The 144,179-nt window shown below is 41.4% G+C and overlaps 2 protein-coding genes across 2 annotated transcripts; both read left to right on the top strand.

Annotated features, from left to right (window-relative positions):
- Positions 1 to 26,070: 26,070 nt before the first annotated feature.
- On the top strand, positions 26,071 to 26,978 carry LOC115270368 (adult-specific cuticular protein ACP-20-like). The gene is made up of 2 exons (XM_029879890.2): positions 26,071 to 26,179; positions 26,241 to 26,978. The coding sequence occupies exons 1-2, from the start codon at positions 26,165 to 26,167 to the stop codon at positions 26,799 to 26,801; spliced, it is 576 nt and encodes a 191-aa protein (XP_029735750.2). The 5' UTR covers positions 26,071 to 26,164; the 3' UTR covers positions 26,802 to 26,978.
- Positions 26,979 to 51,180: 24,202 nt separating this feature from the next.
- LOC109404371 (uncharacterized) lies at positions 51,181 to 129,449 on the top strand. Its single transcript, XM_029879898.2, has 4 exons — positions 51,181 to 51,404; positions 93,002 to 93,091; positions 128,073 to 128,249; positions 128,308 to 129,449. The coding sequence occupies exons 1-4, from the start codon at positions 51,393 to 51,395 to the stop codon at positions 129,112 to 129,114; spliced, it is 1,086 nt and encodes a 361-aa protein (XP_029735758.1). The 5' UTR covers positions 51,181 to 51,392; the 3' UTR covers positions 129,115 to 129,449.
- Positions 129,450 to 144,179: the final 14,730 nt, after the last annotated feature.

The raw sequence follows: 144,179 nt of genomic DNA, 5'->3' as shown, positions 1-144,179 counted from the left end.
GATTATTCACGAGCCGAAAAGTAACGCAACATACTCAGCTTCGTCGCACCTCCTTTTTTTGTTCTCCCTTTTTGGCACAGACCTACTGGTCCATATCGATCCGTGCCTTCTATGTTGCTTGTGTTGTGCCTCTCTTGTCTGACAATTCTTTTCACTGTTAACGGATGATCACAGGTTGTGGAACTAATGTACTCGCCTGGTTCTCACATTAAGCTGCGTGAAATTCCAATAGGCTTTCACTACACCCTTCTGCGATAGTGTAGGATTCCGATCACGCAAAAAGATTGAAATTTGGTTCGCTAATTACTGAGATATGGATGCGCAAAAAATATGTAGTTCCACTTTTTTTTTTGTCGGTGATACTAAGCGTGTTACTTGTGCATCACTAATTCTGTTCAATCGCGGAATAACAACCCTAGATATGTACACTTATTTTGAGCCAAAGCTAACTGGCAAAAGATTAGAGGAAATCTAATACAAAAGGATCTGGAACCGGCCGGGAACCAAGACCAGTCCACCTCAGCGCGGTCTTGCAGAACGTTTAACATTTAATTTTACTTTATAACGGTCCACCTACCCAGAAAAAAATAGTTACTTAATTACTTCATTGGCCTAAAGCTGATTAAAATGCGTTAATCCAGCGTGGTTACAACATTCCAACAAACAATAACAAAGCAGTTGAAGCTGCCTGCAGGGGGAGCGATCTTTTAATCCAATTATGATTTGTCTACCACTCGGTACCTATACTTACACGGTGCAACTAGCAGCAATGAAGAAATTCTCTGCTACTATTCAGACGGCATGCATTTCCCGAGCCTATGGTTAGCTGATCGGTCCAAGTACAATTCTACCGTGACCCCCTGGTGCTTGCAGCGGGGCCCATTCGTTAGAAGTCACCAAGCGGTGCGGTGGTGCACGCGCGCGTCAAACCCATTGAATAGGAAGTCTAGAGTGTGTCAAACGGCAAATAAAGTTTGCACATATTAAACATAGCTAAGCCAGTGGCGCGGCGTGCGTGCTTGAAGCGCTGCTGGATCATAAAATCTCACGTTCAAGCTGGCCTACGAGTCTATGCAGACAGGGGCTCGAAGAGACGAAATCTGGGCACGTACCTAGATGTTGGTCACCGGTGTTTTATGTTGCGCATGGTCGTGAATTCTCAGACATAATTACACACGCGCCCGTTCACCGGTTTGCGTGACGCCGAGCTTAGCGGAGTTGACAATGTGTGAATAAGTGATTTTGATGTCGAATTTCATTGGAGATGTGTGCCGTGTTGTTGGTATAGGACAAACGTAGTATTATGCGCTTTTTGTGCTTTGAAATAAAATATTAGTTCTATTAACCTGTACATATTACTGTGTTTTAATGGTATATACTAGATTACTCGAATCTAAAGTAGGTATTTAATCAAAATGTGATTTTTTAAAGATTAAACTGAGAGCAAACAGTAACACAATTCCATGTCAAATTCGCACGCTTTTCCGTGCCTCATCCATGAACATCCAAAGAAAAATTTTGCCATGCATCTGAGAAGGTCACAATTGCGAACAAATTCCGCAAACATTCAGCGCACTTTGTTGCTAATGCTATTATAATTCAATGGCAAACGGTGATGATAGCGATGACGACGGTGGTCATGATCTAATTATACCTACCGTCAAAGTACACTGGTACGCCACGATCGCAATGAATATAATGGATGGATTATGCAAAATTATGAAATCGAACTAGTTTTTTTTTTGGTTAGTTGAGCGATCTGTTAGTAAAGTGAAGGGTACGTCACAACTTACCATGTACTGTATGGTAATACTGGACAAATTTATTTCTCTTAGTACGCATGATACCTACCGTATGTATCCAGAGTCGATGTCAATGCCAATCCGTATTTGTAATTACATGTTTTGTTTTTGTCAAACTTCTAACCGCATTACATAATCATTTACACGATCGCACCTAGGCGTATTCCCAATTATTTATGTTATCTTTTTTCACTAACAGGTAAAGCTTAGGCACTGTCCATAAACTACGTTAACTCATTTTTGGCCATTTTCCAAACCCCCTCCAACCTCGTAAATTTTTGTCCATTCAAAATATTCGAAATTTTTTTGAAGTGTAGACTTTGAGTAGACCTGCGATTACGACACCGATTAAATCCGTTCTTTTTGTTATCACTTGTGCTCCCTTCTAACGAAAAAAATACATAATCAGAGTCGCATTCCTTTGCTTTCAGTAGGGTGATAATGGGAGCGCATAGACTGAGTAAGGGAACAGATACCCTCTACACCCAACCGGATATTTGAAATTTTGTTTTAGAATGGCTGGTGAGGCTTCACCTCATTGTGATCCTTAACATGTTATCCAGCAACTCTTATCCATACCTGCTCATGAAACCGGCTGAGGTACAAGCAACATTAGGTAGGAACCTGAAGCCAACCCAACATAGAAGAAAGTGTAGCTTCTCTTATTAGAAGTAAACCCAATCGAGCGTTTATTCACCAAAAATGATCGTGTCAAATTATATGGGGCTAAAAAACGTGATTTTTTGCGACAAAAAAATAAATAAACACTATTATATTGAAACCGTTAATTTTAGGACCCTGAAGGGCCAAAAATCATGCTCAGAATTGCGATATCTCCAACCGGTATTAAAAAAAGAAATTGTCAATTAATGCTGATTTTTCGAAATTTTTTTGTCAGTAACTCAAAACGAGTACAGATATCATCGGTTTTAATAGAACAGATTATTTTTTCGTCAAAAAAAATCTGTTTTTCTGCCCCATACAATATTTTAGAACGTTAGGTCTTTTGAGGGACCACATAGCCTTAAGATACGTACTTCAAATTTTGACACGATTATTTTTTAGCTAAAACAATCATTTTTCAGTTACGGACTTTCACCTTTTTCAATTTTTGCATAATTAGGGGACGGCCACATATTTGATATTTTATGTAAAATCTGACACAACTGGGATAGCTTTCAAAAATTCTTCGAGTGTATTCACACAATTGATTTACGTCAATATTTCTTCCATAGAAACAGAATTGTTCCTCAACAGTTGAAAGACGTAGATCCCATAGTGATCAACTTCATCCACTGATCCACTTCCCCCAGATTACGGTAGGTACCTAAGGTGGTAGCTCTTTCTCGGGGGATAGGGGTGGGGTTGTTACAATTCGGGTACTTCACCCTACAAGACGAGCCAAAGCCACACGAGAGTACTGCTATAAAAGTCAAGCTTGTAGTAGGGTACTCAGTTCTCAGCAGTAGTAGATGGCAATACGCACCACATTAGTTGTTGCTATTGAAATATCAAAACAAATTATAATCCTATTAGAATTAGTTAAAATGTACTACTAAATACTATGTTTTGTGAATGAGATCTATATTCATATTACCAGTCATCATTGTATCCCAATAAGAATAGTTTAATTGATTCAGACAACGGTCAAGTTGAATGAACATTTTGTATGATACTTTTATACACACCTACACGTTACTTTTTTTAAACACGCAAAGTCCGTGATCAGAAAAGGGAGAATGGAGGAAAATCATGAGGATCTTGGAGTTGCCAGAGAGGATAGAAAGGGAATTTTCTGGAATTAAAGGGGTCTAGGAGTTTGGCTGGCTGGTCCCAAGACTAGAATCAGTCTTTTCCACTTGAGCTGTTGAACCATTCGAACCTAAAGTTAAAAGTCAGTGAGCTGTAAATACAAAGTATTAGTATTATTTTACTAGTCATCCCAGAAGCGTTGACTAATCAGAAGAATCAGGTAATACACTTCGATTAACACAGCTTTGGCAGCCACCCTTATACACCGATTCCCTTACGACTATCTCAGGACCCCTTAGTGCTAGCCTACCAGCAAATATTAGGCCAGCGCTGGTATTAGGCCACGTGCGCTGGCCCATCCCCTAGTGAGGACCAGTGGATTGGCTATTTGCTGAAAGTAGTTTCGACCCGTGCTGGCTGTTCGGGCTCGTTGGAAGTTGACCAGCAATGTTAACTTCTTTTCCCGATCAGCCTAGATAGCTGTGTAGTATCAGTAGCGGTTGTCCCAATTGGGTAAGAATAACACTACGGACCTCCTGTTCCTGTGGTAGGAGTCCACTAAACAGGTGACCCCTAATTCATGGTGTAATGCGACTTCATGCTTTCCGTGTCAAGGAATGAATAATAAGAGGGAAGTGGTCTTATAAAAACCTAACCACAAATGGAGCCTGTGGAGTACTAGGGCACCCTCCACAGTATTCTGCCCTTATTGCGCTTACCGGAGCAAAGGTGCAGTTGACCTTGTGTTCCTCCGAGGGTAGGATTATTAGTATCTTGTTTATCAGCTTCAATTATCACCTTTATGGCTCTTCGTATTATGCATTTTACACAGTGTCCTCTGTGTATCTTCACCCCTGGTGTTCTTCAATCGGTACTGTTCAATCTTCAACATAAAAGAACAGCTTTAGTCCAAGAACCTTAGTTTTGTAGCGGGATTTCTTCGCTTTTATTAGCACCTATATGGTTTCACATTATGCGTTTTACCCGATGTTTGCTACTTTCAGTAAAAATGAAATGGCAATCTCGCGGATAATGCCTCGAGCGGCAATTAATTCGCCACGCCGTATGTCCGTATGTTAAAAAATCCCTTCAAAGAATCTTTCAGGAGATCTGATAGATCACTTCAGGATTTATTTCTTGACGTTTCTCCAGGAATATCATAAACAAACTCTTCTTGGAATTACTGTGTGCGCCGAAGCAGTTATCACCGGCGGCGGCGTGTGTAGCAATTTGAGGCAGCGGCGGCGGCGACGCCGGCGCCACGCCGTTTGCCCTTTTCGGCGGCGGCGGCGGCGGCGTAATCGGCGTGACCTTATTTTTTTGTGAAAAGCTAGAAAACTTTAATACAGAATAATTTGTTTCCTGTTCTTGAGTACAATTTTCATATATTTTGTGTGAAAGGTGTAAACGTATGTAAATCAGAGATTTCAATAGAAACTATCCTTGCAAGAACTATGCTTTAAACACAGAGAAACAGACGTCACACTCGCAATGCTTCCCATCGATCACCTTTTTAACGATTGCTTTAAATATTCAGTAGTTGGTCGATCCACCACTCGCGGTGCTGGTATGGTTTTTGCTCCTGTTTGACGTTTGCTCACTACCACCATCTAGTGGCGGCCCAGCCAAACAAAGTACGTTTAGCATTGGGCTGTTACGTTTTCGTGACGATGTTTTTAATGAAATTTATTCTAAGTGTTACGTCTGTTTCTCTGTACTATAAATTTAAGAGAGAATTCTTGAGAACGTTTACCAGGAAATTTATAAAGGATTCCTCTCGGGAGAAATTCACAACGTCGCACGTCTCATTTCAGGATATTTTTTTCTAAAACTCTATTTAGACCAGTGCTGTCATGGTAAAATCTGATTTTCTTTGGAGTTCTGTTAGGGTTCTTTTCAGGAACGCCTAGAAGTATTCTAAGAATTTTTTTATCTGTATTAACGAGATTCTTAGCCCTAGGCTAGTTCATCTCGGGACCCACGCTTTACTTCCCTTCCGAAGGAAGAACTCACATTTTGCGAGTTTGTCTGGGAGTTTCCCAGGTTATTTCTTTTTGCACGAATTCCTGATGAATTGTTTTCAAGGATTCCTTCAGAAACCAATCCATTTTTTTCCTTAAATTTTTCCAAAAATGTCTCATAATCTCAGGAGTTTTTTTACCCTGTTGGGGAAATTAAACCACTGCGTCCAATTAACTGAACTTTTGTGATGAATTTCAGGTTGCTTCCCCAAGGATTTTCCCAAGAGTTCCTCCAACGATTATTTCTGAAATTGTCTCAATGAAATTAAATCTTATCAGGAATTGTCTAAAGATATTCTCTCAGATAACCCTCCAAGAATAACTCCTACATGTTTTATTTAATTTCATAATATATTTCTTTAAATATCTGTGGAGTAATATCTCAAAAAATTCACGGAGGAATCTCCAGAGGAATCCCAGGAAATATGTCTGAAAGAACCGAAGGAAACATTCCAAAGACAAACCGTCTAGGCATTTCTTCGGTAAACCCTGACGATATTTTCCAAGGGATTCTTTGGAAAAAATCATGGAAAAATGATTGAGGTAATTTCTTACTGACATTCTTGAAAAATCCTTAAATTAGTGAAGGAGTCTTTAGTGATATTTCATATGGAATTCTTTAGTAGGCTTTAGATGGAATCCATGGAGGAATTTCTGAAAGAATCTTTGAAGGAATTTTTGAATAAATTGTTCATTTAATTCCTGAACATTATGTAAAAGAATCCCAAGGAATTTTCTGAAATAATTCTAGAAAGGGTTGCTAAAGAAATTTCTGGGAACTCTCTATCAGAAACCCTTGGTGGAATTCCCACAAGGATTTATTAATAAATATTTAGAAAAAAATCCAAGACAAATCATTCAACAAAAATCATGGTGGATGTTCGGAAAGAATAACCGAAGGAATTTATGAACATAGTTTTAAAAGAAACCTTGGAAGAATGTCTGGAGAAATACTCTTCTAAATTTCTTAAAGAATCCGAAGAAAAATTCCTAATGCTATCCTTAGAAGAATTCCAGGAGGAATTACTGGTGAAACACGCGAAGGAATTCATGAACTGTATGATTTTTTTAGAAATCACTGAAAGAATATCTACTGGAATAACAAAATAAAATCATGGAAGAATTTCTGTATAATGTCCTGGAGACACTTCTTGAAGAAATTTATAGAAGAAGCCCTAAAAGAATTTTCGGAGTATCCGATAGATGAATTCCTGATAGAACCCTGGGACAACTGTGTAGATATAACTCCTGGAGTTATTTCTGAAGGACGAACGTCCATAAGTTACGCCACGCTTTGAGGAGCGAGGGGTTTCGAAGAGTGTGATAATTTCAGAGGAGTCCTATACAAATAGTGTGCCATAGAAGGGACGGGGGTAGCGGGAGGAATTTGAAAATGGTCATTTTTGCCTGACCTTATTTATGGAATTTCTAATAAATCAATGGAGCCATTTCAGGAATTCCATAGAAATTCTTTGGAAAATTTATGGAGGAACTTAAAACACCTCTAAAAATATTTCTAAAGGAACATTCGATTTTTTTTAAGAATCCTTGGAGAAATTTCTGAAAGAACTCTGGACTTCTTATTTTTAACTCTTCAGCGCGCGCGCTGTTGTAAAAAGTACAACACTACAAAAAAAAAACGTCGCTTTTCGTATACAGCGCAAGCGCGGTGCAGTTTCGGTTGCTTGATGGCGCGCGTCTTGGAAGGTTAAGTAAATAAAACGCTGTTAGAATGTCAGGAATCCATGTATGATTTTCTTAGTTTTTTTGGTGAAATTTCTGGAGGGTCCTCTATAGGAATTTTTGAAGATTGCGTGGAATATATGCCTTCAAGGATGTCAATAAGATCATTGCCAAGAGTTTTGTTGATAATTCGTTATAACTTACAAGAGACTCGCTTAGTACTTGAAATAGAATAAGTGAGGATCTTCAAAGTGTAGCTGTAAGAAATCACTAAAGTAAATCACATAAACATGTTACAAAAATATACAAGAAGAACTTCAGAAAAATACACCTAATATGCAGAAGAAAAAACAATAGAAAATGTTTTAAGATTGCTATAAGGTTTAAATATGTGGTTCGTGAAGTGTTGGCGAGAAAAAAAAATCTTTGTCGCTTTCTCATCGGCGTGGGAAATTTTGTTCGGCGGCGTGGAAAAATATGAACAGCGGCGCGCCGGGTCAATTTAACTGGCGGCGGCGGCGTGAAAAAATCGTCGGCGACGGCGGCGCGGCGCGGCGGCGCACACGTCTATTACTGCACAGCATTCTCCAGTTGTTTGGAAATTGCTTTAGAGATTCCTCGGAAAAAAATTTCAAACATTTCTTCTGGCGATTCATTTAAGAACACTTCACAAGTTCCTCTTGGGAAATTGTATTAGAGAATTTCATCCACTAATACCATTCAAACATTGTGCAAGAATTTCATTAAAGAATCCAGAAGTATCTCCAAGACTTCTTCTAGGGTTTGTTCCAAATCATCCTTCAAAAATTCATTGGAGATTTATACAAGAATTCCTCTAATACCTTTGCCTGCAATTTTCTGCACGGATTCCCGGAGAATTCCTTTCAAAGATTCTTTCAGAAACTTCTTCTTCTTCTTGATTTAATCCAGAAATTCCTCAAGGATGTCCTTCAGAAATGCCATCAGGATTTTTTTCAGAAACTTCTCCAGGATTTTTCACCTAAAATTTTCCAAATTTTCTCATAAAATTCTTCTATAAAATCCTAAAGCCATCTCAGGAGTTTTTTTCCACTGTTATTGAAATTAAGATACTGTGCTCAATTGACTGAACTTTTGCGGCGAATCTCAGGCGTTCCTCCAGGTATTCCCCAGGAACTTCTGCAAGAGTTCCTCCAACGATGGTTTCTAAAATTGTTTCAATGAAATCAAATCTTAACCGGGAATTTTTAAACATTTCTATAGAAATTCCTTCAGGTAACCCTCGAAGAATAACTTCAACATGTTTCATGTAATTTCATAAAATGTTTCTGTAAATATCTGTGGATGAATATCTCGAAGAATTCCCGGAGAAATCTCAAGGTATTCCTGGAGGACCCTTGGAAGAACTTCCAAAGCAATCGCTGAAAATTCTCTGAAAATTCTGAAAATAAAAAAAAGTCAATGTAAAAATGTTTGAGGTAATCTCTTACTGACATTCATGAAAAATCCTTAAACTACTGAAGGAATCTTAAGTGATATTCCAGAAGGAATTCCTTAGTAAATTTAAGATGGAATCCATGGAGGAATTTCTGAAAGTTTACTCGGAGAAATTATTGAATAAATTGTCTATCAAATTCCTGAAGAAACCCCTGGAGATATTCTTGAATGCAGGATTATGTCAAAGAATCCAAAAGAATTTTCTGAAATAATTCTAGAAGGATTTATTGACACATACTTAGAAAAAATCCAAGAGAAATCTCTTATCAAAACTCGTTGAGGGTGTTCTGAAAGAATCTCCAGAGGAATTCATGAAGATATTTTTAAAGGAATCCCTCAAACAATGTCTGGAAAAATACTTTAACTTCTGGTAATTTCCAAAGAAATATATGTAAAACTTTTTAGGAATTGTTACTGAAGATATTTCTTAACTTTTTAATGAAACTGAGCAAAAATTCCTAATTGTATACTTGGAAGAGGAGTATCTGGTGAAATACATGGATGAATACTTGGAGACACTAATGAAGGAATCTCTATATGATTTTTTGCAGAAATCACTGAAAGAACACACCGCACAGTGGCTGATTTCGTCATTTTAGCGCGCTTAATTAATAACTTTTTTACTATGAAGTTTAGCGTCATGGTGTCTTCGAGAAAGTTTTTCACTATAATTAGGAGCTTCTTTTGAAATTCTGTGAAAAATGATCAATCCCCCCAAAAGTGAGAAAGAAAATTTATTTTTTGAATTTTTCAAGATACAAAGTTGGTGTCTTTACAAAAGTTGTAGAAAATGTTGTTTGGAGCTACTTTGCCGAAGACACCAAGTTTGTTACTCCGTTACTTTTCAAGAAACGTTACGTTCTCTATCAAAATGATTCTACAATTTTATCATGTTCTACAATGTTATAGATAATGGTGAAATACACAACTTTTCCGAATATGACATCCCGCTAATTTCAAAATTAAAATAGTTATGACGGATTTTATGTTTTTTTTTGGGTCATATTTCAAGCATATATAACTAAGCTATAGGCAATTATATGCAAATTTCCTTTTACGCATGTGAAAGTACAAGTAATTGTCTCTCTTGAAGTGCCAAAATCATCAAACTGTAAGAGACTGTAAGATGGTTTTTGTATAGAAACTTACATCCATTTATGTTACTCTTATATGAGATTTATTTATATTTTCAACATATTTATTTGACAGTTCATGTCAGCTTGCATTTTTATTGTTATTGTAAGTGTGTGTTAATATAAAGAAAGGTTTGTGGTGTATTCTGGCTCATTCATGAAGTACGTTACATAAAAACTCACCATCTACCTCTATTTTCTTACTAACTCACTATGCTCCACATAGTGCACGAAAAGAACGCATAAAGTGTTACTTATTCCGTCGGATCTCTATTTAACAGCAGCTTTATTTGGAGTGCAATAAGATTTAAAATTTACTATAACCAATGTAGACATGTGTAGATACAGGGGATGGCCAAAATGTTTGGGATAGGCAACTTTTTTTTCTCTCACAAAAAAGTTCAACATGCTATAACTTTTCATAGAGTGCATCAAAAAATCTCAAATTTTGACTGCTTGTCAACCTATTATATGTGCATCAGTGGTACAAGTTTGAGTTCGAATGGTTAATCTTTCGCGAAGTTATAACCGATCTAGTAAAATATTATTTTTAGGACTATCAATTATTGAGCTGTCATATCTCGGGGACCAGTGAACCGAATTGAATGAACTTTTGAGCGATTATCAACAATATAATAGTGCTTGAAAATTCATCAGAACATAGATACTTTTTAATCGTTGAAAAAAGTTATGATGGTTTGACGTTTTCACCCATTTAGAGGAAAATGGGTCAAATTTACTATACTGCACAAAAATTACTAAATGTGTTCTTCCTTTAATCCAAATAGGCTCTAATATATCTTTTTATAGATATCTTATGAACAGAAGTAGAAAATCTTAGTATATCAAAAATAAAATTCTATGACATTGATGTAAAAAAATGCATTTTTTCGAAAAAGATTCAAAAAGTGCCAATCCATCATAACGTTTTTCAACGTTTAAAAAGTACCCATGTTTTAAATGATTTTCAAGCATTAATATATTGTGGATAAAAGTCCAAAATTTTATTCAATTTGGTTCACTGATCTCCGAGATATGACAGCTCAAAAATTATTAGTCTAAAAAATAGTGTTTTACCAGAACGGTTATAGCTATGTCACGCGCATGTTTGAAATTTTATAAGAAATGGCGCTTCGTTCGCTCTTTTACCCCTATGCGGGAATCTTCTCGCCATTTTTAAGGAATCTCGTAGTAAAAACGCAATTGAGATAACTCGATGTGGTTTTCCTACTTATGATTTTGCCCACGACAAGCCTCAACAACTGCTTCACTTGAATGTCTTAGCTGTGAATCCGACTATGAAATTCCTCATCATTTGATATGTAATTATCCAGTTTCTACGCAACTGCGTTTCCGAGTACTCGGTAAACACTTAGGGGGGGTGGGGGTAAGACGGACCGGGTGGGTAAGACGGACCACTGGCTAGTTCTGTCACTTAAGAGCTGAAATTTTACTTTCTTTTACGATTAACTCTATCTTCTTATCAGTTGATGATTATTGAACCACTCCATGAGAGAATACATATGTCAAAAGTGCAAGAAATAATCAATCATTTACCAGGCTACACGCTTTTGTGCTGGGATCTAATTTTGAGGCGGCAATAAATAAGCTTTTTAACATTAAATTGTTAAGTTTTTGCATTTTATTTTGAGTTTCCCAGTAGTTTTAAACTGTTCCGTCCTATACACAACGAAATTCAGGTAAATTTCATGGATTATGAGTAACGGTGGTGGAATGAATATTTTGCGTTATGTGGGGGTAAGACGGTCCGCCTTGAGGGTGGGTAAGACGGACAGTGTTGGGGTTACTTTGATAGTGCCATGAGAAACACATTAAAACCCACACATTGTTCACAGATTTAAATCTATGGAGTGCAAAAATGATTGTGGAAGCCGTATAAAGCATTTTATATTGATTTTTTGTTGAAAAATTCATTATATTAGAATTTTTGTTGATGGAACAGTTTGAACTTTGTAAAATTACCAGAGCATTGCATACCGTTAGGCGTTTAACAGTCTATGGAGGTTTCCAATTTACAAAATAGATTGTAATTTGCAAAAAACACGTTTCGCTAAGAGATTTAAGGCCAAATTTAGATTCTACTATGATTGATCTACTGAATACAAACGGCCACAAACATCATTTAACACAATTAGAGGCGTATTAGCTAAATTCCGAAACCTGTCCATCTTACCCACCCTACCGGTCCGTCTTACCCACACTGTTGAAAAACATACATTTGGAGATCACTTTTTAATTATCTCAAAAGTCATGGAAAATCAAATTTTATTGCAAAATCGGCTTGCAGACTGTAAAGTACCTTAGTTGAAGTATATAGTATGGAGATAAAATTTTAATCATCGCATTGTTTACACTGTCAAAATAGAGTGTTTCCTAAACATGTCCGTCTTACCCCCACCCCCCCTAATTAAGTGAAACTGACCTAAGAAGCCTGAGTCTTCAGAATGTTCCATTGTTCTGAACCCGTTGTGGTAAGTAGCTATAGGCTTGCTTTACGCTTTATGCGTTTTCTACTGTGCCCTTTTCAGGGCGCCGTTTGAACCCGTTGTGGTACGCTTATGTCGATCCTATCCCCTTACCTTTCTTTTCCCTATCCCATCTAGACGTGTGCGTCGAACATTCGGCGTGGACTCGGCGTGCATCTGCTTGGGACTTCTTAAACAATTATCAACAAAGTTAACTATTTTCTAATGATTGGATTACAACAAGTGGACATCTAGTTATGTGCTGCTGCAGGAATTTTCTGATTTTGATGATGGTAGGCTTTCTGAGAAGGGATACGCCGATCGGCGTGCGGTTTTCACGCCGCCGCCGCCGATTGCGCCGCCGACACGCCGATGCTTCCTGGATCGGCTTCAAACAACATAATCATAAACTTTTTCCACCAGTGCATAGGTATACCAATCCCCGTTTAAAAAAAATATAGCATAGGGTATGTGTTCCATCATTAATCTCACGCTCCCATTTTCATCCTATTCGAAAACAAACGATTACGGCACCGATTGATTCCGTTCTTTTTGTTTTCATGGGTGCTCACTTCTAACAAAAAATACAAAAATAAGAAACAAAACAAACAGCGCTTCAATGCTTTGTTTTTCGTAGGATGAAAATGAGAGCCACATGCTTAAGAAGGGAATCAATACCCTATGTAATTGATTCTTGATGACTTGGGAAGCCGTACGCCGATTCACGCCGATTTCTCATCGGCGCAGCGCGGCGCGGCAGCGCACACGTCTAATCCCATCCCATATTCCTCCCTTCCAGGGCGCAAAATTTTCGAGCAGACGAGTTGAAGTTCACCGTGCGGCAATTTTCATTCACTTGCCTGCATATTCATTAGAGTGGGTCATCGTTTATATGGAAAAGTAAAAAAATCAATGGTATCCCATCAGATCATAGCTTTTTTGATCCCATTTCAGGACCCAAATAAGTGTGCAAAATTTGGGCACGATCGGTTCTGTCTACGTTTTGCGCATCGCGTTTGAAATTTGTATGGGGTTTTACATGGGAAAACACACTTTTTTTGCATTTTTCTCATAACAAGCTCGAATTTTTCTAAAAGCGTGTAACCGTTAGTGTAACCTGTGGTTACAATTTTGTGTACTTTTGTTGTGTGCATTTTACCCACCTACACCACTGTGTTTTGGTTGATTTTAATTTGTTTTATTTTATTTAGTTTTTTTTTGTATCAAATTAAATTAGGGAAATAAAATCGTATATATTGTATCGGTGAGGCATTTGACCCCCAAGCTCCCCCACCACATGGCACACATCGAGCAGCAACAAGCAGCAGAACAATCGTTTGCGGTGTGTGGCTGTTTTGTTTTTGATCAAATGGGAAGAGAGTTACGAACCGCGAAACGCGACGGACGCGAGTTTTTTAACCCCCGTTTAATTTGACCGGGAAAGTGCTATTTGGCCTCCGTGTCGTTTGTTCAAGCTGGATGGTAGTTCCCAGCAGTGTCCGTTAGTCATTTCCAAAGGGGAAAGTGCCGGCCCGCGGTTCGGGAACAGTGAAGTGCCAGTGAGTAGTGCTGTAGTGCTTCAGGGTAGTGGACCGCCGCCATCGCGGGAAGCTAAACGTAAAGGATACATTCGCTTCCCGGCGGTTTAGCCAAGTATCCCAAACCCACCGTTCTCGCTACACGGGCTCAGCCAGTAGAGCCAGTCTCGCCCGTGTAGCTAACCGACAAGGAGAACGAAGACAGGTAGGTGAAAAGGGGCTCACCACCTGTGGTAGTACTTTGCGGAGACTACCAGGGCTAGTCACGGCGAGTGACTTGCCCGGCGTATTATCGCCACCGTCGCTAGGGGGATCTGACAAAGGAGCCCGCTCTTCCCCCTAGCTAAACGCAAAGGACGACTGCTCTGCAGTCTGAAAGTGCCCAGTGAAGATTAAGAACGAGAAGAAGAAAGAAAAGGAAGAAGAAGGAAGCTCCGCATAGTCCGTGCGGGAGCGAACAGTGACCACCACCACCACTGCAGCAAGGGCCCCAACGAGTCGACCGAAGCCAAAGTGCCAAAGGGGAGAACGGGGCAAAACGCAGGTTTGAGTAGTTAATAGAGTTTTTATTGCAAAATTGATTTATTATTATTTTCAAATTAAATTCCATCCGAAATCCTTAATTTAGTGGAGGTACCCTGCTTTAGGCCGCCCTGCCGGGTAACAGCAGGTAAGGGCTGAAAGCCTCTGCTTACAATTGGCGCCCAACGTAAATTTTGCGGAAAAATCTGCGATTTTTCCCACTGAGCGAGGGGTACTTCCACCAAAATTTGGATTTTGGGTGGAATAAACACAGTGGTGGGGATATTTTTCACAGTCGCGTGGTCGTTTAATTTATTTTACATTGTTGTGTTTGTCCTAAATCGGTTATTCGTCTCGTCTGCAGAACGAATTGGTACATTTTGGGTCTCTTTGTTCTGAGGGCGGGATTTTTGATTCTTCTGGGTCGATTTGGGGTAGCATTTGACGCAACCTGGTGACCGAGAACCATTTTGGAACCGTCAGTTAGCCGAAAATTGGTTCCTCACCGTATTTATACTTACGAAACAGTTGGTAAGTTTTAATTTCGTCCACATTTTGAAAATTTGTGTTGCTCATTTATCAAAATGCCGATCGACATATTGACGTTGGGGGAGTTCAACGTCGCCTACTTCCATTTCCGTGCCGATCACTTAGAACCTCACGAAATTGACTTTGAATTGAACTCCCGCGGTGTTGTTATCCCTCCTGGATCGGGTCAATCCAGTTCCAAAAAGCGTCGTCAACTACGAGCGTTATTGGTCAGTGAGCAGAAATGCTCCGAGACCGCTGTCCGCTCCTTTAAAGGGGATATTGACGCGGAATTGGAACTTTGTCGTGGCAAATTTGAGTCCATGAAGGAGGATTTGGGGTACAGGTGTCCGAACAAGGAGGTTTACCGGAGCAGGTTGCTCCATCTGGGTGCTCGGCTCCAAATCGTCAAAAACTATGTCGTGGGGGAGGCCAATAAGACCTTTGCAGATTTGTTGGGCGATGTGGTAGCCCTCCATAACTACCACTTCGCGAATAGTTTGGTGCCTCCCCTCACGCCAACCGAGGAAGACAAAGAAGATGATGTGGAGGATTTGTTGACTCAAATTGCCGCGGGAAAGGATGTTTCACCGAAAGGAAACCAACTTCCGATCGTTGAAGCATCCTCCAATCAGGCGGTGGGCGAAGAAATTCGCGATGTCTTACTTGACATAAGGGCGGAGATCAAAAAAACGCAAGAGCAGATCAATCAAAGCGAAACTAGGACTGCATCTAGAGTTGATTCACTCGAAGATGTAGTCAGAAAACTAGGTAGCGGCCTTGCGTCTATTAGTACGATTGCATCCGGACTACAGAAAACTAACCGCGAAGTGCAAACACTTCGCGAGAAGATTTCTGAGTTACAGGACATCGTCAACAAAATCATTCCTAACGTAAACTCTCCGAGTTTGCCGGTAGATGCGCAAGATCTTCGATTGCAACAAAGTCCCGATCTACCGGATTTGCCTGATTTTAATCAGCAAGCGTTAGAAGGATTGGGTACTCCGGAGAACCTGCAGAAGCAAACTTCTAGTAAGAACTTTGGACTACCCAATCAACCATTTCATAGACGTTTTGACTCCCGTAATGCGGATAATTCTAAAAGTTTTGAGAATCTCGGACCTTCGCACAATTCCCAGCACTTTTATCAACAGCCTACTCTTCCGAATTTAACGCTTCCGCGTCAGCCGGAAAGAGCAACATCGGTGGAGATCACCGGTTACCAGCGTCGGCCCCAACGGGTGGCCGATTGGAAAATCAGGAAGTATGCTGGGAATGACGAAGGAATGGGACTCAACGAATTTTTGGAATGTGTCCATCATTACGCTGAGTCAGAACAAATGTCCGAGGCAGAACTGTTTAGCTCGGCAATGCATTTGTTCACCGGTAACGCGTTGGCTTGGTTTCAAGCGATGCGTTCCCAGAAGCGGTTCTACAACTGGAACCACCTGGTATGTGAGTTGAAGGCGAACTTCGTGCACCCGGAACTTGATGCTGCGCTGAGGATGAAAGCGTCTCAGCGGCGACAGCAGAGGAATGAATCCTTCCAAGATTTTTATCTTGAGATGAAGAAGATCTTCCGCGCTATGCCTGCGCCGCTAAGTTCTCACGAGAAGCTAGACATCCTCAAGCGAAACCTGAGGCCTGACTATAAACAGGTACTCGTCTTCAATCCGGTGAACACATTGTCCGAGTTGATGCTCATCGGAAAGACCATTGATGCTTCCAAAACCTCCATTTACCAGAAAGTATTTGGAGTTCCCAAGGAAGCATCTACAATTTCAAGCAAGCCTGCATATGATGGTTATAAACAAAGCCAGCAGCAACGACAATCTCGTGACAATGGAAATGGGTACAAACCAAGGGTATTCTACAACAAGAATAGCACTCCATCGTCACCAAAACGAAATAGACCTCCACCTCTTCGTTTCAAAGAAACGGGAGGTCGACCAGATAGAAATCTCCGAGAGAAGACTGGTACAATCCGTAAATCTCCACAGTCGCAACGAGAAGGCATAATATGTTTGAGCTCCCTGGTGGACAAACACCGTCCGCCACACTTGGGAGTGTGTTACAACTGTGGAATTCAGGGGCATGAACACGAAAAGTGTTCCAAGCCCAAGCGTGTTTTCTGCGTACTGTGTGGATTTAAGGGATTTGAAGCTTCTCGGTGCCCTTATTGTTTGCAAAATGGAATTAGATCCAACTAAACCGGTCGGAAATCTAATCTCTCTGTAATTCTTCAAAGGAAAATTCCCGTAGCTCCTATATGTACCAATTCTTTAAATACAGTTTTCCCAATCAAATTTTCATAGCAAACTTTCCCAACTTGATACAGTGAGAGTGAATAGAAAACTTTACTTCATATTTATAAACTTTCCCAGTATTTTGATTCAGGCATCCGTTGCTTGCATATTGCTCAACGATGACCTGCAGGTAAACATCAAATTCAGTGTGATATTGTGAGAGAAGTTAGTGGAACACCAGGTGAGTGTCAAAATTTTGAACCCTTGCGGCATCCCAGCATTGCCAAACCTAGGTTTGACAGCTAAGATATGTCACCAAACTAGGGACACAGTGGTTAGTACACTATCTTTAATCACAATACTCACCTGAAGAAGAATGGTGTCGCCCACAGCCTGATTGAGCCGTTGGAGGGAGACAGCAAATTTTCCCAAGCCAGCGTGAATATAAAACTTTCCAGGAGCTCCTCGGATCCACCATATCGACTTCACCAGGTTGCTCACTTGGGAGCTTCCGAAGATCGATGGATCCGGGAGCATCACGCATCACTTCGCGCTGGCAATCATCTTCTTTCCTCAGGAGTCGACACCTAAATCTCTCGGCACCTGACAACTCTTCGAGGTTGTGACCTCTAGGGGTCATTACCTCAATACAACACCAATACACCCCAATCAAATCATCCTTCCCTGACGAAAGGACTCAAACACGACCGCCGATCCATTCGGGAGGTCATCTATGTATGCGCACCTGTACACTGAAAGTTATCTTCATGTTAATTTCCCGCGCATAGATGACAACACCCTTTTAACTTTTTTTTAAATTTGTTTCTTCTTCGTTGTTTTTATCTGCCAGAATCAGGGATATTCGACTGATTCCAAACGGAATCAGTTCGTAATTGATCTGCATTCACGTTCGGTGTCTTGCTCAAGTATCCTTGGGAAAGGAATTACCTGTAGCGTAAAAGACAATACCTTGCGTTCATTGCCTGTTTGTTTTCGGTATTTTGTGTAATGTATGAGTGAGAAAATGTATAATGAGAGTAAATGAGAATGAGTGAAAGTGTGTGAATGGCGGGGTGTTCATTCAAATGTCATGTGTGATTGTGTGTACGCGTAGGCCAGTGATTGGGATGAATGAGTGATGCACTTTGGATGAATGTGAATTGAATTAGAACCCCATCTGTTGAGAAAGTATAAATACCGTCAGGACGGGAATAGTGGACGTCAAAAAAAAAAAATAACTTGGAAAAAACAAGACCACGACAACCGTTCCTCTGCTACGCTACTTCCAACCGGAGGCTAGCAGGGTTTTAGGAAGTCAGGTTGTTTTGAGTGTTATTCCGAATTGGTCTGGGGGAGTTGAAGATTCTTAGCTCTCCCATTGAGAACCGGATGTGTCCGAGGGTGGTCTGGTGCCGTTAATAGCGACGGGTCCCAGTCCTTGTCTGCAGAATAACCACGAGACGATGTACCGATTTAGCCTTTTGTTTTTGTTCGGTCGTTCCCTGATTGTTACATTTTAATCTGTGGAAAGTGTCTTTGTTTGGTTAGGTTAGGCAGATTTTTTATTTACCTTTTTTATTTATTTTCATGTTAATTTATTTCATTTTATTTCGTTATTTATTACCATTGTTATCGGTGTTAGGTGTTAGGGCTAGTAAAAAATTGCTCACATTTTTTTTCTCCTCGGTGTAGGCGAGATTGTAACCTGTGGTTACAATTTTGTGTACTTTTGTTGTGTGCATTTTACCCACCTACACCACTGTGTTTTGGTTGATTTTAATTTGTTTTATTTTATTTAGTTTTTTTTTGTATCAAATTAAATTAGGGAAATAAAATCGTATATATTGTATCGGTGAGGCATTTGACCCCCAAGCTCCCCCACCACATGGCACACATCGAGCAGCAACAAGCAGCAGAACAATCGTTTGCGGTGTGTGGCTGTTTTGTTTTTTATCAAATGGGAAGAGAGTTACGAACCGCGAAACGCGACGGACGCGAGTTTTTTAACCCCCGTTTAATTTGACCGGGAAAGTGCTATTTGGCCTCCGTGTCGTTTGTTCAAGCTGGATGGTTGTTCCCAGCAGTGTCCGTTAGTCATTTCCAAAGGGGAAAGTGCCGGCCCGCGGTTCGGGAACAGTGAAGTGCCAGTGAGTAGTGCTGTAGTGCTTCAGGGTAGTGGATCGCCGCCATCGCGGGAAGCTAAACGTAAAGGATACATTCGCTTCCCGGCGGTTTAGCCAAGTATCCCAAACCCACCGTTCTCGCTACACGGGCTCAGCCAGTAGAGCCAGTCTCGCCCGTGTAGCTAACCGACAAGGAGAACGAAGACAGGTAGGTGAAAAGGGGCTCACCACCTGTGGTAGTACTTTGCGGAGACTACCAGGGCTAGTCACGGCGAGTGACTTGCCCGGCGTATTATCGCCACCGTCGCTAGGGGGATCTGACAAAAGAGCCCGCTCTTCCCCCTAGCTAAACGCAAAGGACGACTGCTCTGCAGTCTGAAAGTGCCCAGTGAAGATTAAGAACGAGAAGAAGAAAGAAAAGGAAGAAGAAGGAAGCTCCGCATAGTCCGTGCGGGAGCGAACAGTGACCACCACCACCACTGCAGCAAGGGCCCCAACGAGTCGACCGAAGCCAAAGTGCCAAAGGGGAGAACGGGGCAAAACGCAGGTTTGAGTAGTTAATAGAGTTTTTATTGCAAAATTGATTTATTATTATTTTCAAATTAAATTCCATCCGAAATCCTTAATTTAGTGGAGGTACCCTGCTTTAGGCCGCCCTGCCGGGTAACAGCAGGTAAGGGATGAAAGCCTCTGCTTACATTAGAGTGAAAACATAGCATAGGGTGTCCTGAAAAACTTTGTCGAAGACCGCGAAGTGATCTGATGCTTATGAAAAAAGTTATAGCGTTGGCATTGCTTGGCGAAACAGCATGATTTTGTTGCTATTGTTTTTATTTTACATGTTAAAACATAAACACATGCATGCGGTTCGTTTGTTATAACTATTTTCACAAGCATCGGATCGCTTTGCGGTCTTCAACGAAGTTCTTCAGAACATCCTAGGCTATCATTTTACAGTATCGGTTAAAATGTTTCAGACAAACTTTTTCAACTTATGGCTAAAATGCAAAAAAGTATGTTTTCCCACACAAATTTCAATTGCAATGCGCAAAGTGTAGACGTAACCGATCGTGCTTAAATTTTGCACAGATACTCAGGACCCGAAACGGAACCAAAAAAGCTTTGATGTGAGAAAACGCTTCCGATGACCCACACTAATATTCATATTCAGCTGCTCGATACTCGTTTGTCAACTGAATGAAAGTCAATGAATAATAAAATATTAACGTTTCGATTACAATTAACGGTGCTTTACACAGAAATTTTCCCATTTGATTGTTTGTTTGTTTGTTTTGAATATTCAGCGCAGAATCATTTAAATTCGGGCTGTTTTCAGTCAATGACTATGAACATTTTGCACCCTGCTCCCTTCCCACTCCCTCAGACTATATCTCAGTACCCGTTAGTGCTAGCCTACCAGCATAAAGGGTATTAGTTACCTTATTATGCATGTGGCTCCCATTTTCATCCTACAAAAAACAAGTGATTGAAGCGCTTTTTGTTTTGATTCTTATTTTTGTATTATTTGTTAGAAGTGAGCTCCCATGAAAACAAAAAGAACGGAATCAATCGGTGCCGTAATCGATTGTTTTCGAATAAGATGAATATGGGAGCGTGAGATTACTGATGGCACACATACCCTATTAGGCAAGCGCTGGTATTAGGCCACGTGCGCCATCCTATCCCCTAGTGAGGACCAGTGGATTGGCTATTTACCGAAAGTAGCTTCGACCCGTGGATAGCCCGCAGGTCTCAGACCAACACTTCCGCACCCGAATCATCGGTGGTGGCCGGTCGGGTCGGGGACACCACTCCAAAAAACACGTGGAGCTCATCCGAGTCCAGCCCCAGTTCGGGATCTCAGCCCAAAGTAGGGGGATTAGGGGCATAATGGACACCCGGGGTGAAATAGACAACCCTGTTATTTCCGAAACTGTTGATTTTTATGTTAAACTTTCAATGCACTAGTGTAAATGATAGATATTATTAATGTTAATAATAGGGGGATTAGGGGCATAATGGACACCCGGGGCGAAATGGACACCCCTGTTTTTGCCGAAACCGTTTACTTTTATGTAAAACTTTTTATGCATAAGTGTAAAGGAACAAGTCATTGTTCTATTTTTCAAAAGTACCATTTATATTCCTTCAAAATAACCAAAATATCATCGATATTGAAGTATGTTTTTCATATGGTGGATTTCTTATAATTTCGAAGCAACAGCAAATAAGGTATTACGAGTGTTTGAGTGTGTCCACCATAAAAACAAGTGAATTGTTAGCTTGTCTACATATATACACAGATTTAGCAATGGATGAAGTATTATATTTTTGATCAGAACTTACCCAAAATAGCCATTTCAATGTTGTAGTCGATTCGGGGCGAAATGAACACTGGCAATAATGAATGGATGTACGCGAGTTGCAAACTGTTAGGCGTTTTAGAGAGTTTGGGAAAAATCAATCCGTTTATTTTAGCCTAAAATTTTTTTTAATTAACTTTGATGTTATGTGAACTCGTCTAAGATGGAGTATTATGTCTGTGGTATTGATCTCCGTAAGCAAATTACTTAACTGGTCGATATTATCAGAGATACAGTATAAAATATGCAGGGGTGTCCATTATGCCCCGATGGGTGTCCGTTTCGCCCCTTACCTTTCCTGCCAGGCCCAAAAAACACACGGTTTACAATTCATTATTTCTTCACAATAATGACATTCTACCTGCTGTAAATGATTGAAATACGTGGGAAACAAGTTAAAGTTTTAACCCAACTGATAATTTGTTAAGTTTTTGTCTGTTATACAGGCCTAACATACTCATTTGCTTAGGGTGTCCATTATGCCCCTAATCCCCCTATCTATGTTTAACCGAAATCCTTACGCTGTTGAAATCGGCTTGGTAGCATCCCACGAACTCATTTACTTTAGGTGAAAGACGACGGAAGATGATCTGGGATAGCACTTTATAGGCGGCATTGAAAATGGTGTTCGCTCGAAAGTTTCCACACATTAACTTGTCGCCTTTCTTGTGGATGGAACAGATTATCCCTTCCTTCCACTCCTCCGGTTGCCAGATCCTGACTACTAACCGATGCAGACAGGTGGCCAACTTTTTCGGGCCCATCTTGATCTATCTTGATGAGTTCTGCTGCGATGCCGTCCTTCCCAGAAGCTTTGTGGATGGCATCCTTTACTTCCCTCAGCGTGGGAGTTGGTTCGTTCCCGTCATCTGCTGCACCAACATAGTCATTCCGCTGCCTTGATCCCCCGTGCCTACATTCTCTTCGCCATTCAGGTGCTCGTTGAAGTGTTGCTTTCACCGTTAGATCACCTCACGTTTATCCGTCGGGAGGCTCCCGTCCTTATCCCTGCAGATTTTTTTTCTCGCGGCACGAAGCCTTTGCGGGCCCAGTCAACACACAATTGTAAATGCTGTTGAATAGGATGCTCAAGTGGAGGGGATACCCGAGCAGGGAATGAGAACAAACCTATAACAAATTGATAACTCATTTTGTTATTGATAACAAAATGAAATCAAAATAAGTTTTCTTTCCGAATTGTTTTTATATAATATCAAATTGAAATATCATTTTGTTATCATTTCAAAAACTCAATGATTTCAAAAATCCAAAAAAGGTTTAATATGCTTTATTAATATTAATTATATTCACAAAATATTTGTTAAATCTACCAGAGTATTTTACTTACATATTGACACAAAATTTATAATTTGCTGATTCTGAGTAATGGTCATGCTATTGATTTAAATTGGCATGAACTTTAGTAAGTCTTTTTAGGGTGACTGGATATTATCGACAGGTTTGTTCTCTTCGTTACGAGGGGATATTTATCGGCCAAGTTGCCTGAAACTTGGTTGTATAGCTTGGTTGGGAAAGATTTGAGGCCAACTTTGAATTCAACAGGTTTCAAAAAGCCTTCCATGACGAAGAGAACAAAACTACCCAGAATACAAAAGTTCCCAGATATCAGTTATTTCAATCTGAACATATTGCCAAATATTTTCAAATTTTTAAATTCTATATTAAAGACAAATGAAGTTAGATATGGCCAACCGAAGTAATTCACGATCATTCTACTGTTGAAGGTCACATATTTTACCTTTATAAAGAATTCTCGCGCGAAAAAGGATTCATTGTAGCTCCGTACCAAAATGATGAATCTCGTGATGTTTGAAGTTTTGAAAATAACACAGATATTTATCATACATGAAAATGATGAATGCCATTTCACTTATTGTTATGCCAAACGGCCACTTTACCAATCGACTATTATGCCGGATTATGCCATTTGGCCATTATGCCAAAAGACTATGCCAAACGACATTATGCAAAACCCGATAGAATTATTGTAGTAAAATATTTTTCCTATCGGATGCCTTATTTTTTCAATGTCATCATTTTGCCCGGGTAACGAGGGAAAAAGCTGAGAAGCCGAATGCGTCGCAATTCGTTGCTAGATGTCATTCAATTTAAGTTCCGATGCCTGTGGCTCTGGGATGTCGTGAACATCACCCACATTTGTTTTGCTGCATAGCATAGCATAGCATAGCATGAATACTTGCACAAATCTTGGATGGAGTTGCAAAGTTGAATATTTCCATTGACATTGCTGATGTCGCTACTATCTACAATGTCATAGATTCACTCAGCTCCACACACCTGGCCAAGTCCTTGCAAGCATTTATAAATCCCAAATCCCTTCATCAACTTAGAAAGAGCCCAGAACTGAAGCATCTTCCAATAGATGAAAAGATGTTGAAAATAGCGAATTTTCAAGATATATGCAGTTATAAAGTAAATATACTGAAATAGAATTATTTATAAATAAATAATATTGGAAAGATCTCACCAATTGTTGTGGGGTTTTTGTGGTTCAATGCCGATCATCTAATTGTCTTGAATAATGTTCTTCTCTGTAAAGAACAACACAATACTCAGCAAAGAACAACACAATACTGAACACTAAACACCCGCGCATCTATTGTTTTGATTTTCACTCGAGACAATAGCGAACGCGATCGATTATGCTGCCATACTCACCCCTACAGGAGTGATGCATGCACAGCCAAGAACAACACAATACTCCACCCACATTTGTTTTGCTGCAGTGCATATAATCAGAAGGAAAAGCTGAAATATAATTACCTACACAAAAATATTAAACGCAGTTGTCCTTTGACTCCAAATTTACTTTTCTTTGTCACTTCAATGTCTATCATTAATCTTTTAGTTGAATCATGGTATAGTTATGCTGCATATCTATGAGGATATCATATCCCATTTCCATACAATTTTTTTTCGTTTAGGTTCCAAGTTAGGAATGACTGTTGATGAAATGTTAATGTTACAATCGATAATACTACGGCATTAATAGGTGTCATATTCTGATGATATCGTATCAAACAAAACAAGTTTTCAATCACGAGATTCTTCTAAATTTAAAATAAAATCTAATTTAAATTTTTACTTATGTAAATTAATGCCTAATAAAATATCAAAATGAATACTAAATTTGTTATTAATTTTTAGTTATTACCCTTTAGATTTGATAACTCCCTGAGAACTGCGTATGATATCAAGTCGTAAAATGTGGATAACAAAATGAGATATCAATTTGTTATCAATGAGAACTCATTCTGATTTCAATTAGATATTTCAGTACATTATTTTGTTATCATTTTTGTTATGTTAACACTTAAGTCATACAAAATGAAAACTCACTTTGTTATCAAAATTCGTGATATCTAAATAACTCAATTTGTTTTCAATTAGTTCTCATTCCCTGCTCGGGTATGCGTACACTTTACACGCGATTAAATGGAAGCATTTAGAACCTGCCAGGACGGCTGTCATTGGGTCATTTTTTTTTTGTTTTTCGAGTGAGAGAAGCACAACTCATAAAAGGGGGTTCTCGAATTGTTTACAATTCGACATACCAATTGTCACAGAATTGTTTTACGATAGAATTGTTTTACGATAATGATGACAGAATGGTTTTACGATAGAATGTCGGATTAAAGCATGACGGCAGGGAGATAGATAGAAGCCGTTCTGGAAAGAATTACAAAAAGGTCCTATAAATATTTACTTTGAATCACAAGTTATGTATAAAAACGAACACTAAGCTGAATCACTAGTAGTTACTCACATTCAGGTTGAACGTCTATGGCCTTTACGTCATAAGTAAAAAAAAATAATCTAGAAGAATTTCCTCGGGCGAAGTCAGAAGGGAACTTAAACTAATCGTTATGGTTTTTCAATCGAGCAAATCTCTGCAATTACACAACTTGCAGTAAAACACATGTAAGTCTGTCCCGGCTTCTGCTCGCTAGGGTCATTTTGTTCACCCTGTAGAAGACAATACATTTTCCCCACGCTCAGATATGACTGTCGACAACAACGGTAAGAACGTGCGCCAATTTCCGCCATTATGTGCATGAACAATTAAGAGCAGCTTGTGCGGATTGATTTCGGAACTGCTCCGGTTGTTTGTTTTTCTTGCACGATATTGAACGAGATGCAGAACGTCAATATGCTTGGGACCCCCGCGCAGCTGATTACAGTTTTTCTCGCTAATACTTCATGGTGGCAGAGGTTAGTCGCCTTCATGCTCGGGTTTTTGGTTTGGTTTGTTTTAGCATTCAATTAAAATTACGGGTTCCCACAGAAGTCAAGCCTAGCTCTAGCTGCCACCCTTTGATGATTGGTCCCACGGCCAAAACAAAGAATACTATATAAACAAAGCTTGCCACCGAGAACGGTATCAGTACGATAGTGATCTTCCGTTGATAAAGTTTAGATTCGGTGGTTTATGTTTTAGTGACCAAATCTATGAAAATGATGAAGGTAAAAAGTGCAACGGAGTTTTCAAGGATTCAGTGATATAAAGCGTTTCTTTCAAAATCAGGTCTTCGCGTTCGTGGCTGCTCTGGCAACAAGTGCTACTGCATATGTCGTCGGTAATGGATACAACATTGTGACAAAACACGCTACGCAGTACTACGGAAACGGAGTGGGTTCTGGTGAAAATTACGGAAACTCAGGATACGGTGCAACTGGCTACGGAGGACAGGGAAATTTAGGCTACATAACTCCAGCAAACTTGGAATACATGAACAAAGGATCGAAGTATGACAACTACGACGATCAATACGATCACAAGGATTATTACGCCTACCCAAAGTACAAATTCAACTATGGTGTTCAGGACTCGCACACCGGTGACCACAAAAGCCAATGGGAAATCCGTGATGGGGATGTTGTGAAGGGTGGATACTCTTTCTACGAACCTGATGGCACCAAGCGAGTGGTGGAGTATACTTCCGACAAACATAGCGGATTCAATGCTGTCGTGAAAAAGATCGGCCATGCGCATCATCCGCAAGTTTATGGCACAGAAAATGGCATCTCTGGAAGTGGATACGATGGACACCATGACGACAGTTATAGCTATAATAATATTCACTGAAGCACAGTGAATGACGAACAAAGTGTAGAACAATTTTTATTTATTTACCTTGAATTTATCCTGAGATTATACCTATGAACACTCGTAGACTTGCGATTAAAGTTGAATGAAAGATTGTACAGTGTACAGAACGCCTGAATGTGGACACCGCTCGAAAAATAAACCTGCTTGAAAACTTAGCCAACCGCTCGAATTTTGAACTGCTGCTCAGCGGTGCTCTCCTGTGAGCGTTCTCCATGACTGTCCGAAACTCCGAGTATTGATCACCGAGTTCGTTTCAACGTTTCAACTAGCCAAGAAGTCGAAATCAAAACAAACGGCGCATAAATCTTCACAAGATCTCCACTTCCCCTTCTTTTAGCGCCAGTCAATCAACATTGTGTGGTTGGTTTCTTTTCGTTTCGGGTTTAGGTAGCTACCGTTTGCCTACCACGACGCGGCGCCCGACTCGTTGGGACATTGGACAGTGTCAAGGTAAGGCATAGCACCGTGTGGACGGAGTCAGTGTGAAGGTTATTAGCGGCGGTATTTGCATATTCTGTGGTCTCTTGATACCCGTACCAGATGCTGTAAGCGGAACAAGAGGGGCGGTCTGGCGTACAAAAAAAGTATGTTTTTCACTTGAAGTGGTTCTCTTCTTAAATAGATTGTGTTGTGTGTTAATTGTATTAAAATGGGGCAGATTGTGATGATCAAATGTATAAGTCTTGAATTTAAGGTGAAACGGGACGCCGTGTTATTTTTCCTATCTTGCCTCTCTTTCTAACAATTTGCCTCGCGATTTTGAAGATGGTAATCTCGAGACCTATCGCACTGAAGATGCTGAAAACCAATCAGCATATGCACTGCAAGTGAGCATACACAATGATAGGTTTTTGTTGCAAAATATGAAGTAGAATCTGAGATTACCATCTTAGTAGCAACAGAGCAATGGCGGATATTTTCTCGACCGTCCCGTCCGCCCTTAATGGTTGGTATTAGTCGGGATCCTCCTGGGGACTGTTATGGTCTTCTTGTTTTCTTACCCCGCATTAAAACGAGGCAGCTGTGTTGAAAGATAGGTTGTCAGTGAGCCCTATGCTTGAGCCACTCTTATGTTGGCTACGAAAACATTGAATTGCTGGGATAGGGATGCCATTTCCATGGGATCCTCCCACCGAGGATCGATGTCCTATTTCCTGGCCTTTTTTTACTACAAAAGAATCAACTGACATGCGCTATAGCCATACAGAAAATAGCGTTGAGCCAGCACCAGCATTCTTCTTTTCCATAGTTTTTGAATACAATTGTCCACGCAAATTATTATTATTATTAGGTCTCCAGTGAATTTAGCTCACCCTGCTACAACAAACCATCAGTTAGATCATTCCGTTCCGGTTTGACTCTGCAGCCATAGGTAATCCTTGCGCTGATGGTGGATAAACAATCATCATCATCACAATTGTCCTCGCAAATTAAAAATGAGGCTGTACAGACTGACCAATTGACCAATTAGGCAGATCGACACCTCAAGCATATACATATCTCTATTATGCTATGTTCACACTGCGCTCTACATCAAATAATATCGAGCGGTTCTTGTTTTAGAGGCGATATCATGTTCTATATTACTTCCGCTCATGGCGGGATTAAGGATTGTGGGGGCCCGTACCAATGCGATGATCAAAAAGTTTTTCTTTGCGGCACGCTATTGTTGAAAACAAAAAGTGAGATTTTTTTCAACGTGTTATACAAAAAAAAAACAGCGCGAACACTCGACTAGAGGGTTATTAACGCGACGTGATGTTGTCATGTTCGATTTACGATATTATCGGAAAAAGTAATGGTTGGCAACCCGTATTACAAAAAGTTGCTATATCCCGCTTTTACCGGTTTGTTAAAAAAATGTGTAAGAGTAAGATGCGGCAGTTTTGAACAAAGTCAACCTACGTCGTTGAACAGGACTAATAATGTGTTTCAAAACGCCAAACCCGACGCAACCAAAACAAAATGTGTAAAAAAAAAAACAATAGTCCATAGTGAATTTCGACAGGAGGTAGTGTCCAGTAACCCGTGAAAATCGATATCATCATCAACAGTGTTGTCACTTCGTAAAATGGCTCATAAGGTAATTCTGGAGCAACATTTGAAAAGGGCATACAAGCATTGGTAAACAATGACTTCACACGTCGCTCCTGAGCCCCCCCTCAGCTTATTCACAAAAACTAAGACCGTTATCAGATAGAGAAAACATCGATCTCTCGGATAACGGTGTTCATTTGCGTGGGCGGGCTGCTGTTATGCCCTACGGAGCGTTTTAGAAAAAAGACACAAGACCTCTTGGGCCCTTTTCAAATGTTGCTCCAGAATTGTTCCCTCCGTTGTGGTAGTACCTAATGTTGCGGTAATGGCAATTGAGCACTTTTTCAACTGAAATGTTACCAAAAGGCATTTTTAATAGATCTATCTACATCTATGTATTATGCTTAAATTATGAAATTGCACTTTTTGTGTGCTTAAGATTTGGCCAAAAACCTATTTTAAAAAAATTCCTTAATATTTCTGCTGCTGTGTTCCTTTTGTTGCGGTAGTGTTCCTAATGTTGTGGTATCCCATATGATTTTAATGGGATACCCATACCACAACAATAGGAACCGAAAATAAATTTTACCCTTATAATAGGAACAGTGTGCCTATTGTTGGGGCAAGCAATTATTGTAAGAAAACAGAGAGAAACGATAGTTTTCATATTTTCCCATCAAGTTTGGATAGAAAACTACCGATTAACGTTTTGAAAAGATTATGTATGTACGATCATTTTTTTTATGAATTTGGATTTAAATGGATTTTCTATCACCGAGTGACCAACTTTTGCAGCCATTCCAGAGTGGCAACGTCGTTAGCATTTCGTGATACCAGGGACAACACAGCAAACAAATCTATTTCTAACATCACCTCAGCTACACATCAATATGGTGAGTTAACAACCCGGAGCGGCCAACACAGCTCTGGCCCTCAAAAGTTCCTATCTCATGCTTCCACGGGTCATTCAATGACAAAGATCGCCAGCTAAGAGTTGCGTGCTTAGCTGGTAGTACAGCCTGGGCACTGTTGTCCTACAGTTAGATTGAGGAGGTACGTCGCGAGCGTCTGCTCACAAAGGAGGTGCGGTTCAAACAGCGTCTGTTCTGGCATCCAGCGGCTAATTATGAAATGAAATGATATTTAACCTATAGTTTCCCTTCTGAATTGAAAACCCATCCAATTTTTGGGTTTGAACCGTTAAGCCGTGCTCCAATATTTTTCAAAATTGCCGTCCATATGGCTCTTCTGGAGATCTAAACCTCGAGGAGTTTCGGATTTCATGCTATAGCGCGAAACAATGTCGAGCAGTGTTGAAGCATAATTTAAGCAGATACTGCGGTGTCAGCTGTGAACATCTTTGATATTGGATCTTATTTTGCCGTTTAGGCTTTTCAGATTATTCCAGTGCTATAGGCAGATGCCTTGCTACAATAGATAGTAGAACAAAATCATTATCATCATCAGATGAACGCAGCGCGGAAGGTAATGCTGCAGCAAGGGACCCGACAGAACGTGGAACGTTACAAACAGAAGCGGAAACAGCAGACCCACCTCTTTCGGGAGAAAAAGCGCAGCCTGGAAAAAGCAGAGAGCGAAGAAATGGAACTGCTGTGCCGTTCCCAAGAAACACGGAAGTTCTACCAGAAGCTCAATGAATCCCGCAACGGCTCGCGGAAATGTATAGGGATAATGTTAGAGGCCTCTTTGCGGACGGACGTGAGGTGATCGAAAGGTGGAAGCAGCACTTCGATCAGCACCTGAATGGCGTGGAGAACGTAGGCACGGTAGACCACGGCAATCCAGTAAACGAGAACACTAGTGCAGCGGAGGACGGAAATAAACCAACTCCCACGCTGAGGGAAGTTAAGGATGCCATTCATCAGCACAAAACCAACAAAGCAGCTGATAAGGATGGTAAAGCAGTTGAACTCATCAAGATGGGCCCAGAAAAGTTGGCCACCTGTCTGCACCGGCTGATAGTCAGGACCTGGGAAACCGAACAGCTACCGGAGGAGTGAAAGGAAGGGATAATCTGACCCATTCACAAGAAAGGCGACCATTTGGAAAGTGAGAACTTTTGGGCGATCACTATGTTGAATGCTGCCTACAAAGTGCTATCCCAGATCATCTTCTGTCGTCTGTCACCAAAAACGAATGAGTTCGAGGGAAGTTATCAAGCTTCATCGATGGCCGGTCGACAACGGACCAGATCTTCACCGTCCGGCAAATCCTTCAGAAATGCCATGAATACCAGGTCTCAACGCATCACCTGTTCATCAACTTCTAAACGGCCTACGACAGTATCGACCGCGCAGAGCTCTGAAAAATCATGGACGAAAACGACTTTCCTGGGAAGCTGACTAGACCGATTAAAGCATCGATGGACGGTGTGCAAAACTGCGTAAGGGTTTCGTGTGAACTATCCAGTTCATTCGAACCTCGCCGGGGACTGCGATAAGGTGATGGACTCTCATGCCTACTCTTCAACATCGCTCTGGAGTCTTTTTTTTTCCTTCTAAACCACAGGGGGATAATCTGCTCAACAGACACCCTAACAGAAGGTTAGGGTAGTGTAGGTCTGACAGGCCGTCTTCTACAACAAAAGTAAAATCCAGGACTACTCTCTCCTCGTACCCATTAAACCATTCCTATGGTCGCCAAACCCTACGTCTCTCCGGAACCACCAAGAAGGTATTGCTTCAGAGAGGGGCTAGTGCACATCGCACCCACAAGGTTAGCTGCGTAGCCTGCAGCAACGAACATCGATGACTCGCTTTGGAGAGTCCATCACGGTAGCATGCTGGCGCTTAGCCAGTTTCCCGAGTGGTCCTCGCCACTCCCTTTGTCCTCGGAAGGCGGGCAGGGTCAACCCCGCCCGCGCCCTACTGCTGAGCGGACATCAAGAACTGATGCCCACATGCAACCCGATCTGACCTGCCCGCAAAGGAAGGGTATCACTACCCTTCAGGCCCTATCAGATGCATCCGTAGTTTGCAGACAGCAGGATCTCACCTACCCCGACCCTTGCCGGGGACCCCTTTCCAACCGCGGGCTCGGATCCAACCCAGTAGACCGACGCCACGACAGCACCGCTACCGGGACTTCCTCTCCGCGGCCACTTAATCGTTGTAAGGGTCGATCTCGACCGCAGGGCACCGGTATGACCTACGAAGCCGACTCCGAACCCCTGGACCACCTCTTGTACTGCATCTGGACTAGCCATTCACCGAGTCCACGCGCCACCTCCTCTGTAGCTCCCAGACGATGTGGGTAATAGCCGTTGAAACGGCGTTCCAGCCAAACTCATCCCTACACATCTTCTGGACCAAGTTGTCCGGAGTTGTGTCCTCCCCGCATGTGGCAAGCATGCGGTCACGCATTGTGCGAAAACGCGGGCACACGAACAAAACGTGTTCCGCCGTTTCCTCTAAACCATTGCACACTGGGCATTCGGGAGAATCCGCATGCCCGAAACGGTGTAGATACTGTCGGAAGCAACCATGACCTGTAAGAACCTGTGTCAGGTGGAATGTGACTTCCCCATGGCGCCTATTAATCCAACTATCTACCCTCGGTATCAACCTATAGGTCCACCTTCCTTTGGTGGAACTGTCCCACGCGCGCTGCCATTTGACCATAGAGGCCATCCTGACAGTCCTGCGTATGCCTCTTGTGCCGCGCATTTCGAAGCACTCCATGTCCTCACTGATAAGAATGCTGATAGGCACCATACCAGTAATGACGCAGAGAGCGTCGTGTGACACGGTACGGTACGCGATCGCAACCCTCAGGCACATAAGCCTGTAAGTACTTTCCAGCTTCCGTCGGTAGCATTTAGTTCTTAGCGCGGTGCCCCACCCCGGGCCGCCATACCTAAGTATGGATGTAGCAACACTAGCCAGAAGCTTGCGCTTACTGGCGTACACCGCAGAGCTATTGGACATCATCCGGGACAGTGCCGCAATAGCTGTGGAGGCTCTTTTACAGGCATAATCGACGTGGCTACCGAAGGTAAGCTTATCGTCGATCATCACGCCCAAGTGTTTGACGGAGCGCTTTGACAGGATAGTACAGTCTCCTACACTGATCTCCGTCTGCTGCTCCGACTTCAGGTTGTTAACAACCGTCACCTCTGTCTTGTGGTGAGCCAGCTCCAGTTTCCTGGACCGCATCCACGCCTCCACAACCTTGATCGAGTGGTTGGTAGTCAACTTTACCTCCTCGATCGTTTCACCGTAGACTTCGAGCGTAATGTCGTCGGCAAATCCGACAATCTCCACTCCCACTGGATACTCTAACCTCAACACCTCGTCGTACATGACATTCCATAACACCGGACCCAGGATGGAACCTTGCGGGACTCCTGAGGTTATGTGAAAGCACTTCCGACCCACCTCCGTGTCGTAGACTAGTACACGATTCTGAAAGTAACTTCCGAGAATCTTGTACAGGTACTCCGGTATCCCCAGACGCAAGAGCGCATCGGCAATAGCAGACCAGCTGGCGCTATTAAACGCATTCCTTACATCCAGAGTCACTACCGCGCAAAAACGAATTCCCCTCTTCTTAGGCTCGAGTGCTTTCTCGGCGGTTTTTGTAACCGACAAGATAGCGTCTACGGTGGACCTCCCCTTCCGGAAGCCGTACTGGTTACTCGAAAGACCATTTTCGCCCTCGGTGAACCGCAACATTCTATTGAGGATGATCTTTTCGAGCACCTTCCCCGCCGTGTCAATCAAGCATATTGGTCTATATGCCGACGGGTCTCCGGGTGGTTTCCCCGCCTTTGGCAATAGTACCAGGCTCTGCCTCTTCCAAGCTTCTGGGAAAACTCCCTCGTCCAGGCATTTCTGCATAGCAGACCTGAACATCTCGGGAGCCTCTGCAATAGCTACTTTTAAGGCCAGGTTCGGAACTCCGTCCGGACCTGGGGCCTTACCTACGCTAAGGGACTTAGCTATCCCCGCAAGTTCCACATCGGTGACCCTCTCCTCATCGCCAGCCCCAGTCCCCGGCTGTCCTACGAAAGGAGGCCAAGGACTAGGATCATGACGCGGAAAAAGTCCTCCAATGATCCCCTCCAACATCTCTGGAGATTGCTCTGTAGGAGCCATCACACCTCTCGTCTTGGCCATAACGATCCTGTAGGCGTCACCCCACGGGTTCGTATTGGCACTCTGACAGAGACCCTCAAAGCAGGCCTTTTTGCTTGCTCTTATCTCGGTCTTAAGCGCGGCTTTTGCAGCGGCGAACACCACCCGCCGTTCGTTTCGCTCTTCCTCTGATCGTGCTCGCTGCATCCGCCGCCTAGCCCGTAGGCAGGCGCGGCGCAGGTCCGCAATCGCGTCGGTCCACCAGTAAGCCGGTGGCCTCCCATTTCTAGGGTGGACTCGCCTAGGCATGGTCGCATCACACGCACGTGAGAGCACCGCTACCAGCTCGTCGCCGTATAAACCGATTAAGTTTCGCTTACGGCGGAGCGCCTCCATAAATACCCCTTCGTCGAAGTATGATGTCTTCCACCTGCGAGGGCTTGGCCTTGGCCTAGCCGCCTCTTCTTCTACCCGCTGTCTGCTGTTATTGTAGTCGATACTGTAGCGAACCGCCAGGTGGTCGCTGTGAGTGTAGCCATCATCTACTCTCCAGTTCGAACTACTTGTTAGGCCAGGACTACAAAAGGTCACGTCAATAATTGACTCCGCTCCGTTTCGACTAAAGGTACTCTTGGTACCGACATTAGCCAAGTCGACATCTAAGATGGCCAGTGTTTCTAGCAGGATCTGACCCCGCTGGTTCGTGCAACGGCTTCCCCATTCCACGGCCCAGGCATTAAAGTCGCCCGCTATTACCACCGGCCTTCGCCCTGTTAGCACGGTCGTTAAGCGGTCCAGCATTTGCGTGAACTGCTCGATCGGCCACCGCGGAGGCGCATAACAGCTACAGAAGAAGACCCCGTTTACTTTGGCGACCACGAAGCCCTCATAGGTAGTAGACACCAACTCCTGAACGGGGTATTTACCCGTCGTCCATATCGCCGCCATTTTTCTGGTCCCATCCGCGACCCAGTTGCCGTTGCCGGCGGGTACTCGGTATGGGTCCGATATGATGGCGATATCCGTCTCCCACTCAGAAACTGCCTGACAAAGCAATTGCTGAGCCGCATCACAGTGGTTCAGGTTCAGCTGCGTTACCTGCACTGTGATTTGTTGTTCACTGCGGCTTTCTTGAAGGCCGGGCACCTTGGACCACCCATCGGATGTCTGTTGTTCGAGGATTTCCCGGTACAGATCATGCAGATGGGCAGACTCGTGCAGCTTTGGGCCTTATGACCTTCAGCGCCGCATCGCCTGCACAGTTTGCGCCTGTCGGGGCCTTTGCAGTCCCACGACTTGTGTCCTGGTTCCAGACACCTGAAGCAAACCTCTGGTGGCTCGTGGAATGACAGGTGACATACACACCAACCCACCTTTATGCTCCCTACTTTAACGGACTTTTTGACGTCCGCCACAGGTAGCTGAACCAAAGCTATCTGTGTCCCTGCTGGCCCTTTCCGTAGCTTAACGGCTGCGGCGGCCACCTGCACATCGCACTGTTGCCGCAGTGCCGTGACGAGCTCTTCCACTTCGGTGATCTCATCGATGTCCTTGACCTTCAGAATCGCCTCATGTGTCAGAGCCCTCACCTGCACACCCTCACCAAGGACCTCTCTGCCAGCCTCTTATAGGCGGCGCCCTTGTGCTCCTTCTGGCGCTTCAGCTCCAGGATCATCTCGCCCGTACGAGTACGTCTAATACTGCGTATGTCGGCTCCAAGACCCTCAAGCTTGGCGTCGCTTCGCATCATCTTCAAGACGTCCGAGTACTTGGACTGTTCCGTCTTGATGACGATAGCGTCGCCTTTCTCGCGCTTGGCACCTGCCCTCCTACGCCTTGGCTTGGCGTCCTGCGCTACTACCTGCGGATTCGCCTTCTTCTTCCTCTTCCGCTCTACCTTCGTCCAAGGGGGGTCCTCCCCTTGGATCGCCCTACTCTGTGGCTGTTGAGGGCCGACTAGCGGTCGCAACCCCTTGTTCCCATCGTTCCGGGACGGGCCAGCCTTTTCAGGCCCACCCTTCCCAGCTTTCCGGGAACCCTGGCTGGGGTCCGACCTTCCGGCATTATTACCGACTTTCGGGGTAATGATTCGCCTGGCCTTGCAGGCACCGCCAGACAGCTCCTCGCCTGATGGTTGCCTCGCCCGCTTCTACGATTGCTTGCCCCGTTTGTCGCGAGCAGTCGCTTCCGCCTTATTCGGACTTCCTGCAAAGGAGAAGGCCTCCGTTTGGGTAAACTTCGGCACTTTCTCATTTGCAGGCTCCGCTGCTGCAGCAGTCAGCAACGCGAGTGCCGCGTGCTCCTGCTTGGCATCGTCGATCGACGCCCTAAGTCGAAGCAAGGCCGTTTTCAGGTCCTTGCTTATGTTCGACTTAGTGGACGCAAAGTCGATGATTTTGCCAAGCTACCGTCCTTTGGATCCTCGGTTGACGGCCCTCAACAACCACGCTCCGTCCATAACCTCCACCGGCTGGCTTGCAGGGAAGTGGACTGGAGCACCCACGCTTGAGCTGCGTACGCAACTCCCAGCGCCTATCTCCTCACTTCTCCTTGTCGGAGATCTCATCAACCCGCTTCTTGCGACGGGGTTGATCCCACCACTATTTCCACCTAGATTCTGATTTTTATTTGACTTCATGATTAAATCCCACGAGTAGCACGGGAAAGAATGTCCACCACGCCAGAGCCCTGCATTAACGCGGTAAGGGACAGCTTACTGTGGGGGGTGCCCAGGTACCCCTCATTCCTCAGCACGGGTCGCTTGACACCTTGAATTGGGGTTAGTAGTCCTATTCTTAGCCGGCGACTACGCGGCTGACTCGCAAGCAGGGGGGTGCGTCAGGCCCCAGGACTTTCGTCCCTGCTGCCCCTTTCGTCCCTGCTCGCTCTGGAGTCTGGAAGGTGTGATGCGACGAGCCGGGCTCAACAGCCGGGGAACGATTTTCACTAAATCCGGTCAATTTGTCTGCTTTGCGCGGACGACATGGACATTATCGCCAGAACATTTGGAACGATGGCAGAGCTGTGCACCCGCCTGAAACGCGAAGCAGCAAAGTTCGGACTGGTGGTGAATGCCTCAAAAACAAAGTACATGCTGGTAGGCGGAACCGAAAACGACCGGATTCTTCTGGGTAGTAATGTTACGATAGACGGGGATACTTTCGAGGTGGTGGAGGAATTCGTCTACCCCGGATCCTTACTGACGGCTGACAACAATGTGAGTCATGAAAGTCGAAGGCACATCATCAGCAGAAGTCGGGCCTACTACGGGCTCCAGAAGCAGCAGCGGTCTAAAAAGATACCCACGCACCAAATGAACAATGTACAAAACGCTAATAAGACCGGTGGTTCTACGGATACGAGACATGGACCATGCTCGAGGAGGATCTTCAAGCACTCGAAGCTTTCGAGCGACGCATGCTCAGGACAATCTTCGCAATGTGCAGGAGCACGGTGTGTGGCGCAGCAGGATGAAGCAAGAGCTCGCTGCACTTTACGACGAACCCAGCATCAGAAGGTGGCCAAAGCCGGAAGGATACGATGGGCAGGGCATGTTGCAAGAATGCTGAACAACAAACCTGCAAAGTTGGTGTTCGCGACAAGTCCGGTTGGCACAAAAAGGCGTGGACCGCAGAGAGCACGATTGGCGGAACAGGTGGAGCGTGACTTGGCGAGCATCGGGCGTGATCGAGGATGGAGAACGGCAGCCACGAACCGTGTATTATGGAGAACTAACTTATCTTGGATTTGATGTAATACTAAATAAATAAATGAAATGAAGCTCATAAGAAATAAAAGGATAAATATAGTAAATTTAAGCTCAATAATTTCAATATTATTTCACTAACAGATTACACGTTTAACAAGTCACTCTCCTGTAGTCAAAAATGACAATGAGCCTACCTGTGACATTTCAGTCCACTTACGTTCAGCTGCGACGACACCATGGGCAGGGCTGGCAGCAACAAGCCTGTTGAACACCAAGAATCGGATACGGATGCCCTCTGCACCAGAGCAACATTGGTTCACAATTCATAATATTAAGCTCTTACGATGACATTGGTAATAAAAAGTTAGCTTGCTGGTACGCAGTTTGCCTCCAAAGTGCAATTTTTTTATCTCGCTGATCAATATGTTCCGGATTAAGATAGCCAGCTTTGAAGCCGGAAAAAATAAACGAATCTTTAATCTAATACAGGTAAGAGGGGATGATATTTCGTCTAACATTAGAAAACGGATATACCAGCTGGAGGCCAGTGTATTAATTCAAATTACATTTAGATGATCGATGAGGTCCAAACCAGCATGAAAGTGAAACGTAATCGAACCGATTTGTTTCCTCCAGCATAAATATGAATATTTTCATCGCGTGAGCTGGAGAGCGGCAAAACAAGCATCTTATGTAACAGAATGCAACTCCTTGGTAATCGCGTGATTTGCAATGCAATGTCGCATAGATTAGCATAAGACTTGTACAATCCGCTTGCATTTCAATACTCAAGCTGCCCGCTATGTTAGTCTCTAATTGACACATTGACGCATGACTTCCAATACGTTATCTTTCTACCAATCCACCCTGCACTGGTGAGTCATTTAAAGTGAATGGCATCTGAGAAGCATAAAAATAGAAACTCCGCTTGCTGCAGTAACTTCTTATCTAATTGCGTGAATTATTTCACATCACTGCCCTTAAATCAATGAACCCGGTTTTATGGCGTACAGCTGCTGCAAACAAGCGGAAAACCAGTTCCCGAGTGATAAGTGATCAGGCAGCACATACAGGGAGGTATCTGTCGCAACAAACAAGATTAATCCATTTGGCCATTTCTCTTGCATCTTACTTTCATTCACCGATTGCACTACTGTGGTCAAGGGCAGTGGCCGACAAAATATATGTACAATTTATTGCGATTTTTTTTTCGACTTAGACTTTGATGCGATAAATTTCGTCGTACTCATATTTCGCTTTCGATTTCGCTGTCAATCTCAGTCGCAGGGTTTTTGCAACTCGCCCGATAATGTGACAGTTTTCGCCGGCCGTCTCAATGTTTACAATTAAGGTCTTTTGTTCTCGGTCTACCAGCTGGTCATGTTTACACAACAAAACCAGCTGGTTCACCGATGTTTACGTTCATCCTTATTGTTCTCGGCTACCAGCTGTTTATATTTTCATAACAAAATCAGCTGGTTTCGCCTGAATCGGGGAAAGAAGGCGAAAATGTGTCATAAATGTTAGGTTAGTACCATATTAGGGCGAGTTCAATTTCGTCGCCAAAGTCTGATTATTCGTAAAAAAATACAATATGGCAGTAAAAGAATATTAAATTTCTAAATATTGATGCGTGCGAAAAAAAAAATGGGAAAAGTGTCCGAAAATGCACAGAAAACGGGAAATTCTGGAGTTAGATACGGTAAGCTGCAGTGCGCGGGCGATAGAGAAGCTTAGCTTCTATCCACAGCGTAGGTGCGGGCAAAAGCAACAAGTGCAATGCTTCACGGAGACAAATTTCGTTCGTTTGAAACAAACATATTCATGTTTATTCGGTAAACTGTTAAAATATTTAAAACTAAAATATTAATTACATATTGATTTCTACAACACCCATTGAAGAGCCCCCCGTTCCGCCGTCGAGAACATAAACAAAACTCTCAAGTTCCAGCTGCAGCACCAAACAAGATTTCCTGCTGCAAAAAAGTCAAGTTTCACCAAAAGTTTCCACGAAATCCCATTGATTTCGGAAGCGTATGTTATATACATGATGTTGGCATTGAAAGTGCCACGCGGGTAGTGGGTTTTCCTAGAGAAGGAAATGACTTTGTAAATTTAATTGGGAAACAAATATATCCGTAGAGCCGACCTGCCACAAAAAAAAAACCAAAAATTTTACATTTGTTTCTAACATAACCTGTCAGAAGATGCATGTTTGTTTGATGCAATGTATTGAGTTTGCTTCAAATGTGACGTTCGATTTGCTCCAAACAGCTTTATTTTTGTTGCCATAACAAGTGGACAATTTTTTTGAGTTTACTTGAAATATTTTTGATATTACTCTGAGGCAAAAACACTTAGGATTTTCATAAGTTGGAATTTATGAATGGGCGATTTTTCTGTTTCATTACTCGTTTATTTATTTTAAAGCTGTTCTGCTTGCGTTTCATACCTACAACTTATGATTGCCATAAACGGCATTGTTGTGAAAAAATCATATTTGGAAACTATGAAAATCGTTACAGTAAGGGTATGGATTCCAATTTGCTGCTGCTTGGACAAACACCCATTACTCAAAGATCTCTTTTCGGAAATGAAGAACATAAAAAGTGAAATTGCCTTTTTTTTCTAACTTCAAGAATTCTCCGCCCAAATCAACAATAAATCTGGGATTACGTAAGTATCACGATCGGTCGTTCTTAATCGATATCAACGTTTGAATAAAGTGACAAGAAACAAATTAGACGGTCATTATTTGCCACAGAATGTTAGCCCAAGTGTTAGCCACTTATGCAAACTTAAATAAAAGAACAGTCTAACGCGTTCCTTGTCCTTTTATTTTAAATTATCGATCAAGAAAAACCGATCATTTTACTTACTCGGTAATTCCAAGATGCAATGTCATGCCATGATTTAGAATATAATTAATTCATCCCTAATCAATAAAATTGGAGTAGGAATATTATATTACTTGCACCATGAAATTCATAATGAACAATATCGATTTCTATAAGCATTAGTAGTTGAATTCAATAAGAGAAAACAAACGATAATCATAGTTTTTATCCGATGATATTCATAAGCGAAAACTTATGATTTCGTTAAGGGACTGGATATTGAATTTTTCCCTCTTAATCATAAGTGAAATTTATGGCTTTCAACAATAATCGTAATGTCGCCAAATCATAAGGGGTTCTTACGTTCTTCCTAAGCTTTTTTTGCCACAGTGTACCATGCTTTTTTTCTGCGTGTTTTATAGCAAAAATAATCGATACAGTGAACGCAAAAGGTATTCGAACACATGCACCGTAGAGGGACGCCATCAACAAAAATCATAGACAACAATATGTCGGACAAGACTCGTACACACACAACAACAAAACGCAGCCTCTAATTCCTAGAAGAAGGTGAAATACACACCGATGCGAAAGGCGTTTTAGCCGTTTTAATAGACTGAAAGAGCCGCAAAACAAGCGAAATACTCGTCAATACAGTCGTTAGCAGTCAGTAAAATCCGTGATGTTTTAGATTGAATAAACACGAGTTCCGAAAAAAGTTGTGAGGATGAGACAGACGAGCTTTCCGACGATCAAACAACATCCGACATTTTGTCAGAAGACGACAGCCTTGTGGATATCGAAGCTTTGGTTCCTCGTCGGGATAGCGAAAAAGCGATTTTTTGTAATGGGAAGAATGGGATCAGGTGGAGTAAAAAGAGTTCTCATAGCACGCCTGGAGAATTCGACCATTCCAGGCATTGCTTGAATGATAGCGCAACTAAAATTCAGTCGCTAAGGATGCTTTTCAGTACCGTAATCCGGGGTAACATTGATCAGAATATTCGATCTTTCTTGAGTAATTCTCTTGGTAAAGCAAATGTTACATGTTTTATATTTTTAAAACAAGTACTGACCTTCTGATCATGTGAAAAGCTACTCGAAAAAGTATTGTAAAACTTTTAAACATGTTTAAATAGGCTTTTTAATCTAATTTTTGATTTTGTTGATTTGGGGTAACATTGATCATGTCAATGATCAATGTTCGTTTGTGTTGAAAATACTCTTACTTACTAAATTTGGGGTCGCTGATTTCGAATATGTTGTCCAAATTCTTACAAGTTATGTACTTTTTGAGTTATTTTAAGATTAAAATCCTCCAAACCGCGTATAACGCCTAAAGGTAGGCAATGGCTTAAGGAATTGCAAGCCTACTTTTAATAAATCCTATGTTTTATTGCAAAAGAGCATTTTCATAAAAGTTTCGTTGATTAAATTCAACTCTAGGATATCAAATTGAAGTAATACAGTGATTTCTATCCTCATATTGTATCCAGTATTCATGCCAAGCATGAATGTTTGACAATGTATCTCATTGCGTTACGAAACACAATTATGGAAAAATCGATTTATTTCAATGTTAATAAAAATCAATTTTAAAGAATTACATGTCATTTAATAGCTAAATAACAGCAGATTACGATATACCATTCGAAAGCAGAAACTGATTCAATGATAAATGCTTGTTCGAACATTTCATGAGGTCTGTCAAGCCGATCAATGTTACCCCGCTGATCAATGATACCCCGTTTTACGGTACTTCTTTCCCGACAACTTGATCAGCTTGATGGTGAAATATACCAACATATATGCTCGTCGTAGACATACACCGTGGTCGTTCAAAATGGAAAGATGTTCTCGTTCCCGAGATGAAGGCGTTTATTGGCGTGCTGATTGTGGCAGGTAGGATGCGCCAAAATAATTTGAATAGTAAACTCCTAGGGGCGGACGACAATGTTTGGGCACCTCAGTTTTACAAGCTGGCTATGCCTTGAAACAGATTTAGTGAAATATTAATAAATTGGCGATTTGACGATCGAAGTATCCGGTCACGTCGATTTAACTCAGGATAAATTGGAACCTGTGAAGATATTCTATGAAACAGTTGTTGATCGGTGCATCAAAGTTTACAATCCTAGAATGAATTTGACTGTCGATGAGCGGTTGTGCACATACCGCGGTAAGTTTTTAAACTTCTTGGCAAAGTATGAAACGATGTATTATAAAATAACATTTGTGCATCATTTTGCTTTAAATTTTCACAGAAGTTTTATGTAAGGCTCGAGTGCCCTTAGTAATCTAACACTGCACATTTTCATGTGAGTTTAGCAAAACTGTTGAAATTTTGCAAGAAAATGTCTGTGCTTATTATAACTGCTTACACAATTTCTTAAAAAAGCTTCTTAAAAGACCTTCATTATGCAGTGTTGGCGCTTACCAGAACTTTCCTACGTTGTGGTTGTTTTTTCTGATACGACTGGATGTAGCAGCAGCGGTGTTAGCAACAGCAGCGGGCAGCAGGAGTGGGCTGGGATCTTTTCGTTTTAAGCAGCGATGACGACGATCCAGGGCGGCAGCGGACGACGGCAACTCGATGGACGGAGCTTGTGTCGTACGAGAGATTTCAGTGGCACAGGATGGTTGAGAAACACTGGCACATAATTTTCATGCAATGCACTTTATTCTCTAACTCCACATTTACAACACTCGAACTTGACATGCACTTTTCTCTTTATTTGATGCTCCTTACTACTGCGCTACCAAGAATGAACTGAACCCTGCGAACGAAACATGGAAACTTCAAACCTATCCATTCTTTCTTTTCGGACCTATTCGCGTCGTAGTTGCCAGTTTAAACGGGCGAAAATCTTATGCGACCTCATAACTGTTATAATATATGGAACTAATAGCGAACAACCTTAAGCTTGCGTGCAAGCTATCCTCAAACTGGTACAACTTGATTAATGTTTCAACATGCAGATAAAATTTGTATGGTACAAATGCGTCTTTGAGCAAACTCACGTTTTCAAGAGCACAAATCTAAAAAAATCGTAAACAAATGCGGTCGATTTGGAAAAGCTGCCTCTTTTTTCAAGTGAGCAAAGCCAGGATAATCAAGTGCGGCTTTATTCGACGCTTCGTTCGTCAGATTTGTGCCACTAAAGTTTGTATGAAAAACTGCATATGGGATTTCTTGATGTTTCACCTTAATCCTGATCAATATAATATTATTTTCTGGAACAAATCCTTGTTTTCCGCGTTCAAATAACTCCCTTAGAGATGAATGACGCAAGTATCGAAAAAAAAACAAAACAATAACTCCCATTGATGTCCAATGTCCATCAAAGTCAAGGCATGACTTCGCTTAAGTCATCAAATTTCCATAGAAATAGTTTTGAGAGACCTTTTTATCGACACATGATCGAACATGAGTATATGTAGTGCACAGAGGTTCCACATAGGTAAAACATGTGATAACAGTTTACCTACAGCTAAATGAAGTAAAGAGCTGACTTCAGCCAGGCCATCCCTCGTACTCAGGAATTTGGTCGAGGCTTTTACTTACTCCTGTTCGATGTAATATTGGTTTCTGGAGCTAATCGTTGTTTTCCGCATGCAAATAGGTCCAATTGTAGTCTATCTACGGTTCTCTCTAGTCAGGGCGTGACTTCAATCAGATCGTCCAAAATTTCTACAGTGCTTTGATATCAGAAACATTATACAGATGTTTAAGTGTTGGTGCAAATAAGAGCGATAAAAATTACTGAAAATAATCTTTGGTGATTATTTCGAGTGTAAGGACGGATTCAGATAATCCATCGAGATGTTAAGGAAATGTTAACAGTACTACAAGGACAACACATGTTCTACAGATGTCTACGATTACATATGCACGGAAAAAATCCATTCCCCTCATTATGAATAAAAAAAATCATGTTCTTATGATGTCTGCCAAGTCATTATACCATAATTAAGATTCATAATATCATGAATGAGTTGACCGGAATTATGAATGGAAAACATGCATTTTCATAAATTATATTCATGGTCACTTCCTAGCGTTACACTTGTCTGCCATATGCAATTATGTAAATCGCGCGGTCGTCCCGCACAGACATGTGGAAAAAGTTGAACCTGCTATTTTTGCAAAGTTTTTATTTGGTTAGAGTAATAAATGTGCATATATCAGGAAATGGAACATCAGAACAGTGTGCCCGTAAGATTTGGCAGTTTATTGGGAGATGATTGGCTAAAAAGTAAATGCGCAAAAAGTAAACAGTGCCCAGTTCGCGTTTTCGTTGTGCCATCCGTCGAAGTTCCGAGTATATGTACGGAGAATGAAGCAAAGTGGGAATCGCGCGCTCTAATTTTCGATAATTCTAGCTATTTTTCCGGTTTATCCTTCGTTCGACGACTTCGGAGACTCAGCAAGTGGTGTGACCCAAGTAACACACTTGTCACCGAAGAGTCACGACGGCGCAGGTTTTTGTTGCGCAGAAGTTACTGTGACTTACTTCTAACAAATAAACACTTACTTGCTAGAAGTAAGTTACAGTGACTTCTGCGCAACAAAAACCTGCGCCGCCGTGACTCTTCGGTGACAAGTGTGTTACTTGGGGAACTAGAGAGCAATCGATATGGTTTGGAGGGCATCCTTAGCCTGTTGGATGTAGCAGCCAAAGACAAAAATAGTAAACCAGCTAAATATGATTATCCGGTGAGTTCGATCATTGTTGTTCTCTTTTATATTTGAACATGACATATCTTCACTAACAAGAGGCCAACTAAAAAGTGCTGCTTGCTCATAGAAAAAAGGATGATGGATAGGTCCCAAAATCATAGAAATGGGCTCTGATATCACGTATTTTATTTTCCTATAATTTTAGCTTGTAACGTTGCATTAAACTAATTAAAAGCATTTGGGACCGACGACGACGGAATCATAAAAGTAATTGTTAATTCCATGAATTCTATGCATGGTTTCATCTCCCTCAACCATGATTTTATGAATTTGACTTAGAAACATGTAGGTCCGATGACGACGAAATCATAAAAGTATTTTTTGATTCCATGAATTCTATGCATGATTCTACCTCACCAAACCATAATTTTATGAATCTGGTGGCAAAGCATCAGGATCTGCATCCAGGTTTATGAAAATTATCCTGGCTTCATGAATGCTTCTCATGATCTCAGCTTATTTTATCATAGCTTCATGATTATATTTTCCATTTTTGGTCATCGAAAGCCAAAACAATAACGGGTTCCTAGCGTTATTGTGAAATCAATCATAAAATCATAAAATTTAATCATGGTGTATATTTATAACATAAAATCATAAAAATATCGGGAAACCATGAGTCATATTCATGGTCTTGGGAATGGATTTTTTTTTTCGTGTGGGGTCAATAAGGGGATAATATCTGGTGTTTGATTTCATTTGAAAACAATAAAATATAGACTTGGGTGATTCAGAAATGTTGAATATCTCAAGAACTCAAAAGAAACCTATCGGAAAATCTCAAATACGAACCTGTAGCAACATAAACTATATGATAGCTATCATTATGCAACGGAATGTGCAAACACTTATTGAAATACTTCGTTAAGAAGAAAGTTATGGGAGTGCAAATCGTCCTTGGCTTTTTTTTGCCCGATTTAACCCAGTGACCCACCGGCCTCACTCCGTCCAGAAGTCCAAGAAAATGTTGATCCCGTATATTTCCAAAAATATTGTGCGAGTTTGTGTTCAAAATTTGGTTAGGGAATCGCGCCACTTGGGCGGTGGCTTCTATTTTCGTCTGTTTTCCGCTATAACTCACTCAAATTTGAACCAATTGACACAATTTTTGGAATGCTGTGAGATAGGTTCAGTATCTACCCATGTACAACATTTCAAGTCAATTGGTTCTTGATTGACTGAGTTATAGTGGATAACAGACGAATATAGAACCCACCGCCCAAGTGGCGCGATACCCTACATTCTGTTGAGTAATGGGCTGTTGGCGATTTTTTGAACTTTTATTTTTTACCTGAGATCAAACGGGTTAACATTGGCTCTAACCATAATGGCTGTCCGTAATAAACAATATATGGTACCTGTCTGTCAAAGAATAACCATAATAGTGTAGAACCCGTAGCTTCCGGGAAGGTAAGCCCAGCTCCCTGGGTTAGTGGGTTGGTGTCAGGCCCTGCGAGCCAGCCGTAAAAAAGTCTAGCACCGGAAAATCAACAAGAGAAGAATGCGAACCGATACCAATGGCGACGACCACAGCGACGAAAAGGGACTTGCGATTGGAAGCTCGGTACGTGGAACTGCAGATCTCTCAACTTCATCGGGAGCACCCGCATACTCGCCGATATACTGAAGGACCGCGGGTTCGGAATTGTAGCGCTGCAGGAGGTGTGTTGGACAGGATCTATGGTGCGAACGTTTAGAGGTAATTATACCATCTACCAGAGTTGCGGCAACACACGTGAGCTGAGAACAGCTTTTATAGTGATGGGCGACATGCAGAGGCGCGTGATCGGTTGGTGGCCGATCGACGAAAGAATGTGCAGGTTGAGGATCAAGGGCCGATTCTTCAACATAAGCATAATAAACGTGCACAGCCCACACTCCGGAAGCACTGATGATGACAAAGACGCATTTTACGCGCAGCTCGAACGCGAGTACGACCGCTGCCCAAACCACGACGTCAAGATCATCATAGGGGATCTAAACGCTCAGGTAGGCCAGGAGGAGGAATTCAGACCGACAATTGGAAAGTTCAGCGCCCACCAGCTGACGAACGAAAATGGCCTACGCCTCATTGATTTCACCGCCTCCAAGAACATGGCCATTCGTAGCACCTTTTTCCAGCACAGCCTCCCGTATCGTTACACCTGGAGATCACCACAACAAACGGAATCGCAAATCGACCACGTTCTGATTGATGGACGGCACTTCTCCGACATTCTCGACGTCAGGACTTATCGTGGCGCTAATATCGACTCTGATCACTACCTGGTGATGGTTAAACTGCGCCCAAAACTCTCCGTTATTAACAACGTACATTACCGGCGGCGTTTGCCCCGGTACGATCTAGAGCGACTGAAGCAACCGAATGTCGCCACCGCATACGCACAGAATCTCGAGGCAGCGTTGCCGGACGAGGGTGTGCTCGATGTGGCCCCTCTAGAGGACTGCTGGAGTACAGTCAAAGCAGCCATCAACAACGCAGCCGAGAGCACTATCGTGTACGTAGAACGGAGTCGACGAAACGATTGGTTCGACGAGGAGTGCAGAGCGGTTTTGGAGGAGAAGGATGCAGCGCGGGCGGTAATGCTGCAGCATGGAACCCGACAGACTGTGGAGCGATACAGACAGAAGCGGAAGCAGCAGACCCGTCTCTTCCGGGAGAAAAAGCGCCGCCTGGAAGAAGCGGAGTGCGAGGAAATGGAACTGCTGTGCCGTTCACAGGAAACACGCAAGTTCTATCAGAAGCTCAACGCATCCCGCAAAGGTTACGTGCCGCAAGCCGCAATCTGCATGGATAAGGACGGGAGCCTCCTGACGGACAAACGTGAGGTGATTGAAAGGTGGAAGCAGCACTTCGACGAGCACCTGAATGGCGAAGAGAATGTAGGCACGGAGGACCAAGGCAGCGGAGGAAATGACTATGTTGGAGCAGCAGAGGACGGGAACGAACCAACTCCCACGTTGAGAGAAGTTAAGGATGCCATCCACCAGCTCAAAAACAACAAAGCGGCTGGTAAGGACGGTATCGCAGCAGAACTCATCAAGATGGGCCCGGAAAAGTTGGCCACCTGTCTGCACCAGTTAGTAGTCAAGATCTGGGAAACCGAACAGCTACCGGAGGAGTGGAAGGAAGGGATAATCTGTCCCATCCACAAGAAAGGCGACAAGTTAATGTGTGAGAACTTTCGAGCGATCACCATTTTGAATGCCGCCTACAAAGTGCTATCCCAGATCATCTTCCGTCGTCTTTCACCCAAAGTAAATGAGTTCGTGGGAAGTTACCAAGCCGGTTTCATCGACGGCCGGTCGACAACGGACCAGATCTTCACCGTACGGCAAATCCTCCAGAAATGCCGTGAATACCAGGTCCCAACGCATCACCTGTTCATCGATTTCAAAGCGGCATACGACAGTATCGACCGCACAGAGCTATGGAAAATCATGGACGAGAACAGCTTTCCCGGGAAGCTGACTAGACTGATAAGAGCAACGATGGACGGTGTGCAGAACAGCGTAAGGATTTCGGGTGAACTATCCAGTTCATTTGAATCTCGACGAGGACTACGACAAGGTGATGGACTTTCCTGCCTACTATTCAACATCGCCCTGGAAGGTGTTATGCGACGAGCCGGGCTCAACAGCCGGGGTACGATCTTCACGAAATCCAGCCAATTTGTCTGTTTTGCGGATGACATGGATATTATTGCTAGAACATTTGGAACGGTGGCAGAACAGTACACCCGCCTGAAACGCGAAGCAGCAAAAGTCGGACTGGTGGTGAATGCGGCTAAGACAAAGTACATGCTGGTAGGTGGGACTGAGCGAGACAGGACAAGCCTTGGCAGCAATGTTACGATAGATGGGGATACTTTCGAGGTGGTAGAAGAATTCGTCTGCCTCGGTTCCTTGCTAACGGCTGACAATAACGTGAGCCGTGAAATACGAAGGCGCATCATCAGTGGAAGTCGTGCCTACTATGGGCTCCAGAAGAAACAGCGGTCAAAAAAGATTCACCCCCGCACCAAATGTACCATGTACAAGACGTTAATAAGACCGGTGGTTCTCTACGGACACGAGACATGGACGATGCTCGATGAGGACCTGCAACCCTACTAACAAAAGTAGCTGCATAAAAGCTTATAAAGCAAACGCTCTTGGAAGGAAGCTCTTATAAACTCTTATACAGCAAAAATGTTAGTTGGGAAGCACTCGGAGTTTTCGAGCGACGCGTGCTAAGGACGATCTTCGGCGGCGTGCAGGAGAACGGTGTGTGGCGAAGAAGGATGAACCACGAGCTCGCTGCACTTTACGGCGAACCCAGCATCCAGAAAGTGGCCAAAGCCGGAAGGATACGATGGGCAGGGCATGTTGCAATAATGTCGGACAACAACCCTGCAAAGTTGGTGTTTGCTAACACCAGTTGGTACAAGAAGGCGTGGAGCGAAGAGAGCACGATGGGCGGACCAGGTGGAGCGTGATCGGGCGAGTGTTGGGCGTGACCGACGTTGGAGAGCTGCAGCTGGAAATCGAGTATTATGGCGGCAAATTGTTGATTTAGTATTATCATGAATTTGATGTTAACTAAATAAATGAATGAGTGTAGAATTATAAGGTACAAAATCTGATTAAACTAGATCAAAGAGAGTATTCTACCTACATGTTTTCAATTTCTATTCAACTTCGCTGAGAGAACTACTCAGCTTTTATGTATTCTATTTCTATAAGCATTTTCTTAAATGTAAACTGAGAGATTTCTTTGCCAGTTAGCTATTTTGCATTTCTATTTCATGCAGCAGGCATAAAGATAAGAGATGTTCAAGAAGTCAAGGCAAGGAACTATTTTTAACGAAAACATCCTGGACCGACCAGAAAATAAACCAATCACTCTCAATATGGTCTTATTGAATACCCGCGTGTTTATCGCTTCGGCTATATGACGCCAACTGTAAAAACCGTATCTACAAAAATGACTTTGTCAACTGCACCAATGTAACACTCAAACAAAAAAAATCCTTGTCCAGGTGTTTTATAACACAGAATCCAATGGAATACCTTATCACTGACCACAGTCGCTTACGCCACAAAATTGAAGGTTCAGTAAATAAAATTTTCAACCAGCTTATTATTCCACTTGATTGATCATTAAATCCTGGGCAAAAAGAGCCATTGTAGAAAGTAAGGCGATAACTTTACTACTCGTAGCAATACCCAGCTCCTGCGCAATGAAAGTATTACCGGCGTCAACCAGCAGTTGCCTCACTGGTGTAACGTCTTACAAAATCGCTCCAAACGAAAGGGAAATCCATCCCGCTGATCGACATACCGCTTTTCTTTGACTTGATCGGGACAGCTTGCGCTGTAATTTGGGACCGGTTTTTCACTTTCCTTTTCCATAACACCCAACCGAAGTAGAAGATCCGCCAGGGTGTCTAACTCTTCTCCCGACTCACTGGTAGAGAAGAAAAGCTGGTTTTCTTGGTGTGGCGACCACGCATTACTCTTTCACTCTCACTCTCTGTGTTTTGCTCGCCGGTAACTCTGGAGTCAGAAGACCAAAAGAGTGTTCAAACGGCGGCTTCATAATAGCCGTTGATTGCTCTGAAGTGCACGGCAAGGCTGCGATAATCGTGCGTGAAGATCAAGGTGAATTCTTTGAGTTCCATCACTGCAACGTGCTGCATGATATGACCAAGTTGTCGTCGAGCTGTGGTGCACCACGTGAAGCTATCGTTGACTCGTGGTGTGGAACAATATCGGAGAAAGAGAGTGTGAAAGACACTCATTTTGGACCTCAGTCCGACCCATGCCGGCGCGGCGCTTTTCAAGTGAAGCTCGGTGGAAATTGCAATCTTGATCTTGGCGCGCTTTTTTCGCATGCTTGGGCGTTAGGCGCGGGCGCTCTTCGGTGGGTTTGCTATATAAGCGTGAAATGAAGATGAACGCCGCTTGAATAGTGCGGAGACCTTCGGATCGCGTGGAAGTTAAACCTTTCGGTGGAAAAGTGTCGCGGGCTTTCTTTTTTCTGATAAGGATAAAAAAAAGTGACATTGGGCTGTGACCACAATCAGTTTGAAGGACTTTGTAGTGAAAGTGAAAACAGCTGGATATCTAGTTACGCAATTTTAGTTAGCGACAAAGTGTGAGAAAATGTTGCTCAAGGTGAGTCCAATTAACCGGAATCAAAGGAATCAACGAACCCGTTAGCAGGTCGACACGGGTTTCACCTTCCAAGTGAAAATGTGCGATTAAGCCACCATTTTTATGACAACCGATGAAGAAACTTGCTCGACGATGTGTACCTACTGCAGTTATGGTGATAATTTTGCCACTTGGTTGACTACCTTTAAATGCGACTGTATGATTCAATTTGATATGTCCTCGTGCTAGCTGAGCAATGGTGGAAACTTGCTACGCATCAGAAACCGCTGCTGCGTATGAACTATGTGAGCTAAGTGCTTGTTCTAAACTCGTTAGTGTCTTTCGCCTGCTGTGCAGTTCGAAGAGGAAAAGGCAAACGCCTCTAAGCCGATTAAAATAACATGGTCAGATCAAATGACTTAATGGTGGCAAGAATCAACGCGAATCTAGTTGAGCTTGGGAGATCAACATTGTCGTGGTTTTGATACTATGTTGCATTCGGCAATGAAAAGTGTATCAAATACGTTTAGCTGAACATCTAGTGGCAGTAATATTCAAAGTGGACCAATTAAGCTGCAGAGATGAAAATTACATTAACAAAGTGATTTCAAACTGTTTTTAGATTTCTACGATTGATACGAATGATAACAACCTCCAAGAAAAGTAACAATTGATTTTCCTATGGGGGTGAGACAGACCGGTGACTAGTTCTGCACTTAATCGCTCAAATTTGGCTTTCTTTTACGATCAACACTGTTTTCTTGTCAGTTGATGGATATGGTACCACCCTATAAGAAAATAGGTACAGTAGACGTTCGATAACTGCAACATGTTCAAGTTTCACTTAGCGAACGAAATTCGGTAACTGCAACGACTGACAGATGTCAACAAGTTGTCAAACGACAATAAAGAACCGTGAACGTGATCCAACTGTTCATTTGAAATTACCGGACCTGCAGTTAAAAAGCATTGCAGTTAAACCGTTTGCACCGAACGAACGTCTACTGTACTCTGAAATAAATTTTGTTGTAGTTTCTACCGAATCCATGGTAAAATTAAGAATTGCATCAACAATTTTCAACAGAATGCAAAATTCTGTTAATTGTGTTGATGCATCGTCAGACAAACAGACATAACACCTTGAACGATTTTCATGGAAATCCATCGCCCAGTTCACACTACCATTACCTGGTGGGAAAGTTGTACGAATCACTGTGTTGTGCAATATCGTCAACAGAAGGCGCTAGTGTGAAACGTCAAACGCATAGAAAAACGATGCGCGCGCCTCTGGTTGTGAAGGCCACAACTATGAAAATTTAAAATGATCGTTAAAAGTGTGGTCGATGGAAATTTCGCAAGTGTTACGTCTGTTTGTCTGTGATATTACCATGCGTGTTGACTGATACTATTCTTGATGCTTCTATGTTGGCATTGTAATTTTGATCATGTCAAATTGAATGTTGCACGTCTTGGATGGTCAAAAACGCAATGTCAAAATAGTAGCATCAAGAATATTTTCAGTTAACGGTACTACACGCATGGTAATATTGACAATGTTTCAGTACAATTAACAGAATTTGGTATTCGGTTGAGAATTGTTAGTGCAATTTTTAATTCTACCATGGGTTCGGTAGAAACTACAACAAAATTTGTTTCAATGTATGTCAAAAGTGTAAAAATTAACAATCATTTACCTGACTTCACACATTTGTTATGGGATCTAATTCAAAGGAGGCACTAAATAAGCTCTTTTAGCATTAAACTGCTATGTTTTTGGATTATATTTTGTGTTTTCATTTGTTTTAAGCTGTCCCAGCTCATACACAGCAAAATACATGTATATTATTACGGATTATGATGAACATTTAGCATTGTGCTGGGGTAAAATGGACCGTCTTCAAAGTAGATAAGACGGACAGTGTTGAGGTTAAGCCTGAAACACATAGCGTCCGTTCCGTCGAGGTTTGCGTTTTTCTAACAGTTTTCCCATGGAAAATGTGTCAAATTACTGTCACGCACACGCAAACGTATGCGTTGTGTGGGGCACTTTACTTTGATGTCCTGACAAACACAATTAAACTGGCACATAGTCCATTGCACGAATTTATGTTGGCCTGCTTACTACCACTGAGAATTTGACGTTTGAGAGGTGCTGGTACCGCTCAAACGTCAAATTTTCGGTGAGAGTAAGCAGGTCAGCATAATTCATAGATTGAAACCTATGAAATTCAAAAATGATTGCAGAAGCCGTGTGAAGCAAATCATATTGATTTATTATCATTAGATTCATTATTCACAAAATTCTAGCATCAGTTTGAACTACAGAGAATTACAAGCGAATTGCACACTTCTGGGCGATTATCAGTGTGGAAGCTTCTGTTCCAATTTATAAAGTTCATTCGAATTTGTCAAAACACGTTTCGCCAAGAGATTTATAGCCAAATTAAGTTTATACTATGATTGATCTACCGAAAATAAGCGGCAAAAAATTGAAAAAAGTGCAGATTGTTTCAAAGCTGCAGATTGTTTCAAAGCGTGGACAAGCGACTAAAATTTCAACAATATTTCTTGCCTAAAAGCAGAGAAGAAAAGGGCATCTCAGAACCAACCGACATCACGAAAAGTGATAAACTTTAGGCGTGAAAAATCGAATCGATTTATTTTGTTTCTACCCATTTCATTTCCATCGTTTATAAACGTCAAAACAACTGCATGACTCAAAGTGTATTGATTACTTTCAGGTATAATCAAAATTATTGAATAGATGACGTCATATCGATGATTAATTTCGTTTCATTGAGAGCATATCAACTGTGTTGTTTCGACCACTATTGCAATAATATGGTAGACGTACCAAACATGTTTTTTGCAATTGCAGGATAGTTTAAAGCATAACAATGATGTTTTAACAATTTTTATTATTTATCATAATGATAGGGTAAGGGAGGTATTTTGGACCCCTTTAGGAAGTGGATGAACAATTCAGCGAAAAAAGAAAGTTTCCCCTTCAAAATATGGATAATTTCAGTAGGCATTACGTAGAGCAACATGTTTTCTGTCGAAAAAGGCCAAACAGAACTTAAAATTGTTGTATTAAATACAATAAATATCAAAACTCCTGAAGGATCTCGGGCTTGTATTTTGGACCACCTGATTTTATTTTGGACCATCAAGTGCACATATTTTGGCCCACCAAATAAAACTTCAATTGATTGATGAAATGAAAGCCACCTCAGCAAAAATTTAAACATAGTTAAAACTACGTGAAGTTTACATCTTTTCTATTCATTTTTTAGGCAGGGAACGTTTAAAAATTACGTAACGGTAAAAAAAGATGAAATGTTGTTGCAATTGCCAGTTTTTACGCATTGTAGTATGATGTTTCATTAAAAAAATGTTACGCAAAACGTGTATTTATTAACTATTGCATGACGTCAGTCACCATGCATAAATTACGTAACGCTTTCTAGAAGTGTGAAAGTTTAGTGATGTTGCTTAATATAAAGGCGTTCCACACATATTGTAATGAGTGGAAAGGCCATCAAAAATAAAGTAATTTGAATGAAATGTGAATTGTCAAACATACATTAGATAACACATTGTCTCAGTCATCAACTGATTGCCGAGAAGGACTTAACTAGGTGACTGAACGCCTGAAAACTTCAACTTGTTGAAAAGTTGTTTAAACACAAATCAAATCAAAATTTTTAACTTGGCGAAAAGTTGTTAGAACAAATCGAACCCACAACAATCTCATTGTAAAATAAACGTATAATAACCCAGATCACGGGAGGTCCCAACTTATTCTATTTATCTGTTTTTAGAGTACATTAAATACATTGGCATGAATATTTTCTCCCTTAAGAAGGAACTGGAGAGATGGATCTGACAGGTGGTCCAAAATATGTTCACATCTGATTATGTTGAACATATTTTGGCCATAGCTCAAACCTTCATTTTAGTAAATATTATCGCTCCACCGAGGTTAAGAACAGTTTATTTTGAGTTCTTACAATGCCCTAACTACATTCACATGAAATAAATATTTATTTGTTAAATTTAATACCTCTTCGAAGCCGACTACAAATTTGTCACCTTCTTTGTTTTTGGTGCTTTTCCGTGCGTTTCATTGGAAGTGAAAACATTTTCTCTATTTTTGATACTGAACAGCATATTTAACTGACATCCAAAATAAAGGCCATCACGTAATTGAATACTTTTCGTGTTCCAATTAAAAATTACCAAGATTTAGTAGAGATTATGTGATAAATATCATAAAACTCCCTAGGTGGGCCAAAATACCTGCCCGGTCCAAAATACCTCCACTACCCTATGACCTTCTCTTCTCTGATAAAAGTTACATAACAATTTGATTTTAATGAAAATACCTGTCATATGTGCAGTAGCCTGGGATACAATTATATGAGAAAAATGAAAAAAAAAACTAGTTCCTGTATACTTTTGGAGCTCCCCTTTGGTCCCATATCAACTGTGCAAAATTTCAGCTCGATCGGAGAACCTATATTTAAGCGCCCGCTATTCTAAATTTTTCATACCATTTATTAAGGAAAAAACATTGTTTTAAAGAAAAATCGTCAGGGGTCACCCCTTGATCCCTAAAGATAAGTCGATGAATGACTTTTGTAGACCTTCGAAAACAGCAAAAGGATGCGATATTCCTGAAAAAAGTTATTCAGCCAAACCCGATCGATAAAGTTGCGAGATATTATTTTTTATTGCTATTCCTTACGTGTTAAAAAGCATTGCCTTGCTAATCGGTTGTCAGTCAACAACTATTTTCACATACGTCAGATCGCTTTGGGGCCGTACACAAATTACGTCACGCTTTTAGGGGGAGGGGGGTTTTGCAGAGCGTGACACTTTTTGTATCACCATTTTTTGTATGGGTCAAAAAATGGTGAAGTACCATACAAAAAGTGTGACATAGGAGGGAGGGGGGGAGGTGGGGTAGAAAAAGGTCGATTTTTACGTGGCATAATGGAATTTATAGATTTTAACGTGGGAAAATGGGAAGTTCACTCACATCTTCATCGATGATATTTCATTGTAGCAGCTAATATACACCTAAATATTTGAATGTTTTTAAAAGCTTAGACTTTCAGCTTCCTAATGATAAGTTCAGATTTCAAATCGGTGTTTGCGAACACAGCGAAAACTGCGATTAAAATATAAAATTTAAAATGGTGGCCAAATCCAAGATGGCTGCCAAAACATTGTCAACTTCAAATGAAAGACGTATACTAGCGTGATTTCAAAAATCGTTTTTGCTCCACACCGCTTATTCGATTCGTTAACCAGATTCTATGCCTTCTCCCGAAATTTGAGCTCATGTGGTTGAATATTGAGACTGCACAAGCCCTTCATATTTTGTATGGGAATACTATGGGAAAACGATGCTTTTCATTCAATTGACCGTAGCATTTAACCAAGTGCCCTAGAGGGTAAGTTGACCCTTGGTACTCCTAGGCTACTCTATTAGCTACAACTGCCGAAGACCAGATTTAAATCGGACGCCTTATTAATTACACTAGTTTACAAAATAAAACGAAAGTCGTGAACTTCCGTCGACGACCAAAATTTTTGTAGCATAATTTAGCGCTAATTTCGAAACCGTCGTGCTTCAAAAAAAATTAAAGTACATAGAACAGTTTTTGAGTTTTAGCTCAACATCGAGTTTCACAACTTTTTAAAATACGGAATTTAATTAAATTCAAATATCTTGCGTTTTGTTCAACAAATTTCAAATCTTTTTCCATAAATTAAAAGCTGAATATAATACCATTCGATCATCTGAATGCAGGTTTTGCGTCTGTTTGATGAAAATCAAGATATTGGCGAGTTTTGGGGACGATCTCCTTAAATTTTAGCAAATTTTCCAAAAATATATGAAGAAATGAATTTCTTTCAATAAGAAAAAAAAAATAACCTCAAAATTCTTTCTTAACGTTTATTTGACATATCATATGTAGGCGAGTTACAGTAAAAAAATCAGCTCAATCGGAGCATTGATTACGGAGAATGAGATGTGTGAAGTTAGCGACTTTGCTTGGAAATAGAACAAAAATCGATTTCAAATCCTCAACCTTGTATGGAAAGTCGAAAAAAATTGCTCTCTACTGTATTTTTTTCCTTCGTGTTTTCGAACTCAGGGCATGATTCTACACCAAAAACGATCATAAGCTTACCAAGTTCAAAAATGCTGTAAACTAGTGTTATTAGTCTCAATTTTCAACCAAATGATCTCACATTTTGGGAGATGGCATAGAATCTGGTTACAAATCGAATAAGCGCTGTGGAGCAAAAACGATTTTTCGAACTACGCTAATGTATACTTTCTCTTCAAAAAAATGTGAAGTTTTGAACATGTTACAACATGAATTTTCGAGATATGACAAAATGCATTAGGTGCAATTTGATGAAAATTCATTATTTTTGTCACCTTCTCAGCCCTTTGGTAAGCAAGGGGTCCATCAATTTAACCCAACCAAAGTGGTTTTCATCCTTTTTTATCATTTTCTAGCGAATAAGCAAGAAAAAATTAAAGTCCCAGGCTTCATGTAAATGGCGGCCTGGTTTCAGCGAGAATTATCCACTTAGGAAGTCTTGAAAGCGATCAGGAGCTACACTAAGCTCGTGGATCTGGGAGTCGACGCAAGTATTAGACGCACTTGTTCAGGTGAAATTACCTTCGAGCTCAGGCGCGACATGGAGCGCTACGACACCGCCTACAAAAGTCTGGCGAAGAAGTCCTTGGGCTGGTGGTCATGCTACGGATAATGTCGTTTTCCTACACTTGTGATGCGTAATTGATCGGACAAACGCCGATTTTCATACAAAATGGCCAAGTCGGTACCAAGAGTACCTATAGTCGAAACGGAGCGGAGTCAATTGGCTTCTTTAGCGGTGTTGGGATAATTCCATATTCTGAATCTGCATGCCAAATTGAGCCGAAATCCAAATTTTCATCAATTTTGATGCCCGGGAACCTATTTAAATATCAATTTGAAGTTTGTATGGGAGCGCTTTGTCGAATCACCCCTGGTTGCATTTTGTACTGGGCGGAGTTGTCAAACAGTTGCCTAGCTGTCAAAAGGTGATTTCGAAAAATCTCTTTGAAATTGATTTTAGGCATCAAAATAAAGTTCTAAAATTCTGAAAAAAAAATCATAGTGGCTCAGAAAAAGGTGCTCTTTCGTATAAAATCAAAAAATGAATACTTTTTTCAAAATTTAAAATCCCAATTATTGACGTGACCTTTTGTAGTCCTGGCTTAACAAGTAGTTCGAACTGGAGAGTAGATGATAGCTACACTCACAGCGATCACCTGGCGGTTCGCTACTCTCTAAAATAAAAACTCTCATTTTTGAGTAACACCCATGCTGGAGCTAAGCCAGCTTCCCGACTCCGTGTAGCTCTTACCACTTGCTTTGCCCTCGGAAGGCTGGTAGGGTTATTCACCACGCCAGCAACTGTTCTGCTGAAAACAAGAACTGATACTGCAACGCGATTTAACCTGCTGAAGGCTCAGGCTCTATTTCATTTTTCATTTCATTTATTTTCTACATAAACTTGAGACAATTGCAGCTGAACCGTAGTTCAGTAGTAAGAAGTGACACGTTAAAATACTTGTGGAAATTGTTTTGCCTGAATACGTAAACGCACAACGCACGATGAAACCGAGCATAACAAACATATTCAAGGCCAGCGAGATTGTGGCGAAATTATCCGGCTCCAAAGGATTAAACCAGTACAAACTGGACATTCGGAAGAATCCGAATGACCTAAATGGTATCGACAGTATCTACTGTCGGAAGTGTCCGGAATGTCCCGAATGAACCTGAGTCAGGTGAAATGATAAATACTTCCTTATGGCGCCTGTTAACCCAACTATCTGCTATCAGCATTCCATGTGGAAACAATTACTTTTAGTCGAACTGTCCCACGCGTGTTACCATTTGACCATGGAGGCCAATTTGGTAGTCCTGCGTATGCCTCTTGTGCCGCGCATTTCGAAACATCATATGTCTTCCTGTCTTCCCTGATAAGGATACCGATAGGTACCATACCAGTAATGACGCAGAGAGCGTCGTGTGACACGCTATGGTACGCGCTCGCAACTTTCAGGCACATCAGCCTGTAAGTACTTTCTAGCTTACCACGGTAGCGGGCCGCCATACCTAAGTATGGACGTGGCAACACCAGTGTTGCGAAACTCATGCTCACGAGTAAAAAATACTCACTCACCTTACTCATTTGCGAGTAATGCTCACGCTGTGAGTTACTCGCGTATGAGTATACTCACGCGTGAGTAATGACGTCATACTCTCGCGTGAGTATTACTCACTTGTGAGTAATACTCACGCGAGAGTATGACGTCATTACTCACGCGTGAGTTACTCATTTTACTCATGGTGAGTTTAGTGAGTAAGTTATTTTTGTTGTTTTGAAATGATGTTTTCGTTTGTTCTGTACTGCAATGGTGATTATTTATATACAAAACGCAGTTTTCGAGGAAAGGTGGATCTGCTCGAGAGCTTTGGCACCATAGGCTAAAAACTCTTATTGTTTACCTACGCATGCAAAGTAATATCATCAATTAGGAAATCTCTATATTTCACCCTCGATTTCACCACACTTTGTCAATGGTATAACTTTTTTCGCATACGTCGGGTCACCTTACGGTATTCAATAAAGATGTTTGGCATATATTTACCTACCTCCAAATTAAAAATGGTAGGGTCAATTACAGCATCTCCTAGGTCCAAACATTTAAAACTTTTCTTTTCTGCATACATTTGATCGTTTTTTCCCATATGGCTAGTTTCTATTACTGTGCAAAAAGATAGGGCATATAATGGACAAATAGTGGTTTCGCTTCAAAATTACTTGAGTAGGCAAGTAAGGAAAAAAAGTTTTACACTGGTAACGCCTCCCTTGTAAATTTAAAAGAGCTGTAGTTTTTTTCTGCGCGGAAAAATAGTCCGTTCTATTATTCCGTAAGGAAAAGTAACGTTTTTCCTCATACTAAACACTTGATCAGTTTACAATTTAAAATTTACAAAAAAATAGTAAATTTACTTGAGTACTCAACTTTCGAACATGAAACTTACACACTAAACGCATCCAGCAAAGCAAAAACCAGTAAAACGAATAGTTGATTTTTAAGCAATTTTTTGCTAGAATCCAACTTTGTACCCTATCAGCACAAATTGCTGGATGTTTCATAAAAAAGTATTTAGACTTGATAGAATTGAAACAAAACTTTATTGTAACTTATGGGTGACAAAAGGAACAAATTGCCAGGGCCCGTAGCGTAGTGGCTACACGTTCACTTCATAAGTGGATGGTCATGGGTTCGATCCCAGCCCGGCACTTGCAATTTTTCGTCAGTTGCTCTTCCCCCCGAGAGCAGCTGGCACCTGACCCTCTTCAGAGCATATGCTCCAACGGATCCTGAAACATGGATATCGGGTAACGGCAACTCATAATGGACCCCGAATCGGACTGGAAAATGAACAAGAGCCACACATCAACCTCGTGCTCATCATTCTACCATGATAGTGTAGAAAGTGAAAGCAGCGCAACGGAATCCAGTTCGATCTAGTAGAATTATAATATAATACATTTAGGAGCTGTACAAAGTGTAAGTACAGCTTCCAATTGGAATCGCTCACGCAGTGCCCTGGTGGACAAAAGAGCTGTAAATTAGGTAAAGTGATTGAAGAATAAAAAAAAAAAGGGAACTCTTTATTAAATTTACAAGACGCACAAGCATCCAAATACATTTCGTCCATTTAAAACAACGCTGAACTCAGTTATATGTGAATGTCACGCCTGCACTAACAGAAAAAAATCACTGTTTTCAGCTTAATGCAACCGCCCATTCAAATCAGCACCACGTCCTGCTCCAAATTTTTGGATTCACGCCAGTTATATGTGGATGACAGCCATTTCAGGGGATTGATCTCTGTCTACAAGAGGTTTGAGTTCAAACAAAAGCCCTCACGCTGAGCTGTTGGGCTCAAAGGGGACCTCTTCAGGACCGCCCTTAACGGAGCGCTTAGAACTACCAGTAAGATACAATTCACTAGAATAAAAAAAAACAATAGAACTATTGACAAGCAACCTTGTCTACTGATTCAATACATTCGCCCCAATAAAACATACCATTTTAATGTTTGAAGGATTCCAAGCCTTTAGATAAATTTTAGATTACCGTATGAATATGAGTAAAGCATACTCGTGAGTGAGTATCTGCACGTCAATACTCACGAGTGAGTGTGAGTTGTACAGCGCTTACTCAATGTGAGTAATACTCACGGTGAGTTTAAGGTGTACTGCTCATACTCACTCGTGAGTTTGACTAGTTGTGTGAGTACTCGCTCATTTCGCAACACTGGGCAACACTAGCCAGAAGCTTGAACTTACTGGCGTACACCGCAGAGCTATTGGACATCATCCGGGATAGTGCCGCAATAGCTGTGGAGGCGCTTTAATAGGCATATTCGACGTGACTACCGAAGGTAAGCTTATCGTCGATCATCACGCCCAAGTGTTTGACGGAGCGCTTGGACAGGATGGTGCACTCACCTAGACTGATCTCCGCCTGCTGCTTCGACTTCCGGTTGTTAACAACCGTCACCACAGTCTTGTGGTGAGCCAGCTCCAGTTTCCTGGGCCGCATCCACGCCTCCACAACCTTGATCGAGTGATCGGTAGTCAACTTCACTTCCTCGATCGTTTCACCGTAGACTTCGAGCGTCATGTCGTCGGCAAATCCGACAATCTCCACTCCCGCTGGGTACTCTAACCTCAACACCTCGTCGTACATGACATTCCATAACACCGGACCTAGGATGGAACCTTGCGGGACTCCTGAGTTTATGTGAAAGCACTTCCGACCCACCTCCGTGTCGTGAAGTAGTACTCGATTCTGAAAGTAACTTTCGAGAATCTTGTACAGGTACCCCGGTATCCCACACGTGAGCGGATCGGCAATAGCAGACCAGCTGGCGCATTCCTTACATCCAGAAACGAATTCCCCTCCTCTTAGGCTCGAGTGCTTTCTCGGCGGTTCTTGTAACCGACAAGATAGCGTCTACGGTGGAACTCCTCTTCCGGAAGCCGTACTTATTACTCGAAAGCCCATTTTCGCCCTCGGTGAACCTCAACATTCTATTGAGGATGACCTTTTCGAGCACATTTCCCGACGTGCCTATCAAGCATATTGATCTATATGCCGACGGGTCTCCGGGTGGTTTCCCCGCCAATAGTACCTGGCTCTGCCTCTTCCAAGCTTCTGGGAAAACTCCCTCGTCCAGGCATTTCTGCATAGCAGACCTGAACATCTTGGGAGCCTCTGCAATAGCTACTTTTAAGGCCAGGTTCGGAACTCCGTCCGGACCTGGGGCCTTACCTACGCTAAGGGACTTTACTATCCCTGCAAGTTCCACATCGGTGACCCGCTCCTCATCGCCAGCCCCAGTCCCCGGCTGTTCTACGAAAGGAGGCCAAGGACTAGGATCATGACGCGGAAAAAGCCCCTCGATGATCCCCTCCAACATCTCTGGAGATTTCTCTGTAGGAGCCATTACACCTCTCGTCTTGGCCATAACGATCCTGTAGGCGCCATTCGTTTCGCTCTTCCTCTGATCGTGCTCGCTTCATCTGCCGCCTAGCTCGTAGGCAGGCGCGGCGCAGGTCAACAATCGCGTCGGTTCACCAGTAAGCCGGTGGCCTCCCAGTTCTAGTGTGGTCGCATCACACGCACGTGAGAGCACCGCTGTCAGCTGGTCGCCGTCTAAACCAAGTAAGTTTCGCTCACAGCGGAGTGCTTTGGCCTTGGCCTAGCCGCCTCTTCTTCTATCCGCTGCCTGCTGTTGTTGTAGTCGATACTGTACACGCAAAAACGGCTACGCTCAAAAATGTGTACGGCCTGCACATTTTTAGTAAACATCCATGCCGCACAGGGACTGTGTTGTAAACACACATTTTTTTAAATTGCTCGTACGCTCGGCAAAAAACGCTCGTACGCTCGTACGCTCGGTAAAACGGCAAAACTATAATTATGATATTTTAAAATATATATAGAATCGATGTGAGAGCATCGATTCAAAGCATTCGATTAAATCGGTGAAGCGATTCTACTGATTGTGTTTTTTTTACGCTATACCAAGAAGTAGACAAAGGGTTCAATAAATTGGCTGTTCGAAATTGAAGCGTTGAATCTATCGGCATGAATTTAAATGATTCAAAACAAAAAGAAGCGCGAATTCCTTAATCATCACCAGAGCTAAACCATCCATCGCTCGTCTCGGAGGAACAAATGATAAATCATTTTTGTACAGAAATTCAAACCATTACGTGAATAACCTGGGTATCTACATCATCAAAAGTGAGCGAAATTGACAAACATTGCACATGGTTATTCCATTCGCGCCTTCACTGGCAATGGCGTAGCGGTAGGTCAGTCCTGACAAAACTGACTGTAGGTTTTTAAATGTCTCTGTAATTGACACATGATTGTCAAACGGCATTGAATCAAAAAATGGATTTCGCCTCGCATCGTCATTTGGCAATGGTAAGGGAGATTCCGAATGTCCGTCCTGCCACAACTCGAAACCATTTGATGGAACAATGAACCCGTGAATGAGATACTTTTTCATGTTTGTTGAACTGAATTATGTGCAAATACTGCCGAACTTCGAATATCACGATCAACACTATCGTAAGTGACCAATATCAATAATAAGCTAAAATTGTCTATTTAACCTCATATCTGTGATACTTCATCTGTTCACCGACGTGTTTTTTTTTTTCAACAAAGTCTCGAAGTAATCTCTCGACCTTACAACTTTCATAATTTTATCTAGTTACCTTCTTGACCATTGCACATGATGGAGAATGGCGTTGTATTTCCACGCATGCCATTGAAAGTATCGCAAATATTCCGCATATTATTGTGGTCCATACTGTTTTCTCAGTAATGACATTTTTCTTATAAACCTGTTGTCGGCTTTTCTGTCCATCCTGTCATACAATAAATTGATTAAATTGAAGACACGCTAAAAAATAATAATAGCAGATGTGATTGAAAAACTGAAGCCAATTGCCAAGATCATTACTCGAATCTACTTTTTGGATGGTTGCAACGCTTAACTGACTAATTGTTAATTGGTATGAGAGTTTCACACGCAAAATAAAACGAAGTGATTAATTTAAAGTGGCCTTGGTCAACCGAATACATTACTGCTTGAGTTATTTAAGGTGAACGCTTTTATTTTTTTCCATACTAATCACGACTGAGAACAAGCCGCACCGCGATTGTCTTCCATAATTTTGATCTCACACATCACCAGAAGATCACTTGCCAATTTAATGAGTTCAAATTGATAATTGGTGGTATGACGAGTGCGATTGGATTTACCTCTTCAAGGCTTTCCACACGCAAGGAATGCGAAAGAACCAAAGCGCGTGGAGTCAGCAATGATTCGCGATTCACAATAGCAGTTAAAGTGTTCAAAACGAATGGCATATGACAGTCTGACGTAGAAGAAGTCTATTCTCACTGGGTGCAGTTTGGATGAAATCCTCACATGACTTCATGACTCATTTATGAGCCCATTGATTGATGGCAGAAAACTGCATTCAAGCTACATACTGCCATGGCAGAGGCTTGTGCGACTTGCATAAGTATTCAGTACGTGCGAGATAGTGGAGTCGAGGTTGTTAATCAGCCCAACCGAAGGAAACGAGGAAAAACAGTTAAAAAGATATTAGATAATCGATTGCATTTGCATGAAATTATAGGTTTTCATTTGCATGATGGTGAGCTACCAATCGATGCATGTAGAATGTTATTTCTTCTGTTTGTCGTTTCTGGGATTTTTTTTTTAGTAAGTGAGCGCCAAAGTATGGTTCTCTCTTGTAATCAAAGTCGACTTCAATCGTTGTGAAAAACGCACTGATAACTAAACGCTGATAATTACTATGATTGAACGTGTTGGACTTGCTCGATGGATAAGTGAATAATTTTTACGACTTATTGAGATGGTGGTGATCGGCGTTGAAACATCAATCGGTCACGCAAAATCGAAATAAAGGATACCTTGAAGGCAAGTACCACTCAAAGAGTAATTAACATTCTTTAATGGTAAGTTATGTAACCAAACCTTAATCCAGGAGCGGTCACGTCGTGTACTGAGTCCACTCATTTTATGCACGCTGGTAGTACAAAGCGTGAGCGTGTTCTCGTTGAAGGTGGTTGAAGACGCGACTCCTCGAGGTTTAAATACAGGGGATAGACAAAATGATCGGGACAGGCAAAATTTTCACTTTCCAGAAAATGTTCAACTAGCTGTAACTTTTCGAAAAGTGCATCAAATATTCTCAAATTTTTACTGTAAGTTCTTCTACTAGTTGTATATCAGTGGACAAAATTTGGAAAAGATCGGACAATTTTTCACGAAGTTATAAAGATTTTTGAAAAAGATAAAATTATCCGATAGCCAACTTTGAGCTGTTATATCTCCGGATTCAATGAACCGATTGCAATGAAATTTTGACCATTCATGACTTATATAATGAACTCTAGAAAACATTTAACTTAACTTGAAATTTTTAACAAGCGAAAAAGTTATAGCGATTTTATTTTTTTCACGATTTTTTAATAAATTGGTCTATTTTTAATATGCATCCCATTACTTTTTCAATTTATTGACGGCTATGTTGTTACTTTCCTTCAAAACACATTTATATATAAGTCATTTGGAGGGAATTTAAATGAACTATAATTTGCATCTTGAATTTTGAAACGATGTTGAAATTTTGGATAATTTTGTGTTTTATAAGGAAAATAATCTAACCGTTGTAATTTTCTTTCGTGTTAAGTATTTTAAGTTGAGTCGAACGTTTTTTAAAGCTTATTATGTAAGTCATAATTGGTCAAAATTTCATTTCATTCGGTTCATTGAATCCGGAGATATAACAGCTCAAAGTTGGCTATCGGATAAATGTACCCTTTTCTTAGAATCTTTATAACTTCGTGGAGAATTGTCCGATCTTTTTCCAAATTTTGTCCACTGATACACAACTAGTTGAGGAACTTACAGTAAAAATTTGAAAATATTTGATGCACTTTTCGAAAAGTTACAGCTAATTGAACATTTTTTTAAAAGTGAAAATTTTGCCTGTCCCGATCATTTTGTCTATCCCCTGTAGATTATAGAAACACTTGATTTGTATCGGATTTGAATTGGAACAACTAAAGCATATTCACTTTAGATTCTCCACGTTAACACTCACTTCGGGAGAGATGCTCAACAGATTGGTTTACTTAAAACTTCACTTAGATTTGGTAAGAAACTAATCCTACGTACAACTGTTTTTAACATAACCGTCAAAAATGGCATATGAACAAGCTCGATTCCTCGTTATTAATTCACAGCTAAACAATAGACCCAACTTATCGCGACACACATTTCCTTATGTAACACAAAAAAGCACCCAGTTCCGCATCATCAATGGTCAACGTTCCTTCCATTGATAACTTTGTTACATAAGAAGCCAACACATCTACCGTCCGGTCAATGAAGAGATCAGCACCGACAAATTACTTCATCGTTCGACAAGAAAGATACGTCTGCCACCCGGCTCAACCTGCATTCTATGATGGCACGATCGTTCATTGAGCAAATGCAGCGCAGAGATCATCGGCTCGTACTATCCCGTACGACAAGCAGTTAACAACTGGTTGTAATACATTGTATAACAGCCCGAGAGGAACAGGTTAGGAAACGGACACGGGACTTTTATTGGCTAGGGGCCACTCATCAGTAGTGTCGGAACCAAGAGCGGCGAATGATGCCAATTTGTGCGATTAACATTTCAATAACGGCACCAGTTTGCATCGCCACAAAGCGAGAACCGGTTGCCAATATGGGAAGTTGTACGATGATTGTGCGTTTCATTTTATAATGCAACTCCTGGATGCAGCTAAGCACTAATGGTACATGATGATGGTGCGGTATTATTGATGGTGTCGAACTGCATCCATGAGAATAAGCGTGCGGCTTTCACTTTCGTGTGGTGCTGTTGATGATGATGCAATAATGAGTAGTAGATAATTGGACTCCTCATACATGAGGTGACGTTTGCGGCTACTGGAGGTTCTGGTCACCAACACTCCTCCTCGATGTTTCTGCCCTAACAGACTCTGATGTTTCCTCTTTTGAACGTGGTATCCAAACATACCAAAATTCGAACGCACCGGATTTATAGCTGCTTCAATTTTCCGATCGAATGTAATTCGTTCTGCTTCGTCAGTAAACGCCTATCAATCAGCAAACCATTCAGCAGCTTCTCCTGAAGGCTTATCCAGTTCAAACGAGTGCGCCCATTCACACTTCCGGAAATCAGTTTGCGCATGCAACGCTAGCTAGAAATCTTGCTGAATTCATAATTCCTTTGTCGCTTACACCATTTCTTCCGTTTTCAACTCATACAGGTTATCATTAACTTCGCCAACTGCCATTACATTTCTCTATGGATCGATAATGTCACTCTTTGCAGCTTCAAATTGTTCTCTGAATTCTTTCAGAGTTATTCTTCGAACGGAGACCATTATACAGTTCAGGCACATTCGACAAACAACACTTTCTTGATCGTAATAACCCTTGACTTCCAACCATAAAAAATCGGATTGTCCACTTCCGTAGCCTACTTGGTTCACCTCCTTGAACAGCCGGAAACTCTTTCTACATATACTGAGCCGGATTTCTGCTGTAGTTATCAGACCTTCTCTTCCTGTCGCTTAGTGTACAGCTTCCTTCCACTTTTTCTGATTCACCGTGGTTTCACGTTCTGCACGTCGTTGCCACAAACTTTTGCTTCGTCAACTCGATGCTCATTCCTTCGTCCTTCCAGTTTTCTTCACCAAGCCGGCACAAGAATCAGCAACACTCTTCAGAATCATCACGATCTTCAGTGACGTTTCTATTGGCTGACTAGCACACTGTAATCGGTCATAAAGCTCTTCTAACTCGAACAGATGTTATCCTTCGCTCATGATGCCTTATCCTTCGATCATGTTCAAGTTGCAAATTCGTTCAAGGTTGTACACCCGTTATGTCATGGTGGCCGACTCGTTTCACCCATGCCTCCTTAGTCGTCGTAACATCCTTCACAAGGTGCATCGCTGGTTATCCGACAAAAACAGCACAATTGTTGTCAGTGCCTTCTGGTTTCCTCGTTTCCAACTATTGGGGATTGGATCCAGTTGTTGCTCATCAATTACACACCAGTAATCATCGCGTATCAGTAACATCTGCTTTCTCACCTTCCAGGTCGAATTATTACTGTTGTTCAGCAGAGAAATCGTGATTTTCTCAGCTATTATCACTTTTCAGTTCTTCTTTTCGACACTTCTGTACCGATTATTTCGAGACGAGTTTTTCAATCCCTCTCACAACTGGCCTGCGCACTAGCTCTATTCTTCGAACCGAAAGTGAGGAATCAATAACAAAAACCTTCTCACTTAGCTCGGGATACACAAAAGGACTTGCACTCACACAGAAACACGGATACGGATATGCGCACAGTCAACTTCTGTTCATATTTTTAGCTTCTAGCCACCCAACTCTTCCGTTCATTTTCCGGGTGCGGGAACAATCAAACGAAAAGCTGAACAAATTTTACACAGCCTAATGCTCCAGCTTTTCAGTAAGCCAACTCTTCTGATCTCACACCAAATTGTCCATAGGGCACTGCATGAAATTCTCTCCTTCTCTTTTACTCTTACAGAAATTTTGAAAACAACGGGGCCATGAAAGTACACAAAAAAGAATAACGATACGCTATGTCTCTCTCATGGTTGTGAGATTAGCACCATTGATATCTACAGTGGCGGCCGATAGAAACATCGCCCCCACATACATAATCCAGGGCTCGTTGCGTAAATGCAGGGTAGTGGACATTTTTCCCGTATTGGTATTCCCAATTTCCAATAATCGAATACAATTCGCTCACTGGCGCCCGAAGAGTACGCCAGGCGCGATCGCTTACGGAAAGCAATCGCAGAAGCGTGCAAGGAGATGAGCTATCAGGCGGCGCTCGCAAGGCCAGGAGGTTGTTTACCCCGAAATAAGCGAAGGAAGTACATAATGCAATTAAGTCGGAACCCGGGTAGGCGTCCCGAGAGGGTCGGCTCTAGAGGCACGTTCTCCTCCATTCGGGAAATGTGTGCCATTAGTCCCGAGAGGGTTGTGTAGGTTTTCGGCCACCGCAGGTTTGAGCGTTTCACAAGGTGGACGTTTCATAGAGCAGAAGAAGAAAGAGGTACAAAAGCTAAGGATCGTTAAGCAAAGGAATGGAAAATGGTGAAGATTGCTGCTGAGCAGACACCAACGTAAAATCTACCTACTCGTGAACGACAGGATATTCCCACTTCTTTGCTCGCGAGTAAGCGAAGCTGATACGCACTCACCTGTGATTCGCGAAGCAACTCTGAGCTCATTGGCGGAGCTACCGTAAACCGGGGTCAAATTGATCAGCGGGGTGAAATTGATCATTCGGGTACTACACTGCAATTCTATATTAGGAACACTTAAGCGTCGTAATGATCTTAAATTTTTTACGCCATCTGGTTCGTAGATGTCTAGAGATGACCGTGAACTTTGACCCTTACGCAGTTTTGCACACCGTCCATCGTTGCTTTTATCAGTCTAGTCAGTTTCCCAGGAAAGCCATTTTTGTCCATGATTCTCCATAGTTCTGCGCACTCGATACTGTCATATGCCGCTTTGAAGTCGATAAACATTTGATGCGTTGGGACCTGGTATTCACGGCATTTCTGGAGGAATTGCCGGACGGTACAGATCTGGTCCGTTGTCCACCGGCCGTCGATGAAGCCGGCTTGATAACTTCCCACGAACTCGTTCGTTTTAAGTGACAGATGACGGAAGATGATCTGGGATAGCACTTTGTAGGCAGCATTCAAAATAGTGATCGCCCTGAAGTTCTCACATTCCAAATGGTCGCCTTTTTTGTGAATGTGGCAGATTACCCCTTCCTTCCACTCCGCCGATTGCTGTTCGGTTTCCCAGATCCTGACTATCAGCCGATGCAGACAGGTGGCCAACTTTTCTGGGCCCATCTTGATGAGTTCAGCTGCGATACCATCCTTACCAGCTGCTTTGTTGGTTTTGAGCTGGTGAATGGCATCCTTAACTTCCCTCAGCGTGGGAATTGGTTCATTTCCGTCCTTCGCTGCACTGGCGTCGTCGTTTCCTCCGTTGGAGTGGACTCCCGTGCCTACGTTCTCCATGCCATTCAGGTGCTGAACGAAGTGCTGCTTCCACCTTTTGATCACCTCACGTCTGTCCGTCAAGAGGCCTCCGTCTTTATCCCGTGGCGTTCACGGCACGAAGCCGTTGCGGTATGCGTTGAGCTTCTGATAGAACTTCCGTGTTTCTTGGGAACAGCACAGCAGTTCCATTTCTTCGCACTCCGCTTTTTCCAGGCGGCGCTTTTTCTCCCGAAAGAGGCCGGTCTGCTGTTTCCGCTTCTGTTTGTAACGTTCCACGTTCTGTCGAGTCCCTTGCTGCAGCATTACCGCGTTATTCTCCTTCAAAACCATTCTTCACTCTTCGTCGAACCATTCGTTCCGTCGATTCCGTTCCACGTACCCGATGGTGCTCTCGGCTGCGTCGTTGATGGCTGCTTTTACTGTACTCCAGCAGTCCTCTAGAGGGGCCTCATCGAGCTCGCCCTCGTCTAGCAACGCAGCCTCGAGATTCTGCGCGTATGCTGAGGCGACTTCCGATTGCTTCAGTCGCTCTAGGTTGTACCGTGCCGTTCGCCGGTATCGTACATTGTTGATGACGGAGAGTTTTGGGCGCAGTTTGACCATCACCAGATAGTGGTTGGACTCGATGTTGGCGCCACGATAGGTCCTGACGTCGATAATGTCGGAGAAGTGCCGTCCGTCAATCAGAACGTGGTCGATTTGAGATTCCGTCTGCTGTGGTGATCTCCAGGTGTAACGATAAGGGAGGCTGTGTTGGCAAAAGGGGCTACGTATGGCCATATTTTTGGAGGCGACGAAATCAATGAGTCGTAGGCCGTTTTCGTTCGTCTGCTGGTGGGCGGTGAACTTACCAATTGTCGATCTGAATTCCTCTTCCTGGCCTACCTGAGCGTTCAAATCTCCTATGATGATCTTGACGTCGTGGCTTGTGCAGCGATCGTACTCGCGTTCGAACTACGCGTAATGTGCGTCCATGTCATCATCAGCACTTCCGGAGTGTGGGCTGTGCACGTTTATTAAGCTGAAGTTAATGAATCGATCCTTGATCTTTAACCTGCACATTCTTTCGTCGATCGGCCACCAACCGATCACGCGCCTCTGCATATCACCCATCACGATGAAAGCTGTTCCCAGCTCGCGTGTGTTGCCGCAGCTCTGGTAGATGGTATGATTACCTCTAGTAGAGGGTCTTGCCCGGGATTTCCCGGGACAAAAATCCCGGGAAATCCCGGGAACTAGACAATCCCGAATCCCGGGATATTTTCCCGAAATTCCCGGGATTTCTCGAAAATGGCAATTGTGTATTATACTAGAACATACTTTACTAAACAAACTCCAAAACATACAACAATTTAATTAATAAACTGAAAGACGAGCAACAGCGAACCGAACGACGACACAGAGAAGTAGGCTAATTAATTAGAATGAAAAGTACCGCCTTGGGAAACGGACGGGCGGCGGATTTGTAAGTGTTGTGTTTTTGTCAATTTTATGAATTGTGAAATGTTTGTAATTTGTGAATGTTTTTTTTTTTTGTTCTTTTCTATTGTATTTATATGACAGTTTCTGAAGATGACCGAAAAAATAAAAAAAAGTAGGTTGAAACGTAAAAACGACGTTTAATTGCAGTTCAGTATCACCGAGAAAAACCAATCAAAACCAACAAATAAAGCAAACGATTATCAAAACCATATAATATAACTTTACTAGGGTAATTGTTCCCTTCGTTGTGGTAGTACCTAATGTTGCGGTAGTGGCAATTGAGCACTTTTCGACTGAAATGTTACCAAAAGGCATTTTCAATAGATGTATTATGCTTAAATTATGAGATTGCACCATTTGTGTGCTTAAGATTTGCCCAAAAACCTATTTTAAAAAAATATTTTCCTTAAATTTTTTGCTGCTGTGTTCCTATTGTTGCGGTAGTGTTCCTAATGTTGCGGTATCCCATATGATTTCAATGGGATACCGCAACAATAGGAACCAAAATTAAATTTTACCTCCATAGTAGGAACAGTGTGCCTAATGTTGTGGTAAGCGATTTATGATCGAAAACAGAAAGAAACGATAGTTTTCATATTTTTCCAAGCAAATTTGGATAGAAAACTTCCAACTAACGTTTTGCAACCCTTCATTAGATGGTACGATCATTGTTTTTAAAATGAATTTACCTTAATACCACAACGATGGGCACACTTACCCTATGTATTCAATTTTAATATTTTTGCATTCGATTGCACACTAAGGTCCGGTGGCCTTTTTTATGCTTATCAAATTTTTGATGAAAATCTCTGCAAACTGCCTGTGCATTTCGATAATTTATTCAGGTTGTTCTTCTTGTTATCCTGGAATGTTATGAGCATATTTCTTGAGAGAAAAAATGGCAGCAGAATTTTCTGAGAATTTGTTGTAGAAACATGTAAAATATTTTCAAGTGGAACTTCTACAGAATTTTCTGGGAATACCTGGAATCCCTGTAGCCTTTTCTGACAGACTTCTTTAGAAAATCTATTAATAATGGAAGCCAGATCCTGAAATATTCTTTTCATATGTTTCTAAAGAAATACCTTAAGAATAATGTTGGTTTGATATTTTCATGATCACAGCATTTGCTTGACGCATTTCCAGCAGAACTATGGCGAAAATTCACACACCTAAATCGTGGTGTAATCATTCACAGGATTTGTAGAGGCATATAATAAAAAAAAATGTGAATTGTTCCTTATGGAAATTATGCAGGATCTCTGGATTTTTTTTGACGATGTCGTGAAGCTATTTTATTTTAAAAGCCGAGGTGAAATAGGGGATGTGTGCCATCAGTAATCTTACGCTCCCATATTCATCCTATTCGAAAACAAGCGATTACAGCACCGATTGATTTCGCTCTTTCTGTTTTCATGATTGCTCACTTCTAACAAAAAATACAAAAATAAGAAACAAAACAAACAGCGCCAGCGCTTCAATCCTTTGTTTTTCGTAGGATGAAAATGGGAGCCATATGCTTAATAAGGGAACCAATACCCTATTTTGCGGAACTCATGGAAATAGTTTGGGCAAGGATCATCAAATAATATTAAAGTGGAATTTTCAAGAAATTTTTTGATTTTTTTCCCAGCAGAATAGGGTTTTCTGCAGAAACAGAGGTAAAAGCAAAGTCCAGTCACCGTGCACTTCTCTCTCGGTATTAACACTGCTTATACCAACAGGGTTTTTGTAACGTAAAGTACCGACAGGCAAAAAAACGTGGAACTAATTTTTTTGCACATCCATATCTCAGCAGTTAGTGAACCAAATTTCAATCTTTTTGCGTTAACGGAATCCTACACTATCCTAGAGAGGTGTAGTGAAAGCCGATTGGAATTTCATGCAGCTTCCGGTAAGAACCAGGCGAAAACATTAGTTCCACATTTTTAACTTTTTCCGGTTCCGTTTTGTTTCCAGATTGGCTGTGAGTACCATGTCTTTGTAGCGAGTTCTTTCGGAACCTCGACCAGATAGCAACATTCTGTCTTCGGCAAAATTGTTCAGAACAACAACCACTTCCTGGTGATGGATTTCATAGTTCCGAATTTCACATCCACGTGGCGCTAGTGTACATTGTGACTTCCGGTACGACTTTGGTGGGATATAGCACGAGATAGAAGTCAGATAGGAAGATGCGATCTTCGGCAAAGTTGTTCAGGACTACGAGTACTTCCAGGTTATGAAGAGCATAGTTCCGAATTTCACCACCACGTGGCGCTAGTGTACATAGCTACTTCCGGTATGACTTTGGAGGGATATAGCACGAGATTGAAGCCAGATAGGAAGATGCGATCTTCGACAAAGTTGTCCAGGACTACGAGTACTTCCAGATCATGAAGTGCATAGTTCCGAATTTCACCACCATGTGGCGCTAGTGTACATTGTGACTTCCGGTACGACTTTGGCGGGATATAGCATAAGATTGAAGCCAGATAGGAAGATGCGATCTTTGGCAAAGTTGTTCAGGACTACGAGTACTTCTAGTTCATAAAAAACATAGTTCGGGATTTTACCACCACGTGGCGCTAGTGTACGTAGCTGTTTCCGCTATGACTTTGGAGGGATATAGCACGAGATTGAAGCCAGATAGAGAGATGCGTTCTTCGGCAAAGTTGTTCAAGACTACGAGTACTTCCAGGTCATGAAGTGCATAGTTCGGAATTTCACCACCACGTGGCGCTAGTGTATATAGCAACTTCCAGTATGACTTTGGAGTCATATCGCACGAGATTGAAGCCAGATAGGAAGATGCGATCTTCGGCAAAGTTGTTCAGGACTACGAGTACTTCCAGGTCATGAAGAGCATAGTTCAAAATTTCACCACCACGTGGCGCTAGTGTACAAAGCCACTTCCGGTATGACTTTGGAGGGATATAGCACGAGATTGAAGCCAGATAGGAAGATGCGATCTTCGGCAAAGTTGTTCAGTACTACGAGTACTTCCAGTTCATGAAGTGCATAGTTCGGGATTTTACCACCACGTGGCGCTAGTGTACGTAGTTACTTCCGCTATGACTTTGGAGGGATATAGCACGTGATTGAAGCCAGATAGAGGGATGCGTTCTTCGGCAAAGTTGTTCAGGACTACGAGTACTTCCAGGTCATGAAGTGCATAGTTCGGAATTTCACCACCACGTGGCGCTAGTGCACATAGTTACTTGCGGTATAACTTTGGAGGGATATAGCACGAGATTGAAGCCAGATAGGAAGATGCAATCTTTGGCAAAGTTGTTCAGGACTACGAGTACTTCTAGTCATGAAGCGCATAGTTCAAAATTTCACCACCACGTGGCGCTTGTGTACATAGCTACTTCCGGTATGAATTTGGAGGGATATAGCACGAGATTGAAGCCAGATAGGAAGATGCGATCTTCGACAAAGTTGTTCAGTACTAAGAATACTTCCAGGTGATGAAGAGCATTGTTCCGAATTTCACCACCACGTGCGCTAGTGTACATAGTGACTTCCGGTACGACTTTGGTGGGATATAGCACGAGATTGAAGCCAGATAGAAAGATCCGATCTTCGGCAAAGTTGTTCAGGACTACGATTACTTCTAGGTCATGAAGAGAATAGTTCGGAATTTCACCACTATGTGGCGCTTGTGTACATAGCTACTTCCGGTATGACTTTGGAAGGATATAGCACGTGATTGAAGCCAGATAGGAAGATGCGATCTTCGACAAAGTTGTTCAGGACAACAACCACTTCCTGGTGATGGATTTCATAGTTCCGAATTTCCCAACCACGTGGCGCTAGTGTACATTGTGACTTACGGTATAACTTTGGTGGGATATAGCACGAGATTGAAGCCAGATAGGAAGATGCGATCTTCGGCAAAGTTGTTCAGAACTGTGAATACTTCTAGGTCATCAAGAGCATAGTTCCAACTATCACCACCACGTGGTGTTATATCATTAGAATGAAGCCAGTGTGATCTACGGAAATGTTGTTCATGACTACGAGTTCTTCCAGGTCATGAAGAACATAGTTTCGAATTCCACCACCACGTGATGCTAGTGTACATAGTGACTTCCGATACGTCCTTAGTTAGATGTATCACAAGATTGATGCCAGATAGAAAGGTACGAGTCTTGCTCCCACGTTCAAGGATCAGGGATCAAGGATCAAGAATGATTTCAGGACCACTTGGAGAGTATTCCCTTTAGAATATCTACAGAAATACTTTCCGCGAAATGCGAGTAGAATTAAGGTTTTAGTATGATTATTGCAAAAGCTTTGATCTCATGGCAAATTTTTGTTTTCGTGAAAAATGTAAACTTCAGAAAGATATTCTCATAATGATGATTCATACAAGTTTTAGCAAAGATATTCAAATAAATTTCTGGCTCCAACTTTATATTTATTATCCACAATAATATATCAAACCCATGACAATCCGCAAATAAAGGGGGACATGCGATCAACTGCGCCACGGACTCGGGCACCCTGCAGAGGAATTTCCGAAAAAAATAACTGCATTAATTTCTGAAGGAATCTTTCGAGGACTTCGCGAACGAACTCTAGGAAAAAATACGTGCAAAACATATTCCGAAAGCATCACAAAAAAAACTTTCCTAAATTCGGGAGTATCATAATGAATCTCTGAAAGAGTCACTAAAATTTATCGTAAATAAATCGCAGAAAGAAGCTCCGGAGTAATTTGAAATAAAATTGCTGAAGTTTTCAAGCTCCGGAGGAATTTCTGAAGAAATCCTTGGGGAAAGAAAGCGTTAGAAGATGGGTTCATGATAGAAAATACAAACAAGCATCTAGAGGAACTCCAGAATCCCTGTTAAAAATTCCCTGTAGAAAATATAAAGGTATGCTTGGGTGAATTTTTGAAGATATCACTGGAAAATCTCCTGAATCCCTGGAAAGATTTGCAAAACAATTCTCAAGGATCCTAAATGGAATCACCCAGATGATTTCCCGAAAAAAAATCTTGGAAATAATCCAGGAAAGTACCGCTAAAGAAATTTCCAAAAAATCACTAGAGGAATCCCGATAGAGTCCCTGGAAGAATTTGGCAAAGAAATCGCAGGAGAATGGATATTCAAAGGAATCTTGGAGGCATTTCCGGAGCAATCTCTAAAAAATGCCAAAGAATTCTTGGTGAAATTTTTCAAATAGCTGGAAAAATGTTTTTATGAATTGTTTAACTATTTCTTGAGGAATTCCTGGAAGGATATTTTAAAAAATTCCAGAAGCAATTCCTTTACTGGAAGAAAGTCAGCTGGAATCTCTGGAGGGATGCCTGTAGGTTGTCCGTGAGGAATTTTAGTAATAAGGAGTTCATAAACCACGTAGACCAAAATTTGGCAATCTCAGACCCCCTCCACCCTCGTAGACTTTTGTCCATACAAAAATTTGAAAATTTGTATGGAGCATTGACTTTGGCCAGAACACCTCCCCCCCAACCCCCCAAAAAGTCTACGTGGTTTATGAACGGCCCCTAATGACTGCATAAATTCCTTTGGGAATTCTACGAATGAATATTCACATGAATCCTTGGAGCAGGAATTTCTTGAACAGTATTTTGAGGAATTCCTAGAGGAATGCTTTGAAAAATATCCGGAGGAATTCCTGGAGACATAATGAATAGGTGAGTTTAATCCAGAAGAATCACTGAAGAAATGCTTGAATAAAATTCAAAATAAATTCCAGTAGGAATAATAAAATTCTCGAACACATCATTGAAAAAAAAAATCCCAGAACCAATTCTGAGGAATTTCCTTGTCAGAATTTCCTGGAGGAATTCCCATACAAATAGCTAGATAAATTGTCAGAAAAATCCTTCGCGTGGGTCAGAGAAGTCCCAATCTGGACTAAATTTCTCTTGCATAGCTCTTAAAAATCTTTTTGTTTTTGTATACTATTAAAACGTGGTGGTGAAATTCCAAACCCAGGAGTGCTCGTAGTCCTGAAGAATTTTGCCTTCCTATCAGACTTGAAGATCGTGCAATACCTCATCAAATTCATACCGGAGATTAGTATGTACACTAGCGCCACGTGCCCAAGTAACCACGGTGCTGAAGCCTTATTGCATGCAGATATACGGTAGTGCAATCATTACTTTACATGCAAACTTAAGGTTAATTTAAAGTGGAAGTGGGCAATTATACAATCAAATTAAGATTATATTGCTAATTTGGAGAAAATTTTCCACTTTACGGAAGATTGAAAAGCGACCGCAGCTGCCAGACTGATGATTTTCACCAATGCATCATCAATCAGTCCAAGGATACCTTGGATCGAGCCTTGGATACGACGCCGATGATCATTGTTTGTTGTTGCTTTTCAGAACATTTCACTATGCAAGCATGCTTTGATTTGACCAAACTTTTCAATGATACGATCATTTTCATTTCTGCGGTAGGACTTTAACAGCTGCGGTAGAACTCGGCGGCTACCGCAGAGTGGAAATTTTTCTAAAAATCCGCAATAATGGTATAATCTTGAAGCAGTCGTATAATTGCCCATTTCCACTTTAAATCAACTTTAAGTTTGCATGTAAAATAATGATTGCTCTAAGTACACCGTATATCTGCATGCAATAAGGCTTCAGCATCGTGGTTACTTGGGTGGTGGTGACGTTCCGAACTGGAAGTACTTGTAGTCCAGAACAACTTTGCCGAAGATCGTACTTTCCTGTCGGGCTATATCCCACCAAAGTCTTACCGGAAATCACTATGTACACTAGCGCCACGTGGTAGTGAAATTTTGAACTATGCTCTTCATGACCTAGAAGTACTCGTAGTCCTGGACAACTTTGCCGAAGATCCCAACTTTCTATTTGGCTTCAATCTCGTGCTATATCCCACCAAAGTCGTACCGGAAGTCACAATGTACACTAGCGCCACGTGGTGGTGAAATTCGGAAGTATGCACTTCGTGAACTGGAAGTACTCGTAGTACTGAACAACTTTGCCGAAGATCGCATCTTCCTATCTGGCTTCAATCTCGTGCTATATCCCTCCAAAGTCATACCGGAAGTCACAATGTACACTAGCGCCACGTGGTGGTGAAATTCGGAACTATGTTCTTCATAACCAGGAAGCACTCGTAGTCCTGAACAACTTTGACGAAGATCGCATCTTCCTATCTGGCTTCAATCTCGTGCTATACCCCACCAAAGTCGTACCGGAAGTCAATATGTACACTGACGCCACGTGGTGGTGAAATTTTGAACTATGCTCTTCATGAACTAGAAGTACGCAAAGTCTTGAACAACTTTGCCGAAGATCGCATCTTCCTATCTGGCTTCAATCTTATGCTATATCCCACCAAAGTCGTACCGGAAGTCACAATGTACACTAGCGCCACGGGGTGGTGAAATTCGGAACTATGCACTTCATGAACTGGAAGTACTCGTAGTACTGAACAACTTTGCCGAAGATCGCATCTTCCTATCTGGCTTCAATCTCGTGCTATATCCCTCCAAAGTCATACCGGAAGTAGCTATGTACACTAGCGCCACGTGGTGGTGAAATTCGGAACTATGTTCTTCATAACCTGGAAGTACTCGTAGTCCTGAACAACTTTGCCGAAGATCGCATCTTCCTATCTGGCTTCAATCTCGTGCTATATCCCTCCAAAGTCATACCGGAAGTCACAATGTACACTAGCGCCACGTGGTGGTGGATTTCCGAACTTTGCACTTCATGAACTGGAAGTACTCGTAGTCCTGGACAACTTTGCCGAAGATCGCATATTTCTATATGGCTTCAATCTCGTGCTATATCCCACCAAAGTCGTACCGGAAGTCACTATGTACACTAGCGCCACGTGGTGGTGAAATTCGGAACTATGAAAACCATCACCAGGAAGTGGTTGTTGTTCTGAACAACTTTGCCGAAGACAGAATGTTGCTATCTTGTCGTTGTTCCGAAAGAACTCGCTACAAAGACATGGTACTCATAGCCAATCTGGAAACAAAACGGAACCGGAAGAAGTTAAAAATGTGGAACTAATGTTTTCGCCTGGTTCTCACCGGAAGCTGCATGAAATTCCAATCGGCTTTCACTACACCTCTCTAGGATAGTGTAGGATTCCGTTAACGCAAAAAGATTGAAATTTGGTTCACTAACTGCTGAGATATGGATGTGCAAAAAAACAGTTCCACGTTTTTTTGCCTGTCGGTACTTAGCGTGTTAATGTAATACTACGAAATAAAAATCTAAACATAAGAAATTCAAGCAAAAAAATGAAAGCATTTGAAGGTGATTGCTGAAGGATGTAATTTTACCATATATGTGAAAAAAGTGAAATTTCGAGTTGAGTTTCTCGACATTGCCTTTAGCAAGATGAAACTATGAAAGTATTAAAAGAATATCTTATGGATTTCATGAAAAAAATCTACAGAGCTTCTGTAAGATTATTTGAACTATTTTTTAAAGATGTTCTAAGCAATTTCAAAGGACTCACCTTAAATGACCCCTAGAATAATCCTGAATTTTCCTGTCATATGCCTTGTATGTAGATTCCTTAATGTGTCTCTAATCTAATCTTATCTAATCTAGATTTCAGTAATTTTATATAATTTGATTTTTTTCGATAATTATCTTTAAAAGCCAAAATACTGATTGTTCTTTTCTTTATGAATTTCTTTACGTAATAATAAAACCAACTTTTGTCAAATTTGTTTTACACTGGTGCTATTTTATGTTGTTTCGTAACATCAGTATAGGTGAATTGAACATTTCTATTAGTTGTTCAAATTTAATTAAGCATGTTTTGGAATTTGTTCCATTCATTTTCTAACAGTTTTGGGGAAATTTGATTTTTCCCGGAATCCTGGGAAATCCCGGGATCCCGGGAAATCCAGGGATTTGAAAAATAAAAATCCCGAATCCCAGGATTTTTTTCGGTCCGGGAAACAAGACCCTCTACCTCTAAGTGTTCGCACCATGGATCCTGTCCAACACACCTCCTGCAGCGCTACGATGCCGAACCCATGGTCCTTCAGTAGATCGGCGAGTATGCGGGTGCTCCCAATGAAGTTGAGAGATCGGCAGTAACACGTACCGAGTTCCCAATCGCAAGTCCTTTTTGTTCGCTGGGGTCGTTGCCGTTGGTCTCGGTTCGTATTATTGTGTTGCTGATTTTCCGTTACAATGGTTTTTTACGGCTGGCTCGTAGGGCCTGACACCAACCCCCTACTTTCCGGAGGACCATAGTGCACAGTTGAGCTTAGAGCCCTTCCCTGGCACTCGGACGTAGATCAGCCGCCCCTAACATGGGATCAGACGCTGTTGTGAGCCGCTCCTTCTGGAGAACAGACGCTCAGGTTTGCCGAAGCAATCCCCCCCTTCCCTGTCAGCCTACGACCAAAATTCCCACCGGGGTTGGTTACCCGACCTTCCCTAAGGTTGCTCATAGTTTCCGGCCGGTACCACGAGGAGGTATGGTTAGGAGTTGCTGGGCAGATGCTAGTGGATTGCAATGGGATCTGGATTGCGCAGCATACTCAGCCTTTACCATGCCATGGATGCCATAACATACCTTATGAAAATTGATCATGCTTGATATGACAAATTTCATAAGATATGCTTATGAAAAAATATCTTAAAATGATTCAGACTGGACTTGATCCATGGACGTCGAGATCATTGATCTCGTGTTTTATCCACACGGCTACCGACGCTTGAAAATACCATGTTACAAAACTAACATGAAAGTCATGCTGTGAGACGATTTTAAATCATAAGAAACGACCTCTGAAATTCATTCGAATAATTGGGTTCTTTAGGGGTATCCGGGTTATTTCATAATCGGATTCTCCGCCCAACAATTAGTCAAAATCCAAAATTTCCAAATTTTCGGAGTCCGGGAACTATTTTTAAAATGCATTTGAAGTTTGTATGGGGATTTTTTTTTTGTTCGGGTCGAACTGTCACTTTATCGATAGAACTGTCATTCTATCCACAAAAATGAAAACTGTTTTGTTAATTTACCCATCAAAACAAAGTTATCGGAATCCAATAAAATCACGTCATACTCAGAAAAATGAGCTCTTTCGATTAGACTATACAAAATAGCAATATTTTATTCACTAAAGAACCCAATTATGAATTGTTTAAAGGCCGTTTCATAAGTTGGGCCTTATGGAAATCTTAAGTTTATTTGGCTGAGTGTTGTGGAAAGTCGGTTTCATAGCTCTGTCACGACTTTGGTATGCGTGTGCAACCCCATTCTCCATTCAGCAAACTTTTGGACAAAACCACAAGGCAAAAGTCCGCCATACACTGTTTTTGGTAGCTTGCTTCTGAGCTGAGAAAATAGCAAGTGAGTGTTCCCATCCCTGGTGGCGTTGAGCCGTCAGTGAAACTTACATACTCGGTTTACATAAGCGGTGACTAGTTGGTGGTGGTGATCTCGTGTGCATACGATGCCACCATACCTAGGCAATAGACCACCGGTCTACTGGTCATGATTATGCTCTACACCGCTCATTCTCCAGAGATGTTGAAGAGGATCGTTGAGAGGATCTTCTCGCGTCGTGTATCAAATCCTTGTTCTTCCTTCGTAGAACCGCTGGGGACTGATGATGACAATGAAGGGAGGGTCACCGATGACGCACTTGTGGGGATTGCAAAATCACTTAACCCTCTAATACCCAATATCGCCTTTAGACGGGGTATAGTTTGATCATTTTTTGTAATTTTTGTTTCGAGGAAAATCAAAATTTTTATATTTTTGGCTGATATTTAGAACTGTTTTGTATATCCCAAAATAGGTTTTGGTATATTATAGAGCGTATTTACATTTTTTGAAAATCATTAAAAAATTGATGTTTTAGTAACCTTTTAGAAGTCATTGTTTATTTTGTATTGAATCGCTACAATTAACATACAGGGGATGGCCAAAATGTTTGGGATAGGCAACTTTTTTTCTCCCACAAAAAAATTCAACATGCTGTAACTTTTAATAGAGTGCATCAAAAAATCTGAAATTTTGACTGCTTGTCAACGTATTATATGTGCATCATTGGTACAAATTTGGGCTCGATTGATTAATGTTTCGCAAAGTTAGATCCGTTCGGGTAAAACACTATTTTTTAGACAACTCATTTTTGAGCTGTCATATCTCGGATACCAGTGAACCGAATTGAATGAATTTTTTAACGTTTATCAACAATATATTGATACTTAATACGACGTTATAAAATATAATATTTTCTCACGGCGAATTAAGTTATACCGGGATGGAATTTTTACCCATATAGAAGAAAATAGGTCAAATTTACAATACCACACAAAAATTACGAAATGTGTTCTTCCTTCAATCTAAATAGGCACCAATATATCTGATTAGAGATAGCTTGAGAACAGAAGTGGAAAATCTTTGGATATCAACACTAAAATTTAATGAAATTGATGTAAAAAAAATCATTATTTCGAGAAAAATCAAAAAATTGTCAATCCATGATAACTTTTTTCAACGTTTAAAAAGTACCTATGTTTAAATAGTTTGTGAAGCATTTGCATATTGTTAGTGTACGTTCAAAATTTAATTCAATTCGGTTCACTGGTTTCCGAGATATGACAGCTCAAAAATGAGTTGTCTAAAAAATAGTGTTTTACCCGAACGGTTCTAACTTTGCGAAACATTAATCAATCGAGCCTAAATTTGTACCAATGATGCACATATAATAGGTTGACAAGCAGTCAAAATTTGAAATTTTTAGTTGCACTCTATGAAAAGTTATAGCATGTTGAAATTATTTGCGAGAGAAAAAAAAGTGGCCTATCCCAAACATTTTGGCCATCCCCTGTATTTAAAATTTTTCCCAAATCAATCTATCCTTGTTTAATAGTTTAAGGGAATCGTATACACTCTAAAATTATTTTCCTTAAAATTACACGGAAAATAAAATTTTCTGTGAAAAAAATTTCAAATAATAATATTTCAACAATAATCATAAAATCTCAAAATGTTTTCATCTCAAGAAATCCGTTCCCCAAATTGACTTCCAGGAAAAATATAAAAGTGGGATGTTCAAAAATAAAAATTAGAAAAATCAAAAACTGAAATTCACGAAATCGAGAATTAAAAAGAATCATCTTCCAAAACATGTTTAAATCGATTTTAGATGACGAAAAATGATATTTAGATCAAAATAAAAAATTTGGGTATTAGAGGGTTAACGTAAGTAAGGGCCCAGATCCGGACGGAATTCCGAACCTCATGGGATGTTCAGATCTGCTTTGCACGAATGTCTGGACGAGGGAGTCTGCTCAGAAGTTTGAAAGCAATAGAACCCGGTTTGTTGCAAAAAGCGGGAAACCATCCGGAGACCTGTCGAAATATTGACCAATTTGCTTGATCGGCACGGCGAGCGTGTAGATGGTCTCTCGAGTAACCAATTCGGCTGCCAGAAGGGGAGGTCGACCATAGACGCTATTTTGTCGATTACAAAGTGCAGTAGCGACCCTGGATATAAAGATCCAGTTGCCAGTTGAGCAGCTATTGTCAATGCGCGCCTGCGTCTTGAAATACCCGATAACTTGTACAAGATTCTCGGAAGCTACTTTCAGAATCGAGTACTAGAGTACTAGTATACGATACAAAGGTGGGTCAAAAGTGCTTTTACATAACACCGCAAGGTTCCATCCTGTGTCTAGTGTTATGGAATATCATGTGCGACGAGGTGTTGAGGTTAAAGCTTCCGATGGGCGTTGCTATCGTCGGCTACACAGGCGCTGGAGGTCTACGGTGAATCGATTGAAGAAGCGGAACTGATCACTTAATTGCAGTTTTGGTGGAGTGCTTGAGCTCCAGGATACTGGAATTAACTCACAACAACAACTCTCGGGTGATGTTCAATTGATCTGCAATGCGCACTTGTAAGCTTAAGCTTCTGCCTAGTGTCACCTTGTCCATACTTACAGGGAATGGCCAAAATGTTTGAGATAGGTAACTTTTTTTCTCTCACGAAACAAGTTCAACAAGCTGTAACTTTTCATAGAATGTATCAAAAGATATCAAATTTTGATTGTTTGTCAACCTATTATATGTGCATCATTGGTACAAATTTGAGCTCGATTGGTTAATCTTTCGCGAAGCTAGAACCATTCTGGTAAAACACTATTTTTAACCCTCCAACGCCCAAAAAGGAACCAATGGAGAAACCAGATTTTTTTGAGTGGGAGGTGAATCATACAATAAAAATGTTCATTTCACCGAACCGGTTCATTTTACCGGTTCACTTTTGAACCGGTAAAAAATATTTTATTGTCCCGATTGGGAATCGTTCAGTTTTTATAATTTATTCTCATGGGAGATTGAACACTTGTATAAAATATGTGTTTGTGTGAACCGGTTTTCTCAACCGGTTCACTTTTGAACCGGTAAATCAATAATTTTGTGTAACTGGTATTATGCTGATGTTCTACATATTATGATGATAAAAGAGTTGAGAATACATTATTTGTTGAACCGGTTCGTTTAACTGATTCGTTTCTGAAGCGGTTAAAATATATAAATTATCTCGCTTAACGATAGTTGAAGTTTTATCACTTTTCATGGCAGACCTTCCAGAAAAATAATAAAATAAGTTATTTCAAAAACCGGTTCGCTAAAACGGTTCATTTTTTAACCGGTAAAATCAAGAATTTTATCTCACTAGTATTATGGTGATATTTTACGTATTACGATAATAAATGGATGCCCATTCGACAAGAAAACATGATTTTGGGAACCGGTTCATCAAAATAATAAATAATGAACGGGTAAAATAATTTTGTTGTACCGCTTGATAACCGTTGGAGATTCATAATTTATTTTAATGATCGATTAAACATAGGACCAAAAAAGTGATAAGGAAAACCGGTTCGCTAATCCGATTGAACTTTTGAAAAGAAAAAAGTGTTCCACTTATGCTATGTAAATTTAAAAAAATATATTTTTGGAGAATGATAGATCAACGAGACTAAAAGATTTTGCAAACTGGCAGGTAATACCAATCTAGTTATGAACCGGTTAAAATATACTATTGTCTAGTATGAGAAACGTTGAGGTTCTCTAATGTATTTTTTTGCAACTGTTCATACGACAAAAAGAACCGGTTCGTTTGACCGATACACTTTTGAACCGACTTAAGTTATTTTATTTATTTATTTATTTTATCAAACATAACGTAGAATACATTTTCACTTATAAGGCCGTTACAAAACCCTTTATTTCACTTTTTGTCCCACCACCCTTTGGCTGGTCGAGGGGGGGGATAAAAATAATAAGGCGTTTAATCTGAAAAATATTAAAAACTCATCGGATTTGTTAAAGAATTTTTAGAAAAACCAGAAATTTTGATAAATATTTTTTTTCTGCCCCCTCAAAATGCAAATTCCAGTCAAAATTTTTTGAAGGCGGGGGGGGGGGATACAAACAGTGAAAATTAAATTTGTATACGCCTAAGTACAGTTCGAACATTAGAAATGCCTAAAAGCCGTTTTCCCTTACAAACTATGTAGTCAACTTCAGATTCCCATATCTCAGATATTTCTCCACATTTTAATCTTCAACAACTATTGAAAAATTTCGATGATATTGATACAAAAATCACAGATAGGTTGAATTTCGACGATGCATCAATACAAAAAAAAACTAAAGCAAAAAATTGTTACTTATTATCATTATGGTGTTCTCAGCAAATTTGTTCCTTGTGTGATGACGAATAAATTTTATAAAAAAAAATAAAAGGTAAAAAAATACCATGAATAAGAAATTATGCTTATGCGGTTCGTTATAAAGGATACAACAGTCATTGCAAAATTATGAGTCACTCTGTAACAATTATTAGTTAGTCAGTTCGCCATGCTATTCAAATGGAACCGACCCGACCCATAATTGTGCTATGACTGTATTTTAATTATGCTATGACTGTATTTTAAATTTTAATTGCTCAAATTTTTAGACTTCAGGTAGTTAAATTTTTATCCGGTTAGTTACATCGTCATAACAGTAACGTACTTAAAAAAAAATACGAACACGTTTAATGCTTCCAGTGAGTTATTCATTCTTTGCACGAAACACGATACTAGACAACCGAACTAACTTGCAATGCCCAGTGGCACAGCCGAAATCTTTTCCTACGGTGACACTAGCCGCACAACCACGAGGCCCCGAACTTAGTTTCGAGTTGGTGGGAGATTGACGTTGAAATATATTAAACATGATGATGAAAACTGTCAAATCAAAGGTCACGTGAAAGATGTTCCTTTTTTATTGAATGTACAAAAAGTAACCGATAATGCCCCGATGGTTTGCCAGTAATTCAACTATACGACTATCTGATCAATTATGTACTCGTCATAGTGTGAATTGTTGGAACAAATCAATTTGAAAAGAATCAGGACATAGTTATTTATTATTGAATTACCCATGTTTACGGATATTCCGAATTCTCTGAGGACCAAACAAGTACAGTGGTCACAGGTTTATGAGTCGAAACACCCACCAAGTACGAATTCAAATGTGTTTTTGATCGTTTTTTAAATGTTTATGAATGTTCTACCTACTGATATATAAGCCACAGGGGTCACTAATAAATCAGACGGAACATTGCTTCCTTCCTTAGATTACTAAAACAAATGAGTTTGGAAATCATCGTGGCGCTCTAGCTCAATTTTCAAAAATGGACTATTTTTACGGATGTTCCGGACAACTCGAAGGTCCATCCAGCGGCCACTCCGTATTTTGAATCAGTCATAAAATAGTTTTAACTTTTGGTTTCTAAAACAAACAAGCTTGGAAAAAACTGCGACACTGTAGCACAATTTTAATGGTTTGGCCATTTTTACGGATGTTCCGGGTATCCCGAAGGCCAATTCAGTGGCCACACAAACCAGTCGCAAACATGATTTCATCCTTAGGTTATTGAAACAAATCAGTTTAAAAAAATCGCGACGCTCTAGTACATTTTTTATGAATTGATCACTTTTACGGATGTTCCGGATCTTCCGGCGGGTATCATATTGGCCATGTTGCTGGCCATGCTGGTCCATGGTATATTCTTGCACTGTGCTAGCTAATTAGCAACGAAATAAAATTGTTTTGGCTTTTTTGCACTTAACAATTGAGTATAATCACTGCTGTTTGACCAAAAACACGTTAGGTACTATTTGGGGGTTCCTTGAATCGGTTCCAGGTACCAGAACCACTGCGGCAGTGGCCATTTATGATTTTTCTATGCATCCCACATTCAATATGCATCGCTTCCTGCAGTTAATATTTTGAACCAGTTAAAATATTTTGCTCAGTCAATTTAACTAACGAAAATTTTCCAAAACTGGTAAAATCGGATTATTGAGAACATACTGTTAAAAACTTTCAGCTACACCAGATAAAATTGAAGCACATCTGAAGCCAATATAAATTACGTTTAGTTTGAATCATAATGTTATTTCGTCTTTGTGTTATGACAGGTTATAGAAAATTGCCTTATTCTGCTTGTAGTCGATTCCCGGTGGTCACTCCAGATTGACCTGGACCACTTCCGCCAAAAATCTAAATAGACTAATATAGCCTTCATTTAAAACCAGTTGCAAAAGATTTGATCAAGGATTCGATTTTTAACAATCAAAACAAAACAGGTGTCACCTAGAGGTGACACTGGGCGTTGGAGAGTTAAAAGCATCACTGATAAACTAACAAACAAACAAAACTATTATTAAAACTACTAGTTTTCGAATTGTCATATCTCGGAAACCAGTGAACCGATTTGAATGAAATTTTTTAACGTTTACCAACAATGTATTGGTACTCGATACGACGTTACCAAATGTTTTATTTTCTTATGACGAAAAAAGATATACCGGTTTGACATTTTCTCCCATATGGAAAAAAATATGTCAAATTTTCAATACCACACAAAAATTACAAAATGTGTTCTTCCTTCAATCCAAATAGGCTGGAATATATCTTATAAGAGATATCATGAAAACAGAAGCAAAAAAATCTTTGTATATCAAAACTAAAATTTATTGACATAATGTAAAAAAAAAAACATTTTTTTCGAGAAAGGCCCAAAAAGTGTCAGTGCATTAACTTTTTTCAACGCTCAAAAAGTACCTATGTTTTAATAACTTGTATAACTTAAGCATAGTAATTCCATCCCGGCCAGCACGAACAGAAGTGTTCCCAAAGTGCCAAGTGTTGTGACTCGAACTGTGTACCCACCCACCATTTCAATCGAGGTGCTAGGGTCCAATGAAACAAGTGCGGTGCAGAGAAGAAAACGACATTCCACCGTGTGATCAACACGAATCGAAAACAAGTTGATTCACATCGAGCCCTGATGAAGATCCCAACCACAGGATCGAAACGTTTGCAATGATCTAAAATAATCAACGCTTTTCTGTGACTGAAAGCCGAAAAATACCATGTTTTAAGCATCAATACATTGTTGATAAACTTTCGAAATTTCATTCAATTCAGTTCATTGGTTTCGGAGATATGACAGTTCAAAAATTAGTTGTTTAAAAATAGTGTTTTATGAGCTGCACGAAAGTTTATTCAATCGAGCTCAAATTTGTACCAATACATTGCAATGCACATACATATAATAGGATGACAAACAGTCAAAATTTGAGAATCTTTGGTGCACTCTATGAAAAGCTACAGCTTGTTGAACTTTTTTGAGAGAAAAAAAAAGTAGCCTATCCCAAATATTTTGGCCACCCCTGTATGTATGACCCGGCTTGGAGAACGACGCGTTGCCTACAGACAGCTACCGCTATAAACAAGAAAGTACGTATAGGGCACTGCATTGTTTTGATTTTGTATGGGATTTTGACGTTTCTTGGCCTTGTTGTTTACAAAATTTCTGTAAGAGTGAAAGAGAAGGAGAGAATTTCATGCAGAGCCCTATAGGTCAATGTTCCTAATAATGGTGCGTACTTTACGGTGTCACACTAGGGTGGGGCTAATTTCAAAAAATCTCTCCGATATATGATTTCCCAAGTGGAAAGTGATCTACTAGTTGAGATAAGTGAGCTGTACAAAAATTAGCGATTTCGGTTGATATTTAGGGGTGGCGTAAAGGGTTCAAATGAAATTTTTGCTAGAACAAACTTTCAAAAACATTTCAAATTTAATTTTCAAACTTAATATTCCTAGGCTAAAATTGCGATATCTCTACTGGTTTCTGAGACATTTGAAAAAAATGTAGTTTTTTAGTATTTTTTGGGTTGGATACAAAAATATGGCATTTTTGTTAATATCTCGGAAACCAGTGGAGATATCGCAATTTTGAGCACAAATTTGGCCCAATTGGGTTCTAGATATAATCTAGAAAAAATAAGTTTGAAAATTATATTTGAAATGTTTTTTGAAAGTTTGTTCTAGCAAAAATATTACTTGAACCCTTTGCGCCACCCCTAAATATCAACCGAAATCGCTCATTTTTGTACAGCTCACTTATTTCGACTAGTAGATCATTTTCTACTTGGGAAATCATATATAGGATAGATTTTTTTTTTGGAATTTAGCCCCACCCTAGTGTCACACGAAGCACTCTGTGTTTTCAAATTTATTGACGAAGGGCCAGAATCATCAACCCAACATTCGATTCAACATGGCGTCCAATGTTTTTGTTTTGATTGCTTAATTCATGGAATAAATGTGCTGGAAACTTCGACACTGCTTCGCTGCTACACATAATATCGTGCAAAGTGATAAAGAAAGAGAAACAATCATCAAAAACAACGATTTAGTTTGAAATGTGTAATTTCCGAAATAAGCACTAGCAACACACGAGCCACACACCCGAAAATCAGGAGCAAGTGAGGGTAAAGCGACCTGAAAGTGGGTACCAAAACGCGCCGTACCAAAAACGATGATGGGTAGAGCGGCGATGTACCGAGTTTGACAGCTGTGTCACCCCACTGCTTGTACTTTAACTTTCCAACTAACTCAGCAATGGCGGCATCATTTATAACCACCATAAATGTAAATTATTATTCGTTTTGCATCCGGAATGCATACGCAGCGCACCTCACCACAGTGGACTACTTCACTTCTCCAAGTCAACTGTATTGCGTTGCGTTGGTCACGTTTGCGTATGGCCTCCAGGCATGAGTACCGATTCAAGATTATTAGTCTAAAAATCCTTATCGGTTCCTTACTTGTCCTATAAGTGGCACAGCTGGTGCCCCCCGTTCAACGTCTTGCGATTCATGTTGAGTGCCAACTCGATTCATGGTCTGGCGAACGTTCCCGCACCTCAGATGGACAACCTTTTTTGGATTGGATCCAAGCGTTGCTCCCTGGTTATAACCCAACGCAACGCAACGCACCACGCAGTTGCACTTTTATTGCGTTTATCAAACTGTCAATGGATTTTGATTGCCCCCTAGTTGCATGCGTGATGACCGCAAATGTGCATTCTACAGCGCACACTCCCCACACAATGGGGCCCTCACTGCAAGGGGCTTTGACTTCGACTGTCGATTAGAAGAAAAAGTACCAAGCGTGGCATTTTTAGAAGTAAATTAATAAATTTATGAACATGGTAGTTCACACGGAGTTCGCGCTGACATCAGAGCGGTATGCGTGTGCCGCTAAGTTTGTGCATTTTAATTGGATCATGGCGTCTCGAGTGCCAATAAATCATCAATAACATTCCTGCAGGGCTAATTTTGAAACATGAGGTTTAGGGTGACCCAATCTTACTCGAAAAAGACAATAAACGCCAACATAAATTTCCAAGTAATCTATTGGAGACAACATAAAAGTTCTTGTGGATTTTAGTTAAGAAGTTCAATATGTTTGGTCAATTAAATCAATAAAAATAAAAAAATAATCTAAATAAAAGACACGTATGTCATCTCCAGTGAGCGGCTGAATAGACTAAATGGAACTCGACAACGGACAAGCATGCACCAGAGAGAGCATCATTTCTCAAAAAGAGTTATCGTCCGTAGCGGGACTTAAACCTTACCCTCATGTTTGATGTTCCTAACCACACGTTCACGAGGCTCCACGAATGCTTCAAAGATGAATTATGTCAATCCGTTGATCTGTTTTCCAGCCAAATCGTGACATTCAAACACCATTCCGTACTTGATTCCATTTTTGTTCGTATAGGTATTTTCATGGGGTAGATATTCATATCCAGATTCTTCATGCAAGAATGGATCGCCCCTTGGATCGCCCTAATGTTGTCCACTCCCCAGCGCTGAGGCCACACGAGCTCACGCAGTTTGGCATTCCCTGCCATTCATGGTCGGTTCTCACGGACATGTCCACATAAATCACAACGCACCCTTCGGTGCAGTCCCGGGGCAGTTTAACTTAATTAGAGTCCAATCTAATCGAAATGCCTTCTTTGACCCTTCGAAATCTGTACCTATCTGTGAACCGTTGACGAGACATCTCTTACGCTTCGATGCTGCTGTTTGGGCGGTCGAGTACAAAGCAAATCCTGGTGACCTAATCACTTTGAAATAATTATACCGCGCTTGCTCTGCCACTCGCCAAACATGCCAATTGCGACAGTTCTAATGGCATAATCAGAGATCGAATCGGTTATTAGCAAGTCGTTATGAGAAATCACATTCATTACCAACGGTCTGCAGGCTAATTACACATTTTCATTAGGAAAATTGCGACTGATTGTCACCTTTGTGGCGGGGCGCAAACGCAGAAACACTTCGATTCGCGGGCGATAAGTGCGCATCCGGCTCGTGATTGTACACATTTTTAGACGCATTTGGATTGTACGGGACTAATCAGCGACTTGTTTTCATTTTTTTTTTCATTGCTTTCAGGCACTATTTCTCGCATATCTATCGATACTGGGTCCGCCGCCAGTGGTGAAAGCCGTCAAGGATGCACTGTATGCATATGCACCGGAATACGTAAGTAGGGCCACCACACATTACGCAACTCCACTAGATAGGGCTATTTTTCCATATCAGCACTCGTCGATCAGCTGCCACTCGAGTTCACATAACTGTTATGGTAACTGCTAAACAGCGGAATGCAGGATAGTTGATAATGAGTCACGACCGAAGATCAATCGTAACGTAGGGGGGGGTGGGGGTAAGACGGACATGTTTAGGAAACACTCTATTTTGACAGTGTAAACAATACGATAAGTAAAATTTTATCTCCATACTATTTACTTCAACTAAGGTACTTTTCAGTCTGCAAGCCGACTTAGCAATAAAATTAGATTTTCCATGACTTTTGTGATAATTAAAAAGTGTACTCCAAATGTATGTTTTTCAACAGTGTGGGTAAGACGGACCGGTAGGGTGGGTAAGATGGACAGGTTTGGAAAATTAGCTAATACGCCATTAATTGTGTTGCATGATGATTATGGCCGTTTATAATCGGTAGACCAATCATAGTAGAATCTAAATTTGGCTTTGAATCCCTTAGCGAAACGTGTTGTTGCAAATTAAAAACTATTTTGTAAATTGGAAACCTCCATACACTGATAAACGCCTAAAAGTATGCAATGCTCTGGTAATTTTACGAAGTTCAAAATGATCTAACAATAAAAACTCTATTATATTGAATTTTTTAACAAAAAATCAATATGAAATGCTTTACACGGCATCCACAATCATTTTTGTACTCCTGTGTGAACAATGTGTGGGTTTTAATGCGTTTCTCATGGCACTATCAGAGTAACCCTAACACTGTCCGTCTTACCCACCCTCAAGGCGGGCCGTCTTACCCCCACACAACGCAAAATATTAATTCCACCACCGTTATTCATAATCCATGAAATTAACCTGAATCTCGTTGTGTATAGGACGGAACAGTTTAAAACAACTGGAAAACTCAAAATAAAATGCCAAAGCTTAGCAAATTAATGTTGAAAAAGCTTATTTATTGACGCCCCAAAGTTAGATCCCATCACAAAAGCGTGAAGCTAGGTAAATAATGGTTTATTTTTTACACTTTTGACATATTTATTCTTTCATGGAGTGGTTCAATAATCATTAACTGATAAGAAGATACAGTTAATCTAGAAAGAATGTCAAATTTCAGCTCTTGAGTGACAGAACTAGTCAGTGGTCCGTCTTACCCACCCGGTCCGTCTTACCCCCACCCCCCCTACCTACCTAAGTGCAAAGCCGTAATATGCGTTGCAAGGTATACGAAAGCGTCGCTGTTTTGACAATTTAGCGTACTAAGAAGACCGGAAAGCTAGCCGAATGAAAAAAATGTTGCCTGTTATGCCATCAACTTTTCTCAATTCATTAATTAATTTGTTTGTCTTTACATAGATTTTTTTTTAAATTTGGTTTTATTCTGTTTTATTCATTGTCTATTCAGCGTGTTTTACAAATGGTATTTTCAATTTAATAATTATTCGTCTATATCTGTTCATGCTCGCCAAAGCAGGCCTCAGCAGATGTTCAATAGTCGCAGTCCTACATATCCGGCGGACTCTGCTACAGTTCCAAAGGCCCATGTCATCCACACAGATACTGGACGGAGCGTGGTTATTGTGGAGTTTAGAATTTCTCTGGGAAGGAATCACCCCTCACGTGCAGCACACACAACTTACCCAGGCTGACGTTAGTTCGCAAGTGGCAAGAGTGAACGCGGTTGGGTGACGCCTGGAGTTGTTGCTACGCAAGCAGGGATGCTAACATTGTCTGCTTGACAGTTCGCTTCACATTCAAATGCGCTATATCGCCTGCTGTGATCATTCTCTTTATCACAGCTTTATTCAGTACATCTTATATCTCACATCCTTCTTCTACTCTAAAGAAGTTTTACACATTTTTAACATAAAATTGAATTTCCGTATCTCAATTTGGAGTATTTACTTACAACCATTCAACATAATTAACTGTTATATTACATCGTCACATACGTTGCAGCTGCTGCCATGGCTGCCGAATACAGTTTTCATTGTGAGGTACCATTCTGACTATGCTGCTGCTACTTTGTTTTCCAAAAAGATCGAACATTTTAGTACTTAAGGCTCCCCCAAACCAAGGCGACTTTTCCGGCGACACGATTTTTTATCGCCGCGATTTTTCTCAACGACTACAGCGATAAATGCATCGCATCAACCATCTACACCAACGCGAAAACTAGTCACAAACAAAACTTAGTCGCCCCGCGACAGCGACGAAAACTGTGCATGCAGCGACCAGCGCCGCGACACACCGGCGACAAGTACAAAAATCGCTGCACTGTCGCTTGTCGCCTGCGACGACGTCGTTGCAGTGTGGAATCAGTGCGCAGCAATTTCGCGACAAAAACATAGCGACAAAAAGTCGTGTCGCTGGAAAAGAGTCGCGTCGATTTGGGGGAGCCTTTAATTGTAGGAATGATGTTTTCCGACGAGCAATGGTAGCTTGCACAGTGACGTAATCATTATCTCTCTCTCTCTCTCTCTTTTCCTCTCGTTCGGGGTCGCTCGATACAGCCGTCCTTGCTCTCAAAATAGTTTCGAGGGCAATGCTTAAAAATCATATGTGATTTTGTTGATGTTTTGTTTGTAATGCAAGGCTCTATACTTGTAATATTTAAGAAAATTATCGCTTTGGTACTGGGTGGTTCTGAAAAAAAAATCTTGCTCTTTGAGTCTTTATTCAATCTTATACCCGAATTAATCCCATTGCTCCGTTGTTTAAATTCGAGATATCTGATAAAATACATTATATATAATCTATAGATCTATCTATGGATAAAGAGAATAAAGCATTGTCATTCATTGAAACACTAGCCACAGAAAACAAACTGCAACAACCTTGGCAACAACATAATCCTTCTTTTGGCTAGCCGACATTGACGACACCTTTGATAAACGATATATTGTAACCATTCGATCCCACATTGGCACGAACCAAAATTACGGGATTTTTCAAATATTTTTTTTTTTTTGCGTACGACAAACGACAAACAACACGATGTAAGCTTCAGATCCGACATTTGCACGAAAGAAAACAACGCGATCTTGCTAACCAAGCTTTTCGTCAGCGGACATTGCCGGGACTGTCCCTCTACGGCAAACAACATGCTGTAAGCTTCCGATCCGACATTTGCACGATGCAAAACAGCAGGATCTTTCTAACCTAGCTTTTCGTCAGCGGACATTGTCGGGATTCTCCCTCCACGGCAAACAACATGCTGTAAGCTTCCAATCCGACATTTGCACGATGCAAAACAACAGGATCTTTCTAAGCTTGCTTTTCGGCAGCGGATATTGCCGGAGGTTTTCCCCCACGGCAAACAACACGCTGTAAGCATTCGATCCGACATTTGCACGATGCAAAACAACAGGATCTTTCTAACCTTGCTTTTCGGCAGCGGACATTGCCGGAGGTTTCCCCACACGGCAAACAACACGCTGTAAGCACAAAATAACAGAATCACTATAGCTTTTCCTTACCAGTTTCTGCTGCTGGTTTATTTTTCTCGTGTTTTATTTCTTCCTCGATAATTGTCCAAGCATAAAAAATCATCCGGAAGCATGCACCATCCGGAGCCCACGATGAATATCACACCACATTTTTCACTTTTTTTGTGTTGTCGTAATTTTCTCACTTTCGCATGCAAGTTAAAGAGTGATTCCTCCCAGCAAAATAATAAATTGGTTCGATTTTTTTCGCAATTGAACGAAAAAGTTGGAGGGGTTGTATACTAGACACGACCGCAAGTCTGACGTTGAATAACGTCCGTTTATAAATTAGTTTCGATTATTGAATGCTGTAATTAACATTGATAAAGACTGTGATGCGAAATTTTGATTTGGTTTAGTTTTATTGTAGACGGCGATTGATAGTGGAGTATGTTATATGGGTTCATTCATATATTACGTAATGCAAAATTTGGCAGTTTTCGACCCCCTCCCTCCCGCACGTAACAACTTCTATATGGGATATTTTGAAATTTTGTATGAAGCGTAACACAGCTCGAGACCTCCCTCCCCCTCAGTGTTGCGTAATATTTGAACGGACCCTATGAATTCGATAGTTAATCCTTGAGCGGAATTTTCGGTGGCCCTGAAAAGAACTGTTGGTTTGATTGGAGATGGTGATAGGTCAATCTTGTTGTTAATGAAGATTGATTTGTCGCCATGTCATGCATCTTGATGCCGATGAAGGTTTGTGGAACAAGCTCAGAAGATTGGTTGGAATCGGTTGGTGTTACTGTTTTGAAAAATATGCAATTATTGAATAAAAAGACAATAGGGTTAAGTACTGTTCCTTTTAATTCCACTAAGAATTTGCATACTTTGACAGATACGTATTTCAACCTCAACTGTAAGTTCATCTTCAGTGTCTTGTACTTGACTCGACTTCACCATCATGCAATAATTCTTAGTAGATAATCAAAGTTTATCCGACAAACTACATGGTTAACTCATAAATACTGTCAGCATCGGTCGATGGTGGAGGAAGCACCGCATAGCATCTCTAGGTTTCATACCTCACATTTCGAGGAAATGTCAAATCCTCGAATAATCATCTTTGAGTTGTTGCTGGAGCCGTGTTTGACGCCAGATTGATGCAGATTTCAGATCCTATCGCACAATATCTCTGCTTTTGCAGGTTTTTGAAATTTTGAATAAACGCTACAAGACTTGACCGGCGTAGTAGTTGGTTTTAACATATTTTCATAAACGAATTTGTCAAAACTATTTAATAATCTTTACCTATAACAGGATTGTCTTGGTAACCGTTCATTTTATAAGAATTAAAACCTATGCAATCCAACAGATCATTCAAAAATGCAAATCATCAAGCTTTTGCTGATGGTGAACTAAATTTACCAATACTTAATCAAATAACTAATAATTTTTAGATATCGTTCAGTTTTCTTCTAGATTGTGTGGCAAAAATGGGCATAGAAGTGTTCAATTTTTGCATGAGATGGAAATCAGTAGCCATCCAAATCCAAAACGGCATCGGTGGCGTTGACTCCGATGGGGTTTTGCGATGGAGATGCTGCGCAAACTCGGGACAAAAGAAAGCCTTCGTTGTGGCCGCGCACCAGTTTGATCTGGCTGATTGCTCCACTGGCGCCGCGTACAACGATGCGAAGGAGAGCGTAACAGCCGGCAACCACCGCGCTCGGCTTGCCAAAGCATACTGATGGAAAACGCAAACGGAGAAACTGGCTAGCTCTCCTTCGATGCGATCCCCTCGAGGGGTCAAGAAAGAATGATGGAAGATGAGAAGAAGCAGTTTGCTTTTATACGGCACAATCGCCTGGCTTCCCCTCTCGAACATGATTGGTTAAATGTGAGGAGAGTAAAATTCAACGATGCCATACAAATTTATCTGCAATTATTTATTATAGCGGAGTATTAAAATATACTAAAATGATTATTACTAGCCATTTCCAAATCAGTATGTAGGCTTAGGATTAACCAATATTATAATGTTTAGTAAGGAATGACAATTTCTAAAGATTACAGATATTTGAAATTCTAAAATTCTTATTGAAATTTGGCAACGCTGGTTAACAGTTTTCATTTTCCAGCAAACCTGCCATTTTTCAAAGTTGTAGAAATTTCAAGCAGATTTATGATGCGCGCATAAGTTTAGGCTTTTGTTACCGTATCTTGAATTTAGAATATATTCTACATCAAGCAGGTAAAATATCCCCAGTTGTTGCCATGCCCATCCGCTACCGCACTGGGAAAATGCGAATGAGCCACGGCTGCTTCTAGGTTGCTGGCGGTGCTCTCGAAGTAGGTTTCAAAATGTTTGCAGGAATTCGAATCAACTCTTACGTGGAATTTAGAATTGTAGCCCTAATCAGGGCTGTTTAATTTTGATTTCACAAAACCAAACCGCGTTGCTGCCATGTCGTCGGCGCCCATCCGCTTCCGAACTGGGGAAATGATAAATTATTCCACTACCGCCGCTGCTGCTCGGTTGTCGTCGGTGCGTCCGTCCGTCTAGCGCGGTCGACAACGTGAGAATGTGCTGTGAGAAGAGAATGCTGAGCGAAAATGTTAACCGAGCTGTGCTCCTCCGTCTCTGATCTGGTAAACGAACTGCCGCACGCGAAGAGGCACCGACCATCGCGCTCGGCATGCCAAAGAACACTAAAGGAAAACGCAAACGGAGCAAACTGCACAGCTCTCTGCCGATGCGTTCCCCTCGAGGTGTTGATGAAGAATGAAGGAAGAGGGGAAGAAGAAATAGCTTTTATACTGCCAGGCGCTCGACGGAAAAGTCCAAAACTGCGCTCGATCGTAATTGGCTGGATAAAACATGGGTTCACTTTTCTCAAATTTTCAATAGTTTGTTGTTGAAAATCAATAGTAACCTTAGATACGTTCGATGCGTAGATAAATTTGTGATCAATTCATGCAAAAATTTTGAAAATCCATCAATAAATGGCAAAGTTATTAGCGGTCAAAATCTAACCACTTTTCGTTACATGCTCAAATTTTCGGTTTTCTGAAGTTACACCCCTATATGTTGCCGAAGGACGTTATTCAACGTCAAAAACTGGCAGGAATTCGCCAATGTGGAGTTTAGGATTTCTCTGGGAAGGAATCACCCCTCACGTACAGCACACACAACTTACCCAGGCTGACGTTGGTTCGCAAGTGGCAAGAGTGAACGCGGTTGGGTGACGCCTGGAGTTGTTGCTACGCAAGCAGGGATGCTAACATTGTCTGCTTGACAGTTCGCTTCACATTCAAATGCGCTATATCGCCTGCTGTGATCATTCTCTTTATCACAGCTTTGTTCAGTACATCTTATATCTCACAGTTATTGAGGGCCATCAACCAGAAAAGAGAAGGACTACACGCAATCGAGGTGACTAAGCAGCAGCTTGGCAAGATCATCGACTTTGCGTCCACGAAGTCCAACATTAGTAAGGACCTGAAAACGGCCCTGTTGCGACTTGGTAATTCGATGGATAATGTCAAGCAGGATCACGCGAGACTCGTGAAGACTGCAGCAGTGGTGGAACCGGTGAAAGTAAAGGTTACGAAGTCCACCCAGACAGAGGCCTTTGCTTTCACAGGTAGTCCAAAAGGTGTGGTGAGGCAGCCATCAGGTGTAGAGTTGTCTTGCGGTGCCCGAATGGCAAAAAGGATACTAACCCCGAAGGTCGGCCGTTTTGCCGGCAAGCTGGGTAAGGTGGCCCCGGAAAGGCTGGCCCTTCCCGGAATGATGAGAACAAGGAGTTGCGACCGTTGTTAGGTTTTCAGCAACCACAGAGTAGGGCGAACCAAGGGGAGAACCCCCTTGAACAAAAGTCGAGCGGGAGAAGAAGATAAAGCCGCAGGTCGAGGAAGCTAGGGACGTCAAACCAAGGCGTAAAAGAGTAGGTGCCAAGTGCGAGAAAGGCGACACGCTTACCATCAAGACCGAACAGTCGAAGTATTTCTGTCTTGAAGGCGATGCGAAGCGACGCTAAGCTTGTAAATCTGGGAGCCGACATGCGCAGTATCAGACGTACTCGTACGCGATAAGGAGCGCAAGGACGCCGTCTACAAAAGTTTGGTGGAAGAGGTCCTAGGCAAAGGGGTAGAGATGAGGGCTCTCACACAAGAGGCGACTCTGAAGGTGAAAAACCTAGACGAGGTCACCGAAATGGAAGAGCTCGTCACGGCACTGCGGCAACAGTACGAGGTGTAAGGGGGCCGCTGCAGCCGTTAGGCTGCGGAAGGGGCCGGCAGGGACACAGGCAGCTTTGGTTCAGCTACCTGTGGCGGACGCAAAAAAAATCCGTTAAAGTAGGTAGGATCAAGGTAGGATGATGCCATCTGACGTTCCACGAGCCACTGGAAGTTTATTTCAGGTATCTGGAACCAGGACACAAGTCATGGGACTAAAAAGGCCCTGACAGGAACATACTGTGTAGGAGATGCGGCGTTGAAGGTCATAAGGCATAAGGAGGCACGTTTCCACCCATTTGTCTGATCTGTCTCGGAAAATCCGTGAGCAACAGGCATCCAACGGGTGGTTCAAGGTGCTCGGCCTTCAAGAAAGCCGGAGTGAACAAATCACCTGGCCTTAAAAGTAGCTATTGCAGAGGCTCCCGAGATATTCAGGTCTGCTATGTAGAAATCCCTGGACGAGGGAGTTTTCTCGTAGTATGGAAGAGGCAGAGCCTATTCTAATTCCGAAGGCGGGGAAACCACCCGAAGACCCGTCGGCATATAGACCAATATGCTTGATTGACACGGCGGAGGAGGTACTCAAAAAGATCATCCTCAATAGAATGTTGAGGATCACTGAGGGCGTAAATGGTCTTTCGAGCAACCAGTATGGCTTCCGGAATGGGAGGTCCACCGAGAAAGCACTCGAGCCTAAGAGGAGGGGAATTCGCTTCTGCGCGGTAGTGACTCTGGATGTAAGGAATGCGTTTAATAGCGCCAGCTGGGCTGCTATTGCCGATGCGCTCTTGCGTCTGGGGATACCGGAGTACTTGTACAAGATTCTCGGAAGCTATTTTCAGAATGGCGTCCTAGTCTACGACACGGAGGTGGGTCGGAAGTGCTTTCACATAACCTCAGTAGTCCCGCAAGGTTCCATCCTGGGTCCGGTGTTATGGAATGTCATGTACGACGAGGTGTTGAGGTTAGAGTACCCAGTAGGAGTGGTGATTGTCGGATTTGCCGACGACATTACGCTCGAAGTCTACGGTGAAATGATTGAGGAGGTAAAGTTGACTACCAACCATTCGATCAAGGCTGTGGAGGCGTGGATGCGGTCCAGGAAACTGGAGCTGGCTCACCACAAGACAGAGGTGACGGTTGTTAACAACCGGAAGTCGGAGCAGCAGACGGAGATCAGTGGACGAGAGTGCACTATCCTGTCAAAGCGCTCCGTCAAACACTTGGGCGTGATGATCGACGATAAGCTTACCATCGGTAGCCACGTCGACTATGCCTGTAAAAGAGCCTCCACAGCTATTGCGGCACTGTCCCGGATGATGTCCAATAGCTCTGCGGTGTACGCCAGTAAGCGCAAGCTTCTGCCTAGTGTTGGTACGTCCATACTTAGGTATGGCGGCCCGGCGTGGGGCACCGCGCTAAGTACTGAATGCCACCGACGGAAGCTGGAAAGTACTTACAGGCTGATGTGCCTGCGGGTTGCGAGCGCGTACCGTACCGTGTCACACGACGCTCTCTGCGTCATTACTTGTATGGTGCCTATCAGCATTCTTATCAGTGAGGACATGGAGTGCTTCGAAATGCGCGGCACAAGAGGCATACGCAGCACTGCCAGGATGGCCTCTATGGTCAAATGGCAGCGCGCGTGGGACAGTTCCACCAAAGGAAGGTGGACCCATAGGTTGATACCGAGGGTAGAAAGTTGGATTGATAGGCGCCATGGGGAAGTTACATTCCACCTGACACAGGTCCTTACAGGCCATGGTTGCTTCCGACAGTATCTACACCGTTTCGGGTATGCGGGTTCTCCCGAAAAGTCTACGAGGGAGAAGGGGGATCAGAGATGAGTGAGTCTACGTAGTTTATGGACAGCGCCTAAAGTAAGGTAAGTACTTAATATACATAGTTCGAGGATCATTTTGTTATGCACTCAAAAACTGGAAGCAGAAAATCACTTAGCGTGCATTCCATTCGTGCCAACATTAATCCCTATTCAAATACAACTTTTATAAGCGACTGAATTCCAAGCGAGCCTATTTCAATTAAATGTCCTTCGTCCTTTCGCTTTTCGAAAAGTTCATTGAAGTTTGCTTCTTTTCAGCATTATATGACACATTGAATGGCGCTTGTACGTCAACTGTCCTCGTCATAATTCGCTCCAATTAGAGACCTCCAATGGGTACCTACCTATATTTGAACTGTCGACTCTTATACCGCCTGCGTGTCCCAACGCTCAGCGGCACCACCAAAATAATGGAACCAAGTGTCAACGTCTAATTAAATACCTTGTAATGTCATTATTAATTTATTGCGATCGCTATCGAGTCATGTTGCGATCGCGCGCGCCGCTGCTGCTGCCGCTCGCTGTACGTTGTGCTTCTGTTTGCTTCTTCTTTCTTCCCGCTCCATTCATGGCGACCGTGTCGACCGGATAGCAAGGATCGAAGGGGAACCATTGATCGTTGGAAGCGATTGTGTAGGCACATGCTATGCACCAGATGTGTGTCACCATTCATACATTCTGTGGGAGAGTGAAACGTGGTGAAACGTTACAAATTTTCGAATGACCTGTCACGTCGTCAAAATCTTGATTTTTTTCGAGCATGTACCTTTGATTTTACTACATGGAATATCCTTTTCAAATTATGTTTCTATACTTTGAAAGTTAAGACTTTTTATCAAAAACATAACAATTTATTAAATATGTTTAATGAAATTACATAAATTTTTAAGATACCATGTTTGGATTCATTTAGATTTTTAAGATATTATGTTTGGACTTCGATAGTTCCTGACGGACAAACTCACCATGTAAGCAAAATTCTCCGGCGTACCACAGTTAGAGGTGTGCGCCGCCGCGCCACGCCGGCGCCGCCGCCGATTTTCGGTTCACGCCGCCGCCGCCGATTATTTTTCGGCGCGCCGCCGCTTACGCCGCCGAACTCCTATTTTCTACGCCAATCTCAAAAACGCATTGATAAATTTAATTATTGATTTATTTCATTATAATATTTCAACCACTGAAATCTGCATAGATAGCATTTGTAAGGTCGTTTTCAGCGGTGGTCCATTTTTTTGGTACAAATTTATAACAGTTCTTAAAAAGTGAAAGAGTTTGTCCATTGAATTAAAACGAGTTTACAAAGATATCGGGGGTTCCTGAAGATAACTGATGGCTGGAAAAAGAATCTAGGAATTCCGAAGATTGGAGAAAATGCTGGTGATTCTGAAAAAAAAAAATGTTGCTGTCGTGTTCATCTCCAGAAAAGATGGAATTTCTCCAGCAACTCTTTAGAGGATTCTTCCAGCAGTTTCGCAAAGCATTCCGCTAAGAGTTCCTCCGGGAACTCTAGACGGTCCTTCGGGAAATCTGAGGGTTTCCTCCGAGACATCCTCTAGGAGTTTCTTCGAGCATTGCTACAGAAGTTTCACTGAGACTTTTTGTAGTACTTTCTCTAGAAACTCCTCTAAGTGTTACTCCGGGTATTCTTTTAGGAGATCCTTCAGGAATTCATCTAGAAGTCTAGAAGTTTTTCCTGGAAATTCCTTTAGGAGATCATCCGACAATTCCTCGAGGACAGAAGGACGAATGACCACTAGGTTTTTTTTTATATCTGTATTAACGAGGGCTAAAACCTAGGCTAGTTCATCTCGGGACCCACGCTTTACTTCCCTTCCGAAGGAAGAACTCACATTTTGCGAGTCTTTCGGGAGTGGGATTCGATCTCAGGTTCTCGGCGTGATAGTCAAGTGTTCTAACCATCACACCAGGTCCGCTCCACAGACCACTAGGTTAAAGCTGCTCTTCAAAATCAAATACACACACAATTTCTCTAGGAGCACTTCCGGGAATTCCTCCACGAGTTCTTCAACGAGTTCAACCGGGACTTCCTTAACCCTCTAATACCCAATACCGCCTTTAGACGGGGTATAGTTTGGGCATTTTTGTAATTTTTGTTTCGTGGAAAATCATTTTTTTTATATTTTTGGCTGATATTTAGGACTGTTCTGTATATCTCAAAATTGTTTTTGGTGTATTTTGAAGCGTATTTACATGTTCTTAAAATCATTGAAAAATTAATGTATTAGTCACGTTTTAGAAGTCATTGTTTATTTTATATTGAATCGCTACAATTAACATATTTTAAATTTTTCCCAAATCATTCTATCCTTGTTTAATAGTTTAAGCGAATCGAATACACGGAAAATAAAATTTTGTGTGAAAAAAATTTAAAATAATAATATTTCAACAATAATCATAAAATCTCAAAATGTTTTCATCTCAAAAAATCCATTCCCCAAATTGGCTTCCAGGAAAAATATTAAAGTGTGGGATGTTCAAAAATAAAAATTAGAAAAATCAAAAACTGAAATTCACGAAAAAAGAATCATCTTCCAAAACATGTTTAAATCGATTTTAGATGACGAAAAATGATATTTAGATCAAAATCAAAAATTTGGGTATTAGAGGGTTAAGGAGAAACTTCAAAGAATACCAATATGGCTGCCACAATGGCCGACTTGAACCCTTACTCACGTTTTCAAGAGCACAAATCTTAAAACTTCGTGAACAAATGTGCTCGATTTGAAAAAGCTGCCGCTTCTTGCAAGCGAGCAAAGCCAGGATAATCAAGTGCGGATTGGTTCGATGCTTCGTTCGTCAAATTTGTGCCTCTTAAGTTTGTATGCAAAATTGCAATGGGATTTCTTGATGTTTCACCTTAACGAATTTCTACGGGAATCCCTTTAAGAGTTCATAGAAATTGCACTGGAAATACCAGAAGTTTCCTCCATGGTTTCCTCCGATAATTCCTCTAGGAGTTTCTCTTGTAATTCCTCTAGGAGCCCATCTGGGAATTCTTCCGGGAGTTCTACCGGCAAGTTCTGTAGCAGTTCCTTCTGGAATTTTTCCAGGAGTTTCTTCAAGAGTTCGCCCGGAAATTCTCATAGAACATTCTCCGAACATTCCTCTAGAAGTTCCTGTGGGAGTTTCTCTAGGGTTTCCTCTAGGAATTCTTCCAGGAATTCCTTCCCTTCCAAGTTCCTTTGGGGATTCCTCATTATTTTTTTTCCGAGAATTACACCAAGAGTTTCACCGTGACTTTCTCTAAAAGTTCTTCCGGGAATTCGTCTAGAAGTGCTTCCGGGAGTTCGAATATCTCCGGAAACACCTTTGCGAGTTTCACCGGGAAGAAGTTCCCCAGGCAATTTTACTACGAGTTGCTATATAAGTTTTTACTAGAACTTGCACTGGGTATGCCAGAAGATTCCTTCGAGAAGTCCTTTAAGAATTTCCCTGAACGTTCTTCTAGGAGTTCTCCCAGGAATTTCCCTAGAAGTATCTGAGTGCATCTACGAGTTCTTCCGGGAATTTCTTCACGAATTTCTTGGGAATTCTTTTAGGAGTTCCATGAGGAGTTGCTCTAGAAATCCGGCTGGGAATTCTTCAAGAAATTCTTCCGGGAAATCCATTAAGAGTTCATCCGAGAACTCATCTATGAATACCTCTGGTAATTTCTCTACGAGTTCCTCCTTGAATTTTTTTTCTAATTTCTTCGGAAATTTCTCTACGAGGTCCCCCGAAAATTCCTCTGGTAATACCTTTACTATTTGCTCTAAAAATATTTGTGGGAGTTGCACAAGGAATGCCCGGAATTTCTTCCGAGAATTCTTCTATGAGTTCCACCGGTAATTCCCCTAAGAATTCCTCCGGAAATTCCTTTAAGAGTTCGTCCGGCTATTTCGCTAAGAGTTCTTCTAAGATTTGTTTCCGGAATTCTTCCAGGAGTTTCCCCAAACGTTCCTCTAAGAGTTCATCAGGGATTTTTTTTAGATGCTCTTTTGGAAATTCGTTTAGAAGTTCACCCGGGAAATCCTCTAGGTGTACCTAGAGGAATGCCTCTACGAGTTCCTCCGGGAATTCCTTAAAGAGTTTATTCGCAAATTCCTCTAGAAATTCCACCGGGAATTCCTCTTGAATTTCTACCGGGAATTCCTTTAGAAGGTCATTCTGGTCAATTTTATGGGTAGCTGATTCACCATAACAATTATTTCAATAAATTTTCAAAAAAACATTTAGAAATAAAAAAAGAATAACTAAACCGTAACTATAAACATGTCACTGCATCTTCAAAATGATGAGTAACTAAAAAATAAAACACTGACATTGATTAACGGAATTAACAAAAATTTCAAAATTATGACCACGCCGTTTCACGCCGCCGCCGCCGCCGCCGAAAATTCACTCGGCGTCACGCCGAACACGCCGCCGCCGCTGGCCAAAAAAGTGCAAAACGCCGCCGCCGACAGAATTCAAATCGGCGCACACCTCTAACCACAGTTAAAATAAATTAGTTAAACTTTCTTGCCAGTGCCAGTGCTGCCACAAAGCACAATTCTTCGTTTGAATGACATTCAAATTAAAACGCGTATTTTTTTTCAGCACTCTCGAGCATGATAGACCGCGATTACCATAAATCTTTGATCGATCGCACTTCGTATGCCACAATTAAAATTAGCACCTGCGAATCAGCAAATGCGTATCCTTCCACCGTACATTTAAATCTCACTAGGTGATCGCCTAGAGGAGGTATTTCAATGGCCAGCGCGGCGCCAGTTGAGCAAATCGAATGAAATCAAGATTAGAGATTACTTTCCAGACAGATCTAGCCATTCTACCAGTATTTTTGCGTAAGGCAGTGCGGTCAATGTTTGCCGTAGTAGTTCACTTTGGCTTCGACTGGTATACATTGATTGATAACTGGTGTTGTAGGCTATTTGAAAACATTTACAAATTCTGCACATATTTTAATGTGATTAATTTTGAAATTTCTTGCCTATTTAAAATACTTCGACGTTACTTATCTGTTCAATAACTGATTATCTAGTAAGTTCATTTCAAGGAAAAACATATTCCACAGTCTCTTTTGAACTTGATCGTGAAGTGACATCATTCCAACCTTTTCCTTAAACTTAACCGAGGATTAATTTCGCGGTCATAAACTGGATCGCCATTAAATCGTTTGAGTCCGATTTAAGGAAAACAACCGAATGTCGCTCGACTTGGGTGCACTTGAAGTTGATGACATTTAACAACCGTGTCGGTTGTCACCGCATTGGATGATGCAGTATTTGAAGCTGAAACAACTCCGCTATGCACTAGTCAGACCGTTTTTAAGGAGTAGAACGATCCAACATCACCTGGGTGGACTTGCTGAGCCGGATCTAATGCAGCAGATTCTAATAAAATAAACACTTTATAAACGTCTCTCGATGATGGTCAATAGTGCCATAAATTGCCTAGATCAAGCGAACGAAGCAAATCGATTCAATGAATAACACTTACACGCCCACTTTTCTGTTGGCTACATTAAAAATAATAATGAAACGCCCCACTGCATATTGCGTGTACAAGCCTACCTACACACTACTAAATCGGTTGGGCGAACCTGGCCAAACGAATGACTAACTTGCTCAAATTGATGCTATGTTTCTCATACACGACCAAACATACAAATTTCAAAATGTATGGACAAAATGTATATGGACAAAAGTCTACGAGGGGGGAGGGGGTCTGAGATGGCCAAATTTTGGTCTACGTGGTTTATGAACAGCCCCAAAAGGGTATATCGCAATATAGTCCTGAAATCCGAACGCAGTGATCTCCATCGGACAAATGAGAGAGATAATTGTTCCTAAATTTGTTGATACCTCAATACAAAAAACACAAACAGAGGTCGACAAAAAATTAGGCCTTAGTGAAAAAAACACACTGTGCTCAATATTTTCAGTACATACTTAGTTTGAAATGCCGTATAGGTTTTCTCACTTTACATTGTTATCTTCGAAAACATGAACGAATCAACAAAACTATTTGTAAAAATATGTTGTGATCTGGTTTAATATGAAATTTGAATATTTATGTTCATGTCGCGGGCAGGGATTGGCGGCATGCACCGTGCGGTGCGAAAAAAGCGTGTGTTTCACACAATCGCAAGTGCTCGTCTCCCGTTTTGCAGAGAGACAAGAGACGTATGAGTGAGAGCTTTCGTAATTGTGCGAGAGACAATCGCAGCACTAGCTCTACGGCGCAGGGAGTAATGCGCGGTGCTTGGGACTGTGCTCGTCTCCAAACAGAAAAAATCAATTAATAAATTAATTGAAGAGTTTGTGTTTTCGGCAAAGTTGTTGAGCTTATCAAGGGCTGACAAGTGATGGGTCGTTTGATTCGAAATTTTTCCAATCATGCGTAGTATCAAGCCAAGTGCTAAGCACGGAGACAAGCACCGAGAGAGTGCATACGACAGAGCGTGAGAGCTCCAGCGCGCGGCAAAGTAAGCGAGCAACACACAACCGATTGCGCGTACTCGTCTCCTTCTAGTTTGTTGTGCTGTCTCGTAGCAGAGTGTGCGGCACGCAAAGAGTTTTGAGTCGCACCCTATCCCTGGTCGCGGGTTTGTTTTCAGAGTCGTGGATTTTATTTCAGAAGTCGCGGATTTTTATTTTTACTTGTTCGTTTATTTGGAAGGCTTGGGCGCCACATGTGCCTAACTGAGCCGAAATCTTTTGTTTTTACAATGATTTTACATTTCACAATTTATTGCTGCCTTAAAACTATGTTAGTTTGGGAATCCGAAGTACTCGCGGCTGTTTCGAGGTTAAGGAACTTATATTAAAAACATTGATGGGACAAATTGTTCATATCTGTAACGGAACCAACAAGAAAGGACTTTATCGGTAGACAACGACAAGAAGAGGACAAACGGAAAGGAGGCGACGACAAGCAGGGGCGAACAACAAAACAAAAGGCGGTCAATGAAAACAAGGAACGTACTACATCAAACTCTGACAACAACACGTTTCAAAAACTGGTAAATGAGGTTCATGTATTCCAAATCAAGACCTGTCAACACTTTTCTAACGGGTTTCTGTTGTTTTCCTCGGACCCGGAGAGTTTCATGCAGCTCAGATCTGACCTCACGATACTCATTGCACCCCCACACGACATGTTCGATATCCTGGTAAGCCACGCCACAGACACAGAGATTGCTTTCTGAGAGCCCAATACGGAAGGTATGTGCGTTCAACAAATAGTGGTTGGACATCAGCCGACACATCACACGAATGAAATCTCGGCCTAAGTCCAACCCTTTGAACCATGGCTTCTTCGACACCTGTGGAATGATGGAGTGCAACCATCTACCCATCTCTCCATCTCTCCATTTGTGTTGCCAGCTGATCAAGGTCTCCTGACGGGCCAATGGAAAAAAAATCGTCGAAAGCGATTTGACGCTCGTAAATATCGCCTTCGCTAGCGCCCACCTTAGCCAGAGAGTCCGCTTTCTCATTGCCCGGAATTGAGCAATGTGAAGGGACCCAAGCTATGGTGACGATGTATGAGCGTTTGGACAAAGCACTTAAGACTTGGCGTATTCCATTCAGGAAGTACGCTGAGTTCTTCATCGGTTTCATTGACTGAACAGCCTCCAGAGAGCTTAGACTGTCGGTAAAAATGAAGTAGTGCTCAGGTGGAAGAGTGCGAATGTACTCTAAGGTGTAGTATATAGCCGCTAGCTTAGCAACGAACATGGCTTTTGAAGCACATAGGTGGCGCTATGAAATTCGTTGTAGACACCGAAACCAATCGATTCATCGGTTTACGAACCGTCTGTGAAGAACTCTCTGTCCTCGATAACACGCCCGAACTTACTTGCAAAAATTTGTGGAATACACACGGAACAAAAAGATTCTGGTATTCCGGTGATCTCATCCTTCATGGACAGATCACAATTCACAGAGCAACTGTCGAAGTTTGAGAAGTTGTCACGATTGGTGTTAACCGGATTTGGGCTTACCTCCAGCGTCATGTACCAGTAGTACACAGTCATAAAACGAGTTCGAGGGTTCTGTTCGAGCAGCTTCTCGAAATTTTCTATGACCAAAGGATTCACAACCTCGCATCGGATGAGGAACCGGAACGAGGTTGTACCCCAGCAAGTACCTCTAAACTCATAGTGTGAGTCGAGTTCATGCAACCTAACGCGATCCGAAGACAACGGTACTGAACCCGTTGAAGCTTCAGCAAGTGTGTTTTCGCCGCGGATTGAAAACAGAAGCTACCGTATTCCAGAACCGACAGAATGGTTGTTTGGTACAGCCTGATCAGATCTTCCGGGTATGCTCCCCACCATGTTCCGGTTATAGTTCGCATAAAGTTGATTCGCTTCTGGCATTTCTGTATCAAATACACAATGTGCTTCCCCCAGGTGAATTTGGAGTCGAACCAGACGCCGAGATATTGAGAAGACATGCTATGAGTGATTGTCTTACCCATCAGATGGAGCGGAAACTTTGCCGGTTTGTGTTTTTTAGAAAAGACAACCATCTCAGTTTTCTCCGGAGAGAATTCGATATCCAGCTTGAGAGCCCAAGTAGACAAATTGTCCAAAGTATCCTGTACTGGTCCTTGCAGATCGACTGCTATTGATTCCGTTATAGAAACAACACAGTCATCCGCAAGCTGTCTTAACGTTCAATTTTTCATGAGACAATCATCTATATCTCTAACATAAAAGTTGTAAAGAAGGGGGCTTAGACATGAACCCTGGGGGAGACCCATGTAGCTAATTCGTGAAACTGTCAAGTCGCCATGAGCAAAACTCATCTGCTTCTCAAACTGCAAATTATACAAAAAGTTGTTGAAAATTGGTGAAAGGCCACTTCCGTGTAGTTTGTCGGAAAGAACATCGACACTAGTCGCGGATTTCACGGATGATATTTCGGAAATTTTGTAACAGCCCTAAAAGTGTTATTTTTGTTTGTTTGTTTATGGAATAGATATAGAAAGGCTACACAGCTACTATCGTGCTTGTTGATTGTTTGAAATAAGAATCAAATAAAAAGTGCAAATTTTTAAGTTTCACGCACAGAGACCTTAAGGTTCTTGTAGTTTTCTACTCGCCTGCGACTTCTCCTGGAGCGGAATGTTCCCCGGACCGGAATGTTCCAAGCCTCCACACCAGTAGTTTGAAAAAGGTTTGGCACGGATACACGCACGTTTGAACTGATTCCTTATCCGGTTTTATAGAATCTATAGCAATTCGGCTCAAAATCAACATCATCCATCCATTTGGTAGTACCACTTGCGTTGGCCACGTCCATTAAAGCACAAGCCTCTGGCAAGTCTGGTTCATCAAACACATCGGTCACATTGGATGGAGCATATTATGTATCAGCAAAAATAAACTTGTTGAAAGGATAGATACCCGTTTTCTTGAAACCATTGATGGCGTTGGATGAAGTAGCTGCCAACAAAAATGACTCTTCCAACAGTTCATTAATCTCATTGAGCGTGACAACTTTTCCAGGATGTTGCTTGCACTTGAGCAAAGTAGGTCTTCAGCGGACCCATGAAAGCAACATCAAGCGGTTGTAGCTTGTGGCTGCAGTGTGGTGGAAGACTCATGAATGTAACACAGTTCTTCTTGGCCGTTTCTAGAAACGCCAAACTCTTCGTGTGCGAGGCATGTTCGTCCAGAAGAAGCAGCACTGGATTAGTGGGAAATGGTCGGATATGCTTGAGAAAATGGTCAAACCATTTGTTGATGGCATCAAGAATCATTCATCCAGACGAGTTGCAATCGAAGAGCGTGTCAGGTCAGGTGGAGCTCCAATCTTCAACTTATCCGTTAGTCTTTCACGTGGGAAAATAAGCATCGACGGTAAATATTGTCCAGATGCAGACATACAAATATGCTGTAGAAAGAACACTCCGCTCTGCCGATGTAAGACACCCAACTTGACGTCTCTCTTTCAGGGCCAATACTTTCGAACGTCTTGTTTGAACCCTTTGAACCTATTTAATGTACACAAGTTTTAGGTAATTAGGCATAAGAATCCAGGTGGGTACAACTCACCGACATAGCATAAGTCTCGTCGACATTGAAGATTTGACTGGGTGAAAATTTGCATTTCTCCATCACATCCTCTTGCAGCGCAACAAAGTACCCATTAACTGCCACTCGATTGCAGGTTTCGGCACGTGCCGCTGATGAGGCCTCTGGACATCGCAAGGCCAGTCCCGGATGTCGTTTCCGGAAACTATAGAGCAAGTCGTGTCCTGCTATTTTAGTTTCCATGTCGAATGAATGCGATAAACCATTCCTCTGTGCAAGTTGAAAGGCTAAGCTTCGGGTCTTGTCGTAGCACCGAAGAGCATTGTTTCCATTTGAAGAATGTGGTTTACTAGTTCTCGCTCGCGCTCCTGCTGGTTCGTGAAAACAATGCTGCAACGGCCCAGACTGCGTTCCTGCTCATGTGGTCCAATTTTCACAGAAAGAAAGTGCCCCTTTAACGTGCTCCTTGGAATTCCATGCTCGGCGGCAGCTCTCTTCAAAGGTGTTCCGTTGCCGGCAGCCGCTATGGCCGCAGCCATGTTTTCTTTGGTCCAACTATTAAGGCCGGAAACTCGTTTATAGGTGCGAACCATCTTACCAAGATTTATCACCAACCATGTTTACGTTTTTGACAGCTCTTAGATGCAAATTTTCTCCAAGGTTGGTGGCAATCTTGCCCCTACCAAAGGTGCGATCTTGCCCCGAGCATACAAATACTTTTACAGTCAGGTCTTTTTTTACGCGGTTTTCATTTACGCGGCCGCGTAAATGAAAACTCCATACAAAAAAAAATCATCGCCTTATTTTTGCATGATTCATCGAGAAATGATGAGACTTTTTTACGCGGTTTTTTGAATTTTGAACTGAGTTTTTTTTACGCGGTACGTATCCCCCGCGTAAAAAAAACCTGGCTGTATTTTTTAACATTTATGAAATTTGCAACAAAAATTTAAAAAAAAGTTTATCAGCAGGATTATTCGACAAGCAACTGCTTAGCTAATAAAAATAATTGTTACATAAAAATCAGACGAAAAATTTTTTTTCATATTTTTGTATTTTTTTTTTTTTTTTTTTTTTTTTGTTAGAAGTGAGCACCTACGAAAACAAAAAGAATGGAATCAATCGGTCCTTGTTTTCGAATAGGATGGATATAGGAGCGTGAGATTAGTGATGGCACACATTCTCTAGTAAGTCCGTGTTGAAAAGAATTGACGTTAAAACTCATATTTAAAAGAGATTTTAATAAGATTTCAAAGTACACTCCCGTGCAAAAGTTTGGGGTCACCCCCTCAAATGCATGGAAATGATTTTCGGTCATATCTCAGTCATCTTACATTTAATCCAGTCGTTCTCATACTCTATCGAAAGATAAAGAGTTGATTTGATTCGTAGGTACTTTTCACAAATTTTATATGAAATTTTTAGTATGAAAAGTTTTCCTAAACTTACGTGTTTTTTTTTAAATCTGTACAAAAAATTGTTTTCCGTGTAATTCAAAATTGGGTCGACCAAATTTTAAAATTAAAGTTGCATTAGAACCCTATTTCTATCCTCTTTGAAAGCCATTCATTATATTTATAACATAATTTAAATTATCGAGTTAGGTTTACAAGTCACCGTGCAAAAGTTTGGGGTCACCTTCCAAATGAATTCTGAGTCAGATTTCTGTTCAAATCGTCAGTTTTTTTTGGTGCAACTTCAATTCTTTCTTTGTTAGTTCAATGGCAAGACATAGAAATGGTGGTTATGAAATGCTCATAAACTAAGTTCTAGACTATGTTAAGGTATCAGGTATCAGAAGGCCGGCTCCAGAGGCACGTTATCCTCCATTTGGGACATTTGTGCCATCGCCAAAATAATAGCCTATTTCATCATCTACCTCAGGGTAAAGGAAGGAAATAAGGATAGGTATGGGGATAAGGACAGGTAGATAAATAGGAAAAGTACCCTGGAAGAGGATACTAACGCATAAGCGTACCACAATGGGTTCAAGCAACGCCCTAAAAAGGGCACTGTAATAACGCATAAAGCGAAAGAGAGCCTATAGCTCTTTACCACAGCGGGTTAAGAACAACAGAATATCCTGAAGATTCAGGTTTCGGAAGTCAGTTTCACTTAATAATTAATCAATTAATAAGTGTTTACCGAATACTCGGAAACACAGTTGCGCAAAAACTGGACAGTTACATATCAAATGATACGAAGTTCCATAATCGGATTCACAGCTATCACATGCAAATGAATCAGCTTGCTGAATATTTGCCATGTGATAGCTGAGTCGGCAGTGGCCAGTCGATGCTTTGACCAACATGCTGCAATTCTGCTTTGACAGATTTGTAAGATACTTCGCCACCCTTGGAGATGGCTCAGTACAATACAATTTGGTTTGACGACATGACTCCAAACTATTCCAGTATTGTCTGTGTTGAGCAGCAGCCCAGGTGTGAATCTGAAGCTTTACCCAACACTTCGATATCGGAATAGCTGGCTCAGGGCCAATGAAGTTATGTGATGCTCCAGTGCGAGCTAACTCATCAGCCAATTCATTTCCAGCGATGGAAGAATGGCCAGGTACCCATACAAGGTGAACAGCGTTTACTGAATTCAGCTCCTCGATTTGAGTTGGACAAGCGATAACTATCTTCGACCTGGAGTTGGCCGAAGCAAGTGCTTTAATAGCGGCCTGGCTATCTGAACAGAAGTATATTACTTTGCCCATTACGTGCTGCTGAAGTGCTGATTGCACTCCGCACATAAGAGCAAAAATTTCGGCCTGAAAAACGGTGCAGTGTCTACCAAGTGAGTAAGACTGATACAGCCTTAGCTCTCGAGAATAAACATCAGCACCTGCTCGACCTTCGAGAAGGGAGCCATCAGTGTAACATACGATGCCGTCTGTAATACTTCTTTCCAGATATCCAGATGTCCACTCTTCCCGGGAAGGGAATTTCGTGGAAAATGTCCTATATGGAAAATTACAAGCAATTGTAAGATCACTTGGAGCAAGGACAATTTTGTCCCAATTCAACAAAAGTGGAAACAACGAGGTGTGTGTTGATGTGCGGTTCACATGAGTTCCCTCTAGTAGACCGAGTACCCGTAGACGGTAAGTGCAAGAAAGTGCTTCTTGTTTGAGATGAATGTGTAGTAAAGCAACGTCAAAGAGAACTTCGAGCGCTGCCGTGGGAGTTGAAGAGAACGCTCCAGACATCGCCATTAAGCACATCCTTTGGAGATGGCCTAACTTTGATTGGACCGTTCTCATTTCGCCCTTTTGCCACCACACAAGACATCCATAAACCAATATTGGCCGAACAACAGTTGTGTAGATCCATTTGATATACTTGGGTTTTAGACCCCAAGTTGTACCAAAGGTTCGCCGGCATTGCCCGAAGGCCATAGTTTTCTTGATTCTGGACTCAATGTGAGGTGTCCAGGAAAGCTTGGAATCAAGAATGACTCCAACGTACTTTACCTGTTCAGTCACATCGATTTCAGAATCAAAGAGACGCAAAGGTCGAACGCCATTACGGTTTCGCCTTTCCGTCTTCTTCTTCTTCTTCTTCTTCTTGGCGTAACGTCCTCACTGGGACAAAGCCTGCTTCTCAGCTTAGTGTTCTATGAGCACTTCCACAGTTATTAACTGAGAGCTTCCTCTGCCAATGACCATTTTGCATGTGTATATCGTGTGGCAGGCACGAAGATACTCTATGCCCAAGGAAGTCAAGGAAATTTCCTTTACGAAAAGATCCTGGACCGACCGGGAATCGAACCCGTCACCCTCAGCATGGTCATGCTGAATACCCGTGCGTTTACCGCCTCGGCTATATGGGCCCGCCTTTCCGTAAAAAGGCCATATTGGCGACACCATCCCTCAACTACCTGAAGGGCGCTTTGCATCAGGTCGAAAAGGGTGGTGATACACATACCAATTAACAATGCTAGGTAGTCGTCGGCAAAACCATAAGTAGGAAAACCGCCATTATTGAGTTGCCTCAATAGCGTATCTGTCACGAGATTCCACAAAAGCGGTGACAAGACTCCCCCTTGGGGGCATCCACAAACACTCAATTTCCTAATCCCTGCTAGACGCAATGTGGAGAAGAGATATCGGTTTTTGAGCATTTGATGAATCCAATTGGAAATCATTGGAGATATACCATGACTCCGTGCGGTTTCCAATATGGCATCGAAAGGCACATTGTCAAAGGCACCCTCGATATCTAAGAAAACACCCAAACAAGATTACTTTTGAGCGAATGCTTTCCCGATATCGTAAACAACCTTGTGTAAAAGAGTCACAGTTGACTTACCAGATTGGTAGGCATGTTGGTTCACATGAAGAGGCACGTTGGCCAGATGAACATCACGGATATGATGATCCACAATGCGTTCTAAGCATTTCAGAAGAAAAGAGGTCAAACTGATAGGTCTGAAACTCTTTGCTTCTTCATACGACGCACGACCCACTTTCGGAATAAACTTTACAGTAATAGCTGGGAAACGTGAAATTTTCGGCCTTTATATCACGTTTCCCAGCTACAATTTACAGTAATATCCCGCCAGGATTTGGGAAAATACCCTGTAGCAAAACTGCAAACAAGTATTTTTTTTTCCAAAACATGTTTGAAATGATCAAATCCCTTCTGAAGCAAAATAGGATAAATCCCATCTGCCCCAGGAGATTTGAAAGGAGAAAAGCTATTAAGTGCCCACTCAATCGATTCTATAGTTGCAATACTCCGAGCCGAAGCCAGGGAATCGTAACAACAAGAAAAGACATCAGGTTCATCCGAAGATGTAATATCCACACATCCAGTGAAGTGTGTGCTGAATAAGTATTCCAGAACTTCCTCATCAGAGGAAGTCAGATCGCCATTTGGCAAACAAAGTTCGTTCACTCGGAAATCCTTAGGTTTCGCAAGGATTTTATTTAACCGACTGACTTCACTCAAACTGGAAACATTTGTACAAAGGTTTTTCAAGCTGGATCGATCAGCAGACCGGAGAGCTTTCCTGTAGGCCTTGCGAGCCGACCTGAAAGCCTTCGAACCAGCCGAACGTCGTCTGTTCCAACTCTTTCTACATTGTTTCCTGAGTTTCGCCAGATCAGAGTTCCACCAAGGGGTTCCTCTTGTGACCTTCACAGACCGTAGAGGGCATGCTTCTTCAAAATCTTCCATGATGAAGGTAGTTGTAGTATCAACGGCATCATCTAAATCACTTGGAGTGTCAATGGATGGTGAGTACCGTAATCCGGGGTAACATTGATCAGAATTTTCGGTCTTTTTTTAATAATTCTCTTGTTTAAGCAAACGTTACATGTTTTATATTTTTTAAACAAGCACTGGCCCTCTGAGTATGTGTTAAGCTACTCGAAAAAGTATTGTAAAACTTTAAAACATGTTTAAATAGACTTTTTAATCTAATTTTAGATTTTGTTGATTTGGGGTAACATTGATCATGTCAGTGATCAATGTTAGTTTGTGTTGAAAATACCCTTACTTACTAAATTCGGATACGCTGATTTCGAATATGGTGTCCAATTACTTACAAGTTGTGTACTTTCTAAATTATTTTAAGATTAAGAGCCTCCAAATCGCAAATAACGCCTAAAGGTAGGCAATGGCTTAAGGAATACATAGCCTACTTTTAATAAATCGTATATTTTATTGAAAAGTTGCATTTTCATAAAAGTTTCAATTATTAAAACCAACTCTGGGATATCATATTGAAGTAATACAGTGATTTCGAACTTCATATTGTAGCTAGTATTCATACCGTGCATGAATGTTTGACAATGTATCTCATTGCGTTACGAAATACCGTTATGGAAAAATCGATTTATTTCAATGTTGATGAAATTCAATTTTCATTAATTACATGTCATTTAATAGCTAAATAATAGCAGATAACGAAATACCACTCGATAGCAGAAACTGATTCAATGTAAAATGCTTGTTTGAACATTTCATGAGGTCGGTCAAGCCGATCAATGTTACCCCGTTTTACGGTATCCATGAAATTTGCCCGCAACCAAATCAGTGAAAAGATCCCAGTTTGTTGACCGGGGATTCCTAAAAGGCAATGTTTGCGACGTAACATTTAAATGTTCAAAAAAGATGTAGCGATGGTCAGATAAAGATTCGTCATCTGACACATGCCAATTGGTCAGCTCGTGACTAATTCTACTAGAGCCAAGCGTTATGTCTAACACTTCCTCTCTAGCAGATACCATGAAGGTTGGGCGGTTGCCTATGTTAAGTAATGCAAGATCTGTACTACTTAAGTACTCCATCAAACTGGAGCCTCTCAAGTTAATGTCTTTCTTCTAAACCATAGGGGGATAAATCTGCTTATCAGACACCCTAACAGGAAGGTTAGGGTAGTGTGGGGATGAGGCCGTCTTCTACAATGCCGGTAGAAGCCAGGACTACTCTCTCCTCGACCCACTAAAACACATTCCTATGGTCGCCAAACCCTACGTCTCTCCGGAACCACCAAGAAGGTATTGCTTCAGAGAGGGGCTAGTGCATATCGCACCCTCAAGGTTAGCTGCCGTAGCCTAGCAGCAACGAACATCGATGACTCGCTCTGGAGAGTCCATCACGATAGCATGCTGGCGCTTAGCCAGTTTCCCGAGTGGTCCTCGCCACTCCCTTTGTCCTCGGAAGGCGGGCAGGGTCAACCCCGCCCGCGCCCTACTGCTGAGCGGACATCAAGAACTGATGCCCACGTGCAACCCGATCTGACCTGCCCGCAAAGGAAGGGTATCACTACCCTTCAGGCCCTATCAGATGCACCCGTAGGTTGCAGACAGCAGGATCTCACCTACCCCGACCCTTGCCGGGGACCCCTTTCCAACCGCGGGCTCAGATCCAACCCAGTAGACCGACGCCACGACAGCACCGCTACCGGGACTTCCTCTCCGCGGCCACTTAATCGCTGTAAGGGTCGATCTCGACCGCAGGGCACCGGTATGACCTACGAAGCCGACTTCGAACCCCTGGACCACCTCTTGTACTGCATCTGGACTAGCCATTCTCCGAGTCCACGCGCCACCTCCTCTGTAGCTCCCAGACGATATGGGTGATAGCCGTTGAAACGGCATTCCAGCTAATCTCATCCCTACACATTCTCTGGACCAAGTTGTCCGGAGTTGTGTCCTCCCCGCATGTGGCAAGCATGCGGTCACGCATTGTGCGAAAACGCGGGCACACGAACAACACGTGTTCCGCCGTTTCCTCTAAACCATTGCACACTGGGCATTCGGGAGAATCCGCATGCCCGAAACGGTGTAGATACTGTCGGAAGCAACCATGACCTGTAAGGACCTGTGTCAGGTGGAATGAAACTTCCCCATGGCGCCTATTAATCCAACTATCTACCCTCGGTATCAACCTATGGGTCCACCTTCCTTTGGTGGAACTGTCCCACGCGCGCTGCCATTTGACCATAGAGGCCATCCTGACAGTCTTGCGTATGCCTCTTGTGCCGCGCATTTCGAAGCACTCCATGTCCTCACTGATAAGAATGCTGATAGGCACCATACCAGTAATGACACAGAGAGCGTCGTGTGACACGGTACGGTACGCGCTTGCAATCCTCAGACACATAAGCCTGTAAGTACTTTCCAGCTTCCGTCGGTAGCATTCAGTACTTAGCGCGGTACCCCACGCCGGGCCGCCATACCTAAGTATGGACGTAGCAACACTAGCCAGAAGCTTGCGCTTACTGGCGTACACCGCTGAGCTATTGGACATCATCCGGGACAGTGCCGCAATAGCTGTGGAGGCTCTTTTACAGGCATAATCGACGTGGCTACCGAAGGTAAGCTTATCGTCGATCATCACGCCCAAGTGCTTGACAGAGCGCTTCGACAGGATAGTGCATTCTCCTACACTGATCTCCGTCTGCTGCGCCGACTGCATGTTGTTAACAACCGTCACCTCTGTCTTGTGGTGAGCCAGCTCCAGTTTTCTGGACCGCATCCACGCCTCCACAACCTTGATCGAGTGGTCGGTAGTCAACTTCACCTCCTCGATCGTTTCACCGTAGACTTCGAGCGTAATATCGTCGGCAAATCCGACAATCACCACTCCCACTGGGTACTCTAACCTCAACACCTCGTCGTACATGACATTCCATAACACCGGACCCAGGATGGAACCTTGCGGGACTCCTGAGGTTATGTGAAAGCACTTCCGACCCACCTCCGTGTCGTATACTAGTACGCGATTCTGGAAGTAGCTTCCGAGAATCTTGTACAAGTACTCCGATATCCCCAGACGCAAGAGCGCATCGGCAATAGCAGCCCAACTGGCGCTATTAAATGCATTCCTTACATCCAGAGTCACTACCCCGCAGAAGCGAATTCCCCTCCTCTTAGGCTCGAGTGCTTTCTCGGCGGTTTTTGTAACCGACAAGATAGCGTCTACGGTGGACCTCCCCTTCCGGAAGCCATACTGGTTGCTCGAGAGACCATTTACGCCCTCAGTGAACTTCAACATTCTATTGAGGATGATCTTTTCGAGCACCTTCCCCGCCGTGTCAATCAAGCATATTGGTCTATATGCCGACGGGTCTCCGGGTGGTTTCCCCGCCTTTGGCAATAGTACCAAAAAACTCCCTCGTCCAGGCATTTCTGCATAGCAGACCTGAACATCTCGGGAGCTTCTGCAATAGCTACTTTTAAGGCCAGGTTCGGAACTCCGTCCGGACCTGGGGCCTTACCTACGCTAAGGGACTTAGCTATCCCCGCAAGTTCCACATCGGTGACCCTTTCCTCATCGCCAGCCCCAGTCCCCGGCTGTCCTACGAAAGGAGGCCAAGGACTAGGATCATGACGCGGAAAAAGTCCTCCAATGATCCCCTCCAACATCTCTGGAGATTGCTCTGTAGGAGCCATCACACCTCTCGTCTTGGCCATAACGATCCTGTAGGCATCACCCCACGGGTTCGTATTGGCACTCTGACAGAGACCCTCAAAGCAGGCCTTTTTGCTTGCTCTTATCTCGGTCTTGAGCGCGGCTTTTGCAGCGGCGAACACCACCCGCCGTTCGTTTCGCTCTTCCTCTGATCGTGCTCGCTGCATCCGCCGCCTAGCCCGTAGGCAGGCGCGGCGCAGGTCCGCAATCGCGTCGGTCCACCAGTAAGCCGGTGGCCTCCCATTTCTAGGGTGGACTCTCCTAGGCATGGTCGCATCACACGCACGTGAGAGCACCGCTACCAGCTCGTCGCCGTCTAAACCGACTAAGTTTCGCTCACGGCGGAGCGCTTCCCTAAATACCTCTTCGTCGAAGTATGATGTCTTCCACCTACGAGGGCTTGGCCTTGGCCTAGCCGCCTCTTCTTCTATCCGCTGTCTGCTGTTGTTGTAGTCGATACTGTAGCGAACCGCCAGGTGGTCGCTGTGAGTGTAGCCATCATCTACTCTCCAGTTCGAACTACTTGTTAGGCCAGGACTACAAAAGGTCACGTCAATAATTGACTCCGCTCCGTTTCGACTATAGGTACTCTTGGTACCGACGTTAGCCAAGTCGACATCTAAGATGGCCAGTGTTTCTAGCAGGATCTGACCCCGCTGGTTCGTGAAACGGCTTCCCCATTCCACAGCCCAGGCATTAAAGTCACCCGCTATTACCACCGGCCTTCGCCCTGTTAGCACGGTCGTTAAGCGGTCCAGCATTTGCGTGAACCGCTCGATCGGCCACCGCGGAGGCGCATAACAGCTACAGAAGAAGACCCCGTTTACTTTGGCGACCACGAAGCCCTCATAGGTAGTAGACACCAACTCCTGCACGGGGTATTTACCCGTCGTCCATATCGCCGCCATTTTCCTGGTCCCATCCGAGGCCCAATTGCCGTTGCCGGCGGGTACTCGGTATGGGTCCGAAATGATGGCGATATCCGAAATGATGGCGATATCCGCCTGACAAAGCAGTTGCTGAGCCGCATCACAGTGGTTCAGGTTCAGCTGCGTTACCTGCACTGTGATTTGTTGTTCACTGCGGCTTTCTTAAAGGCCGGGCACCCTGGACCACCCATCGGATGTCTGTTTTTCGAGGTTTTCCCGGTACAGATCATGCAGATGTGCGGACTCGTGCAGCTTTGGGCCTTATGACCTTCAGCGCCGCATCGCCTACACAGTTTGCGCCTGTCGGGGCCTTTGCAGTCCCACGACTTGTGTCCTGGTTCCAGACACCTGAAGCAAACCTCGGGTGGCTCGTGGAATGTCAGGTGACATACACACCAGCCCACCTTAATACTCCCTACTTTAACGGACTTTTTAACATCCGCCACAGGTAGCTGAACCAAAGCTATCTGTGTCCCTGCTGGCCCTCTCCGTAGCTTAACGGCTGCGGCGGCCACCTGCACATCGCACTGTTGCCGCAGTGCCGTGACGAGCTCTTCCACTTCGGTGATCTCGTCAATGTCTTTGACCTTCAGAGTCGCCTCATGTGTCAGGGCCCTCACCTGCACACCTTCACCAAGGACCTCTTCTGCCAGCCTTTTGTAGGCGGCGCCCTTGTGCTCCTTCTGGCGCTTCAGCTCCAGGATCATCTCGCCCGTACGAGTACGTCTAATACTGCGTACGTCGGCTCCAAGACCCTCAAGCTTGGCGTCGCTTCGCATCGTCTTCAAGACGTCCGAGTACTTGGACTGTTCCGTCTTGATGACGATAGCGTCGCCTTTCTCACGCCTGGCACCTGCCTTCCTACGCCTTGGCTTGGCGTCCTGCACTTCTACCTGCGGATTCACCTTCTTCTTCTTCTTCCGCTCTACCTTTGTCCAAGGAGGGTCTTCTCCTTTATCAAGTTAATGTCTGAGCTGCCCCAGATGATATGGTGAGCATTAGCATCACTGCCAACAATTAGCGAAAGGCCTTTCGAAGTACAGTATGCGATGACTTGTTTGAAAGCATCCGTAGGGGATGGTTCATCATGCGGTAAATAAACCGAACAATAGACGTATTTTCTGTTGAGGTTTCCAACAGATACATCAATTGTGATAGCACATACATCTCTGGTTCAGGGATGAGTGTAGCAACTATTGCGTTGTTGACAAGCACACAGGCTAGAGGCATGACACGCGAGTTTGCCATTTCATGTTTACTGAAAGTAGCAAACACCGGGTTCACAAGGTTTCCTAGATAGAAATTCCCCTTACGAAAGTAAGATTCTTGGACCAAGGCCACTTGGGCTGAACCATTTTGCATAAGTCTGCAAAGATTGATTGTTGCTGTTCTTTTATGCTGAAGATTGATCTGAGCTATCCTAACCGTAGCCACTACCCAAACTAGGTAAGATTGAACTCTTCGCAATAACAGCACAACAAAGAACAGCAGCAATAAAACCAGATCGGTATCGATTGGAAAACGCCAAAGGCGAGGATACACAGAATACACTGTGTAAATCGCATAATGCGAAATCATATAAGTGTAAATTTAAACTAATTAACAACATCCTCATAATCCTCATAATCCTCAAGTGAGACTAAAGAAGGACAGCCGATTGTCTCGGAGAAACACAAGGTCCACTGCACCATTGCTCCGGTTAGCGCAGTAAGTGCAACATACTGTGGAGGGCGCCCTGGTACTCCACAGGCTCCGTTTGCGGTTAGGTTTTTATTAGACCCCCCTAGCCATTCATTCCTAGGCACGGTAAGCATGAAGCCGCACCACACCATGAATTAGTGGTCACCTGTTGGTGGACTTTTACCACCGGAACAGGCGGTCCGTAGTGTTATTCTTAGCCAATTGAGACAATCGCTACCGACACCACACAGCTATCTAGGCTGATCGAGAAAAGAAGTTAATATTTTTGATCAACTTCATATGGGCCCGAACAGCCGGCAAATTAAGGTAGAAAATGGTATATAAAATCCATACTAAATCAGCTAAGTACTTTATATAAAGTGCGAAAGAGGATGGCAGTGAAATAAAAATGACTGATTCGTGAATTCTACCCTATATAACTGTAAGTGTTATAACCACAAACATACCATTGCCCCAAATCCATAACTTTCAGGAATGTTACATATTTGAATTTAAATGGAATTTTCATCAAAAAGTTATCCCTTTGCTTTGCACCAAAGCCCAAAATCTCGAATGTATTAGTACATTCGGAGAAATGACATTCGTTGTAATGGTTTTTGGGGTAATGGTGTATTTGGGTTTTAGCAGTTACAGTTATATAGGGTAGAAATCACGAATTAGTCATTTTTATCTCACTTCTATCCTGTTTCGCACTTTACATAACGAACTTAGCTGATTTAGTATGAATTTTATATACCGTTTTCTACCTTAATTTAATCTAGAACTTAGTTTATAAACATTTCATAACCATTTCTGTGTCTTGCCATTCAACTATCAAAGAAAGAATTGAAGTTATACAAAAAAAAATGACTATTTGAACAAAAATCCGACTTAGACTTCATTTGGAAGGTGACCCCAAGCTTTTGCACGATGCAGCATCTTAAGGGGTGACCCCAAACTTTTGCACGGTGACTTGTAAACCTAACTCGATAATTTAAATTATGTTATAAATATTTCCGCTAAAATCTAATGAATGGCTTTCAAAACGGATTGAAATAGGGTTTTAATGCAACTTTAATTTTAAAATTTAGCTGACCCAATTTTGAATTACACGGAAAACTATTTTTCGTACAAATTTAGGAAAAAGATGTAAGTTAAGGTAAACGTTTTATACTTAAAAATTCATATGAAATTGGTGAAAAGTACGTACGAATCAAATCTTACTCTTTATATTTCGATAGAGTCTAAGAACGAGTGGATTAAATGAAAGATGACTGAGATATGACCGAAAAACATTTCCATGTATTTGAGGGGGTGACCCCAAACTTTTGCACGGGAGTGTAGGTTTCGGAACATTAGTGATTAGCACTATAATCCATCTAGTATAAGAAATTTAATATTGTAGCTTAATAATGCCCAAAGCTAAATGTGGCCATCTTGCCCCACAACCCCCTACTAATAATATTTAATTCGGTTTTCAACTAAAACGAAGCACCAGCGTGTTTATTTTTTGTAGCTTTGCTGTATTCAAACTGGCCACGTTTCGCTGATGTTCTATCCATCAACCGCGCTCTAAATTCTAAGATCTAAGTCAACCTCCAGCGGTGTTCTGCGCCAGATTCGTTTTAGCACTTAATTACGGTCGACTTCACTCAACGTCAATTCAAATTATGCGCAACCACGATGGAGAAATAAAAGCCCTCCAACCAATCAATGTCCGCCAGAGCCAGTGCATGTACATTGTAAATGCTGGCCCTTGTGCTACCACGCCACAAGACGGATTACGTTGAACCCGGGTGGTCAGATCGGCCATTATAGATGTCCGTTCACTACTTGCTGGGGTGCATACGCCACGCACCGCACGCACCCTAAAAGGAGGCGGAATGCTCTTGCACCTGATCGACTGACCCAGTGCCCGGGCTGGGCAGAATTTTATTAACATTGAGTTTAACATATTCATACCATTATAAAAATTATCATAAATTTCTTATTAAGCACATACCGCCTTTGGGCAAGGCTAATCAAAGTGAGAGTCACAAGATATCTTGGGCATCTTAGGAAGGCAGCTCAACTAAGCAACAAAAAATAGATGGTATACTGCTGTTCTCCGCATAACTGTCCTAAGTGGTTAGAAAATCCTACAGAGCATGAAGCAGTTATGCGTAGAATGGCATAATATGCGGTTGGTGTAGGTATGCAGGAACAAATAATAATTGGGTGCAACAAAGTTGTAGGGCCGACTGAAAACCGGACGGAAAATTTTGTTTTTCATCGGTTTTAATTGCTATTGGGACCAGCAGCAGAGCAGGTAGCTATCGATTAGTTGGTACCTTTCGAGACCCTTTCGAACTGACCGAGTCCGCGTGGCGCACATGGATGGAGTTGCAAGACTTTGTGCGAAACTGTGAAACGCACCGGCGGCGCTGGCGGCGTGTAATGAATGTGTGTCGATTGTCAATCATTCCACCGATGTCAGATGTTTTCGAGGTGCTATAAATTATGTTTAGACAGTTGGATCGTGTGAAGTTTGTTCTTGACAAAAAAAAAATAGTTCTAGATGGCATGTCCTTAGTTAGGGCAATTATGCTAGAATGTATTTGATTGTTTGCATTACAGACACTGAACTTTTGGCAAACTTAACTAATGTTTGAATATATGAAATGAAAATTTATCATAAATTTGTGTAGTATACGATATACCGTAATCCGGGGTAACATTGATCAGAATTTTCGATCTTTCTTGAATAATTCTCTTGTTAAAGCAAATGTTACATGTTTTATATTTTTAAAAGAAGTACTGGCCCTCTGAGTTTGTGTTAAGCTACTCGAAAAAGTATTGTAAAACTTTAAAACATGTTTAAAAGGGTTTTTAAATCTAATTTTTGATTGTGTTGATTTGGGGTAACATTGATCATGTCAGTGATCAATGTTAGTTTGTGTTGAAAATACCCTTACTTACTAAATTCGGGGTCGCTGATTTCGAATATGTTGTCTAAATTCTTACAAATAATGTACTTTTTAAGTTATTTTAGGATTAAAATCCTCTAAATCACGAATAACGCCCAAAGGTAGGCAATGGCTTAAGGAATTGATAGTCGACTTTTAATAAATCGTAAATTTTACTGAAAAATAGCATTTTCATAAAAGTTTCGTTTATTAAATCCAATTCTAGGATATCATATTGAAGTAATACAGTGATTTCGATCATCATATTATAACTAGTATTCTCGCCAAGCATTAATGTTTGACAGTGTATCTCATTGCGTTACGAAACACAGTTATGGAAAAATCGATTTAATTCAATGTTTATGAAATTACATTTTCATAAATTGCATGTCATTTAATAGCTAAATGATAGCAGATTATGATATACCATTCCATAGTAGAAACTGATTCAATGTAAAATGCTTGTTTGAACATTTCATGAGGCGGGTCAAGCCGATCAATGTTACCCCGCTGATCAATGATACCCCGGATTACGGTATTTATTTTACCTTTTCTTGCTACTGCACTCTACGACTAATCTATCATGTAGGAGATTATCAAAGCTGGATGGATAAAGAGGTCGAGTAATATTACAAGAATGCCATAAAACAACTCTGCAATGCTGATGTTCGTGACAAACCCGATAGCTCAGAAAGTAAAAAAATCAAATGCAGATGTTACTATATTGTACACAACTTGTACGTCAATGATAGCAATACAGTAGCGTAGCGCCGGCGGGGGATGGGGTTCAAAATAGGGAATTTTATTGTGATGTAATTTATGAACGTACCTATCTTAATTATAATCATGAGGGTAAAAAACATAGTAAAACATAATTTTCTATTTGAATCTTTTCTACAGGCACATCCATCGTACTCCTTCAGCTACGGTGTGAAAGATCTGCACAGCGGTGATGTTAAATCCCAGTGGGAAACTCGCGACGATGGTATCGTCAAAGGCCACTACAGCGTGGTGGAACCGGATGGATCAATTCGTGAAGTGGACTACACTGCCGACTCTAAAACTGGATTCAACGCGGTATGGTTAAATTTCCACGTGATTCTTCAGATCTTTCTAAAATTCTTTTTGCACACAGGTGGTAAAAACGCATGGTCCCAATGCGCATCCCATAGTCGACGAGCACGAGCACTATCGGTACGACGACCATCACTCGCAATCAAAGATCAATCACTACAGCAAAAATCAGGACCACATTATCCTTAGCTCGGATGTGCCCCAACACGAGCAAGACATTGCAGAGCTCAGCGAAAAGAAGCGGCCAACGCCAGCGTTACTTGAACTAAAACCTCACGTTAACTTTGCCCATGAACATAAAGGGTATCGACCTTCGTATGGTGGAGGAAAGGAGGAATTCTTCTCCAAGGAATTCGACTTCACTAAAGACAGCTTCAAGCCAACTATCCGTATCGAAGAAGTCAAGGCTCCTGATCTATCCAAGCTGAAACCAGTTTCCCCTTCAGTTGATTTCTCAAATCTGGGCGAAAAGGAGCTTGGCCCATACTACAAGAAAGACGTTATCTATCAACCGTTTGCCCAGTACAACAATCAAGTATCGCATCCAGTAACATTACAAAAGGCCAAACTAGGTGGCGTTCGCCAATCAGGTCCTAAGAAGAATCTGCTGAAGCCATACACCACACCCGGTCTCAAACATTTTACGACCCCGAAAGTATACCAGTTCAAGGCACGTGGTGGCCCTCCACGACCGGACTATTCCAGCTATTTCCAACCTCCGACGCCTGTCCGGCAGGCACGAACCGGCCCGGTGTTGTTCCCCAGCTCACCGGATGCACAAATGGTTGCATCGCAGCAGATGATTCAGTCGATGATGAACCAACAGCAGCAAAGGCGGATTCCCGTTTACGCCAGGAATTACGCCTGATGGGATTCCTAACCAAGTTCCAGTTCATTGTTTTTATCATCCTATAGTGCAATACAAAATGGGTTGATGGTAATCGGAGACAATTCTTTCAAGGCTGGTTTCCATTACCCGTAGAATAGAGTTGCTAACCTTTCTAGCGACCGGTCTATTTATTAACCTTTAGCTATAATTTTAATGTGATAAATTAAGTGAGTTAAGTATTTTCTGTATGTTAAGAAAGTGTATGTAATCATACTGCATTTGAAAATTGAATTTCTACTAATGGTTTGTGAAATATATACTGTTTGTAGAGATAGAGTATAGTGAATAAGCAGAACTTGTTTATTTTGATGACTGTTCCACCATCTCCACATCATTAATTTCCTACACAATACGGGAGGATAGAAGAAATATTTGCAAAACTTCTGAGCCTATTGTTCTGTGAGCAATTGTAACATGTACGCTTTGTTGTTTATTAATATTCACCGGAAATATACTTTCATTTTGAAAGACTGTATGTTACATGTAAATCCGTTGAACTCAATAAGGTTTAAATTTAGTTCACCGCACAGAAATGTCTCATTTCTGTTCGGTGGACACTCGAACGTATGCGCCGCATTCACGCGTAAGCCCATGCCCACGTGGAAGGAAGCGCTACCCGTCAGCCCCCAAACGATCATCCCGGGCCAAAGTAGGTCCAAGACAATCGTTCTGCACCTGGTCCGCCTACCTTGCACGCTGCCTTCCAGATGTTCTTGTACCTTACAGATCTCTTGCGATTTGCTAACGACAGCTTTACAGGGTTGTTGTTCGACATTCTCACAACATACTCTGTCCATCGTATTCTTCCAGATTTTGACTCCTTCAGGATACTAGGTTCACCGTAGAATACCAACCCCATGAAACGGCTGTCATCCACATACAACTGGATTGAAGCCAAAAATATGGTGCTAGACGTGGTGCTGATTTGAATCGGCGGTTGCATAAGGCTGAAAACACAGTGATTTTTTCTGTTGGAGCAGGTGCGACATTCAAATTTAATTGACTGTAGTGTTGTTTTAAATCAGCTAAATGTATTTTCACACTTGTGCGTCTAGTAAATTTAACAAAGAACACTAAACCCATTGAAAAAATATGTGGAAATGATCGTTTTTCGATCACGAATTTATCTTCGCACTACAAAGTTCGCTTCCGCACGTAGCAGATTAGCCAGCAGACTGAAATTTCGTAAACAAACCTGTGGCGCCCCACGAAAGGCGGCGGCTTCAAGAACTAACGCTTTCTTCAGGGGGTTGTAGAATACAGCGTTCTCGTGGCTCATTCACCACCGCACTGTGCTCCTGAACACTACCAAAGATAAATTCCTAAGCACCCTTCGCTCGAACACCTCGAGTGCTGACGGGTCCTCCTCGAACAAAGGATTTATCAGCGACTTGAACATGGTGCATTTGGTTCAGTGATGAATCTTTCACGACCGCAGGTTGTTATGGAGCCCATAGCCCAGTTCCACTGATATTGCGCCTCCGTATTTCACGGCTAACGTTGAAGTCTGCCATTGATAAGGATCCGAGGCAGGCGAAGCCTTCACCATCTCGAAAGTGTCCCATAGTTATATTGCTACCTAGACATGCCTTGTCGTTCGCGGTTACGCCTGCCATCATGTAGTATTTCGTTTTTGACGCGTTTTTTACGTTTTCTTCTTCACGTTCCACTTCTGTCACCATACCACTAACTACGAGTCGGTAAACACTGCAACGCAGCTGAAGGTGTATCATCAATAAGTTTCGATTTTGGGTTGGTAATTTTTGATTATTCCAAAGTTGAAAAGTACGCAACAAATTCAACTTCCGTTTTGTCTACAACAAACAGCAGCTTGTTTTGTGTCTCTTTTGTCTGACAATTCTCTTTACTGCACTATACCAAATGTTCTAGAAATGTCATTGGCCGGATTTCGTGAAAAGCTAGCCACGGCTTTAAATTGGTCCCGTCGACACCTTTCTTGGCGATGTTGAACTGCATGAGCATGAGCTTTCATCACCTTGCCGTAGTCCCTGGCGTGATTCAAACGAACTTGACAAACCACCAGAAACCCTTACGCAGTTGTGCACACTGTCCATCGCCGCTTTGATCAGCCTGGTGAGCTTCCCGAAGCAGCCATTCTCGTCCATGATTCTCCATAGTCGATATTGTCGTACGCTGCCTTATAGTCAATGAATAAGTTGTTGGGATACCTTCAAGATAACCGTCCTTCAGATGTCCTTGGCTCGGTGAAGTCCGGTTCTGGTGGAATAGGTCTTTTCTATTCAGCGGGCGGCCTTGATTCCGGGTACAATAATTTCTTCACAATTATTGTCCAACACCGAATTCACTAAAACACTTTATTTTTACAGGAAAACCACTAATTTACAATTATTACTCTGGACAAACATTTATTCTTTAATTCTAACATATAAACGAGTGTAGGATCGCCCTCTGGGGACAGGTCGCCGCGAGCAGTGATAGTGAACAACTAACTGCTCTCGACCTCTTCGCAACATCTCATCGTCATCTTCGTCCGAGTCGTCATCCTGGTCGATGAGATCGTTCCACGTGATGAGTGGCTGTGTTCTTCTTAGGGCAAATATCTTGTTCGTCAACACAGGCAGGGTTGTTACGAGAAGGGTGGAAAAAAATCCGCGCCAAATCCGCGCGAGCAAAACTTGAATCCGCGCCAAATCCGCGCGAATCTGGAAATAGATTAGCGCCAAATCCGCGAGAGTGTAAATAAATTGTAATTACGGTATTGAAGAAACGGCACTTTAAACTGGAATGGACTAGATAAAGAATAAACTTTTGAAATTAACGCAGCTGATCTTGATTATTGTAAACTTTCTACAAGTGAGTATGAAAACATTTCACCAGAACTCTCGTTTTTTTTAAATACATTCCTTAAAGATACATAGACTGATTTTTGATAAAAACCCGTTATACAAAATCTCAAAAGAAACATGCTAAAAACTACTGGATTCTTGGGATAAATATAAAAAACTGGAAATTTTTAAAAGGTACTGAAAAACATCACATACACTGCCGTGAATCGCAAGTCAGTCCCATCTGTAAAAAGTAGGCATTGAGAAAATGGACTCTGAAGTTTTCAAATTCGATTTCTATGTAAAACTTCAAAAAATCGCCATGAATTAAAAACTTATGCGATCATCATGAAACTTTCACACATTGCTTCAAACATGAAATCGTAACAGTGAAAAATATAAAACTGGCTAAAACAATGTTAAGTTTTGTACTGTAGGGTACACTAGTTCGTAATGGGACTGACTTGCGATTACATTTCATTATGTGACAATCTGACTTGATGTTGTTTTTCAATTTTACTGAACAAACTTTATATTTTTATTCATGCAGCTGAAAGATCATCCGAAAAAAGACCGAAAACGACCATTAACTTTTTTTTTTGTCTTTATTTTTGAGATTTTCAGCCCTAGGCTGGTTCATCTCACATCCATTAACTAATTTTTGCCCAAAATGCAGATGGGACTGACTTGCGATTCACGGCAGTACATTTCAGAAAAAAAAATCCTTGAAATAAAGAGAACTATACGGGAAGACTTTCTTGAAGTATTTCTGAATTTTTCAAAAAACATTACCTTATACAATTTTTTAGAAGAATTTTTAACATCAGCATGAATTTGAGAAGGATATTCATGAAATTTTTATAAGATCACTTTGACATTTTTCTAGTAATGGCTTAGTAATTCTTGAAAAAATCTTTAGAGAGGAATTCTCCAAGAAACCTGAGAAAATGACCATTGAAATGAGTAACTCCTGAGAAATTTCTGGAAGGACAATGTTGAAAATTTTCAAGATTTACTTGTTGGAGTCCTTTCAAGATTGTTTTTTTGAAGCAAGTTACCTAGTTTGAGATTTCTACAGGGTTTTCCTGATTTTCTAAGAGTTTCTCCAAGAATTCCTGCAATAATATTTGCAGGAATGCCTGCAGGAGTGCAGATATTCCCTAGAATTTCCTCCAAAGGTTGCACTAACACTTCTTGTAATGATTTATATGCCTTTTCTAATAAGATGCTTCCAGGATTCCTCTCAACAGATTTCTTCCGAAATAATCTAGGGATTTATCTAGACATATCTTTCAAAAATATATGGCAGGTGACTTTTTAAATTCTACCGGTAATTCTGGCAGATTAATATCGAAACTCCTCTTACGGCTTCTGGTGAATGGAATTCCTGGAAACATTTTTTTTTTTTTCTTGAGAAACTTTCAAGTATTCCTCAAAAGTTGAATAAAGATACACATCATCCCTGCAATGAACATATTGGAGGAATGAATTAACTACATCGGCTGTTTTCCTACTCTCCGCATCGACCAATGTGGCGCTAGCTTCTATGCGCGAAAAACTGCTAAAAGTAATTCTCAAAAATATTGTTTGGCGAATAGCATCTAAAGGCACATTTCTCGAAGGGGAATACATTAATCGAAAAAATATTTGGTAGTGGTTGTACACAATGGAAACCACTATTATGCCTACCAAATATTGTTGTAGGAAGAGCTTTCTATTTCAAATAATTCAAGTTTAGATGCTTTGCGCCGTACAAAATTAAATGGATTTACTCCTGCTGATCAACTGTGGCTGCGCGTCAAGCGGGTAGTCCATTGTTGCACAACTCCTTCAGAAAAATATTTTGAAGAGCTTCCACTTGTTTTCGTTGGAATTTAACTAAAAAATCCAAAAGTTTTGCCAGAAACTTTTTCAGGAATTTTCTGCATCAATTTCTTCCAATGTTTCTACAGGATATTTTCATAATAAAATTTAATGAAGATCTTGATAAATTTCTTTGGATTTTCATGGGATTTCAGAAAAATGCTCGGTGTAGAGGCGGAAGTGCAGTTCATTCCCTTTTGTCCTATATTAATTATATATAATGTAAAATGAACTTTTTTGCTACGATAAATAACTACGTACTTAGATATAAATAATTTGGAACAGCTCAAAGCCTTTTAGATCAATTTTATATTACATTATTACTGAAACATATTACCCAAGTCCCTAAAGATTAAGGATTCATACCTACGGCAATAGAAGCTTTAAACAATAAAATGGGTAAACTCCACTGTATAGTTTTGTTTGTAGCATTATCACATGCAAGATTCAAATAAAAATACGTACGAAGTGATATGTCAATCGTTAGTAAATAAAATGATGACAATCTCATACGAAAGAACGCTGTGAAAACCGTAAAAAAATCAATTCCGCGCCAAATCCGCGCGAGGGTCAAATTCTATGGGTAAAACCGCGCTAAATCCGCGAAATTCGCGAAATCCGCGCTGTTGTAACAACCCTGCACAGGTGGTGCGTTGGGACTTCGGACTTGGTATCGCGGAGATTTGGGAGGATTTGCCGCACGGCAGTCAACGAAGCTGGATTGATAATTTCTCACAAACTCTGTCATATTTTGTGAAAGACAACGGAAGATAATTTGAGATAGCACTTTGCAGGCGACATTCATAATTGTAACCGCTCATACTCCAGCTTAGTACCATTCTTATAGATGAGGCAAATAAATCCTTCCTTCCACTCCTCCGGTAGATGTACCATTTCCCAAATCCGAACTTTTAACCGGTACAGGCGAGTGAATAACTTTTCCGGACCCATCCATCGTTTCCAGCTGGCTTGTTGTTCTCAACGTGGTCATTTCTCCCGCTGCTTATTCGTCCACTTCTGTGCTCTCTACATTGGGAGGATGAGCAACGAGATCGCTGCTATTTACGGCTAATTCATCATTCAGAATATGGGCAAAAAACAGAAGAATATAGTGAAAACTAGAAGGATAAGGTACGGCACGTTAAAGGAATGAAGATCAACAACCCTGCAAATTAAAATAAGAGACTGAACTTGAAATCAGAGATTTTTTTTAGTGAACAGGTCTAATGTTCATGGTTTGAGTTGGTATAAAATCAGCTTTCTATTTATTAACATGAATCGTCGTTCAAGTCAGTGGCGTAGCAAGGGGGGGCGGAGGGTGCGGTCCGCACCGGGCCCCCGAATTCAGGGGGCCTCCAAATCATGGAAGGTTTCTTACACTAGTTTGAATAAAGTTCTTTAAATAGCGAAAGTTTCCTATACGTATATGTATTTGTGTATATGTTCAATACTTTGCAGGTCTGCTGATAGTTATGAAGGGGCCCCTTCGTAATTATCAAGGGTTTTTGGAATGGGACACACAGATGGCTTATTTGAAGTCCACTTATTAACAATTGTAGATAACACCATTTATTCAAGAAGTTTAGTTAATTTACTTTCAACTAGTTTGTTAATTACTCTTTGTACCTACAGGGGCCTCGAAATTACAGGAAAAAATATGTTTGAAATCAAAATTGGATTTCACGAAATTTAGTACCGATATGGAAGTAAAATCCGTGAAAATTGTGTAAACCTCCCTAATATTCTAACCACAGGACCAAACACAGGACTTTTGACTTAGATTGAATTTAGCAGCTGAAATTCAGGGGCCCCATTTATGAAAATTACATGTTACATGTAATGTTACGTCAAAATCGTAATACTAATAGTTTGTCGATTTTTTGTTGCTCGCTCAGCGTATTCCAAGCAGGGTTGAAAAAATCTCATTCAATTGAATGAATTTCTGCTGAACTGAATGCTTTTGACATTCATTTTCAGCTCCGCTGTGAGATACTTGAAAGTGAACGCAGAAAAATTCAACTACTTTGTGGAGGTAATGACTGCACCATCATCAACACACGCTCTGCGCTGATGGATGCATCATGTCAACACCAGCCGCATGAATGCGACTCCCCCATAAGCAAGCGTGGTGAGTTTTTGTCGTTTGAGTGCCGGTCACAGGAAAAATGTTGCTTTTGAACCTCGCCGTCTCCCCAGTGTGAGCGACGAGAGAATTATTATTCTCTTTTCAATTGGCTTCGTGAAGGACAGGGGCTTCAACGTCAGAAGCGGTGTGGTGAAAAGACAAAAACAAAAGCTCACGTTCGTTGGGAGCTTCGGAATTTTTGCAACCGTGATTCCAAGTATTCCTTGAAGGGTTTCTGCGAGAATTCCTCCGGGCAAGGTAAATTCACCTTGCCTACAGGATATGTTTAACGATTTATCTAACAGTTACTTCAAAGATGTCTACAAAAAAAATCTCTATGAATTACTCCAGAACTTCATTTAGAGATTGCTTCAGAAATTCTTCTAAGCATTGATTTAAGAATACTTACAATGATTTCTTAAGGATCACCTCAAAGCATTTCTTCGTGATTTTTTTGAGAAATTTATCAAGGAATCCTTCAGGAATTCTTTTGAGTTTTTTTTAGGAATTTCTTCAAGCATTCCTTTAGGAATACCTCTTCGGATTCCTTCATAAAGTCCTTCAAGGATTATGTCAAGAAGTCCTTCAACGAGTCCTTTAGATGAATCTTATGGAATTTCTCTAAGGATTCTTTTAGAGATTTCTCCAAGAAGGAATCTTGCTGGAGCTCCCCAAGGAAATTTTTTTGATGAATTTCTGAGATTATGCTTGGAGCCATACCTGAATAAATCCTTGGGAGGTTTCTATCGGAATTTTGGAAGAATTTCTAAAGGAGACCTTGAAGAATCTTATTTATAAGATTTATTCAGGAATAATCATTGGATTGCTTGTGGAGGTATCTTCGATAAGATTTTTGAAGATTTTTGAGATTCAGTATTATGCAGTAGTACAAGAAGTGCTGGAAGTACTATGAGAAATTGCTTAAAAGATTCCTGAAGAAATCTTTAAACCAAAGGGATTTTTGGTAGAATAAATTATGAAATGCCTAGATTATCTCTCAAAGAAATCAATGGCGGAAACCCCAAAATATTCCACTCGAAATCTTTGATTCAATAAAACAATCTTCAAAAGATTTCTTATAGACTTCCTTGGATAAATTTCTGTAAGATCCCCTGAGCAATTTTTTGCAAGAATCTTTTAAAGATGAATGTGTTCATCCTTGTAAGATTATCTGAATTAAAATTTGGAAATCTGTGAAATCCCCAAAGGAGAATAAGAATAAATCCTTACTGGAATTACTTGAAGGATTCTTTAACGAATTGTATATGAGGATTTGAAAAAAATTGCGCAAGGAATCTTTGGATGATTTCCTGCATAAATTATTGGAAGGATTTCTGAAGAACTAAAGAAATGCTTAAACTAATTTGTAAGAATTCATTGAAAGGACATCAAGAAAACATTGCAAAAAGAACCCTTTAAGAAATTTCTTTAAAAAATAGTCTTGAAATTTTCTAAAGGATTCCTCTGGGAAAGCGCTTACGCCTACTCTTTATGGAATTTTTGAGAATACATGTTACTAAAAAAAATCCTACAGAAACGCTTGGAGGAGTTTCCGAAGCAATCGATGTAGCAACATTCGAAGAAAATCTTGAAGGAATTTGAAAAGAAGTTCTTGAAGAAATTCCTAGATGAATCGTAAAAGATATCCAAAAAGGAGTTCCTCATTTGAAACAAATGCTTGATGAAATCGTTGAAAAAATTTCTTAGAAGTTTCGCCAAGGAAATCGAGACGAAATAGGTGTTATCGCTAAAGAGATCTTTAAAGGTATCAATAGAAACATTCCAGATAAAAACCTTGAAAGAATACTTGAAGGATTCATTGAAGGAATACCAGTAGGATTTTTTGGTGGAATTTCTGTTAGAACTCTTGAAAGAATTATAACATTTTTTTATTTGAATGTCAGAAGTATTTCTTCGGAAATTTCTTTTAGTTATTTTACAGTGATTACTTTGGAAATCCGTTCAACAATTCTGTAAGGAAAATCTTTTAAAATTTATTTGGAAATCCTTTCGATAATTACTTTGAAAATTTCCTTCGGAAATTCCTTAACCATTTTTTTCTAATTTCATTATATTTGAAAATTTTCTTTGACAATTCTTGTGGAAATTATCACAGCTAATTGAAAATTGAGTTCGCAATCCTTTGGTAATTTTTTTTCCAAGGAACGTCAGAAGATGATGATGAACCTGGGCTTGATAGTGTAATACCTGTAAGTAAAAAGAAAATCTGGTTGAGTACAGTTCCTTTTGGTTCCACTCAGAAATTGCATCCTTTGACAGTTTGACCTCAACTGTAAGGTCGTCTTTAGTGTTGTGTACTTGTCAAGATACGTCACCTTGTCGAGTCAAGTGCAATACACTGAAGACGACCTTACAGTTGAGGTCGAAATACGTATCTGTCAAAGGATGTAATTTCTTAGTGGAACTGAAAGGAACAGTACTTAACCCGATTTTCTTTTTGGTTTCATTGAAAATTTCTGCCGCAACTCTTTTGAGAAATTGTATGGCAATTCTTTCAAAGAGTTCTTTAATCAATTCCTGACAATGCTTCAGCAATGGCTTTGCGAACTTCATTAGATTTTTCTTCTACGGAAATTTCTTTGAAAATTCTGTCTGCCACTGCTCGCTGGTTTATTTTTCGACCATACATTTGAAAAATCCTCTGGTAATTACTTTGGGAATAACTTCAATACTCTTCCGGGATTGCGGGATTACGGGATTTGATAGAATAATTCATATGGCATTTACCGACTTTTGAAATTTATTCGGTGAATTTCCATTTGGCAAAGTTTTCGACAAATCCTTTTTGTAACTGTTATTCCTATAAGATTAAGGGGGTTTCTTTGGTATTTTTAAACTATTTCGGCAATTTCTTCAGGATTCGGTTCGGTAACTCTTATGGAAATTTTTCGGCAATTTAGTTCGAAATAAATTTTGGTTTTTATTTTTGAAAATATCTACGGTTTAAGTTTTCGAAATTCTTTGGGCAATTGCTTCGCAACTCCTACGGGATTTCTTTGAACAATTTCTTTGGAAGTTTCACCGGCAGTCCCTTTGCTAATATACCTGACAATTACTTTTGTAATTATTTCAATAATACTTTAGAAATTCATCCAGGAGGTACATTGAAAATTCTATAGTTAATTCTTTTGTAAATTGTTTAAAAGTCCTTAAAAGTCCTCAGAAAATTCTTCTGAATATTTCTTTTGATAATTTCTTACGGAGTTCAGTCTATTGTCACTATTGTAGTTCTATGAGATACAGTCCCCCGAATTTAAAAACAAAACCAAGAATTTACTACGGAACGGTCGAAAAAAATCTCATAAGAATAACCTTAGGAATTTCAAAAAAAAAAAAAATAAGGTGATTACCAGAGAAGTGAAGGGCATAGTGTATCATTGTACTTGCCTGGCAGGCAAAGAAAGCCCTTCAGTTAATAACTGTGAAAGTGCTCAAGGAACACAATGTTGAAGAGAAGCAGGCCAAGCTCAAATTGGAGCGTCGAGCCAGAAAGAAGAAGAAGAAGAACCAGAGAAGTTCACAAACAATTTCCAGGAAAAATCACAAAGCAATTCCTAAAATGTTTAAAGGAATTGCAGTAGCATTTCTTGGAGGATTTTTTTGTGAAATTCTTGAAAGATTCCTTACATTTTTTAAAAGAATTTCTATAGTATTCATTAAAGGAATTCTTGAATCCCTGAGAGGCTAATTGGAGGAATTTCTAAAGCTTTTCTATCAAAAACACTTAAAAGATCTTCCGGAGGAATTCTTATAGAATATCTTGGAATAATTTGTATAAGAATCTTCGAAAAAAAATTATACCTATAAATAATGTCAAAATATTCGTAAATCAGTTTAAGAATGAATTAATGAAATCAATTTAAGGAATTTAGAAGAAAGTTGTATTAAATTCTAAACGAATCTATGGATAAATCCCAAGTGAATTAATTGAATGAACTACTGAAGAAAACTTTAGAAAAATTTCTAAGGGAATTTGGGAGGATTTCCTAAATGACTCTTTGAAGGAATTCCTTTGGAATTTCGAATAAAACTTAGTTAGAGTTCCTTAAGCGATCTCTGAAAAAATCCCAAAAGTAATCATCGGTAGAATTATAAGAAAAAATATCATACAAATTATGCAAGGAATGCTTCATCCGATTAATATCGGATCCTTGAAGAAATTCTGAAAGAATCTTTAAAGAGTTTTTTTAAGAAATATTTAAGAAATCCTTGGAAAAAATCCAATTATAATTATGAAGCGATTCCTGAAAAAATTTCCGATGAATATCCTCTATGATTTGAATTAATCACTTAAAGGGTGCTTCAAGACATTTTTGAAGAATTCCTGAAGAAATCTACAAAAATGTTTTAGGAGGAATCATTGGAGAAACTTCTGAAGAAATAATTAAATTTTAGAAGATAGGGTATCTGCTCCTTTAATATTTAAGGCGAAACTGGAAGCATTTTCTCATTTTTTTCAGTTTTTGATTTTTTATTTCATAACGAAGTAATATTTTCGAAATCGGTTTTCGTGCACATGTAGAGTATGGATCAAGGTATCTTCTGAATTTTTTGAGGTGGAAAATGTTTTCCATTTTTGCAAAAACCATTTTTTTGTGAAATTTCGTTCAAAAATGGTTTCTGCAAAAAACAAAAATATTTTCCACTACAAAAAAAAATTCAGAAGATACCTTGATCCATACTCTACATGTGCACGAAAACCGATTTTGAAAATATTGCTTCGTTATTTAATAAAAAATCAAAAACCAAAAAGTGAGGAAATGGTTCCAGTTTCGCCTAAGCATATAGCTCATCCCATTTTCATCGTACTCAAGACAAAAAATAAAGCGCGTTTTGTTTTGTTTCTTATTTTTTGCATTTTTGTGAAACGAAGCACAAATGGTAACGAAAATTGCGTGATCAACCAGTGTCGTAATCGCTTTGTATTCTAACAGGATGAATTTGGAATCGTAAGATTATTAAGGACACGTTGACCGTACCAGGAATCCTCAGAGAATTTTTTGAAAGATTTTTTGGAGAAATAATTACTAAATCCTAGAGAAATTCTTGACTGAGTTGCTTGATGAAAACTTAGAAAGATTTTTCAAAAGATATCTCGAAAGAATTTGAAAGGAATTATATAAAAAATCACAAAAGAATTTTTTAGGTAGAAGATTCCCCAGAGGAATGCTTGGGGAAAATCCTAGAATAGATGGATATTAACCCTAAAAGGGATACCTTCATGGCCTCAGTTTCGTCACCTCGCTGAGTATGTTCCATCAAAGACGAGCTCTGAAAGGCGCCTGGGGTCCAATGGACCCCAGGTATCCCTATTAGGGTTAAAGAATTCGTTGGAGAAATTGCAGAAGGATTTTTCGAAAGAATTTAGAATACTTAGAATACAGAATTGATAATATTCTCAGAGGAACTTGGCTAGAGATTAATCAATGTATTCTTTGAAAATTTTCTGGAGGAGATTTAGGATTTATATATAAGTAAAATCTCAGAGAAACTTCTTGCAGAGATTTTTTTTGAAACAAAAGCATTGCAGTAAGTCTTGAAGGAATCCTTGGAAGAAATTCTTAACAATGATGATTGCTTCAGGAAATGCCAAGATAAAATCTTGGAGATTTTTCTGAAACAACTATGTAAAGGAAAAATTGAGAAATGTGTGGAGATATACTTGACTAAAGTAGTAAAATCATTAAACGAATATTTATAGGATCGCCTAAAAATAACATGGAAATTTTTTTCGAAGAACTTCTCTTCATCCAGCGGAATTCCGCTGTAATTTCTTGGCAGAATATCTGGTTCCGAAACAATCATTGGAGAATTTGTAGTGATTTTTTCTGGAATTTCTCAGGAGTTCTTGGGGGGATCTTATAGATGAATCCATATACATATTATTGATAGAATCCAAGGTGGACTTCCTGAACAAATATTTGGAAAATTACTCGATGGAGCCTTTGCAATTAACCACTTAAAAGAATCATGAAGATAAATTATCCTTCAAAAAATATTTCTTAAAGAAAATGGTAAAGAAATTTTGAAAGGAACTCCTAAAGGATTGCTTGGTGCCTTTCTAAATAAATTGGTCAAAATTTTTTCGACAAATTTTCTCAGAAAAATATTACGCTCATTGATGGAATTACGGCATGTATCCTTGCAGAATTCCCCGAAGAAATTCACAAAGGAATATGTGGGGGCCTCAATTTCGGTTCCGCACCGGGCCCCCAAATTCCTAGCTACGCCACTGGTTCAAGTTACATAACAATTTAGGGGGTTAGAAGCAAAGGGATGTAAGTGACAAAAACCTATTTTCGAGTAAATGAGGTTTAAAGTTTTTCATCAATTTTTCATCTCATACAAAATGTACGGAGTACGCTGTTATTTAAGTGAATCCCCTGAATGTTACCAAATCAGCAAGTAAGTAAAATGTCGAAGAATGAGAAAAAATCCAACATTCTTATAGTTCAATGCCAACATTAGTCTAATCAACTGCCCAAGTCCAGCTTCAATCCCAAAACACGCTAATGAAAATTGACCAGAAGAATAACCTGTCTCAAAGGTATTAACCGTTGTGTGTCCGACAAAAAAAACACCCTAAACAGGCCGACAAGGGTACCCGGGTACCCACAAATTGGAACGCGCATAATTTCGTTAACTTCCAACCGATTTTGAGTTTCTTGGCACCAATCGAATCAGCAACACATGTATTTACGGATAGTGAACGAAATTGACCATTTGGACCCGTATGGTTCCCGGGAAATCCGGATTTCTAGGGATATGTCCTGAAACAGGATAGTACCAGGGGATTTCAGCACACTTCCTACAATATGTACACGTATTTATTCGGAAATCACTCAGAATATTATTTCTAGCCACCTCACGGTTATCCGTTGGGTTTCCCATAAAGTGGCCCATTTGAGACAGACTCCCCGTGGGATTCCATGGGATCCCGTGGTTCACCATGGAACCGTAAATGGCCATTTCTTGATTTCGGCAGAACCCCAGCAATATGGGTATCAAACTTCATGAAATTGCCTACGGATTGCATTTTTGACTACTTGAGGACTATCCGGTAATTTTACCTTGGAGTGGCCATTCCGGAACAGATTCCCCTGGGGAAGCGGATGTGGCCATTTAGTGATTTCGGTAGAGCCCCAGCAATATGGGTATCGCACTTCATGAAATTGCCTACGGATTGCATTTTTGACTACTTGAGGACTATCCGGTGATTTTACCATGTAGTGGCCATTCCGGAACAGATTCCCCGGGGGAAGCAGATGTGGTCATTTAGTGATTTCAGTAGAGCCCCAGCAATATGGGTATCAAACTTCATGAAATTGCCTACGGATTGCATTTTTGACTACTTGAGGACTATCCGGTAATTTTACTTTGGGGTGGCCATTCCGGAGCAGATTCCCCTGTGGAAGCGGATGTGGCCATTTAGTGATTTCGGTAGAACCCCAGCAATATGGGTATCAAACTTCATGAAATTGCCTACGGATTGCATTTTTGACTACTTGAGGACTATCCGGTGATTTTACATTGGAGTGGCCATTCCGGAACAGGTTCCCCAGGGGAAGCGGATGTGATCATTTAGTGATTTCGGTAGAACCCCAGCAATATGGGTATCAAACTTCATGAAATTTCCTACGGATTGCATTTTTGAATACTTGAAGATTATCCGGTAATTTTACCTAGGAATGACCATTCTGGAACAGATGGGAAGCGGATGTGGCCATTTAGTGATTTCGGTAGAACCCCAGCAATATGGTTATCAAACTTCATGAAATTGCCTACGGATTGCATTTTTGACTACTTGAGGACTATCCGGTGATTTTACATTGGAGTGGCCATTCCGGAACAGGTTCCCCAGGGGAAGCGGATGTGATCATTTAGTGATTTCGGTAGAACCCCAGCAATATGGGTATCAAACTTCATGAAATTTCCTACGGATTGCATTTTTGAATACTTGAAGATTATCCGGTAATTTTACCTAGGAATGACCATTCTGGAACAGATGGGAAGCGGATGTGGCCATTTAGTGATTTCGGTAGAACCCCAGCAATATGGGTATCAATCTTCATGAAATTGCCTACGGATTGCATTTTTGACTACTTGAGGACTATCCGGTGATTCTACATTGGAGTGGCCATTCCGGAACAGGTTCCCCAGGGGAAGCGGATGTGACCATTTAGTGATTTCGGTAGAACCCTAGCAATATGGGTATCAAACTTCATGAT

This window comes from Aedes albopictus, chromosome 2 (assembly GCF_035046485.1).
Source record: "Aedes albopictus strain Foshan chromosome 2, AalbF5, whole genome shotgun sequence".
Classification (NCBI taxonomy): Eukaryota; Metazoa; Arthropoda; class Insecta; order Diptera; family Culicidae; genus Aedes; species Aedes albopictus.
This window is presented reverse-complemented; position numbering and strand designations above follow the sequence as displayed.

Coding starts and splice junctions, on each gene's coding strand:
- LOC109404371 (XM_029879898.2), top strand. Junction 93,092..128,072: donor ATGCATATGCACCGGAATAC/GTAAGTAGGGCC, acceptor TCTTTTCTACAG/GCACATCCATCGTACTCCTT. Junction 128,250..128,307: donor CTAAAACTGGATTCAACGCG/GTATGGTTAAAT, acceptor TTTTGCACACAG/GTGGTAAAAACGCATGGTCC.